Source organism: Indicator indicator, chromosome 7 (genome assembly GCF_027791375.1).
Source record: "Indicator indicator isolate 239-I01 chromosome 7, UM_Iind_1.1, whole genome shotgun sequence".
In the NCBI taxonomy this organism is placed as follows: Eukaryota; Metazoa; Chordata; class Aves; order Piciformes; family Indicatoridae; genus Indicator; species Indicator indicator.
This window is the reverse complement of record NC_072016.1, coordinates 13,719,570-13,863,748: the sequence shown is the minus strand read 5'-3', so window position 1 is coordinate 13,863,748 and position 144,179 is coordinate 13,719,570. Positions and strand designations below refer to the sequence as shown.

The 144,179-nt window shown below is 37.4% G+C and overlaps 1 protein-coding gene across 1 annotated transcript; it reads left to right on the top strand.

Annotated features, from left to right (window-relative positions):
* Positions 1–26,718: 26,718 nt before the first annotated feature.
* On the top strand, positions 26,719–113,323 carry DNTT (DNA nucleotidylexotransferase). Its single transcript, XM_054382468.1, has 11 exons — positions 26,719–26,921; positions 29,765–29,939; positions 36,558–36,683; positions 47,837–48,007; positions 49,282–49,353; positions 52,481–52,604; positions 53,614–53,746; positions 85,687–85,789; positions 92,057–92,320; positions 93,744–93,827; positions 113,237–113,323. Exons 1-11 carry the CDS (start codon positions 26,719–26,721, stop codon positions 113,321–113,323), a joined length of 1,542 nt encoding a protein of 513 aa, XP_054238443.1.
* The last annotated feature ends 30,856 nt before the right edge of the window (positions 113,324–144,179 follow it).

The window sequence follows — 144,179 nt, the reverse complement described above, 5'->3', positions numbered from 1 at the left end:
ATCCCTGCTGCCCTCCACCGTTGTGTTCCTACACTGCCGGGAAATCTACAGAGAACTGAAGCTTTACCCTTGCCAGCTCACCAGAGTTGCTGTGTCCAGGCCTCCCCCTTCCCCCATCTGGTTCTCTCTGATTGCTTTCCCTCAATACTAACTTCTGACTAGTTTTCCCATCACTGTGTGTGTTGATGTTGCCTTAATTTGTGTTTTGGATTCTTGGGAGATCACTCTCAAGTTTACCTCTCCACACTGAGATGGAGATCCATTTGGGAAAGTCATGTACTGTTCGTCTTCTCAAAAGGACTGCAGCAGAGGTGGTTGAACCAAAGGGACTCTAGCTTGCAAGATGTATTTTGCCATTTGTGTTTTAGATTAAAAGTTATGCTAACAACAACAGCAACAACAACAAAACAAAAAAACAGGGACAAGGGAGTGTTCACCTGGGAAGCTGATATCCATGTTGGTTTGATCAATGCTACAGTTTTCTTTCCTCAAAGGTGCACAATGAAAATGGAGGGCATTATCCTGCTCTTCCACTTGCTTTCCACCAGCCTCAAGGGGATCATTTCAAGAATTATTGGCTAGGAGGACCCCAGATTTGGTTACCAATTCTATTTAGCACCCTCTCGCCTCTAGTAACTCTCTGCAGTATATCACCTTTCACGGCAATCTGAGTAGGTATGGGCACTCCAACACAGGCTAGCTGTGTGGTCTGTGATAGGGTGATGCTTGAGCAAAATACTAAGGCTTTCAGAGTCCACCAGATAAAGACAGGCCACAGACACTTTTTCTTTCTAAACATAGAGGTGCCTACACATAACTTTGAAGCAGCTTGCAGAGAATTGAGTGAGAAGCAGCACTAGTTTGGGGCAGGTCATAATCACTTGCTACTGAATATTCCCTGGAGCCTGTTGATCTGTCATGGACACTGGCTGACTTAAAAATGTGCTGGGTATATGTGCAGAGTGTAACCTGTTATTTTAAACTTGTGTCTAACTGGAAACACTAATAATTTTACTCTGTACACTACAATTTCAATCCTCAATGAAAGGCAGAAATCTGATCCTGTATATTTCTCTCTTTTTTTTGACCCCTTAGCAAAAATGTCATCTAGTACTGGAGGAACTACTAAATTGCAGAGGAATCTTTATTAATGCACACATTTTGTACACAAGGTAATTTGACCTCTAAACAGAAAGTAATTCTCAGACATATCTTGTACATAAAGCAGAATTAACACATTATTACAGTATATATTGGAATGATAAATTTTTTTTTCCTACAGACTGGAATATTCAAACCACAGAAGAGACATGTTTTTATAGGCTACAGCTCCTTGGATTTTCATAAAGTAAGTTCTCAATTTGCAATTTCATAGAAGTTGTTAATAAACAATACAAAACCTGATTTCTAGATCATACCACTGGCATTTCTCTCTAAATAGAACTATATATTTTCCTGTACATAAACTCTAAATGTGTTACATGATCTCAAAACCTTCAAAGTCAATTTCTGCTTTGCAAACCCCATAGCAACTGCCTACAACTTATTTTACCAGATGTAACACTGGAACACTGCTCTCAGGAAAATATACTTCAGCAAAATATCTCAGTTAAATATTACTGTGCATGAAATATGAACCATTGTCACAGATTTTTGTGCCCATTTTGTAAAAAAAAAAATTAATGAAAGGAACATAACTTACCATATGCTCATTTTTCTTCTCCCAGGCACAGATGTTGGAGCTGATTCCAAGTAAGTTAAAAGGACAATTTCTCATGTCTGCTCTTCCTCCTTAACTGTCCCATATGTATTTTGTTGCTGTTAGTGTGATTGACAGGCTTGACATTCATGCTGGGGAGGAGAAAATCTTTCTTAAAGTGAAAAGCTGGAATAGTGTCATAGTATGACTAAGTTCACAGAGAACTTTGGAAAATGAAGGCTTACTTACAGCTACCTGTCTAGAAGTTTGATAAAATATTGCTAATTGGTTTTGGCTTTTTTTTCCCCTTCCTTCTGTTTCTAGGGTGAGATGTCCCTGTCCATGGCAGGGGGGTTGGAACTAGATGATCCTTGTGGTCCCTTCCAACCTTGACTGATTCTATGATTCTATGAAAAATAACAACAGAATAATCAGAAATCATAGATTCTAGCAGGGACCTTAGGAGATCTAGGCAGGGCTACATTTTGGCAACACATTTTTCTGAGTTCTTGGGGAAGCATCGGGTTCACCACATCCTGAGTGGTATAGCAGAAGGAAGAACTCTAATATATTCTGTGCTATACTGCTTGGGGATGCAAGAGAAAAGGCCTCTTCATAAGGATAATTTCTGTCTAAGGACCAGATAGGCTGGACCTGAACATCCTCTCCTTCCTGAAGGCAAAGAAGCAAGACCAGTTTTGTTAGCATTTGATCATAAGGAGTGATTTAGGGAGCTTTCTTAGACCATTCTTAGCACACTTCACTTTGGCTCCACTTTAACTGAAATATAGGGTGACCAAACTGGTCCCAGTATATTCTTTTTTCTCCTGTGGTAACTGCTTCTGCATCAGTGATATCCTGACGTATTTTAGAAGGAAGCTGCTTGTTCAGCATCTATGTTATGACCAAATACTGGATACAGCTAAGGCCAGAACATATTCCTATGGAACCCTATTTGAACTATCCATTGAGTTTGAAAGTGATTTGCAGATAGCTTCTCAATGTGAGTCAGACTTTTGCAAATCTTCTTATGTTCTGTCCTGATTTTTTTTCTCCATCCTTGTTTCTGTGAGAAGATTTAGTAGTAGGAGTAGTAGGAGAACCACAGGAAGCACTTAATGTATCAGTGATTGTCCAAATGTTATGAAAGGTTTTATGTTATTAAATGAGCATGAGTTTTGTAGATGGTTGTTCTGGTTTGTCGTTTTTTGTTTTGTTTGGGCTTTAGATTTGTTTTTTGCTCTTGTTTGTTTGCTTTGTTCTGTTGTTTGTGGTTTTGTTTGTTAGTTTTCCCAAACAAAATCTTTCTAATTCTAACTGCATGTTGTATTCTTTATTTTTCTGCATGGTTGTAATATAGATCAATAACCTCACAAGTCAACATAAGATTTATTGAAGGACTCTGGCATCTAAACTGTGTTAGTGATGAATAATTAACTGTTCATGGAAAAGAATGAAAAAAATCTATTTGCATTAAGTAATTGAAGTCTCTCTGTAGTTCTAAACACTAACTCTAAAAGGCATCACCTTCTTGTGATCAAAAAGGACCCAGACCCCCCAAAAAAACCTCAAATGAAAGAGAACAAAAGCCACACAAAGGCCCAGACCCATAAAACATTTCTAAGAATGGTTAGCACCTTTGCTATACCAAGGACTCTGTGCTTTGTACACTGATTTGAAAGCTGTCACCTTTAAACCACTTCCACTATATGCATTTTGGTGCACAAATATGTCCTCTTTCTTCCTTTCACTTGTTCTTTAACCCATTCTTGGGATATGTCACTTCAGCTGACTTTTAATTATTGCCACATGTTAGGGGTTTGTTTGCTTTGTTGAAGAAGCTGGATGTTGTCTTAAGGATAGTTGCTTTTTGTGTTAGCACTCAGCCATTTCAAGTCTTTTTATGTAGCTTTTGATTGTGTGGCTTGACCTTCTCTTTTAATCTAGATTCAGCCAGTATTCTAGGGCAAATTTTTCCCCACCTAACCATGCATGAAAAATGTACTTATTCTCATAGGGATTTGTTTGTAACCTGAATTTTGCACCCAGTTTTCTTTGTCTTCTAAAAAAAAAGTCATGTTTTTAACTAGCACAGTAAGATATAACCACAATGAAATCCCAACCTGCTGCAAAACTGACATTGTTAATTTGAAATTCTCTTTGATTTTTTTTGTTGTTGCTGTTTTGAAGGCTGGAATTGATGTTGTCATGCTTGGTTGTGATATCCTTCATATGTACTCAGTATTCTTTGCAGTTTAACTGAGTCACTTTTTTGATTTTTATTCTTTTGAACACCTTGGCAGAACTTGCTGTCTGTTTCTCTAGATTGGTATGCTGGCTTGTATAGCTTACTCTTATATTTTATTTTATATTTTAAAATATTTATTATATTTTTCTTTAAAGAACCTCTCTTTCTTTGAACTTCATATGTGTTGACTATTCTGATAAAATGCAGGAAAATATGTATGAACAGATTTCTCTTTGTCAACATTTATTTGGATTTAAGTCTACTGAGGACATTTCAAAACAGAAAACCAGCACTATTTCAGTGTTATGATTTAATCACTTACCATTCCTAGGCAGCTTACATTTAAAAAGCTGCAGTTAATGCTCATTTTTAAGTTACTTAATTAATGCTATTTTGATGGATTTTATTAGTATAATGAATTCTTAGTTAAATGAGGCTTGTACATTGATATGTGTAGACCTTTGTCTACACATGTGTATTTCTTTGAGGCTTGTACATTAATATGTGTAGACCTTTCACCATGCATAAGCTCTTGATATGAAATAAATGGAAAAATGTTAAATTAATATTTTAGCTTTCAGTGGGCATACTAATGCATCATTTCATAGTATTTTATGGTGGAAGAGCTCAAAAAAAGTTGATCCTGAAGGTGTTGAAGACTACCATTAAATTAGTATAAGGATCAGAGTAATGAGGTTTTTTGCTGTATCTACCTCCCAGGTCCAGAGTTCTTTGTCACCGCAACACAAAAGTTATGTTAGGAACATAATTTGGAATTTTATCTGAGTACCTTCCTCAGTATGACTTCCAAAAGAGTGCTAGACTTAAATAAAAATTCCCAAAAATGTGCATTAGTTTCAAGTGCCATGGGTAACACTCATTGCTTTGAGGTATAGGCACTGAGGCTGTGCTCTGCTTGCCCCAGAACATTTGGAAGAGCTTTAGGTATTTCAGTACATCCAGCTACTGAGCTCCAGTTATGTTGATTTCCACACTGAACTACCATTGGCTTGAGTTCAATGAATCAGTAATGGCTTGACCAAGAAAAACTTCAGTCCCAACAGATTTTGGATCAGCCCTGCCAGTTCTTGTCCCAGGATTCTTTTTCCTTTTAGAGACAAGCATTTCCTATCTGTAGTCAGCAGGCATGGGGTCTTGTAGAGTAGCCCATGATCAAAGAACCCAAAATCCTGCCACTGGCACCAGTCCCACAGCCAGGCATTAATCTGCTGGATTTTCATGTTTATGCCATCATCATGCATAGCTAGTGGGGGGACAGAAGCAAATAGTGCTTGTGCTCCTGAGCCTTTCACCATTCATTCCAGGGCTCTGATGTCCTTCTTCATTGCTCTCAAATTTCTTGTTGAAATTTGGAAAACCATCAAGGGGTAGGAGTCAGTTGGATGGACCAGGGTAAAAAATCAGCTGATGCAGTGAAGACTTCAGTCCTCTGCAGCCTATACATTCTGCATAACATCCCATGCTTCATTTGCCATGGCTTTTCCAATCTGCAGAGCATGATCTATTATTTTTGTTTGCAGTTTTGCTTCTCTCCATTATTGGTGGATTGCAACAGACAATTGAATTCTCTGATAATTCTCACCTCTAGGACAGCTGTGCCCCAGTTCATAACCAAAGCACTTAATGTGCTGTACATGTGACTGGCACACATGGGTGCAAGAGCTGTGGCAGCATCAGCAAAATGAAATGGAATAGTTTATAGCTTATAACTGATTGAAGATTATTTAATGCAATAGTAAAACTGCTCTTAACCATAGCTCACCTCTCCTCTTTCCTGTTGACCTAGGTGGCTGACCTAGTTTGATTTACAGGCACATAAATGACTCTATTAGTTTGAGTTAACAGTGTCTTACCTTGTGCTGGAGGCATTCTGATCCAGTGTTGCTATCACATCAATGTTGCTTACCCTGCCAGTACAGCTTTTGGATTTCTACTGACAGTTTGCAAAGTGCTTACATCAGATGCCAGGACAGTTTTTGTTGGTGGTTTTAAAGGGACAATAACTACCAAGTGGTTTTGAGATTACATGTGGAAAGCCACACAGTCACTTAGTCATTAAATAGTTTCTTCCCTTAATGGAGATCTTACTCACCTTTTTCATCATAATTTTATCTAGCAACACTTGATAAATGAATGCAGGTCCAAGCAATGCTTAAATGCTTATTGGAAAACTTAAGTGCTGAAAACAACTTTGCTTAGAGGAGTCAATAGAGGTTCTTCTCTGGATGAGCTGAATTCAGGAAGTTCATGATACTACAAGTATTTTATTTTTTCTCCCTGATTTTCTGTCCCCTTCTCACAATAGATGAATCGCACTCAGCTCTCTTACTGGTGCTGTCTCTCTTACAAAACCCTCTGAGTCAGTACTTTCTGTAAGAGCAGAACAGCAGGAGAACAAGGCCAGAAAGGGGGTGAGGATTTTCTTGAATTAGACTCTTTCAGATTTCTTACCTGTCTTCTAGGAAACTTGAGAGCATAGATTCTTGCTTGTCGAGAGACTCTCAGAAACAAAAGAGCTGAAACACATCACTCCTGCACTAGTGTGGCTATGAATCTCTGCAAGGGTGAGGAACATCCTAGGAGGCATGTGGTGGCCACCTTTTGCTGGCTCTCTGAAAGACTGGCTTTCACTCTACTGCTGATAGGAAGTCAGCTGAAAGAAAAGAAACCCCTCTGTTTCATGTGAGGCAATATATTCCTAAGGATTCCCTTTCTGCTTTTTTTTTTACTGTTTCTTTCAGTTTGTAGCCTTCAGACTGCAAACAGCCTGTGGGAGAGTGGAACTGTCCTGCTTTGAAGGATTAGAAACATCTCAACAATAAGGTGATCCTACTGTGGAAAAGCTGCTTTCCACGTTTACTCACCCCATCTGAAGACAGAACATTTGTATTTATGGCATTTAAACCTCTAACACAAACATCTTTGACTGTACTACTTATAACTAGTAAGAAAATAATTTTACATTTAGTTTCTACTATAAACCCTGGTTTTAGAAACTGTCAAAAATATTTCTGGGCAACCGTATATAGAATTCTAAAGAGCAAAGTTGGAATGTAGCATTTCATATAACAATGCTCAGTGATATTTGATAACTTCACAAACAGTAGAAGTATTTAGGAGAACAGTTGACAGGAATAACCTTTCTTGTCTCAGAAGGTAGGCACCTTCTTTAAGATCTAGTAGTAAAAGTCTTACCTGATAGAAGATTAGAATTTGGGTCATGAGTATGACTTTTTTGGAAAGTTGGAAAGCAAAATCAAGTAAAGTGCATTAATGGAGCTGACCCTCCACTGTGTAATTCCTGTTAATCTTTTAGTGTGCTAGTAGAGAAAGGACGTTTGGTTTCTCTCTTATGCTCCCAGAGGAGATTAAAGTAGTGCTGGAACTATTCATCAAATATTTTTTGTGAATTCCAGTACTGAGGCTTGATTTTTGGTGAGGGGATTTTAGTAGGTTTTTGTGTAATTCCCCATTGGAATTGTCTGTGGGGCTGTTCACACACTTTCAGTGATCCTATAAGTGTTCTAAATAGTTTCCCTTTCCTGATCACAAAAGGTACTACAAGAGCTCTAAATTGCAAATCCATCATGGATAGACCCACTCATTTTTATAAAGTGAGTAACCAAAGATAAAAGCACTATCAGAAAGGATGCTTTTCAGCACAGAATGTGAATCAAATGAAGTGCTGTTTATTTCCAGAAGCTATCTTAATCCTTATTGTGCTTTACTTGATGTTATAGGATCTCCTGGGAGAAGTTAGTGTTTGCTTTTCTTTGAAGTTGCCAACTGAATTCTGAAGACTTGGCAAGAGAGCAGAGCACTTTGCTGGACTGACACAGCACAAAGGTGCAGAAATCACATCACTGTTCATGAATGTTTTCCAGTATCTTTTGAGAACATGAGTTGGAGCTAAAATCAACTGAAAGGAATTTATGGTAACTGTGTATTTCACTTTTTGAATAATGTTTCAAGTAAAGATATCAATGTACTTCCCCATGGCCCTCACCTCCCCTGAAGCATGACAAGAACATAATAGAACAGGGAATATAATAGTAGCAAGGAATAAGATATTATAGTTGGTTATAGCAGGTGAGACACCTGTGTGTTTTCAGTCAGCACCAGGGTGAAAATAGGAACAGCAGCAGACTTTCTGAATGTTGCAAGGCATTTTATGTTTTAATCTAATGCAGCTGGTTTCATATAAACACTAGCTAGTAGAGACTTAGTCTAAAAGAGTAGTGCAATGAAGTTGCAAATCTACTCTGTACGTTACGAAATGAGTATTTTGAAATAGACTGCTTGATTTCAAGAGAGTCATAAACTCTGAGGTGGAAATCATTCTCACCAAATACACTCTTTCATGCAGCAGAATGAAGGTGGCAGTAGCCACATACATGTATTGGACAGTGTTTTTCCACTTCAGGAAAACATATTGAATACTACTTTAAAGTTATTTTGTTTCGTTGTGCTGCATTCTGTTTCTTACAGGATTAACAAATGTGATTTCTGTGACAGCCAGCATTGCTTCACAAAAGGCAAATCATGGTGGCCTTCTATGACAGAGTTACAGCTCTGGTAGATTTGGGAAGTGCAACTGACATCATTTACCTGGACTTGTGCAAAGCTTTTGGCACTGTCCTGCATGACACCTTTGTCTCTGATATGAAAAGATCTGGGCTTGATGGGTGGACCTCTCAGTGGATAAGGAACTAGCTACAGAGTTGCACTCTAAGAGTTGTGATCAACAGCTCAATGTCCGGGTGGAGACCAGAGATCAGAGACAAGTGGGGTTCCTCTGGGTCTGTCCTGGGTCCAGAGCTCTTTAACATCTTTGTCAGTGACGTGGAAAGTGTAGTTGAGTGCACCCTTGGCAAGTTTGCTGATGACACTGAGATGTGTGGTGTGGTGTACTCACCTCAGGGAAGGGATACCATCCAGAAGGATCTTGAGAAGCGGGCCAGTGACAACTGCATGAAATTCAACAAGTCAAAGTGCATCGTCCTGCATCTGGGTCAGGCCAGCCCCAGGCACAAATCCAGGTGGGGTGCAGAGTGGGTTGAGAGTAGTCCTGAAGAAAAAGGCTTGGGGGTGTTAATTGATGAGAAGCTCAACATGAACCAGCAGTGTGCTCATGCAGCCCAGAAGGTAAAACATCTTGGGCTTCATCAAGAGGAATGTGGCCACCAGGACAAGAAAAGTGATTCTTCTCTTTTACACTGTTTTTGTGAGACCCCATTTTGAATACTGCATCCAGTTCTGGTGTCTCCATCATAAGAAAGACATAGAACTGTTGGAGTGAGCCCAGAGGAGAGCCACAAGGATGACTGAAGGGCTGGAGCTCCTCTACTATGAGGATAGACTGGGGGAGTTGGGGTTGTTCAGCGTGGAGAAGACTCTGGGGTGACCATATAGCTGTCTTCTAATACCAAAAGGGAGCCTACAGGAAAGCTGGAGAGGGACTTTTCATAAGAGTGTCTAGAACAGGACTAGGGGGAACAGTTTTAAGCTGAGGGAGAGAGCAGGTTTAGACTACATTTTAGGAAGAAATTCTTCAGTACAAGGGTGGTGAGACTCTGGAATATGTTGCCCAGAGCAATTGTGGGCACACCCTGGAGGTGTTTAAGGCCAGACTGGATGGGGCCTTGGGCAACCACATCTAGTTGAGAGGTGTCCCTGCTCGTGTTGGAGGGGTTGGAGTAGATGATCTCTGAGGTCCCTTCCAACCTAAGCCATTCTATGAATTTCAAACTGCATTTCAAATTAACTTCAGTAGCAAATCTGTCAACAATGCATAGATGGTTTTATAATCAGGGCTAAATCCAAATAGAATCAAGACACTAGTTAGTCAACCCTGATTTGATAAGTTATCTTCCTATAAATTTATTCTATATATTTAGTCTGACATTTAATAATGGCAATCAAAGCTGTGTTCCAAAGCACAACAATGAATGATCACAAGCAGCTGCAGACAATCTGCTCTTGAAATTGTCTCATCACTGATTTATTGAATGAAATATTTTCTAAGGTAAGTTGCAATTCTGTAGTCCTATCTTAACTCTGGTTGTTCAGACATTGCCTGTATGAGATAGTAGCCTTTAATCAAGAGGAAGAGAGCACTATAAAGCCATAGCCATATTGTAACAGGCCATAAGGGGGAGCGCTTAACAACGACTCTGCATCGTCACAGGCCGGGAAGAAAGACTGAAAGCTGATGCTTAAATGCAGCGCAGCTGAGCACAGGTAATCTCTTCAACTCTTCTTGACAAGGAAAATCGATTTCCTAAAAGGCGACTTTGTCAGCTATTTAGGCTCAAAATAATTAAGTCACCCCATGTATATATGCCACCAGGATGATCAGAGGGCTGGAGCACCTCTCCTATGAGGAGAGACTTAAGGAGTTGGGGCTGTTCAGACTGGAGAAGAGAAGGCTCGGAAGTGACCTTATTGTGACCTTTCAATATCTGAAGGGGGCTACAAGAAAGCTGGGAAGGGACTTTTTAGGATATCAGGTAATGACAGGACTGGGGGGAATGGAATAAAGCTGGAAGTGGGGAGATTCAGACTGGACGTGAGGAAGAAGTTCTTCCCCATGAGAGTGGTGAGAGCCTGGAATGGGTTGTCCAGGGAGGTGGTTGGGGCCCCATTCCTGGAGGTGTTTAAGGCCAGGCTGGATGAGGCTTTACCCAGCCTGATCTGGTGTAAGGTGTCCCTGCCCATGGCAGGGGGGTTGGAACTAGATGACACCTGTGGTCCCTTCCAACCCTGACTGATTCTACGATTCTATGAAATAGCAAGTGCCTTACTGAATCAGAACCATTTTCTTTTCTTTCTTTTTTTTTTTTTTTTTAAACACGAAGTGGTATTTTTTGGCCCCTTGGAAAGGAATGTGGTAGTTTCTTCATTTATTTGCTTGGATGCTTAATATATGAAGTGCAAAGTTTTGAACATTTACACATACGAACCTACTGCTTAATTTCCTTTCCTATATTTAGGCACCGAACACAGGTTCTGTCTGTAATTACACCGTAGATAGGTGATGCACTTCTTTTATGTTGATGTTTTCTAAGACACTTTTTATTGTTACTGCTGTTACTTCCTGTAGCTGAGACAGGAATCTAACCTACAGTATACATTCATGTAGGAGACCTTTGCAGCTGTCATATAGCTGGCAGCTCGTTGGCTTGTTTTGAGATCTTGGATAAAAAGCAGTGCAGATTAATGACAAGATATAGCATTGAATTTTTTTTTTTTTTTTTTTTTTTGCTGACACTTGGCATCAAGGGGGCTTAACATGATACTTGACTCTAGTTTAGTCTGGCGAATTCTGCGTGGAAGACAATAGTAGAGTAATGCCACATTTTAAAAACAAAGCAAAACAAAAGTCATACTTCACCTTTTATTTGGGAATCTTCATGTTCTTGTTAAATGCTATTCACACAGTTTAAGCAAGTCATAATTTACACAGAATTCTTAATGTTCCTCTAGCTGTCAGTAGTGGAAATACACCAAATATGATGTCAGATCTCTGTTCTGTACAGGTGTGCAACAGCCTCTCACTGTAAGCAAATTATTGTGGCAAGACTCAAAGACATTTTCAAAATCATTGTGACCAGCATATGAAAAGGAAAGAAGTATTGAAGTGCTCGGTTTCACCTTCTCATTCATCTACCAAGGCTGATATTCCCAATGCACATATACTACCTGGTAAATAACTATATTAAGATATGCCATATTCTGGCTTTGATACACTTTCTGGTGAATAGATGTTTGCTGATGATATAATTTCAGAACTAAGTATTTGTTCAGTTTGAAATGAGGTCTTAAATGAAGGTTTTATTTGAAGATAATATACAGCCTCTGATTGTAAGCCTTGTGGATTTTCTCTCTTCCTTTTTATTGATTAAACAGTGATTTCTGAGTTAGAGAATTGTCAATAAATGATATTGAATGCAGACATTCCATGTACATTTTCATGCTTTGGTAAATCAAGTTCAAAGGAATGTATCAGCAGCATATTGGAAATGATACCTTAATCTCCATCTCTGAAAATGGCCAAAACCTTGAAAGAAATTTCTGTCTTAACCATGAGTCAAAGACAGTTGTTGCTGTTTTGTTTTGTTTTGTTTTGTTTTGAAAGGATTACTTTTTCAGGCTGCTAAGTTTGTGTTTAGGAGAAACAGGGATTGTGTTCTCAGTCAGGGGCACTCCTTTCTTGGGTGAAGTATTTGGCATTCCTTCTCTTCCCCACCAAAACCAGTTATTGTGAAAACAGCTGAGCTGTTCTTTGCAAGTAATTTTCCTCATGCAGGAACATCATCCCTTTGTGCTGAAGTTAATTGACCCAAATAACTCACTGAATAACTTTTCCTCCATTTCAGTTTACTGTACAAACATCTGTTGGATAAAATATTTCTAGATCTAACCCTGGAAATGGCTTTATAAAAAAAAATATTTTGCTTGATTAATTTCCGTCTCATGGACAGAATGACTTGGCCTACAAGCCAAGTTATTGGTTTACAAGCCCATCTCAGTTAAAGAATATGAGATTAGTACCAGAAGAATGTACGTGCGGAACAAATCACATGAAGAAAAAACCAAAATATATATGGATGGTGCAAATAATTCTGTGATGCACATAAGAGTCATAGGAGTAATTAGACTGGAATTTAATTCAGTGTTATGTCTTTAAAAAGCATGGAACGTATTCAGCCATTATGCAAGACATTAGAGTATGATATTCTTGCCTGGGTAGCATAGCGATAACTAGTTGGATAGAAAGAAAATATGCCCCAGATTAATATTTTCCCTCAATCTATTGAATCACCCAGTAAAATCTTTGGTGAGATAGGACTGCAGTCTCCAATAAAGGAGTACCAGCTGAATCATAAATATTTTCAACTTTGAGCATTTGACCTACCTGATACAGACAAAATGTTTTAAACTTTCGTAGAAGTAAAACATGCATACTTGTGTGCACACCAGTATGCAGGTACAAACCACATTCTTTTCTGCACCAGTTGCAGAGTAAAGAGCACCACTCTTCCCTTAGACTTCTGAAAAGCTTAAGTGAATTCCTTTCTGAAACACAAGGGGTTTGTTTTCTCATTTATTGGAGTTACAGCTATACTGACTGAGGCAGAAATAATCCAGAACCCAGCCTTAAACCAGGGATAAAAATGAAAACTACTCAGTACAGAAATCATAGTACCCATCTTAGTTTCTTTTTTCAGAAAGACTTCAAACAGAAATTCATAAATTCGTGGCTGGTAATGTTGCAAGTGACTAACAGTCAAAATAGAGTGAGATCTTTAGCATAACAGACATAATTATTTAGGTAAATAAGTATTTGTTTTACACTCTATGTCTATGACTGAACTAAAGCATACGTTCATAAAAGTCTCTGGCTTTGATAAAAATAGTTTCCAGTGTTTAAAAATTCACTGCAGTTCAGTGGCACAAAAATTGATGAAGGTGAATGTATCACATCTGCCAAGTATGCTGGTGAGAAGTTGAATTATCAAGACAGCTATGTGTTATTCTATATTGGTCTAAATACATGTAAATCTAAGGATACTTCATTATGACTAGTTTTGACATGTCAAAATTTGACTATTATAGATCAAGGTCATAGTTAAAGAAATGGTTGCAACTTCTTTAGACAATAGCATACATTTAAAAGACAAACCCCACAAACATCCCCCATCCCAAACACAGCTCAGTGCTGTTATGAAAATCTAACAAAAGTCAGAGATCCAACATATGATATGTGGAGCTTGTAATTCTGAGGTTCATATTGCTTATGCCCATTTATGACTCAATGTTTAGAAGCAGATAAACCAGTTAATGTCATTAGCAGAATGAGGTGAAATAGAGTGATGGGTGATGTCCTTACTGGTGTTGCATCTAACTAATGTCTCTCCAAAAGTGCTACTGCTCTGCCAAATGCAGCCGGCATTACCTCTTGAGATGTTTAATTGAGGCAGGGACTTACATATTGATTTGTCTTTTAATCACCTTTTGGAGAATAGAGACTTTTCTTATTTTAGAGAATTACAGCTAAATAATAACATTGGCTCCTGCAGAGCAGAGCAATCAGTGCTGTGTTACAGAAAAATCTGGGAAAAGTTCTGGGAGAAGGAAAAAATGGAAATAGGTGAAATGCTTTGTTTTAAGATATGTGATGTTTAAATCTTTCTACTTCTCATTTTAAAATAGTAATTTTAAATAAAAATAGCCCTAGATATGAAAACAAAACAAGGAATTAGCAAAACAATTATTCTGAAATGGCTTTGTATTGCCTGGCTTTGCACCAAACGGAGCACATTGTTCAGGCTAAACTGAATGTGCATATTTTTGGATAATTGATAAAAGGATTTTCACTTTCAATCACAGGGAATTATTTTGGTTTCATTTAATGGAAAAGGTTCCAGCTTTTCTAATCAAACAAACCTTTTCTAATGAAACAAGCCTTCAACAATTGTTCAGCAAATGAACTGAAAACACCTTCTGTACCTGATTGCTTTCTTACACCATGTGTGCTTCTCCCTATCCAGTATAAAGCACTTGCCAACATGAATGAACTAATTTGCCCAAGAACTATATTAACTTGGGCCTAAGAGTCACTATGCAGAATGAAGAGAAGAGTTAGATTAAATAGAGAAGAGGTGCAAAAGCTCAGCTGAGAGTTCTGCAGAACGAAATTATTACTTGTATGACCACAAAACCAAGCCAGGTGGCTTCTGAGACAGGCTTGACTCCAGTCTGCCAGACACTGTTAGCCCAAACACAGCTGTTACCTCCCCACACCTAACACACATATAAACAAGTTTTGTTATTTGAACAGGGATTAATTAGTCATAAACCCATTTGTTAATGTGGATAAATAATCCCAGCAGTCCTGACCCTTCTACCTTAATACTGTCTGCATGCCTAGAATTGCTAGCCCAATAGTCCTTTTAGACACAAGCCATGGGGTTCTATTGAATTCAGCTCTTTATTGAACTCTGAATTGTAAAGATTTAACCTGTTCATTAATGTTGAAAAACTAATATTTTTTTTTAGCCAAGATTCAAACACGTTTCAGACCTTTGCTTCAACCCATTTTTATTCCCTCTTATGTCTTTCAGCTATAACCATAACCTTCATCCAAAACATCATCCTGTTCTATTAACATACAAAAGAAATAGTTTCATCCAAAATATGCCCCAGGAGGTAAAGTCATGTTAAGAGCACTAAATTTGTTATAAGTCCAGTCCTAACCTTACCTTGTCAGATCCTGCAGAAGGCATTGCCCTTGTTTTCAGGTTGACACTGCTTTGGTCATTGCCCTATGTTTGGGGAGTTAGAATAAAAGTGGTTTCTCAGTTCGAGGGTTTTACAGAGATGGGCTGAAGTTTGCATTTCAGGCAGAGAGTTAAAATAGCACCTCAAAAGATTGTGAAGCCAGATAATCATAACTGAAGGATTGCTGCTTAATAATTTGAGCAAAAGCTTAAGTGTGCTGTACTTGAGTCCTAGGACTGCACTGGAAAACTGTTATGTGTTCTCCCAGCTGAAAAAGTTTGAAAAGCAGTGATCTAAATGGAAGGTGAATGAATCTGGAGTTTCTAGTCACTTGTGAAAATAAGAAACCTGAAGAGCTCTGAGTATGCCACTTAAATTTACTTATGTATCTATTTTGAAATGTGAGGAATAGAGAGAGTATTGACTACTTTGCAAGTGTATTCAGCATGAATTAGTGTGAAAAGTGCTATGTAACTGTTCAAGTGTATCCAGTTTATTTATAGTACCAAAGCAATCTTAGCAAGGCTGAGCATTTTTAATGTATCCTTTTAAATGGATGTCTGTAAAATGTGGCTTCTCAGGAAGGAAAGCAACAGGACAGACTTTCAGTCACTGATGTAATGAGAAAATATTCTCAAATTTAACAAGAGGAGAAAATCTGAGCAAGCACCATCTCAATGTATTGCTAAAATCTGTCTTCCTTACTTTTGAGGAGGCTGTATAGCTTTTCCTAAAAAGTAAGTTGTAACACTACCATCATATTATGTGCCTTTTCAGATGATTCTTCTAACCCCAAATTGCTCAGGCTTTGTAAGAGTAAGGTATTTCAGGTTTTTCTTGGTGTTTTACAGTCAGGTGCAACAGTTGAATTCTTTTGGCTCTGACATTTTACTGAGGCTCAGTTGCAAGTTTTCATGTCAAATGTATAATATTGGATGGTGAGTAACAAGATGGTAACAAATGGTAACTGTGTGATACATACCTACATATTTAAAGTTTAGTTTTATGAATTTATTCTTCCATTATTTCCCTAATAATTTCTACTCAATAAATCTGCTAAATTGCTTTGCCAAGTAATCTAAAACAGCCTTGAGAACATCTTGTGACTCCAAACACATATAGTAGAACTGAGCACAACTGAAGCAGCAGTCAGTTACTTCCTCTCCCCTCTCCCCCCCCCCCCCTCCACCTTTAGTCCTCTAAACCAAACAATTATCCTCAATTTCTGGCCTTCAGTTTTACCCTTCTGTGTTGTACTGCAGCTTGTTTACATTGGTGTTCGTGCTGCAGCATGCCTGTGGATAGAACAGCTGTGGAGGTAGCATGAGGTGATCCTGTGGTGGCTTGCTGTGGAGCAGCAGGTGGAGCATGCCATGGCTTCGTATCTTACCACAAAGGCTGCTGGGGTTTCTGTTTTGTTGTCTGTTGGTTTTGCCCAGTGAATAGTAAAGAGAATATGTATAAATGGTTGTTAAAGAGTGTTTGCCCTAACAATTACTACACCTAACTGTTAGAAATGTAATTTCCCAAAGTGTTAATGTTGGAAAAATAATTTTTTTTAACGGAACTGAAGAGATAAGGAATTTTGTGCATGTATGTATATATATATAGTCTGTAGGTATACAAAAACACTTCACAAATGTCTAATAATTCTTTTGATGCCTTTCCATATTTGTTCAATAATGTCTACCAGAGAATAGCTATTTATGTGATTAATAGCCTGTGTCCTATACATGCCTACATCCTTGCCGTTATCAAATCTTTCCTACTCAGAAACCATTCTTCTGGACAGAGCCATCTTACTCCACTCACTGCAGCCATGGGAAGACTATTATTTCCTCTAATATTCTCTCCCTCAAATGTGAAATTTTTTATTCACTCTCAGAAAAGTCTGCACTTTAGGTAATTCTTTTATCCTCCTTCTATCAGGATTCATCAAGAAATGCTTATGTTTGGTTTCCTTTCACAAAGATATATGCAACCAAAACAGTAAGGGCTGTTGCAAAGTTCTTCTGAACGTTTTCATGCAGCCTGCTAAGCTTAGAGTAATCATCCACAGTTGTTCCCCACACCCTTGAGTTGTCAACACCTGTACAATGTGCAGGAAAGCATCAAGAAGATATTTAACTCACATAACATACATACCAGTGAAATGAGTAACTAGGAAGCCATTGAGTCTGCATATAATTATACAGACAATTATATCTGACAGAGAATTTCCTGGATACACACGGGTTTTGCCTCTGCAGGTTGTGCAATATGATGCATTTTGTACATTATTAGATGCCCGCACAAAGCAGTGGACTGACTGACCAAATGTTCTGTAGATGCAAAACCGTATTGCTAGCAAAATTTTATCAATATTAACTGTGTGGTTCAGTGATCATGACTCTCACACATAAACATATAATTTTTTAGAGCAGTCTGTGTATGTAGCTCCTATGTTGTGCCCTGTTTTGTTTACGTATAAATAAGAAAAACACTTAAGACACATCTTGGGCTACTTTCCCAAGCACTTAAAAGCATGACTGCATCTTACATCATTATTTTAATCTCTGTAGTTCACGACTGTTGAAGCATCTTCCTCTGCATACCTTTTCTTCTTGACACAATTTTGACATTCATTCACTCACAGCTGCTGAAGCTGTAGTCTGTGTCTGTTATACTAACGGCTTCCTTGTTCTTTGAAGGTTATTGTGCAACTGCTCTGCATGTTACATTGAGATGTTCAGGTGTCCTGTGTGGTGAGTCCTTACAGCACAGGCCACGGGGTATGGCTGTAAGTATTTTCCTCAGTGCCTCTTGTAAGGAAATCAGCGGTCTGCCTTAAGCACCAAAATCTACAGGAAATTGTCTCCAAATCCTTCAATTTAGAATCATAGAATCAGTCAGGGTTGGAAGGGACCTCAAGGATCATCTAGTTCCAACCCCCCTGCCATGGGCAGGGACACCTCACATTAGATCAGGCTGGCCAGAGCCTCATCCAGCCTGGCCTTAAACACCTCCAGGGATGGGGCCTCAGCCACCTCCCTGCACAACCCATTCCAGGCTCTCACCACTCTCATGGTGAAGAACTTCTTCCTCACTTCCAGCCTGTAGGTCCCCTTCAGATACTGAAAAGCCACAATAAGGTCACCTCAGAGCCTTCTCTTCTCCAGACTGAACAGCCCCAACTCTTTCAGTCTGTCCTCACAGGAGAGGTGCTTCAGCCCTCTGATCATCCTGGTGACCCTTCTCTGGACACCTTCCAGCATGTCCATATCCCTCTTGTAATAGGGGCTCCAGAACTGGACGCAGTACTCCAGGTGGGGTCTCACCAGAGCTGAGTAGAGGGGGAGAATCACCTCCCTTGACATGCTGGCCACACTTCTCTTGATGCAGCCTAGGATCTGGTTGGCTTTCTGGGCTGCAAGTGCACATTGACAGCTCATGTTGAGCTTCTCCTCCACCAGCACCCCCAAGTCCCTCTCCTCAGGGCTGCTTTCCAACCAGTCACTGCCCAGCCTGTATTTGTGCTTGGGATTGCCTCCACCCAAATGCAGAACCCTGCACTTGGTCTTGTTGAACCTCATGAGGTTGGCTTGTGCCCACCTCTCCAGCCTGTCCAGGTCCCTCTGGATGGCATTCCTTCCCTCCAGCGTGTCTGCTGCACCACACAGCTTGGTGTCATCAGCAAACTTGCTGAGGGTGCACTCAATGCCACTGTCCATGTCACCAACAAAGATGTTGAACAAGCCTCATTTGCCTTGGACAGTGAAAGCTGGGTGATGGGTAGCTGTCACTTGTATGGTGTTTGAATCAAGTTTGTGGAAGAGCAGCCTAGAATAGATGGAAATGAGCCAGTGGGGTTTTGAAAACACATATGTAGCAATAGTACCCAAATTATTCTTAAATACTTGATGCTGTGGCATCTCAATGGTACCTGCTGTCCATGACCATTACTACAGTCTCAGGACTTAGGCCTTTTTTTTCTACCTTATCTTTGTAATTCTACATATTTCAGCACAGTTAAACAAAATATAGGCTAGATTTGTCTGTTGAATCATTGTTGTATTCATGACATTTTGAATTCTAGCGCATTGTAAACCTCATAATGATCTCCCAACACCAAAAGAAAACTATGATACTGAATTATGCCCTTAATAACACCATGAAGTGCAACGTGACTAAATTAAACTGTCTTCCAATTATAAGCAGCATGGGGTTTTTTAGTAAAAATTTGAGTAAATTGTTGCAATAGAACAGCATTAGCAAATGGATTTACCTGCTTTATATCCTTCCTGCTGTCATGCTTCATTATATATGATAATAATTAGCTTAGTATAGGAATAGAAGTCTAGAAGGTGATAGGAAACCCTAATGGAAGAAAGATGTTGATGCTTTTTGAGAGAAAGGTCTTCAGTGTGATGTGGTCTTCTGATTTGTCACTTAACTATTGAACTACCAGCTCCATATGTAGTTATGCAATAGTATAGTAGAATCTGACTTTTCATATAGCAGAAAGTCAGCATTCATTTCTTAAAACTGAATCCTCTCTGCAGCAATAAACACAGGAAAGAGAAGTTAAGCTCAGGAAAGTTCAGTTAGGTGGCATTATTGTATTGTCTCCTTGCAAAATATAAAAATGTGTCAAAACTTGTGATGGAATTTCCTAATAAGCAGGTATGCATTATAAAATAATGGCATGAAATTTACTTCTTTGATTTAAGGAGTCAGAAAGAAGGCTTTAAAGACTGTCTTCTCAAAAATATCTGGGGTCAGTCTGGTTTTCTTATAAAGATTCATCAACGTGTTCACAACAAAGTAAGTATGTAGTGCTACACTGGGGCAGAGCTTGTAGGGGCTTCTGTGACTTTAAATTGACTCAATTAGATTGAATGTCCTGCATGATGAAACGAGGGAGTAAATTTTGAGGTTGCCTGGAGAAGGAATTTCCAGTGGCTTTGAGAAGAAAATTTTAATGCAGTTGAAAAAAAATTAGCTTTCATAATAGTGAGAGGTAGAACCATCATATCCACAATACAAAATAAAAACCATTTAAGTATTTTGTGATACTGTAGGCAGCTGCCAAATTATGGGTGAAATCAGTAAGAAACTGAAAGAATGCTTGTGTGGAAACTGTGTCATGAGTGTGTTTGGACTGAAAAAATGCATCTGGATAAATCAAACTCCTGCTATGAATTGATTGTCCAGCTAGGTTGCTTCTGCTGTAATTAGTTCTTCATTAGTGGAACTCAGAACCTCTATAAATCAAAATGGTGAGAATTCTGGCTCATTCCACTCTGCTTTGTAGCTTCCTTCAGCTCATATATCTAGAACAAATGAGTCTTGTAATTGATTTTTTCCTTCACCTTCAAAATTCACAACACATCACTCAGATGAACATCTGTTTTGTTTTTTCTCTGGAGATAACACAAAGATCTGTGTAAACCCTCATCAGCAATTCTTTCAGCTTCTCTGATGCTGGCTCTGACTTTGTCCTACAGCTTATTTCAGTGGAGTGTGCAGAAAGAGCTCTGCCAGGACTCATCATACTGCTAGCCATTACCTGTTGCTTTTGCTCATTAGACAGAAAGTGAGATGAACTTTCTTATCCTGGTATGATTCACATAAACTTTTGAGAGGACAAGTGAACATACCACGTAATAGTATTCATAAGTTTTTCTTCCCACTGCAACAACATTATCTATGGTACTTACTCTTATTTCTTGCTTCTTTTTATATTACCTCATCTCCTCAGCTTGATGGTGTGGGAACTGCAAGGCAAAGAATCTTCCCTGTACTATGGAAAATTGAGTGTATAGTTGAAAGCTTTATGTGAAACATGGCAACAACCTCTCCCATCTTTTGTTCTTTTGGCTTAAGTACCTCTACCTTTATTAAATGCATCATGCTTAACTATCTGTAAGTGTAGAAGGCATACATTTAATACATAATGCTATTTGTATATTGTCTAATATAAATATGTCTAGAACTGCATTTGCATGAATTCTACCACCTAGTAATTATTGTAACAACTAAAAGAAGATGCACGGTCGATCTAGCTGTTACATTAGCAGTGTCCTACCAAAGCAGCAAGGGAGGAAATAAGGATTCTTTGTGAGGGAATGAAGGTGGCAGGATAAGAATTTTGATAAAATAGTGTATTCATTTGTAGTATTATCTTTTTATATAAGAAGTTCCTGATATGTTCACAGGAATGTTATTTGATCATCAATCATCAGTTGATTGATCATGGAGAGAAATAATCTTTTCAGCTGCCTAGACGTAGGCTGTATGACATCATTCATGTAACAACACATCTCTAAAGGGTTGTTCAGTATTTATTGATTAATAGAAATGCCCTTAATACTGCCAATGAGATGAATGCAGGCATCTAAATAAATGGTACTCAATCTCCAAGGACCTTTACTTCTGTAAGCTGTATTTGGAAGAAGTGCATAGCTGTCAAAGAACCTGCCTGACCATGTATGTTGATGAGATTATGCAGATATGTCTCTGCTTGTTGTTGAAAGGTTCATGAGGCTCTCATGAGACTACAGTATAAAGGAAACAACTGATGCACCAGCAAAAAAATTGGAAAGAATAGTCCAATAACAATCACAACAAGGAGCAGCAGCTACCATTAATAGAGTAAGCAAAGAGAGCAATTGTAAGACTTGTTACTGGACAGAGAGAGTGAAAGAAGAGTGAAAATAGTTTCCAGGGAATATTGATGTGGATAGAAAGTAGTTCCTGCCAGGATTTGTCACCAATTACTTTTCCCCATGCTGTAAGAGGGAACCCTATTGCTCTATTTAATTATTCAGCACCGTGGTATTGCTGTTCCCTGGTTTCCTCAGAGAGGGCTTAGAAGAACAAAACCTTTCTCTAATGCTGATGTATACAATCAGCTAAAGAAGCTTGCAGCTCTTGGTATGAGTTTTTGAGAGTGTTGCTAAACACGCTCTTCTTCTTCAGGTTTTCATCTCCAATTTGGGAGGCAAAAAAGAGAAAATATAATAGGCAGCTATTCTAACCACTCACATCAGAAATGTGCATTTGGTGACAGCAATTACAAGATTTCATGTCCTTGCTAAGCCTACTTTATCTTACATGACAAATACTATGTTACAGCTAAGTAAGCACATTCAAAGCATACTATCAGTTCTTCAGTTCTTAAAAATTCTTGGACATTTGAGTAGTTTGGGGAGTTTATCATCTTTGATGTGAATAACTCAAGCATGCACACTTTAGAGTTGCTCCCTGAGAAGATTCTAGCAGTTAAAAGAATATAAACAGCAGAGGAGGATGAGAGAGAATTGATTTTAAATGTATCCGAACATTTCCAGAGTATACATTTCAACATTTCCTTATCTTTAATAATAAGGTATTTATTCAATCAAATGGAATTAAATGTAATAGCATAATGTTCTGTTTCTCTGTTTTGTAGGCTAGCCAGATTAGTTTACCATGCTCATTTTAAAAGAGAATAAAGGAATAGATTCAGGCAACATATGCAGCTGGGTATTAAAAGCACCTTTCACTAAGCTATATAAAATGGGCAAGTAGCATTTTCATAAAATATTTACAATGGAATTCACATGAAAGCAGGGCACTAAAAGAGCACCTGACTATAACCAAGAAGGAGCAGTGAAAGCCTGTGTGAATACTGAAATTGAGAGAAACTGAACTGTGCTTTCCAGAAAGTGTGTGCTCCTACACTTTTCCTCCCAAGAAACCCTGCTTTGAAGCCAGGTCTGTATCACAGTATCACCGTATATCAGAGGTTGGAAGGGACCTCAAGAGATCATCAGGTCCAACCCCCCTGCCAGGGCAGGATCACTTAGGGTAGTCCGCACAGGAATGCATCCAGGTGAGTTTTGAAAGCCTCCAGAGAAGGAGACTCCATGACCTCTCTGGGCAGCCTGTTCCAGTGCTCTGTCATCCTCACTGTACAGAAGTTTCTCCTCAAGTTGAGCTGAAATCTTCTCTGTTCAAGTTTGAACCCATAGTTCCTTGTTCTATCACTGTGAACCACTGAAAAGAGCCTGGACACCTCCCCTTGCCCCCCACCTGTCAGATATTGATAGATATTGATCAGATCCCTCTCACCCTTCTCTCCAGACTAAATAGCCCCAGGGCTCTCAGTCTCTCTTCATAGGGGAGATGCTCAAGTCCCTTAATCATCCTCATGGCTCTCCGTTGGATTCTCTCCAGCAGGTCTCTGTCTCTTTTGAACTGGGCAGCCCAAAACTGGACACAGGATTCCAGGTGTGGTCTCACTTGGGCAGAGTAGAGAAGTAGAAGAACTTCCCTAGACCTGCTGGACACACCTTTCTTGATACATCCCAGGATCCCATTGGCTCTCTTGGCCACAAGAGCACATTGTTGTTCCATGGAGAACTTGCTGTCCACCAGCACTCCAAGGTCTTTCTCTGGGGAGCTGCTTCCCAGTAGGGCAGCCCCTAACCTGTACTGATGCCTGTTGTTATTTCTGCCCAGATGTAGGACCCTGCACTTGTCCTTATTAAACTTCATGAGGTTTGCCTGCTCCCAATTCTCCAGCCTGTCCAGGTCATGTTGGATGGCTGCACAGCCTGATGGGGTGTCAGCCAACCCTCCCAGTTTTGTATCATCAGGAACTTGCTGAGGGTACTCTCAATGCCCTCATCCAGGTCGTTGATAAAGATACTGAACAAAACTGCACCCAATACTGATCCCTGGGGGACACCACTTGCCACTTGCCTCCAAGTTGACTCTGTGCCACTGATGATGACCCTCTGAACTCTGTTGTGGAGCCAGTTTGCAAGCCACCTCACTGACCAGCCATCTATGCCACTTTTTCTGAGCTTTTCTATGAGGATGTTATGGGAGACAGTACTATGGGCTTCAGGCAGAGGTACGTACTAGACACTGCTTGGGATGCTGGTGATGGCACAGACAGGTCTTTCATCACAGGTGATGAAAGACATTTCCTTAAATGCCCATCAACATTGTGTACATCTCATTCTGAATCCACGCCTTTGATAGTGCAGTGGAAACTGATCTTACAGCAAGAACATCAAAACACAGAAATTTGTTCTAAAATTCCCTCCAGGGATGTGAACTTCTCTGAGCTACAAGAGACTGCACTGAGATGGAAAAATTTCTGCAAGTTTCTATGTTTTCAGATCACTAATTGTATGTGGTGGAGAGCAGGTTATTCACTCATCTGGGATTTGAAAATCCTGTTAACCTCAGAAGGTATGTTTTTATAAAATTGCATCATTGGCAGAGAACTTTTCATGACATTGTACTGTGTTTATTAGAGAGGGAAAACCTCTTTGCATTAGGTTCAAAGCCAGAAACTAATTTCCAAAGGAGCCCAGTGCCTAGGTTGCTTACATATTTTGACAATCTCACTAGGCCTTCTGTTTTCAGCGTTTTGGCACCTAAATACCCTTGAAAATCTGGCTCAAGAGTTATTACAGTAACACAAAGGAATAATAACTTATGCTTTTCATGCCAGAAGGATTTTACTGGCACTGAGCATCTTGATGCAACACAGTGAGTAATTATATTTACATGTTTGAGAGCACTGTATTAATTGTAGCATAAAATAAGACTTTAACATATGTAAAGAAGCTGTTCTCAAATACATTATTCCTTGTAGGGGTTGAGATAAAGTAAAGCCTTTTACTAAGCCCAGGAAGGTTGTAAACAGGGAAATGGCTACTGTTCAATGGTGTATTCATAGTCTGGAGAGCAGACATGGAGCAAACAAAACAGATTGCTCAGCTTTAGTGCTAGACCCAGCACTATTTTCTTTTTTTTTTTTTCCTTCCCCATCACTATTTGTTTTCCTTGCCTCTATTATTTTGCTTAAGCTTCTTTCAGTTCCTATGAAAATATCTCATATAATTTCAAAATAACCTTGAAATTCTTTATTTAGACAGTTTTAATGTTATGAATAAGAAAGAGGAATAGATATTTTGGCTTCTGGGTTATCCTTAGGCAAGGAAAGAAATGAATGGAGCCTGTATTGAGCTATGTATATATTTGCTTCGTGGCCTCTGGAAGACCTCAGAGCTGAAAGCACTGTATTAATTTTTGATGATTAGTTGCTATTCTGATGAAAAGTGTTTCTTTATATGTGATAATACATTTGAAGTAGCAAGACCTATAGGGCTGGGGAAATGTCAGTCATACTTTTAAAATTTAATTTTTCTCTTATGGCCATAATTGCAGGAAACAGGTTTTGACTCATTTTTCTGTAACTCAGGTTGTATGCCAATCTGTGATAAAATAACTGGAAATAAAATTGATAGATCTGACTTAGGCACACTTTCCTCATCTTGCTTCCTCTCCCTAACATCAGCAATGAGGATTGAAAGATGTAACATTTCTGACACATTCCGAAGACTGGTAAAATCCAAATTCTCTGCAATGCTAATAATAAAAATCCCACTTGATGTGGAAGTGGAGTTATTTACCACTGAACTAGGTGTGTGCTAAAACAGATGCACTTGCTCTAAACCTGGTCATTTACACTCACTGTGCTTTGACAGAAACTCAGGGTGATACCCAACTGGATCCAGCACAATGTCTGCAACAAATTTTAGTGTAAGTTCTCTGATGACCACTATCCCATCCTCTAGGAGAGGGTGGCACACAGCCTCTATAATCTCCTCTGTAGGTGTTTGGAGGTCTCTGGTTGATTAAAAGCAGGAAGGTAGTTACCTTTCTTTACTGTGTCTGCTACAGATAGCAACACATTCCACAGCAAATTGTAGAAAGCAACATTGGCAATGAATGCCAAAGGTGTTATTTAAACATGTCTTTAATATTTTCTCTTTGTGTTTCATTGCTTTTGTATAAAACACTAAATAGTTTCTTTCATTGTAAATTTAATTTCAAAACAGCAAATAATTTCTTTCATTGTACATTTAATTTCAAAAACTTGTCTTTTGTTTACTCTCCTAAAAAAAAAGCCCCACAACTTTTAAATCAAATAAAGTACACAGAGTTAGAAAGTGTACAGCCTGTTCTACAACATATTTGTATACTGTAATTACTTGTGTTCTAGGATATAATTCCTGGTTAACAATAGGAAGGTACAATTATTTATTCTTAATAAATTGAAAATGTGCTATGTAATTTGGGAAAGGTTTTAAAGGAAAACTTGATGGAACTGGGCCATTCAGCCAGCTGAAGACCTTGCTGATATTTTGAGATACTTTTGTTATGATCAATGTTATTTCCATAAAGCCTTTATAGGTAATGGCTGTTTTAAAAAATAAAAGCATATTTGCATTTGTCTGCAGTAGTTCTCTGCAAGAAGTCCCAGCTAGTAGAAAGCAAGTGATGTCTCTGCTTGTGAGACACCTGGTTTTGATTTCAGAGGGGAAACAGAAGAAAATTACTTCAATGGGTGGTGACATATACAGCTGTTGCCTGTCACTAAGCATGCTGCCTTCCTCGAGTGAAAACACTTCTACCTTGCATCATGGATACAATCAGAACTCCAGCTGTATTCTCCCAGAAAAAAAGACAGAAAAGGATGCATTCCCCAAATCTCTCCTGCAATTATGAAATAAAGTTCAATAAGATTGTCATTTTCATTATGCAGAGGAAGATGGGGATGACCAGAAGGACATTCCTGATAGAGTTGGCAAGAAGAAAAGGTTTCAGAGTAGAAAGTGAGCTAAGGTAGGAAAATGTTTATGCATGTAGAAATAATACCTAATCATGCTGCTTGAAACATTCTAATTTAATAAATGCAGCCATACAAGTGGTTGTGGTTGAAGTTTTTGCCTGTGTGTTTGGTGGATATACTTTGCTCTATGAAGATGCTCTGGGATTTCAGCAAGTCTTCCTAAAGTTTGATTCATTTATATTGTCTTCTAGGCAGAGAGCAGGCAGAACACAAACATTAGCAAAATGTAGAGTTTTTTTACCTCTGAAATCTGTGGTACTAAGTTGTCTTAAGTTTCTTAATTTTAACTTAATCTGCTGCTTCACATGTGGGACAATGACAAATGTAAGAGACGAACTTACAGATGTTTTTCATGGGAAATGCTTCCATGCATTTGTATAGTGTCACTGGGATCAATGTATCATGTCTCTAGCTGATCTAAAACAGACATTGTTTATTTGCCTTTTGAAGCTGAGTTAACATTAAACTTAATGGCCAATTTCTGAAATGAAAAGATGTTAAATATACAGCAAAGAAAAATATGATGGTTCAAGGAGGACATTTCCTTAGAACATCTCTAGTATCCTAATACTTAATCTCTTGGTGAGTAATACACTGATGTGAGTTTCAAAGTTACTGGTTTACACTGGTACTATCTAAAGGAGCACTGAAATAAAACCCCAGGATTAAAATACCATAGGTGTTGCATTTCAGGGTGAACATATACTTCACCTGCAGATTTTTCTGATTCTGTTTCTGTAAGACAACTCACTTTGAAGGAAGCCTTCTCCAAATAGTGCTTTTCTTGAATGCTGTCATTATGTGGTTTTCAAAAACTACATTACGTAGGTTCTCCGAAAAGCTGGAAAAAAACAAGTATTGATCATTACTCTGTATCTGTATACAGATAGTGTTCAGCTGGGTCCCTGCTATAAAAGCTCATTTCCACAGATTTTTCAATCCCATCAACTTTGAAAGCCTGAGGAAGAAGGGAGGATGAAAAAATTTGTAAAGCAAGATTCAAGCAGGTATTGAACGAAATAGGTAATTAGCTTCTGATATCAAACTAATTGAATTCTCAGGGAAGAAAAAATTAACTGGGCTGCTCTGAATCCTACACTAACAAACCCCTGAGGACCAAATGTATGTTTTATCTGGGCTGCTCTGACGTAGAAGTATTTATTGCCAATATTCCAGACTTTCTGTATGTTGTATGCATGATGGGTGTTATGTTTAATTTCATTTTAGCTGCTACTGGTTAAAACTATTTAACTGTTGATTTTGTTGTTGTTGTTTTTTTTCCCCCCAACAATGCCAAAAGCAATACTAAACTTGTTCTTCTCTATACCAAGAAAAACAGCACAGCTGTACAGGTACCAGAGGAAACTGGTGCACAGCAGTTTAGCTAAACTAAACACAGCTAAACTGCTGCTGTGAGCATAGTGATGGCAAAGTTCCCAGATCTGCAGCTTGGCACAAATACATTACATATGAATATTTTATATAACGTGAAATAAACCACAGGAAGCAGAAGTTCTATGTCTCTAACCGATCTTTAGTTTATTTATTTATTTATCTACTCACATAAAGACATGACAGTTTAATTAAAGGAGAACCTAACAAGGTTAAATAATAAAAGCAGGGGGTATTTGATGGAGATTCACCTAACCTAGGTTTGTAATCTTTTAAAGTAAATTGGGATTTCTGAAGTTTTTTTTTAATTTATTTTTTATGAGCACTGCTCTATAAGTTGCAAAATGTGGAGAGAAAAGAAAATATTGTGCTATACCATGACAGGTTTGATATTGCTGAAGTATAGTGCACTCAATACATCTATTTCCAAAATGTAGTACATTCAATGCTGTGGTCACAATTTTCTCTGGGGTGACCCAATAGTTGTCATTGAGATTTGCTGATTTAATGGAATCAGTGACTATTGGTATAAACTAGGAACTCAGGCCAAGGTGTTTTGTTGGTCTCCTAGAAAGTAATTTACTTTGTAAAGTTGTGCAGTCTGTTGTGCAGTTAACACACGTTATTTTTGAAGTCTGGCGATCTGCCAGGTCCATTTGAAATTTACTGTATGTGCACAAGCATGGTCTAGCACAATGTTATGGAGGCTTGCAAATGGAGGTGGCTGTCATCAGGACAATTTATGTTTCAGTTTTTATAGAAATAAGCCTAGAGTTAAGTCAGATAATGATACTGTCTGGCCTTTACTTCAAAAAGTTGTGGAGTCTGCTGACTGATATCAGTTACTTTCAGCATATATTTCAGAGATATTGAGGTCCTACAGGTTGCATAAAAATGAAATTTCATCATTTATCTGTTACTGGTTTTGTGAGTGACAGCAGCCCCTTTAGGGTATGTGTGAAGGGGGAACACAAGTGATCACTCAAAATTTCCTACCAAGTTAGTTTTCTAAGCTCACTGAGGAGCATCAGCAGGCCAGGTAGAAATTTACAGGTCTTCTGAAGTATGTTTGTAATTTTTTTCTTCAAATACAACTTTGTCTGTGTTTATTATTTTTCTGTGGAAGCTGAAGAACCATGTCTTTTTGTCATGCATGCCAAATATTTCCAGAGTTGGAAAAAATGTGTAATAGGGTAGTGCTTATGGAAGGCAAATGATGCTGAAAGAAAGGAAATACTGTACTTAGAGGAGCTGTCAGATTAAAGTATTTTCCTCAAAGCAGATTCAGTGACTAGAACAGATATACTGTCATATGAAAATGCAGCTGCTTCCCACACCCTAATGTACAATATAAACTATAATTTTTGGGAAGTGCATGGTAAGTGAATATGGAAAATAACAGTTCTTCATCTGTGTACAGTACTTTTTCTGTCCTTCTTGCCAGTGACTCAGTCACTCATATTGTGGCTGAGAACAACTCTTACCTGGAGGTGCTGGACTGGCTAAGAGGACAGGCTGTGGGAGACAGCTCCAGATTTGAATTACTGGATATCTCCTGGCTCACAGCCTGCATGGAAGCTGGAAGGCCAATTGATTTAGAACTGAAGTATCGTCTCATGGTAAGACACATCCCTCAGTGTGAATACTGTATTTATTTATTTATGTATTTATGTTCCCTAAAATGTATATATGCTTGTGTTACGATATGCTTTTTGAATTCAAAAACTTTTTTTTTCCTTTACATGAGTAATTCACACAGTTTTAACAGATTAAAAAGACCTTATGTACCTTCAATATCAGTATCTGGTAATGCTAAGTTACTGTACCATAAACGTGTTACAAACTGGAAATGCACATTGTTCTTGGAAAAACAGGGGTGCAGCTAAAAAGGAAATATGCCTCATTGATGCATTTGCTGTTGTTATGGTATTTGATATACTTCTTCAAATACCTCTGCTTCATGGTAAATGTCCCAATGAAAGCGGTGCATTTTAATGAGCTACTGATGGATTGCCTCTTCAAAACAACACAAAAGCTTCAAAACTTTTGCTGTTTGGACACGATTACCTAACCTCTGGACCCATGAAGGACCTGTGAAATGGAGACTGCTGCAGCCTGTGGATATGCATGTTTACATGTGTCACCATCAAGTAAAACTGTACCAAAAAATAATTTAATTTCTAGTATATTGTCTCTCCATGGGAGCTGCAAGTCAGAGATATTGTGAATGGTAGACTAATGATTCCGTGAAAGATGTTTGACCTTGAAGAAAGAGATGATGACATTTTCATCTGATCTACATCTGACAGAACTATGTGCTAATTTGTCAAACTGCAGTGTAGTGTGAAACACAAGTATTCAATACCCCCAGCAGAGGCTGTAGATGACAGAGGTGTGGTAGGGATGCAAGGGCATGCTGTGTGCAGTGTGCCAACAGAACATGATGCTGGGCCATGGAACAGATTCTGCGCTGCAGCGGAATGAACATATTCCCTTGTACTGCACACACTTGATCCTCACAGTGCACTGGTGAAGAAATTAATTCTTATGTCAAGACAATTACAGCTCCGAGCTAAAGCTCTCTGAAGTAAAGTGAGAGATTCCTGCTGACTTCTGAGGGTCTGGATTAGGCTCCTGGTGAACTGTGACCCCACTGCAAGACAGTATCTAGGAAATCTGTCAACACTGGGACCGTGGTAAATCCGCAATGTGTACCTTCTGTGAGGCAGAGGATGCCTGAATATCTAACAGCAGTATCACAATATTCCATGCTTCCTCATCCTGATGTTTAGATTATGAGGGATGGATTCATAAATACCACCCTTCCCCAAGAAAAGCTGTAGCTCCTGATTTTTTTCAGTCATCTTTCTCTGACAAAAACCCTTTTTCCAGAATTTCACACGTAAGAGTTATAGTTTAACAACACTTTGGGAGGGAGAAGTGAATGCATCAGATGGAGCTGTTGCTCTCAGACTCAACATAATTCCATGACAGAATACATATTTGTATTTGCTGCCCTTCCAAGGAAGTACGGCAGTACATTCAGTTTTAGTGATTCTGCTGAAGAGAAAATAGACCAAAAGATGGAATGAAAAACTAAAAAAAAAACTAAAACAAAACAAAACAAAACAAAAAAAAATCCTGAAAACCTTGTAACTATTACATTATATAATCTCATGGGCAAACAGGTAATAGAAATATAAATACTGGAAATGCAAATAAGTTCTCTGAACAATAAATAAATTCAAAACATGAACAAAATCGTACGAACTTTGCTGACAGTTTCACACCAGGATTAAAAGTAAACCAAATTACCCTTTATGTACATTCTTAATTTCAGCAGTACATGAAGACCTCTAGATTCAGGTATCTTGGAAAATATTTTTTTACTTTTAAAAAAGCCTAATATTATTTTCAAAGCAAGGAATGTCTTTGTCTTTCTCCAAAATGTCTTAATCTATGCCGAAGCTTACTATATGAGTTTTTTTTCTAATCAATGAGAAAACCACTGCAAGAAGAACTCTTTCTTTTCTTTTATACATATACATATATATATCAATCCTTTTGGAATACTGCTGGAGCAGAAACTTCTGAATAAGGTAGCACAATTGTCAGGAGATCATTATTATGTCAGGAGATCATTTATACTTTGAGACTGGCTCTGCAAGCAAATGCCTCTGGTTTTATGGAAAGAAAGATTTCATGCCAGTAAATGTAGAGTGTAATAAGCAAGCCAGTGACGGCTGTGCTGTTAACTTTAAACCTTGGCTTTAAAACCACTCTTAATTATATAGTGGCTTTAAAGTAATAAATATTTTTATAAAACAAAGAAGGAAGGAAGAGAAAGGATTCTAGAAGCTGAGCAAATTTTTAAAATAATCTTATTGCTGCAGTATCACCATGATTATTTTTTTTTCTGCCTTGAGAAATGAGGAAAGATTGAGGAAAAGGTTAATTTTCTGTTTAAGTACCAGACTGAACTTGTACATAATGTAGTTTAATTGGAGCTTCACTGAAGACAAATTTGGTCCATTAGATCAGTCTTGTAAAATGTGGAATGAAAGTGAATTAACTAACCTGGAACTCAGGCTACATTCTGAAGGCTTTAAGGTATGGATTGCAGTGGGAGTTTGTTTTGCATGAAATCTTGTCTACATGTAGGTTAGTGGTAAAATTCCCATTAATCCCAATAGCAGTAAGATTTTGTCTTTCAGTTCTTACAGTAGCCTATTTTAAAGGTTGTTCTTCATTCAGGATATTTGTTTTAATGTGTTACTAACAAGAAATGTCCTTCTCCTACCAAAACACAGGGAATGACAGAGCATAAGCTAATGTATTAATTACAATTGTCTGTGGTTGCAAATGACCTGAGAGATGTTCTGACTGTAGTGATTTATAGAGTACAAAAGTTTGTGGGAACAGATCTAAGATGGTCTGAATTCTTATTGATTTATTTGGTAACAGTTGATGTTTATTGTTAATAACCATTGTTTAGTTTAGTTGGCTATGGAAATGTGGTAGCCAAGCATCTGCTTTAAAGGGAAATAAAAATGTTATTTTTCTGTCAATGGAATATCTTTGTCCTGGGACACCTTTCCCACCACAAGATGGTAGGTATTCTGGAAAATAGCAGGGCATGGACATTAACATGCATGCAAGGACATCCCCACATGCTAGAAAAAGTGCTATTTCCTGGGTAATGAAAAGAGAGAGGCAGAGAGGAAGCTTTCAGAGGGAAGGAAGAGAACTGTAAGTGGGTTACATCCTCAACAGCCTTGTGAACTGTGCTTTGACTGTCTATTCTGCCTTTTCCTCATTCAGAATCTGAAAGTTGCTTCAGTTTTTTTTTTTTTTTGAAAGGAAAAGAGATTTATTTCCTGAAACAATGGATTTCTCTCTACACTAGAAAAAGGAAATATTGCATCTTTTGATCCCTTACTATATCATGTGATAGCAACTCACGTTTAACATTTTCCAGAATGTGTCATTCTGTTGCCTGGTGAAAGAGAGAGGCTCTAACTGATGGAAGAAATCCTTCATATTGACAGTCAGGGTTTCCCAGAAAATAAAATGAAACTTATAAACTGGCTGCCTTCTCTTCATAAAATACTGGATATCAGCAGACTTTATTATTCGAACAGTGCTTTCTGGATTTTACTAAGCTGCTGGCTCTTGTGTAGTGGAGCCTGGCACAGTCTCTGCTATCTGTGTACCTATTCACTCCTACTCCATTTTCTCTCTCTGTTATTTCCCTGTGTCATTTTACTTCTTTCTGTGTGTATTAAAAAAAATATAATATCTTGACAAAGCAAAGGAGTTCTCTACAAGATTCTGCAACTGTGTCTGCTGTACAAGCTAATGCTAGTGGTACAAGCTAATGCTAGTGGCGCAGGCTGGTTTTCCTGCTTATGCTATATGAAAAATGTGTATGGAGGAAGGGTAGTGACTTTGAAGCACTCTAGCATATAGTAGCCTACACATTGGATATTTTTTAGTGGTTGCCTGTGTCCAGTGTACCATAATTTCATTTTAATGTAGTTATTTGACCAAAAAGAAAAAAAAAAAAAAGAAATGTAATGCTTACATTTTCCTCATCTGGAGGTGTTTCCTCTCAGTACTACAAATTATTCTGAAGTAGTGTGAATTTCCAAGATTGCTTGTTCTGCACTGTAATTGCTACTGGGTAAAACTTCTCATAATCTATACAAATTACTGTATCCCTTCTGGTCTTCCTACCAAAACCCCAACATCAGTCCTGTTCTTAGGTTCTGATCATGATAGTGTATCATCTCTAGTTTTCAAGCAGTCAAAACATTATGCCCTAAAAATCAGACTGTCATAATTACTGTTTGCTAGATACTCTTGTTATTGATTTCTAGGTGGTTTCTTTTGTTGTTATATATAGTCAAGTCCTGTTAATTAGAAACATAACTATTGCTGATTACGAAAAATGCTCAGATATCTTTGATAAGACAGGAACAGGATGTTTATATGCCAGTTTGTCACTCTCTTAAACACATAGTGTTTCTACATTAATTTTGTGCTCATCCACATTCCCAGGTAATGCCACCTGTAGGGCCCTTGTTCTTTGTGTGTCTATGTCCTAATGAAGACCATAGCTTATCATATATTATATTCAGTAACACTCTGTTTGCTCACAGTCTTTGCAGCTAGTACTATTGTTTAAGGCAATATATTAGCTGTAATCAATCATAGTTTATATAATTTAAAATAAATGTTGAAGTATAATTCATGAATGCATCCAAAAGTCGATGAGTTGTTTTGTTGAGCCTGGCTGAAACCCATTTTGGTTATCCCTGAGAGTAGTCTCACACATAACACAGCTTCCTTCCTTCCTTCCTTTCAGGGAGTACAATGAAAACTGCTACATAATTCACTGCTCCTTCAGCTGTGCAAGCAAATGCATTTTTTTGTGTGCTGGTGAACACAATTATTTAACTCATGTATCAAATACAAGGGAGATTTAGTATAAAATGATATGTGGGGAATGTGTGAAGGCATATACAGGTGTTTAGAGTTTAGCCTAGCACACATGATGACTTTGTATCTGCATGTCAGGATACAAAGGAGAAAAGAGCTCATTATTCCATTGCAGGGATGAAAATGTCCTCCATGTGTCTTTGTGATTTTGTTGCAGTTGTTGAGTCATTTTTCCTGTGGCTTTTGGATAGCGTAATACAATACGTTCTTGAGAGATCTGCCAAATGTTTTCAGAGAAAATGACAGCAAAAGTTATACAGAAATGCTGAGACCACTGAGTGTTTCCAAAGTATTTCAGATTTGGACACCCTTAATGAAAGCAAAGGAATTAAAGGACTGGGCATAGAAAGAAGTAGAAAAACTGGTGCTAGATTGTTGTTTTCCATGTACTGACTGGATAGGACACTCTCATGTTGAGGACTTGTGCTCAGGACTGTCTTTTGCCAATGGGGACATGACTTTGTGTATCCTGTCTGTCAGGAGATTTCTCTTCCACACCTACTGGAATGGGTTGCCCACAGATTTCTTATTGATTTTGGTTGACTTTGCATGGAGCAAAATTAGGAGAAGAGCAAATGAGCATGTAGGTAGCTCGGTGCTTGCAAACTCCCTTTTAAGGTTTGGCACCTGTCTCTTTTTCCTTGCTCCACTGAACACCTAAAAATGAAGTCTGAATTGGATCAGCAAGTATGGATGGGGCTGAGAAACTCTTATCATAAAGTGAACACTGGCTGTTTTTGAAGGGGTGGAAACAATTCTTGCATGGCTGTTTGTAAATCCTTCCTTTGCTTTATGATGACCCAAAAAACCCAATGTTTGTCTTTAGTGAATTAAATCCAAGCAAAAAAAAAAAATAATCCCCAATTGTTTCTTTGTTTTGATTAAAATTTTATCTGGAAGAATGGGGGTAGATTTCTTTTAAAGTCATATGCAGATTTTTTCCTTCACCACTGAATTTAACTAGAGAATGAAAAAGTCAGTTATTTGAAGATATTTACTCTCTGCCCTCCTTGCCCTGCCATCCCTGATCTTATGTTGAATCATTCTGTGTTTTCTGGGAAAACTCTGTTCTTTCAAGCTTATCCACTCTGAAAGCTTTGTAGTTTTTCAATTTTACTGCAATAATGAATAGTAGCAGAGAGATTTGCCACGTAGAGTGTCTTTTTTAAAATTATTTTTTCTAAATGGCAGTGTCATTGAAAAGTCCCTGCAAGAATTTGCTGCAAAACCAGAAAAAAAATCTCAGTAATCACCATACAAACTGATATTGTCAATGTAGGCAGTGTGAAATCGAATGTTTTTCCTAGGAATACAGTGGGAACATAATTATTCTCTTGCCTTCTGTTTTAAGCTACATGTTTTGGATCCATGAAATGCATTTTTGATATTTTAAGCTATTTCACAGTAGTCACCAACTCCTTCTCCCCTCCTTCTCCCCTCCTTCTCCCCTCCTTCTCCCCTCCTTCTCCCCTCCTTCTCCCCTCCTTCTCCCCTCCTCTCCCTCCTTCTCCCCTCCTCCTCCCCTCCTCCTCCCCTCCTCCTCCCCTCCTCCTCCCCTCCTCCTCCCCTCCTCCCCTCCTCCTCCCCTCCTCTCCCCTCCTTCCCCTCCTCCTCCCCTCCTCCTCCCCTCCTCCTCCCCTCCTTCTCCCCTCCTTCTCCCCTCCTTCTCCTCTCCTTCTCCCCTCTTTTCTTCTTTCTGTCTTTCTTTCTGTCTTTTTTTTTTTTTTCCTTGTCAGGATCAAGATCAGTCTCCTACTTCAAATATACCTAAACCCGAAGTGTCATCGTTTGCTGCAAGCAAAGTCTCTCCTTATTCGTGTCAAAGGAAGACAACTTTAAAGAACTACAACAAGATATTCACGGTAATGTCCATGAAATAACTATGAAATGAAAACTGGCATAAGTAAAACGAGTACACTACTTGCATCAATGTTTTCTATGGCATCCTCAGCAAATTTGGGAGTTAAATAGGCAGCACAGTGATAACAATTAAAACCAATTATAAATCTGCCATACTTTAATTAAAGTTGAGTGCAGGCTTAATTGTATTCTTTAAGTACTGCTGAAAGCTTAACACAGTGGAACTTAAAATATGCTAATAGTGGAACTCCAAATACACTAATAGCTTGTGAACACATGAATTTTTAAAACAAATGGTGGAATAACATTCTGAAAGTGTCTTTTAGCCTTTTATTGCAGACTTATTTCCAACTTGTCAAATAATGGCTATCAAGTTTGCTTTAGGTCAGTCCAAGATAATTCAAATTGCTGTGCTGAACTGTCTTTTGTCTAAGTGTTAGCTTCTTCAAGGTGTGGTTGTAAACTTCAGATTTTCACAACTGCTTAGTTATGGAAACAGGTTGTGTGATGAATGTAACCAGCACGATGAAAAAAGCCCTTAAATTGTCTATTTAAATAGAAATCTTAGAGGGTGTCATATATCCTATTTAATTCTCATGATATTACATGGTTCAGTGGGTATGAAGAGCCTGAATCATCTGCTCTTAAGTTATCATGCCTAATGGCTCCTCCTGGCTGGCTCTAGATGCCGTTCAATAGGAAACTTGACACAGAGACTCTAAGGTAGAACACTCTGAATAAATCTGTCATAGTTACTATCATGCTTCAACTATAACATGAAACACCTCTTCATCTTCCTAAAGTGTTTGTCATTTATAATCTTTTGTGCTTTTAATTTGTGTGTGTACAATGACTATTCCTAGAAGACACAAAGTTGTTGTCGGTGGTTTATTATCATTAACATTTTGAGTACAAAAAAAGTCTAGAATCCGTTAGTTCCATTTTAAATTATACCTATTAAAATGAAAAATAATTTTGGAAACATCTAACACCTATATTTGTAAATTCACACAGTATTTCTCCATTTTCAAAGAGAGAGTACTGTAATTCTAGTAGATATGTAGTCTGTCTTCTAGCCGTTGAATTCCTGAATGTAGTCCAAGTTTCAGTTCAAATGAAAACTCTGATAGCAGCAACCTATTCACTGAGTGGGTTCTGTTATACCTGTGTTTCACAGAGAGGCAGTCTATGAATTACTTCCAGGTTTATCATTGCAGCAGTTTTAATGTTGGAGTAGAACTTGTGTTCTGCTAATTCAATTTATCAAATACGTTAGAAGCTGGGCAGTTAGATGACTGAAGCAGACTCCCTTCTGTTACTCTATATATATCAAGCATTTCTGAGTCTGGGCAGAAATTAAGTTTTGTAGTGACAAAGGTGCTGGTTTTCCATCCTCCTACTTTAGAGAGTAACTGTTCTGAGTTCATGACATATTTTATTTTGGGAAGTGATACTGGAGAAGTTGATAGTGAGTATGAGTCTGTTTAAACATCTGCATCTTGGCAGTTGTAATGTGTGGTGGGTTGATTTTGGCTGGATGCCAGGTGCCCACCAAGCTACTCTATCATTCCTCTCCTCAGCAGGGGCACGGTGGGGAAACTGGCAGGGAGAAAAAAAATTGGTTCAAGATAAAGGCAGCTTAATAAAATAAAAAGCTGTGCACAGAAGATTTATTCTCTGATTCCCATCAGCAGGTGAAGTCCAGCCACTCCCTGGGAAGTAAGGCCTCAGTATATATAGCAATTGCTCCAGAAGACAAGTGATGCAATAAGAAATGTTTCCTGCTCCTCCTCTTTCACTTAACTTTTATTGCTGAGTAAATATCTTATGGTATGGAATATCCATTTAGTCAGTTCGGGTCACTTGCCCTGGCCATGTCCTTTCCCAAGAGCTTACCAACCCCCAGCTTGCTGGTGAGGGGGAAATCACAGCATCACAGAACATTAGGGCTTGGAAGGGACCTCCAGAGATCATTGAGTCCAAACCACCCTGCCAAAGCAGGATCACCTAGGGCAGGCTGCACAGGAACACATCCAGGTGGGGCTTGAAAGTCTTCAGAGAAGGAGACTACATACTTTCTGGGCAGCCTGTGCCAATGTTTCATCACCCTCGCTGTACAGAAGAGTCTCCTTGTGTTGAGGTGGAACCTCCTGTGTTCCAGCTTGTAAAAATTGTTCCTTGTCTTAGCACTGGGCACCACTCAAAAAAGAGACCATCACTTTCATCTTGACACTCACACCTCAGATATTTATAGACTCTGATAAGATCACCTTTCAGCCTTCTCTATTCAAGACTAAACAGCCCCAGGTCTCTCAGTCTTTCTCCATAGGAGAGATGTTCAAGTCTCACAGTCATCCTTGTAAGTCTCCATTGGACTCTCTCCATCAGATCTCTGTCTCTCTTGAATTGGGGAGCCCAAAACTGGACCACAGTATTCCAGGTGTGGTCTCACCAGGGCAGAGTAGAGCAGGAGGAGAACCTCCCTGGACCTGCTGAATACACTTTGCTTGATGCACTCCAGGATGCTGTTGTCCCGTGGATAAGTTGCTCTCCAGTAGGGCTCCAAGGTCCTTCTCCATGGAGCTGCATTCCAGCAGGATGACCTCTAGTCTGTACTGGTGCCTGCTATTCTTCCCCAGACACAGGATTCTGCAGTTGTCCTTATTGAACTTCGTGGAGTTCACTCTGGCCCAGCTCTGCAGCCTGTCCAGATGTCATTGGATGGCAGCACAGCCTGACAGGGTGTCAGCTGCCCTCCCCAGTTTTGTATCACCAGTGAACTAGATGAGGGTACACTCAATCCCCTCATCCATGTCACTGATGAAGATATTGAAGAAAACTGGACCCAGTACTGATCCCTGGGGAACACCACTGGCCACAGGCTTCCAACTGAGCTCTGTGCCTCAGATCACAACTCTGAACTCTGCTGTTGAGCCAATTACTGATGCACCTCGTGGTCCAATCATCTAACCCACTCTTCTTGAGTTTGCCTAGGAGGTTGTTATGGGAGGCAGTATCCAAAGTCAAGATAGACAATAACCACTGCTCTCCCTTCATCTCTCCATTTGGTCATGCCTTTGTAGAAGACTATCAGATTAGTCAAGCAGGATTTCCCCTTAGTGAATTCATGCTGGCTGCTCTTGATAACTCTCTTTCTTTCATGGGGTTAGATGAGAGGCAGGCTTGGTGTAATGCCAGCACTGCTTAGCCCTAGCCAAAACACTGGTGTATTATCAGCCTTTCCTAGTCACCAGTAAAAAGCAGAGCACTATGAGGGCTGTTATGGGGGAAAATTAACTCCGTCTCAGCCAGACCCAAAATATAATGTAACTCCCTAGGGTGGGTGCTCTTTCTCCTGGTGACCAAACCCTGCAGTGACAGTTGAAGGTTTGGGTATTTATGAACTGCAGGAGCTGTCCTGTTCCCTGGAGGTGTGATATTAGGTCTGCCTCATGTAATTGGAGCCTGATTTTTAGTTTTGCTGTTGTTTCATTGGTTTTATATTAAGGTTATGATTCATATTCTCAAAAAAGTGTTCTAATAGATTTATTTATATTTTCAGTGCTTGCACTTAGCAAGTGCATTGAAGCATTGGTATAATTCACTTGGTCACGCTGTGGGCAGCCAGCTATTTAATGACAGATTTTCCCTGGCTCAGTGTTGTATGTCCTGAAAATTAGGTCCAAACCATCATGAATTATGTGTTGATGATAGTATTTTGTTATCACAACTTTATTTTATGAGGCAGGGTTGTTCCTTTTTCTTACAGATTTTCTGTTTTCTTTCATTGCTTGGAAAGAATCTTTTTTTGGTCCTGCCTCTAATAGGGGCACAAAGCTATTATTTGCATATGCATTCTTGGATGAACTTGTGAATTCTTCCTTTTATTAGACTTTTCCCTGATACCTTGCATCAAATTTATCTTTCAAATGAATAGTAGATAAGTTTAAGACAGAGAAGTAGTTAGGTTTGAAATCTTTTAGTCTCTTCAGAAGAGCAGGAAAACAGTCGCTAAAGGCTGTGAGGTGTGCAGAACAGGGTTTTCAATGTGCTGATTTTGATGGTTTTGGAGACTTCATTTATGGAGAAATTATTACTTGGTGATCAGTCTTATGCTTGAGTACTGATCTGTATGTATTTTACCATGAAAGACCAATTATTGACATCAAATAACAGAGATATTTGATCAGAGCTCATGAGGATAATGTTGTGGCTTAACACACTAGGTGTAATTTCTATGTTCAGCTCTTCTTTCATGTTTCCTTTCTGTTCTAACAGCCAGAAAATAATTTACAGAAAGGTGCTCCCATCATGGAAGGAGCTATAGAAGGGCTGGGAAAGATTGTGCAGATGGGCATGAGTATGTGCAGCATCAAATTACTATTTTATGAGCTGTTGAGTAGTAGCAAGGCCTGTTGTGTGAAGCATAGATGAAGTATGTCAAATGGCATGCCAAGGAAAAGACAATGCCATTGTGTGGCAACTCATGAAGGAGCAATGCAACTGCTTCAGAGTTGTGGGGTTTCATACATTCTTTGCCTCACTGTGTGTGATGTACTGTGGCCTCCCAGTACTTAGTTTGGGAACCACTGGTGTGGGCTTCACTGATTTGGATGATTCAGTAAAGCACCTGAGCACATAGCCCTGAGTACACAGGTGAACTGTAGCTGTTCAGATGGGTAAAGCTGCAAATTAAACGGGCAGATCACTTTACCAGAGGCTGTACCTTAGCATGTTTCCTTTGTGTTTGTCTAAACTGTTAATGTCATTATGGAACATGACATTACAATGTTGTTTTCTGTCTCATTTGTAAATAACTAGCCATCCTTCCCCTCTCCCACTCCAAATATGCTCTTGGGGGGCTGCATTCTGTTTGTCATGTGGTAAAATAATTGGAGTCATTCTGCTGTGCCTGAGGGGGGTTGTTGGATTTGAATATTAATACCAAACTACAATAAAACTCAGAAAGACATTCTTCTATGAGGAAAATGCAATTTAATTCCTACAGAAGAATCTAATTAAGTCAGAGGCAAATGGTTCTGTGATTCTGAGGCTTATTGCTAATGCTACAGAATGTTGCTTTGCTTTGGCTGTTACTCATGGTAATGAGAAAAGAGATGCTCAATATGGGAAAGATGCCTGGTTTCCACTCTGAGAGGAAAAAGAAATAATTCCTTTTTTATTTTCTTTTAGTTTTTAACCTACAGAAACATGTATCAGTTATGCCAGTGGCTCAAGCATTGATTATTATGCCATTTTAAAACAGACCTCAGGAGAACCTCAATTTTAATTTTATAATGAACTTGAGAGTTGCTTGGGTAGAAAACCACTAATTGAATGCCTACCCTTAATATTATGTGCTGTCCCACTGACATAACTTACTACCATAAAAATTCTCCAGAAAGTACATCAAACTTGCAGATTTTTGTAAACATATGTGAAGTGCCCAAAATGAACTGGTGCTTTGGTCTAAGGAAGAAGTATCCTTACTTATAAGGAAAGTGGAAGGGGCTCCCTAAAATACAGACAGAATGTAAATACATCTGCAATTTTTGGTAACCCAAATTTATGTGTATGCATCACATTTACACTGCCTTTTTTGGGGGGCCATGTATTAATACATGTTGTCTATATTTAGCATTTTATGTTTCTGATTCCCACTGTGTGCTTTTTATCTGGGGCAGCGTTATGTTTTTGACACATTAACTGTGTTTTTGTGCCCTTTTAGCCAATCTTTTCTCACAGTTGTCTTGTTTTCACATTGTGTGGAAGAAAAAAAATGGAAACTTCTCAAGAGAACTACTTTTGGCTGTTGCAAGAAATGAACCTCTTGTTATTGGTTAATATGAGGAGCAGCTGGAGCTAATATTTATTTCTAATGACAGTATGTATACAAGGATCCTCAGATCATGCACATTATGCTATTGCTGTCATTCTCATTCTTTGGACCTGGGCAAATATTGGGCTTTTCAGTTCAGATACCAAAAATAAAAAGAAAACAGATTGAATAAAAATGGTTTGTGTTTTTTCTTTTTTTTTTGGAAATCACTTTAGTCAAGAGTACAGATTTGTTCAAATTGCTTAATTCTCCTTGAAGTTAGCACCTATTTGTTCTCATAGAATCACAGTTCTTTTCTCTCTTTGTGTATACAAGATGTATTCACAAGTCCTATGTCTATTCCTACTGACACAGGAAATTAAGATTTACACTGGGGAAAGTGAGAATAAAATTATTTAAATGGATGGCTTATTCTAAATCTCTTTAAAATCATTTTGGTCAGTTTTGAATGGACACCAAATACTGGCAGCAGCAATGTGATGAGGACTAGGAAGTACTCTGGATTTACAACTTACTAAATAAATGTCAAGTAGAAAATAGTGCTTGAGAGGAAAGGCAATTTAGCTCAGATTGCTTTTCTGAGTATAATAGTCATTCAACCACATATTGTGTAGGATGATTAGGTTTGGTTCTTTGTTTAGAACACTTTGCTATTCAGCTTTTTGGATCAAGTTCACCTGTACAATGGTATGCTACTTGAAAATTTGTGCTGCAGTAGAATGAAAGGCTCAAGTAAGACAGAGGCCTTTTTTATGAGAGATGCTGTACAAACACATTGTAAAAGACAATTCAAGCCCTGGAGAATTCCTAGCTCTAATAGACAGTAAATGAAAGATAGCAAGGGGGATAATGGCAGGGAGGTCTGAAGCAGCTTTCCAAGGTCACGCAGCAGAGGAGCAGTGAGCGCAGGCAGGGGAATAAGACAAGAGCCCTGTCCATGAAATTGTAACACTTACAAAACAGATTACATTTAAAACATTCTTGGTAGGGTAATATTAGTGATTTCTGTTCTCATGGAGTCTTAAACTGAGATTATTAAAGACTATTTTGTAAGTAGCAACAGAACTCCTCAGACAATGTTCTTGAAACAAACAGGATAGCATGAAGCATAGCATGAGAGCATTAGGTTCTTTTGTTTTCCTGAATGTGAATGGGCTCCTGTACTCTGATACTCATATTCAAAGTTACTGGGTTAGCTGCTTAGCAGGCACAACTCAGCATACCATTATTGATGATTATTTTTCCCAATAAATCATTCTCTTTTGTTAGTTGAGAATCTTGCTCTTTATGTTGAATTCAATCTTGTGGTTTTTAGCATTTGTAATATATCTTAGTGTGCATTTTTACATGTGCAAGATTGATAATTTTGCTTTGTTAGTGATATTCTATCTTATGACATTTTAAATACTAGATAATAAATAAACTGCAAAATTTCTGTTGGTACATCCATCTTCTTCCCTGTTATTAACAGAATTGAACAAAATCTTTGTGTACTTTTGTATCAGACCTGCTGGGATCTGGAAGTTCATTCCATCCCTAAAATTTTCCTGAAACTCAAGTCTCACTGACATACATTCCACAATTTCAGATATGGATGGAAAATTCACAATTACCAAAGAACTGAAATGTAAGCCAGCTATATATCACAGTTAATTAGAGCAGCCCCTGCAGAGATTATAAAAATCCCATGTGTTGGAAATCTCTAGAAATTTAGTTTCCTAAACTTCACTTTAAAGTAGTACCTTCCAAACAAGCAATCTGACTAACTGATTGATAAAAAGATGGTAAGGTGCTTAGTGTAACAAATATGCTGGTCAGTAAGTTTCCTTTTTATGTCACCATAGGTAGATTTCACCAGAGATCTAATAGACTGCAAGCTTTTTCTCAGCTAATATAGTAGTTTGATGTGCTTTTTTCCCTCTGGAATATGATTCAATATGGGCTATAATATTCAATAGGCAGCAACTCCACTTGGAGATCAGTTGCTTGCTTTATTTAAAGCAGAAAGATTTTTATCAAAAAGAACGTCAAAAGCAGTTTTCTGTGAAAAGACAGAGCTGTAATTAATGGCAGCATTTGCAGGCAGTGTTTTGTACAGGGAATAATGAATATTCAATACTATTTAATTGTTTATTTAGAACAGATTAATGAGCTCTGCAAAGACAGAAAAACACTGGAAAATGCAAACTAGAGGTATAAAAATGTTTTGATGTATATTTTCTTATTTGCTGTTGACAGCCTGTGAGTAAACCACTTCATGATTCTATGTGACTCTCCTTTGCAATAATGGTGGTGACAGCTCTGCTGAAAACTGCCCTCCTGCTAGCAGAAAGGGGCTAATACCTCCCAAAAATGGCAGTGGTACTGCTATAGGCAGACACATTCCCCACAATGGCTGATTATTTGGTGTGGCATACAGCTATTTAAATGTGCACATGACAGGCCTCCTCTGGGGAATGAGAAAAAAAACATTCCTAGACTTTCTGAGCTTCCTGATAAAGAAGATGACTTTACATGTCTCTGTCACTGCTTCACTCTGCTGAGCCAGGTACTTATGAGAACTGTTTTCTGTCTGTGTATTTGTCTGTATAGACATTTTAAACAAGAAGGTTAACAACTAAATTTTTTGGGATTTTTCTCAATGCTAAATGGAATGAGAAATTTCTTGCCATGCTGCTTTCTTGAATACTCATGTGTGCAGATTGTAAAGAGAAAAAAGAAAGCAAGAAATAGTCAGAATTTTGTGACTACTCTAAACCTGAAAGCAAGAACTACCATGTTTTTAATTGCATAGAACAAAAGAATCTTTGTAGCTTATAAAGAATAAAAAGAATGTGAAAGACTATGCAATGAAACCCACAGCAGAGGAAACCACTGACTCATATAACTCCACTTCTAAAATATATATTCCCCATTGATTAGTAGTACTGTATATGCTGTATTTGTTCTTCTATATTCAAAGTGGGATGAATCCATGTTGCTTGTGACCTCAAAATTGGTAGTTTCCATTTTTGCATGATTTTTTTCTGAATGGGAACCTGTCTTTAACTCAGTAGTGTGTAATAGAATGCAGCATAATTGATCAAGCAAATAAAGGCTGTAAATGTGGGGAAAAAAGAATAGTAGTGGAATAAATCTAACAATTAGCCACTGCAAGAGCTTTAAAGTTAGCTGTAAGGAAGCTTGAGGTTGTTTTGGTTTTGGTTTGGTTGTTTTGGTGGTTTAGTTGGGTTGGGTTGGGTTGGTTTTGTGTTTGGTTGGTTGGTTTTGGTTTGTTGTTTTCTCAAAGGAGCATTCTTCCCTGTCCCTTTTGATTTCTTACACCCAAGGGCTAGCTGAATGTAAATAATGACAGAAACTTCCAGATCAAGAATCTTTCTCAACAGCTCTTTCTCTCTCTCTTGAGGTCTTTCATGAAATGTTATAAAAATGGAATTGCAGAGCACTTACTAATTGCAGTAGCTGATAAATGTGCAGCTAAAAGGAAGATTCTTGCAGTGAGATGGACAACAAGTGACTGTTCCTTGCAGAGGTCAAGGAGTAAAATTATACTGGTGATGCAGAACAAAGCAAATTCTCTATAGCAAGCCCAAATTATTTTTTTTTTTTATGTTATAACATGTTATCATGGGGGAAAAAAGGAATCTAAAGCATATTAGTGCTAAGATAAAGGCAAAATTTTAAATTATTTTTCTCTAAACTGTGTAAGAATACCTTTAATTGCAAATTAAATGTAATCTGAGCTCAAATATGAATGGTGATCCCACAAACACTGAGGACAGGAAAATATTGTTTAGTCTTGCTCCTTCCTACTATCCACTGCAGCTGTTTTTTCTAGTAAGCCATTTGCTCTCAATATCTGTATCACAGGATGTTACTCATCCTTCCAAAACAAGTTCTGAACAGGCACTGCTCAGTGAAATGATAATTGCAGGCAGATGCATGCTGACAGCCACTTCTTTGTTATTTTGTAATGCCCCATGGGTCAAAAAAGAAACAAGAGTAAACTGGAAAATGGGAAAGCTATGCAGCAGCTTGCACAGTGGGATGTATGGCCCTTTGGAACCTGGGATCTGTTAGCTGGTCTTTTGAGACTGGCTGAAGAGTAAGTAACAGAATCTCTGGCAGGAGCACAGGACACAATGAAGTGAAGGAGCTTTGCAAGGCTGACTTGTTTATGGTCTGTATCTAGCCTGCCCTGTGTTGCTTGAATGGTGCACAAGAGCATCCAACAGCCAGGTGTTGGATATGGTTTAGATACATATTTTGAGTGGAAGTCTCTTCTGGAAATGGTACACTCCTACCCTTCTCTGAAGCAATCACTTGATTTTGCAGTCTTGTTAATTGTTGAGGTTTTGTGCAAGGTTTCATTAGGAGTTCAGATTGTGGCTGCTATCAGTCACAAGCCTCTTAATTCTTCAGTCATTCATACACTTTCCCCTCCCCCCCATCATTTGTCTTTTCCCAAAACATAGGATTCTACTGTGGGAAAACAAAAAATTGTTTCCCTTCTCCACCACTCTGTGGTCTGTCCCCTGCATCATTTAAAAGAATTACTGATATTAAGAAGTGTATATCCTGGGAAGGAGATTCCAAAGCTGCATGAATTATATATAAATAGGTGTTTTGTCATGGAGTTTTGTTTTGGTTGGTGGGTTTTAGGGTTGTTTTGGGGTTTGGTGTTTTTTTTTTTTTTTTCTTTTTTTAAATAATAAAAAAAGTAATGGCAACCTCTAGGTAGTTTTGAGCATAATGTCAAATAAACCAAGCCATGGATAGCTGAAGAACAATAAAGAAAGTGGGTTTTTTTGTTTTGCATTGGTCATACATCTGAAAAATGAGAAAACAGAATTTGCTACTTAAATTATTCAATAGAAGTATGGCTATAAGTTCAAAAAGAAAGCTGCTTCTAGGATTGCCACAAACTCCTGTTTGGTTGGGTCTGAAAACACAGTTGTTCTGTACTGACCTGATACGTTTGGACACAATACTGAAAAATATTGTCCTACTTCACATTGATTTATTAGATCTGCATAGAATATGGAAAGTCTGTCTCACAAAAGATTTTAAAGTTTTGAAAAGACCAAAATATTTTCCTACCTTTGACACTAAAATATGATTTTATGGTACCTGGGAAATTTCAAGGGGTTAAAAATTATGATTTTTTTTTTTTTTGGTGTGAACTCTATCTTTTCACCCTACTATAAAGAAAGTATTCTTGAATTAGAGTACAAAGTAACCTTTCTAAGGAGTATACTGAATAATTTAAGCTTTTATTAACCTTTAACTTTTTTTCTGCACATCTTACATCCCCAGGACGCCTTTGAGATAATGGCTGAAAGCTATGAGTTCAAGGAAAATGAAATACTCTGCCTGGAATTTCTGAGAGCAGCTTCTGTGATGAAATTTCTTCCATTTCCAGTCACCAGAATGAAAGATATACAAGGGCTGCCCTGCATGGGAGACCGAGTCAGAGATGTCATTGAGGTAACACCTCTGTCTTATCTGCCAACTGATTCCTTTACAAATGTACTTCTAGAGGTCATGGAGTGCAGCATGGACATCTCTGTGTTTACACATCCTTCTGTATTTCCTGTTGTAACATATTTCCTTGTTACCAAAAATGCAATGATTTCTGGAAAGCTTTTGCAATAACAAAAGGTTCTGTCATGGAATCCCTGCCCTTAGGAATAAAGATAATTAGCAAATAAATATAAATTAATAAGTAATGCTGCATCATCTTCGCTAGCAATTTTTGAAGGCTCACTCTGGTTTGGATGTGACAAATTAACTGTTAATGGTTTTGTTCATGTAACTTCTGCTCTTGGCAACCTCACTTTCCTCACCTGAATGCTTTATTAGAAATACTATTTTTGCAAAACTGGTAAATATTTTAGTACTTTGATGTTAAATCCTCCCTTGCTATGAGTTATAGCAGAGCCTTTTATCTAGATGATGGATGAACTTTACATTCTAACTGGAGCTTTGAGTATCCCCTGCATTTTTCTTCAATTCTTAGGCTTTGCAGGACTCTCTATCTCAGGTCCTGTTATGCTAGCAGAAAGCTGATGAACAGGTCTCAGCTGTCTGGAGAGGTCGTTGCTGAGTGTTGTAATTCACTCTAGCTCCTTGTTTGCCTCACTCCACCAGTTAAGAACGTAGCTGCTGAAGTGCTCTTTGTACTACCTGGGGACTGGAAATTCAATTATGATCCACTGAAAAGAGACTTATTGGTGGGGTGGTGGTGGTGTTATTGGGGGGGTGGGGCTGCTTGTTTCTTAGTTATTATCAAAGAGACTGAAGGAACTGTATACTCAAGAAAAATCTTATAATGTTCTTACTTTACTCAAGAAAAATCTTATGATGTTCTTACTTTTAAGAATAATAAAATCTAATTTTCAGAATAACTTATTGATAGTTTATAATAAAGAACTGCTTTCTGTCTGTGAATTTATGAGTAAATAAGTACTGTGAAATATATTCCATGGTCACGGTTTCTACTTCATCCTTGAGTAAATTTGCAAGTAAATAAGTACTGTGAAATTTATTCTGTGGCTCCAGTGTTTTCTTCATCCTTCAGTGATTTTCTTTCTCAAAAACTATTTCATAATTTGATCCTAATGCAGAAGAAAACAATATGCTCACTAAGGATGCTCTGCGTGTTTTTACAGGTTGATAAGACTTTCTTTTAAATTACTTTATTGAATCTTACAATAATTTTGATATTTTATTGTTTTAAAGTAATGGTTTTCATTGTTTAGGAGATTATTGAAGAAGGAGAAAGTTCTAGAGCTAAAGAAGTGTCAAATGATGAACGATACAAATCATTTAAGGTAAATCTTTTGAGACTTGTTGCTGTTTAAAATTGCATTTGTTTTACTCTGTTTAGTAGAGCTTAGACATTGCCATCAATTTTTTTGTAAAGGAACATCCAACATCAAGTATAAAGAAATGAAATATCTTCAATAAAGAGAAAGCAAGAGAGAAACTGTGACAGAGTAAGGAATAATGGTGAAATCAGTTGCCTTTTAAAATTAATGTGAATGTGATGTATACACTTCTGCTTTTAAACTTGTACTAAACCTTTTTCCTAAAGCTGATGTAATGCATACTCTGCTGTAATTTTAACCCAGTGTTGGGTTTATTTTTTTTTTCTCAGTTATCTTTATGACATTCCTCCATCTTATTCTGGCATTAAGAAACTACCAAGTGAATAAGATGACTCAGATCTGTTTCCATTAACTTTTGTGTGAGGCAGAAGGAAGAGTACTGGAGACATTTTTTTTTTAGGCAGATTGTAGGTTCAGAGTCATGGTCACACATGGTCAACCCAAACCACATAAATACTGCAGTTCCCATTTCTTAAATTTTCAGTGAATTCTCCACTGGAAAGATATTGTTTCAATTTCATCTGCAGTTTTAATCTCTAATACTATCCTGTTTGTGCCTTCAGAAACATTTAAATCAGAGAGTGTGATGGTTTGAAACTGTCTCTAACTTTTCTTCTCAGACTTCAAGCAGAGAAAGTGGAAGAGTGTAAATAAGTCACTATTGGGTGTAAGAAAGCAAAGGAATGGGACTGTTTAATCATCCCCTGAGTTACTCACTTTTGCTTCACCTCTCAAAAGGGTCTCCCATTCTCTTTGACTTGTAATACAAGTATGAAAGGATGTTCAGTGCTTGTTCTTGATGCATTTATAGCAATGCTTAAAGAAGAGGTTTAGATTTACAGGTATAGCAGGATTTAGGCACCAGACTTCCTCGTAATTGGTAATAAAGTTTGAATATCAGCCATTAAATTATGTGCTTCAGAATTTAAGAAAAATTCTTGGAGATCAGAAGAATAATCAGAAGAACCTATAAGAAGACATTATCTCAAATATCCTTTATGCCTTCCTTCACATGCTGAATACCAAGCTAAATTATGTGACTCTTGTTAACTGAGCATAGTCACAACATTTTGGCTGCTTTCCCCAACAATTTTTTAATGTGGTTTTTAGAAAGCCAAGAATAATCCTGTAATATTAGTGAATTCCTAAATTTTATTGTTTAACATGATTCTGGTAACTAAAGCAAATCACAGTGTCAGCATGACTAAAAAGATCATCTCTAGTCCCAGGACCATAGTTATCAAACAACTGAAATAAATGATAGTCAATGTTTTAGATGTAAGGTACATGAATGACACAGTCAGTTTACCTCCTTGTGGAAGTGGGTGCTGCAGAGAAGCTCATGTAAATCATCCACAGCAGCTAGGAAAGAACAATGTTCACATACACAATTGAAGAAATGAGCTCTCTACTCATCACACTGCACTCTTGGCAGTGCCTATAAATTGACATCTATGAATGTACTGAATATAATGAATCTTAGTATGAAAAGAAAAAGATGCAGAGTTGTGTTGTTTGGTTTTTGGTTTTTTTTTTTTTTTCCTAAACGTTTGGACAGTGAGGCAGAATCCATTTTCATTAGTTCTTTATCTCAATATAAATTCTCTTAGAATCTTTCTAAACCTAGTAATACAGCCTTTTGAAAATCTTTTAGTGCTAGCAAAACCAGTAAAAGATAACAAGTATTTTTAAAAAAATCACATTTTTTTCATCAACACCCATGATTCAGTCAAAGAATAGGTAATATCATCCATTACCTATAGAAAGTAGGGTAATTTCCATTTAATATTACAAAGATAACAAGTATTTTTTAAAAAATCACATTTTTTCATCAACACCCATGATTCAGTCAAAGAATAGGTAATATCATCCATTATATATAGACAGAAGGGTAATTTCCATTTAATATTTCCCAAGATCTTAATTTTTCTCTCTCCGTTACCTTATTTCCAAGGAATTAACCTTCTTAGAAAAACATAAAACAAAGCTAGCAAGGTTGGAATTCAAAGGTTGTAGATTCTGTGGAAAACAGCAGTTCTTCATGTCTTACACAGCTACTCAATGAATTCAATAAAACTACAAAGAAACTATTGAGAGCTTTAGTATTGACAAACTGAACATAAAGAATGTGCTTTTGGGCAAGCATGAAAGTTTTCCCTTTTGCTTTCATGTCACTGTTCATCTGAGATATTGATCCACTGAATAATGCTTGCAATGTGACATTTTTGCTTTACATCCTTTCTCAGGAAAGAAGTTGTTGTACAAAATTATTTTTGAATACATGAAAAGTAATCATAGTAAAAATTCAGAGACTGGTAGCTCTGGGCAATTATTTTTCCCAGTGTGCAAACCAGTGAAGTCTGTACTCCAAATAAAACATAGAAGGATTTAGCTTGAGGGTAAGGCTGCTTATAGTATGCAAGAAAAAAAAAAAAGTACTATTTGCACTTAAAATTGAATCCTATTTGGGAAAACAATATTGTCCACGACTTCCTAATATATGTGTTTTATACAATGCAGTAGAAGAATAGATTATGTACTTATCATCTCTTTCTATGCACCATTGAGATCCATTGCCCTCAGTGCAGAATTTCAAAATCCATAGGGTTCCCACTGACCACATCTTTCCTGAGTGCTGCCACAGCATCATGTATACAACAGAGAGCTGGTAGTGCCTGCAATATGAAGTTAAGATACTTCTTTTGTTCTATGAAGTCAGTGTAAGGGAATCCAGCTACTTATCATTGTGAAAAACAAAGACTGCTATCTTTGCTTCAACCCTTAGTTGAAAGTGTACATTTAGGTGCAAAGATGCATCCTATGCATCTTTGTTTATATTTCACTTTAATGAGAACTGTGTATGAGTATAAACAATTACCTGTTCAACATCACTGTGCAAAGAAAGGAACTGAATCTGTACGTTTGCATTATGCTGTTGTTTATCTTCAAGGTGAGATAAACTCTGCCCCAGTATTTTTTCCCTGTGAAATTTTATTGTTGCCTACTTATTGCTAATTCACTGCTCCTTCAGAAAACAACACTGAAATGTGTGTTCTTCTACTGGCCTTAGCAATTTACTTCAGTCTTTGGAGTGGGAGTGAAGACATCTGAAAAATGGTACAGAATGGGTTTACGAACTCTGGAAGAGGTAAAAGCTGACAAGACCTTGAAGCTGTCAAAAATGCAGAAAGCAGGTAAGGTAAAAATCTCATAAATACTTGTATGTCAGTGCTCTAAGAACTTGATAACAGAATCACAGAAGGAAAAGTTCATTTATACATCTGTTTTCTTCCTGCAGTGTCTTGTGAATATTATGCACTCACCATCTGTTTCTTAAATTATCTTTATTAATTATTTGAAATTGATTTATGTATTATTTTTAAATTGTTAAGTTAAAATAATATTTGAGTTAATACAGACCTAAATTTAAAATGATGCCATTGAAAACGTATGAATTTGCTTTTTTTTTTTATTGCTTACACAGTTGCTCCATGAGATCTGCTTTTATACAAAACAATTAATGGGTCATGATTGCAAAGGTCATGAAAAAAATGCAACATTAGAAAAACCCAGAACTGCTTATCAGAGATGACCTGTCTCTTCAAGGCAACCCTACTTTAATGATAAATCAAGATTTGTAATGAAGTACTTATAAAATTACTTCTATAATCCTAGCATGTCTTAACTTTGAAGTGTTGAACATGGTCAAATTAATAGGGTTCCTTCCCCATAGATGGGATTTTTTTTTGACTATACCATTTCCCTAAATAAGGGAACTCATTGAAACAAAAGAACCATTTATATTAAGAAAAGAAAATTGTATAACAAAACACAAACACGAGGAAAGGAAAATGCTGTCTCTTGTTTGTTATCCCCCCACACGCGAGGCAGGAGACTGACTCTAGGAATGGTGAAGAGGAAGAAAAACACTCGTGAAGAGGATGGATCAAAATTTATTTCCTCTGACATGTCCTATAACAATAATGTTATATAACAATAATGTCCTAAACAAACCTATACTTCTGAGTTTCAGGTTGTTAATTTCTTAATTCTTGCCCTTAGAGAGAGTTTCCATGTCCATGGTATGAGTTGTGTGGTTTTTCATCTTGGTGAGAGAGTTATTTCACATGGGACTTAAGTAACACTATGTAGATTTTGATAGTTCCACGGAATGATCAGGACTGTTTTGACTTTGATTTTTAGGGTTTCTCTACTATGAGGACCTTGTGAGCTGTGTATCTAAGGAAGAAGCAGATGCAGTAAGCTTGATTGTCAAGAACACTGTCTACATGTTTCTACCAGATGCTTTAGTTACCATTACTGGTGGCTTTAGGAGGTGAGTGAAAACAAATGAGTTCTCTTGGCTGTTTTATTCAGGTTCACACAAGATGTTGATGTCTTGGAAAAATAAAAGAAACTTAGTGGAAAAATAAAAGAAGCTTGGTGGAAAAATATCAGAGTTAGTTTGGTTGGTTTATGGGTTTTTTTGGTTGTTTGGTTGGCTTTGTTGTTGGGGTTTTGTTTGGTTGCTTTTTGGTGTGTGTTTGGTTTTGTGTTTATCAAACAAGCCTATGACATCCACAGCTTCCTGTGTTTTGTTGCTGTAGATGGATGGTTTGTCAGAACAAAATCTAAGAATATCTTGCTGAAAAAGCAATGTCACACACTGTACTTGAGCGTATTTTTTTCCTCTTTTAGTGTATCTGAATTCCCAAGGCTGAGATTACTGTAAGGCTGTGCTTGAAAGGAAGGTAGAATAACTTTAAGGCAGTCTTGGTGTTTTGGGTTTTGTTTTTAAGAGAACTTGGTCACGTGAGATTGAAATGTGCTAAGGCAGAGTTTGTAGCATTAGAAGTCCCCTTTGCAGTAAATGCTGACTAAAATGAATATAAAGCACAGACTAAACTGAATATACACTACCCTCTGTTATAAATAGGGTGATATCAGAATCTCTTACCTGGGTAGTTTTTTTTCCTACCTAGCATCTTGCTCTATAAAACCAAACCCAAAAGCATTGCTTGAGACATACACAATTAATTCTTTCCACACTTTAAGAGTTTTCTTAAAGCCACACTGCAAATTATTGAGTCTGGGAATTGTCTTCAGATTCCTTTCTCTGTACTCAGCCCCCATTATATCACCATTTATAATACATACCCTGCTTATAAAACAAAAAACCTTTAGTCTGCCCCTGAAGTCTCCTGCTATTTAGTTTGTTACTTTGTTACTTTTTAATAAAAAAATGTAGTTTCAAAATACTTATTCTCTTAGAATTCAATATATATGGTTTGCCCACTCTCTTATGCAACTAAACCTGGTATAAGAATGAAAAAAAATTGTTAATAATAAATGTAGTACTTCTGTACTATTATTGTGAGCCTAGATAAGCCTTATACCAGTGCAGAATGAAGACCTAATATGATTTGTAGTTGCTGCATACATGGACAGTGATTGTGATGCATATAGTTTATACCTTTTCTACCACCTTATGATATTTATAATTATTCCTTCTGAGTCTCAAAATTTCTACAAAACACTGTGGTCAGTAAGAAGCATTAGGTTCAATGTTATACATGAAACCTGACCAGAGGCATAAAAAAATGATCAAACTTTATATTCAGACCCTTGAGTGTCATCATTCTTTGAGTCCTTGTTTAAGACTTGTGTGATGGTAATCTGTTCACACTGAGCCAAATCAGTCAAAGACATTGTGTTAGTAACTTGGATAGAGCTGATTAACACATACCTAGGTAGGTCAAAGAGTTAGAGGAACAGAACTGTTAGCACATTGCACATTGCCTTTTTTTTCCCCATATGATGTATTTGTGAGCTTTGCTGGCAAAAGAGCTGTTTGCAAAATTTGTCACACACATCAGATTTAAGATCATTGTTTTGCTTATTATTTCAGGGGAATATGATAGTTAGCCAATCTCTCTCTCTCTTTTTTTTTTAATTAAAAGTAAGCTTTTATATCTTTAAATGTGTGTGTGTCAAAGCAGAAGAGAAATTATTTAACTATATAATGATGCCTTCAGTAAGTAATTATGTGCTTCTAAATATACAGAGTATAGCTTCAAAATATTGGTCCTAAATTGTATTTTACCAGCCTATGGGAAACAGATGCTGCAGTGTAGAATTTGTAGAAAACCTGATTAAATGGATTGAGAAACCTTTATTAGCACCAATATTTTAATTACTGAACTGCTGCAGAGTTGACTGCATGGTTTTTTTTCCTGTTTCGTATAGTAGCAATATTCACCAGCATAAGCAGTCTATGTAAGCTCACTAGCTCACAGTTTTCAATTAATAAATTATCACATGTCCCTTTCACCGTTATGTAAATATTTTAATAAAAGAAGGTGGCAAATTTTATTAATCAAACAGCTTGATTCTCTCATACACCTTACACACTGCTAATATAAAAGAAAAAAAGAAGCTCATGACTGCTCTGAATAATATATTAATTCCCCAGGGCCTAGATTTGTCTTGTTTTGTATATGTGTTTCCTAACTTGGCAAATAAAATCAGTTGTTCATATTCCTCCAGATTAGACAGAGTTGAAAGTCAGGAGTCTCATAAACCTTATTGATTATGCAGAAAAACAATGAATTACAAGGAACAGAACATCCATTAATGATCTGCTATCGTGAGGATTCTTTTTGCCTGATTTACAAAAAAAAAAAAAAAGCATGGTTTGATGCATTTAAATTTTCCATTAGATTCCTGGAATTTCATTGAATCAGACATGGCAGTGTTTCTTTTAACCAAAATTAGGAAGGGTAGTACAAAATTAAAGTCAATATTTATTTTTAAACCCCAACAAACTTGTTCTTAGACTTTGGTTTGATTTAGCTTTCACCTCCTAGTATTCTCTACTGCTTCTTATACCGGACTTAATGCTAGTTGGTGTTTATATCAGCCATACTCATGGATGTTGGTAGATGAGGGAACAGACTTGGCTGGCAGCTGTGTGTTAGGATGCAACAAGGAGAAGGATGGACAACAGACTGAGAATGGAGTCTTGAAGAGAAAAGACAAGGGTATTCTGAGAACAGGTTTGCCTCATAGTCTAGAAAATGTTAGAGCATTGATCACTGCTTGAGCAAGGAAAAATCAGCTGGTAGTCATCTGCTTGTGGATTATGTTGTACTGGAGGCTACTGTTCGTGTATTTCTAAATCAGGCTGGTGGAAGATTCAGGGGAGGGGAAATGGCCATAGAGAGGAAGTGAAAATCAAATTACTTATTGGCATCTGTGTGCTTTAATCAAAATACCAGACCTACAAGTTGTCAGAGTAAAACGTGAAAACTGGAAAACAGACTGAATCTTTTTGAGAACATACCAAGACCTGGTTCTCTGACCAGTTTCATACAAGTTATTCCCTCTTTTACTCTAATTTTTGTTTTTTTTTTTTTTAATTTGAGCTTATCCCCCAAATTTTCTCTTTTACCTCTTCTCAAGGGTCATGTTACTGAAGCAGACTTCAGTGTCTGCTACTTCCTTGATGCCTTTTCTTTCTGATTCTTTCATCTTTCTGCCTGTCTTCATAAAACAATAGATCATAAAACATCTTCAATCAGAAGTGCTTTCAGTGTGGTTTTGGTTGAAAATGGCAATAATACTTTTGGTTAAAGACAACTCTTTCTTTTCAGTTATCTGAATCCATGAAGGAATATAAAGACTTACAAGTAATTGAAATAAACCCTTCAGTAGCGCCTTACTTGAAATCATCCAGGTGTAAAAATGAATAATCAATGAAGTGTGAAGGAGTTTATCCTTTTTTACTCCTATATGGAAATATTTAGGAACCACCTGTAAAACATACTCCTTGAGTTTCAGTTCATATGGCTTTGTATGAGACATTGGAAGACTTTTTGTCTTAAAATCTTTTTTCTGACACCTGTGTAGGTCGTTCTCAAACAAATTGTAATGTTGAAATGCATGGAAATACAGAAGTAGAACAATTGTGGTAATAAAATAAGTTACTCACACCCACAAAGTGTGGAAAGCATTTCATTCTCTATCTAGTGAGGCCTATCAGCTTGACAGTAGATAAGATGAGGTATTGAAGATGCTGAATGTGCAATATAAAGCATACCATGGACATGAATATTCATCATACCATGCATGAATTTGCCATGCAATCTATTTGAATTAGGAATTGGCATGGCATTATTTCCATGCTCAGCCTCTCTTATTTTGAATTGCAGAGATTTAACATTGTTTTCTTCTGAGGTGGGAAATAGCAACTCGTATTACAAGTTACAGAAGACACTGAGGATGAAGCTTCCCCTCCAACATTGACTTAAAGAGAGGCCCTTGGATAGGGTAAAAACAAATTTTATGTTAGAGTGAAACATCTGTGATAACAATGTGTTTGTTCCAAATGTAGCTAAGGCAGGAGTGTAGTTTAATCTACTGTATGTTATCACTTTTAAATGAGAATTAAACAGAGGACTTTCATTAACTAGGATTTTTTCCTAGTTAATGAAAATGTAACTATGGTCTATTAAGAGAATTAGGTGTGGGGTTTTTTTCAGTAGTAATAGCATTATCTGTTCTCATATCTATAACTACATTTTACAGAAAATGTGATTCTTATTAGCAAAGTGTTAATACTATTATTAGTAATATTAGCATCTTTGCAGGATTGTTAGTGATGACAAACAGAGAATTTCACACAAGGCTTCTTGGCAGTGAAACTGAGGGAGTTTTCCTCCTTTCTCCTGTAGCACCATGCTAGGACATGGCTTCACACTGACTTCAAGAGGCCATCATAAGCTGAATCATTATCAATGCACATTGCAAAATTCTGGATTTTTACTAACTTGATTCTGCTGCTGATACTTGATTTTGCTACAAGAAATGATCTAGATTGAGGGCTTCCTAAAAGCAAAAATGTTTGGAGCAAGCTTATACTCTATGTAGTTTATGGCGTCAGTCTCTGTGCTGGTTATTTATATCTCAACACCTGCACCCGCAAACCCCAAACTGGACTCTGAAAGGTCAGAAAAGGATCTGGAAATAAGTGTTGAATACAGTAAGAGGAATAAATCATCACATTCATTAACTGCATTTTCAGTATGGCTTTCTGTTAGCCTTTCTGTACACTTTGTCCATACAGATCCCAAGTGATTTACAAATGAAGTTTCAGTTTTCTTGTGTTGCACTTAGGATACTCAAACAGTTGTGGTTAGATTTGCCACCGGTGTGGTTTTATTGCTCTGATCTGAGAACTTAGTTACTATGTCCTTGGTAGGCCTTTATTTCTTGGAAATTACTTAGGCATCCTCTTGGTATTATGATTCAGTTTGATTTTTTCTCAAATGAGGTATGTATAATCTTAGAATATTTGTGTTTGCTTCTCCCATCTTTGCCTTAAAATAAAGTGAAGCAGACTAAGGAAACACTTTGGTTTAGATAAGTTTTCATACTGCAGTGCTTAAGAGGGTGTCTAAACATCTTGGGTAATGCATCAAGCAAAATGAGTAGTGCCTATTCTGTATTGTCTTGGTGGGAGGCTAATTCCTCCATCCTGCATCAGTCTTCAGAAAAGTTGTGTCTCAGACACTCTTATTATTGACTTTTGTGCTAACGTGAACCTAATTGTAGCTCACTATCTCCTTGCTTGAATTTTATATTGTCTTTTAAAAATTGGGATCCAAGGCTTTGTAGCATTTGAGGATAAGGATTTCTAACAGAAAAACAATGAAGAGAGGAAAGGACAGGGTCAAAGTGTCTGCTAGGCAGCACTGCCATGCTTTTGTATATTATTACAATTCAAACTTTCTTTCCTGTGTGCAGTGACATTTCCTAGAAGGCAAAGGAATGTATAAAGGAAAGACATGGGGCAGAACTCTGGTCTTTCCTGTTGTACATCAAGAAAGCAATTTAAAGTTATCTCTATTTTCAGTCTCAATGATGAAGCAAAATGAAATAGCTGGGACAAAGAAATGTTTCCAGAGATTATAAACTCACACACTGAAGAATAACTAATGTTATTGTGTCTCCTTCACTTCAGAAATTACACTTCTACAGGACATCTGGAATCACAATTATCTAACTGTATTGACACATGCTCGTAAATGAGAGAAATATTACACTTTCCAAGCTCTTTGCATATATTCAAGACTTCTTCATTTATTTAAGATAGTCATGTGACCTCTAACTGAGTTTTTTGATAAATCTTGATGAAAATCTCTGACCTTTTCATATTGGATAATCTTAATAAAACTAATCCTTAACAGGCTTAAGAAGTTCTACAACAGGGTTAGAACACCTGATGTGACTCTAAGCCTTTATTTCTGTGAAATAAATCTATTTGAAGTCCTGTTACACAAATTGTTGCCTTTCTGCTCAGATCTAGGATTAAAATAGTGCCAGAATTCAAAATAATGTAATTAATTTAGCAAAGTTTCTTTCATTACATTTTTAGATGAACTCTTAAACAGATACAGTTATTTCTATTATTATATATTCTATTTTGCTTGTTTGGGGGTTTTTGTTTGCTTTTGCTGTTTTGTTGGGTTTTGTTTGGTTGTTTTTTTTTCTTTACTCCAAAACACAAACTATAATCTGGGAAGATGTAAACTACACTCAACTGCTCAAGTCCAAATATGGTAATTTCTGCTCGCTCCTCTTACAAGAAGTAATTTTTTTTACCTGCTGCTATTCAATTTTGTAAGGGTGTAATCCTCTTATAAAGGAACTGTGAGGCAAGCTCCGCACTGAACATTTGAGCTGACATGGTAGTTTGCACACACACTAATTTAAGCAGATCCTAGAAGAATCTAGCAATTCTAGTGTGATGTGCCCATGCCCATCGCAGGGAGGTTGGAACTAGATGATCCTTGTGGTCCCTTCCAACTCTGACTGATTCTATGATGCTAATTCTTCCAGCAGCAGACTGAAGAGCCTGTTTGGATGTTGCTCATGGGCATAGCTTTGCCTCTGTAAAACTATAGTCCATTTTGGATGAGGCTTTTAACCCAGAGACGATCTGATGTAGTTGGCCTTAAAGCTTAGTCAAACAGCTTCACCTTACTGAACTCCCTAAATTTGACGTTGAGGCATTGAGATGCTGTGAATAAGAATATGGTGTGGCATGAGTTAGAGGCACTACAACTGGGAAAGAACATAGGACATCACTAGTTTCTGCTTCTAATTTTCTGTAACCCATTAAAAAATACGTTGAGAGAAAAAAAGAAAAAAATCATTATTACCCAAATTAATGGCTTGCCAAGTCAATTTAGAAGGTAATCTACTGGAGTAATTCACACACTTCCCTTTGTCATTAGAGCTTTGATTATTTCTCCCCCTGTTTCATCTATTATTAGCCATGAGATGGATCATGAAGTAGAAGCTGATGACCAAGTTATCTGGGAGTCATGGACAGAAAGAATATTACATGAATCCTTGAAACAGTTGAGAACTCAGTACAATATATTCTTTCAAAACCTTATTGATTCCAGATGTTTTACATGCCCTTCTGTATTCATCTCTTTACCACTTTGACAAGTTTGTCAGTTTATTAGAATGATGCTGTTTACTTATATACCAATCCCCACTCTAAAGCTACTTCAAGTGATGAGTCCAGAGTGAAGGAGGCAATGCTGCTGATTTCTATGGAGCCAGAAGTTTTACACTGCATATGTAGAGCTAGAAACTCAGTGGATTAGCTTTACAGTTTCCATGATATATTGTCCTACCAACACTGATGATGACTACTAGTAAGTAATGCAAAACTTACAAATTGAGTTTACACAGCAAGATGGGAAATCTTGGATTATATTATTTAAGAACTGTTAAAACAAAGTCTTTTGTATTAACTCAGGGTGGCTACCAGAAGGATGGAGACTCCCTTTTTACAGGAAGTCATGTGGAAAAGACAGGGGTAATGGGTATAAATTAGTCCTGGGAGATTCCACTTGGACTCCAGAATAAAACTTTTCACAATGAGAACAGTGAGACATCGGAATAATATCCCAGGGTAATTAGTGGATTTCCCTACACTGGACAGTTTTAAGACTCTGCTTGACAAGGTGCTGGGCCATCTCATTTAAAGTATACTGTTGCCCAGGAAAGTTGGACCAGATGATCCTTGGAGTCACTTCCAACCTGACATTCTGTGATGCAAACCAAAGTGTACAATTAAGAGAAAAAATACAAGAATTTGTAGTAAAGTTGCAACTATTTCTAGTATAATAACAAACCTAAAATCCACAGGGCTCTGACTGGTTTTAACTACAAATTTTACATACTTTGTCTTTTCCTATAACAAGTTAGTTTGGAAAAATGCATGTGACAAAGCTACCAGATGATCTTGGGCTGATACCTACAGAGATCAGCTTGACCGTTATCAGAGGCAGAAAGTCCCTGCTACAGAAAATTCTGCTGGTAGATGTGGCAAGATACAGAAGTTTTCAAACAGCAACAGTAAAATAGAAGTGAATCAGAATAAGCAAATTACTTACTGCAGGCAGATAATTTGTGTGTGTGATAGTAATAATATTGATATACAGAAAGATTTTATATATATAAAAACAGAATGACAGCTAATAATGATATTCAAATATTTTTTTCCTTTTGTCTTTTTTTTCTGATTTGCCCTTTAAAATCACTTTCAATCATTTTTGGTACATAAGAGTCAGCCATTTGACAATTCTGGGTTTCTGAATTATATGGAAATATTTTTAGAATGCTTGCCACTGCATAAAATCAAAATGTTAATGGCTTCACTAAGTCAAATTAAATTTTAATGGCCATGGTTTAATTTTTCTTTTAGCCTGTTCACATCCTTTAAGTAGCATTAAATGTGATTCAGTTGTCTTCTAATATCACAGCTGACCTGAATAGCCTTTTCAATTAGCCTTTTAGATGAAGCACATCTGATACATTTTAAATAAATAAAGAGTCTTTTTTATTGTTTAAATGCTGATATTCACAGCTCATTTAATCCATTTATTGAGATGCAATGTCAAAAGAACAACAGTTACTTTGTGCAATGCTGGTGAATAATGTGTAGAGATGAGATAAAATCACACCATCTTTGTTTTGTAAGTGAATGGAATTTGAGGAAGAAGAACTCAAAAAGATCTATTATAGATTTTAAGAAAGGTGCATGGCTGAAAAATTAAGAAAACACTTTACCAAGAAATTACACATTGATAACCTTTTTGGAAAGGGGGAGCTAACAATCTGGGTTCCCCTCATAAATTTATTCTGACATCTTGCAAATCATCTAATCTCCAAAAAGTAGATGGGTGTTGCATACTTTTACAAATCTGCTCACTCTGTATTAATGTTATATGTTTTAGTTTAACCTTTTCATGGATTATTTTAGTGTTTACTATATAAAAGTTTTACTTAGAAGTTACTTATTAAAAATGATAGAAAAAGTTAATCTACCTGAGACTGTTCAAAAGCATCTTTGATGGTTCCATGATTTTGTTTGATGTTCTCATTTTTTGATTATAGTCTCTCAAAACCTTCACTATGTAACAAAGATTGCCTATTGTGATAAAACCTTCACTGTGTATGTGGTCAGGCATGGAGAAAGAGGTTTGTGGGTTTGCCACTCAACATGGGATACAACAAAAGCAATCTAGGTTGTGTGATCTTATGTAGAAGGAGCTGGGTTGAGGATGATTTGGATTGTAGGTGTATCTTTTCTAGTGGCTTTGGTTATCAAACTGCAAAAGAAAGGTATTATATTAGATAGGGAAAATTTCAGCATTGACTTCAGTTTTGCAGCTTTGCTTGTATGAGTATTAGTTTACACTAAGCCTACCCACAAGTAAGTTGCTTTCTTAGGATATGAAGTGCTAGCTCTGAAACTAATACTGTTCTGTCATGATGGATGACTCATTAGACTCACCTCAGTGAAAAGAAGCAGTGACAGTGGTTTGTGATGATATATCTTTAGAATTCCAAAATGTTAAAACAGATTTTGCATTATTTACCCATTGGTTTTTTGACAAGTTTTCTGAAGCAAATGTTTCCAAAAGTTATAAAAAGGTTTCTAATCAACTATTTGTTGTCCCAAAGTATCAATACTTAATAATCTGTATTATACTGACCATTTAAAAAAAGGTTAGCAATAAAAATTATTGTGATTGTTATTAAGCTAGGTTAACTGAAATTACTCATTCAGCATTTAAGAATAATTAACATATGCAATACTGGTTACTATTAGCATTAGGAAAATTATGTGGATTACTAAATTCCCTGAACAGGAATCTCTGAAATACATAATTCTTCCAAAATACAAATACACACTTTTTTAAATGATGATAAAACACAGGATGAAGGTCTTTTGCACAGGACACAGACATTGGTGCTGACACCTATTGAATAGAATACTATTTCATAAAAGAATAAATCACATCAAGTCCAATGGCCCCAGGCACTATTTTACATACACTCCTGCTCCTGGGGAAGGGGGCAGGTTGCACGAGACAGAGCATGTACTAAAAATGATTTATCAGTATAATTTCATAAGCTGGAAAATCTGCTTCCTACTCTAAGGGTGAACTATTGCTCTTTGAATGTTTTGGTAATTTGGGAGTAGATTAGTATGACATGTCATGGGGGAATAAAAACTGTTCTGATTAAAAGGAAGCTGTACAAATAATTGGTACCTAACATTAACATGTACAGAGATGTATTCACAGGCTGAATGAGCTTCCTTTTCAAGATCTGTAGAGAGAATGACAAAGTAATTCTTTACAGCAAAATATCAGGCAAGATCAATGATGATAATGTTACAACTATTCTGTAGCAGAGCCATGTTATGTGTGCTGCAGTTAATTTGAAGTGCTAAAAATAAGGCTCATGCAATCTGCAGACTCATTCCTTTTCATGCTACTGATATTAGATATGTTATGAGTATGATAAAGAAAGAATACAAATATGTAATTTTCAATCAGTTTTGAATTTGAAGGGTCCCCTTTGGGGGGAAGCAAAGGGAGATTGGTTGTGCTTTTCTGTTGATTGTATATATATGTAAATGTTGTGAATTTTGTATATTTGTACATATTCATTGCATTTCATCATAGATTGTAGATTCTGCTTTGTAAATACAACTTTCATTTGCTTCCAAACTGGGCTAGTCTGGTTATTGTCAGTGTGTGTGGGGGAATTTCAGCTCGCACTGACACAATTACATGCTTCACTATGTGTAAGAACATCTGAATTTAGAGAAGATTTCATGAGCGCGTTTTGGAATTTTATTGTGGCTTTTATCTAATGTTTGGGTTGTTTGCTGTTGGTTTTGGTTTTTTTTTTTCTCTTTGTTTTTTTTTTCAAAACACTGGAGGACAGAAGAATTTGGGTATTACTATTTGAGACAAGGTTTGATAAAAGGGGATGTTGGCAATGTGAATACTTAAAGCCAAAACAAATCAATGGTGTTATAGATCATGTCCATACCAAGAAATTAAGATAGTGAATGAAGTAGATCAGACATTTATATTATGGTTAGTTGGAAAATATCTGACAAAATATTTATAACTATTGTTTGTTTTCTGTGAAAACTCTTTGAAGAAATGGACAGAAATGTCATTCTGTTGTCTGGTAGGAGTCAAGAAATTGAAATGTCAAGAAACTTAAATGATAACTTGGATTAAAACATTTATTTTTTCCTCATTTATATTTAACTGTCCATGCAAATACTTCTATTTTCTTTCATTGTCCTGACCAACTGTCCTAAATACTCTTTGTAAATAATAAGTTGAATAGTGAGGGAGAATAAATTATCAATGATAATTTTCACTTAGATTCTGTAGCAAATATTTTCCAGTCATTAGTGATTTTTTTTTTTTAATGGTTTGGGGTTTTTTGTCCTTTTACATGGATATTTTGTGGAGGCGTCATATTTTGAAATCCTGTTCTGAAAAGTGACAATAATCAGGATCTCTCTCATAACCGCTTGACATGAAGATAGCTAATATGCTTTGATCTCTAAAACGTTTAACCAGGGAACTTAAACAGACTGATGTTAATACTCAGGCCAGGAAGTGTGCTGAAGTAGGCTGTTTACAATATAGTACTTGAAAACTATTTGCTTTAAATGGATGAACACTCACAAATCAATAGTATCATAGAATGGTTTGGGTTGGAAGGGATGTCCAAAGTTCATCTAGTCCAACCTCCCTGCAGTGAGCAGGGATGTCCTCCATTAGATCATGTTGCCCAGAGCCTCATCGAGCTTGACCTTGAATATCTCCAAGGATGGAGCCTCAACTACCTCTCTGGGCAGCCTGTTCTGGTGAAATACCTTCATGGTAAAAAACTTCCTCCTGACATCCAACCTAAATCTACTCTTCTCTAGTTTAAAACCATTTCCCCTTGTCCTGTCATTACAGGCCTTTGTAATCCCTTCAGGTACCAGAAGGCTGCTCTTAGGTCTCCCCACTATAGAGTAAGATATATTTCTGTTAGTACATAAAACTGGTAAATAAAAAAATTTCTATAAATTATAGAGCATAATGTACAAGGAGGTCTATTAAGAGAGTGGAATATATTCAAGGAAAGACAGAACAACACCATAAAAAGAAAAAGAGATAGGAGATTTCAGATAAGAGAAAAGAAAACCAGAAAGAACAGGAGGTCAGATCAAAGACATAAGGTGTTGATGAGATGTGGCTTCAGAATTCGTGAAGTAGTTCTGTTTCTGAGATTTTTATCTATAAAATAGTCTCATTGGGGATCACCTGCAACAGAGAGGGTGCCTTACAAAATTGAATCCACTCAAGGAAGGAATGAAATGAAGAGAGAGAGATTCTAACATTGTCCTTGTAACACTGAGACCTGCCGAAGAAAGTGGTGCTCTTGTCTAAAGGAAAATGAAATGAAAACTGCATAAAGGCAAACGGAAACCAAACTTTGCCAGCAATGTCAGACTGTTCCTAGTAGTAAAGTCATCTATAAGGTAGCATTAAAGGACTAAGGATAAGGCCTAATTATGATTAAGAGATTTAATTAATGCGTTAAGGAAGCATAATGCCAGTGTTGCCCAGACAAATTTCTGCCAGCTTTCTGTCAGGCATATTTGGTGCACCAGAAAATGACTGCTTCTTATTTTGTTTCAGACAATTTTACTTCTGCATCTCCTTACTTATGACCTCTGATGTCTGTCCCTAAGGAGTTCAGGATTGAAGCAGAAGGAACTAATTACATTTTGTCTTGTTTGCAGTCTTTCTTGAGTGCTCTTCACTGAGAGCTTTCTGTTGCCTCGCATATTTTCAAATATATTTCTTACTATTCATATAGCAAGATAATTTTGTTTGTTAGTATGCTTTACTCATAAGTGTTTCAGGGCATCTACATCAGAGATTAAGTTGTTGTGAAGGTTTTGCTCCCTATTAGTGAGCAGCTACTAAGATGAACAGCATTATTCTGTGGATCACTGTTTGAAAAAGAGGGTTTACAGGCTCAGCTGGCAGACAATTAAGGATTTGTGGGATCAAATGCTTGTTGTTTGGAGTCAAGAGACTAAAAACCAATTTGAACTAGAATATGCATTATATTACACCACTTTTACCATGGTTTCATTCTTAGAAAGCTGGCTTTAAAGCAGGTTATTTATAGCAAAATTTACTCATTGTTGATTTTGCTCCTCAGCATAAGTCAAAGTTTATTACAGGCTGGTTAGTTGCTGTAAAGATGGTTGTCATTACAAGCAAAGAATAACTTTTTCCTGGCAGATAATCCTGAGAAGGGCTGCAAGCACTGGCTACCTTGTGTTATGTTTAGAGCAGCTAGGGAGTATGTTTTACATGGATTCCTGTGTGTAAAAGTAGCCATAACATTTTAGTTGTGACATGACCATGATAGTTATGTGGGGACATGATAATGAGGTGGTAACTGATGGCTAAATGTTTTTGCTGTTATGATATGAATCACATAGGATACTTTCTTCATGTCAAATAACAAGGAAAAAAGTGAAAAAGAAGTGTCTACAGTCAGCCTGCATCTGGGACTAAGCTGTAGCTGTTGCCTATGATTCTGTCCCAGAGAAACTAGGACAATAAGTCTTGTATGAAATGCAATTACAAGATATAGTGAGATATAGCCCTTTTTAGTTGCTTTCAGTTTGGGAATGATGGAATTATGGATTTTTGTGGTGCTCTGGGAGAGCTGGATGGAAATGTCTCGGGCAATCTTCTCAAAGAATGAGAAATCAGCATTAAATAGAGAGCAGCAAAAGCAGATAAGGGTTATAAGTTTAAACCACCAGCCATGATAGCTGTTCTATGATCCTACTAGGGGCTATGTTGGAGAATGAAAACCCCCAATCATTAAATACTTAGGGATTGCTGCTTCAAATAGACAAGTTTTATAAACTCACAGTAATTCATAAACTAATATCCTTACGCTCTGTGATGATCTTGGATGATCTTCCAACCAGGTTGATTCTGTGATTAATGATCAAAGACTGTAGAAAACTAGACAAAGTTCTAGTGGGTAAATACAGGAACCATTCCTGGTTATTTGATCCTGTTGTGAGGTTACTGTGTCCAGTTGCATCTATTTTGTCTGTGTTAGTGATAATATCCTCATTGAACATTCTTGCTTATGAAATGTCCTGATGTTGATAGTATAGAAGGCATTTGTACCACTACCATACTGTAGTGATCTGCATCCAGAATTAGTGAATGTAAACCATGCCCTCACCATGCAAATATCATACATGAAATGTGAACAGCATCTTGGTACATTCTAGCTAAAAGGTAGGTGGGAGCCTTGGCATTGACTTCAGCTGAATCATGACAAAATAGAAGGATGTTTTCATCTGACTGAGAACTTGAACTGACAAGAAATGGTGACTCAGGAAATGCACATTTCACCTAAGGAAATAAAGGTATGCAGCCACAATGATGTTGCCCTTAAAATGCCCCTTTATCTGAGATCACACAACAATGCAGGTTGAAAAAGTCAAGATTTTATTCAGAAAGAAATCAGAACAAGTGTTTAGAGAAATATGACATGATGAGACTCATGACAAGAGACTCTCTGAAAATATCTGTTTAGAGTCTCACAACATCTGGATCAGGAAAAAGGGGGCAGAGAGAAGACTGAAAATTCTTGCTGTCATGGTTTAGGAATTAAAGAAGTTGGTTAATAACAATCAGCAAAGTTTTCAATTTAGGATTAAGTCAACTAAGCCAAATTTATGAGTTCCTTAGTCTGATGGAGGGTTGTGTCTTGAAGCACAGCAAGGGAATTTTGTCAAGGAGGGTAACAAGATTTCGCTATGGAGAGATTTACTTATGGTGGAAGGTAGATTTAATGACAGGCTTGTCCACACTTTAAAAGGCTTTTCTGGTATGCTTATATTTATAGAATATATTGGCAGCCTTTCCTGTGGAGATGCAGTGTTTCTTTTCCAATACAGTTTAAATTACTTTCTCAAATAGAATAACCTTTATTGGCCCGAAGTGTATAACTGTTTCACCTCCAGGGAACTGCTGGCTGACAAAACATAACTATCTTGCCAAAACACTGATGTAGACTAAGTAGAGAAGTTTTGAATTTCAATTTATGTATGAAAAGTGGTTGCAGATCAGGTATAGATGTATCCTGACAGCATCCCAATATTCTGGTGTAAAATACCTTCATTTAAATACCAAATATTATTTTCTCTGTCAAAGTCTAATTTTCTAAATGTGTCTCACAGATTAATAGTAAAGTCCTTCTTCCTTAGACAAAATTAGTATGTTACACAATCCAAATTATTATCAAAAGATAGCAATTCCAATTTCTCTAGATTATGCTTCTGTAAAGTTCCCAACTTGCAGTAGGGGTAGGCAAATAGAGTTATGGAAAACCCATATGTCAGACCAATCCTGGGAAGATTTATCAGTTCTCTCTAAAAATGCAAGTGAGTGAGCAATGTCATTAAGACTTAACAGACTGTACAAGTGCTTGAATTTTACACTGTACTTATTTTTTTTCAGAATTACTTGAATAAAACTGTAGAATCCTGACAGAAAGATTAGACTCAAACTCAACATTCTGCAGCTGTATGCTAGCAACCGTGCAACTGTTTAATTTGAAATTAGTATGTATTATATTCCATTACATGGAAGAGATTAATAAAATATCTTAAAGTAATCGTAACTAAAGTAGAATTATACATATTGCAATGAAACACCAGAAAGTTCAACTTCATGAATCATCTTCTCATGTCTTTGTTACTAGCCTAAGTATATGAACAATTAAACGATGAACATGCACTCCTCATTACCAGATCAAATAAGTTTCAATCTTATTTTTGTATTGTTGTGGGTCCTTTCCCTTTCCCTTTCCCTTTCCCTTTCCCTTTCCCTTTCCCTTTCCCTTTCCCTTTCCCTTTCCCTTTCCCTTTCCCTTTCCCTTTCCCTTTCCCTTTCCCTTTCCCTTTCCCTTTCCCTTTCCCTTTCCCTTTCCCTTTCCCTTTCCCTTTCCCTTTCCCTTTCCCTTTCCCTTTCCCTTTCCCTTTCCCTTTCCCTTTCTTCCCTTTCCCTTTCTCTTCTCCTTTCCCTTTCTCTTCTCTTCTCTTCTCTTCTCTTCTCTTCTCTTCTCTTCTCTTCTCTTTCTCTCTTCTCTTCTCTTCTCTTCTCTTCTCTTCTCTTCTCTTCTCTTCTCTTCTCTTCTCTTCTCTTCTCTTCTCTTCTCTTCTCTTCTCTTCTCTTCTCTTCTCTTCTCTTCTCTTCTCTTCTCTTCTCTTCTCTTCTCTTCCTCTCTCTCCTCTCCTCTCTCTCCTCTCCTCTCCTCTCCTCTCCTCTCCTCTCCTCTCCCTCTCCTCTCCCTCTCCTCTCCCTCTCCTCTCCCTCTCCCTCTCCCTCTCCCTCTCCCTCTCCCTCTCCCTCTCCCTCTCCCTCCCTCTCCCTCTCCCTCTCCCTCTCCCTCTCCCTCTCCCTCTCCCTCTCCCTCTCCCTCTCCCTCTCCTCTCCCTCTCCCTCTCCTCTCCCTCTCCTCTCCCTCTCCTCTCCCTCTCCTCTCCCTCTCCTCTCCCTCTCCTCTCCCTCTCCCTCTCCCTCTCCCTCTCCCTCTCCCTCTCCCTCTCCCTCTCCCTCTCCCTCTCCTCTCCCTCTCCCTCTCCTCTCCCTCTCCTCCTCCTCTCTCCTCCTCCTCTCTCCTCTCGGATGCAAGCAATCTATTTCTCACTTCAAGGAATTTTAATAGAAAAGCTGTCATGTTTATAAAGGTTCCAGTACAGCCGAGCAGAAAGCAAATAGAAACCTTTATTTTTATGATAGGTTGAGTCTACCAATTGTCACTTCACTGCCAAGTAAGTGAAACCCAGGGTAATATCATTCAGACATTTTGAAAATGCCTGTGTCCTTCCTTGCATGGACATTAATATTGTGAATGTTTTGATTTTTGGAAATGCCAAAGTAGATGTGCATAGAAAAAGAACATTTTGATGAAAGTATTTGTGACAGGGATATGACGAAAAAAAATCCTTTGAAACTCTCAAGAGAATTAGCTAGAGAGAATTAAAATGGAATGGGATTGAATAGACATATTTAATCTCCAGTAAGAAAGATTCAATACAGCAGAAGTTGTTTCTGCAAAGCTATTTGCTAATTTTGTTATAGTATCAGTACAGAAATGTTATTATTTCTTCTTTCAAAATAAAATATCACATCTTAAATATTATATATGAACAAGTAGAATAGAAATACAATTCTGAACCAAACGATTCTCTCTTGAACATTAAAAATCTAAACTAGTAAATAGAAACTGCTTTAGTTGCAAAATAAGTTTTTTCTAGTTAAAAAGTGTGACAAATAGCTTCATAAAACCTTTTTAAAAAATATGCTGCCTTCATAACTAATAATGCAGACTGTTGCCTACTTATTTCAGTACATAATTTGAGCGTAGCTGCCCTTTCTGTTTTCTCTGCTGCATTATTAAAGATGTTGAAGGCATCACTAGGTTATTGTTCTAGCTGTATAAACTTGCTTATAACCCAGTTTTTGGTTTACAACTAATGCTCTTAGTATGTGGCACCTGAGTAGATTATCTAGATGAGATGGAAAGAAAAAGCCAGATAACTTTCTGACTTAAAAATGAGGAAGGTCAGTGCAATTCAACCATTTAGTTCCAGCTTTAGGCATTTGGAGTACACATATTATCTACACCCAGATCATGATTATCTAAATACCTCATGATGACAAGCTTCATTTTCTGCTTGAACACAGCAGGTGAACACAGCACCTGAATTTGTCTTGAATCAGAGCAATATCCATATTAATGGATGATTAATCTAGATCTCAAAGGATCCAGCACTCTTCTAGTTTGTGGTAGCATACCCTGAAAAGTATCAGTCATCAACTACCTCCAAAGAAATCAGACAGAAGTCTTAAAAACCTTAACCTCCTTTCAACATGTCATATTGCTTTGTTGTTGGATGGAGGGAGAGGACTTTTTCTTTTTTTTTTTTTACTTTCTTTCTTTTATTTTTTCAATGTTCATCATACTCTCTGAGAGTTCACTTAAACATCCTGCATTTTTGAGTGTACCTAACTCTTTGAGGTATTCTTCGTAAGTGGAGGTAGTTGAATTTCCTCATTTCAGTTTGCATAATCCTGCAGTCTTTGTTAAGACTTCAAATTATGCCAAAAGAGACTAGGTACTTCAGGATGCCTGAGCAGGTCTAATCTAAGATGCAGGCTCTTAGAAGCAGTAAAAACATAGCTTCTCTCCAGTCAAACCTGATTCTTCAGTATTTGCAACAGTTTGGAAGATGTTCTTTTTTTCCCCTGAGGATTACAAAATAATGAAAACTTAAAATTCTCATAACCAAAGATACTGTGCTACTGTCATGCAGATTGTTCCTTATGAGTGAGAATACTTGCTCTGTGTTATTATAGAATAGACTGACAGTAGAGTTTACACATGTGAAACTCTATAGATGTCTGTAGACCATAGTATCATCTGCGTACTCTTACATTTCAGCTGAATATATGAGATCTCAAATCCACATCAATACTCACTGAAGTGTATATTTTTTCAGTGTTGAAGAAGTTTTACTTTGCCATTGATTGGCACTTGGCAAAAAAAAATTATGCAGAAAGTTTCTCTGATGTAATTTGAAATGCTTGATTGGAATGGAGTGTAATTTAAGAGATTTGCCAAGGCAGCAAAAGCAAAACTTCAGCGATGTATTTTGTGACTTTAAATAAAACTGTGACAGATTGGTAAGGTACATTTCAAGAGCTTTAAAAGCTTGAAATTATATGGACAGCTTCCAGGTACAGTTACATTATTTACATGAAACTGAGACAGCACTCTCTGATTCAAAGCTTAAACATACTTTGTTTTGGTTGGTGGAATAGTGAATTTACTTCAAGTACAGAATTCAGAGAGCCTAAAGCTGTTAAGAGTAAAATGTCTTCCTGTGTGCACACTGAAAAAGAGATAAATATTCAGCATCAGACTATAACTGGTGACAGCCACATTCAGACATTTATGTCATGGAAAACTAGAAGAAAATAAAGTATGGCTATTAAAATACATAGAGAGAGCCATACTTTCTAATTAAGAATTAGGTGACTAAAGTCTTACATGGCCCTTATCCTCTTTTGCTGTCTTGGTAGAAGCCAGGACAACAAGGACTAGTCCTTGCAATTTTAATGGTGTGCAATGAATTTAGTAGAAATTTAATTTTGTAACTGTTTTTCACAGATTTTGATTTTTTAACAGCCCTGAAGGTGAGTTAGGGTTGGTTGAAGCAAAATAGTTTCAGCATTTGAGCAATAAGCAATCCTCCTCAAGATAACAAAGCTGGTGAGGGGTCTGGAGGCCAAGCCCGATGAGGAGTGAGTGAGGGAGCTGGGGTTGTTTAGCCTGAGGAAGAGGAGGTTCAGGGGACACCTTATTGCTCTCTACAACTGCCTGAAGGGAGGCCGTAGCCAGGTGGGGGTTGGTCTCTTCTCCCAGGCAACCAGCACCAGAACAAGAGGACACAGTCTCAAGCTGTGCCAGGGGAGGTTTAGGCTGGATGTTAGGAAGAAATTCTTCACAGAAAGAGAGATTGGCCATTGGAATGGGCTGCCCAGGCAAGTGGTGGTGGAGTCACCATCCCTGGAAGTGTTTAAAATAAGACTGGATCCATGCTTTAGTTGATTAGAGGGTAATGCGTGATAGGTTGGACTTGATGATCTCAAAGGTGTTTTCCAACCTGGTTAATTCTGTGTTATCCTATGTTATAATACTTTAAAAAAAAATAGGTCAGTTAGATTGTTTGCAATTTTTGTATTTGGGGAATAATGTATTCTGGTCAATTGGTTTTGGTCAGATCTTCAAAATTTTGACAGCTGTTAAACCTTTCATAATGTTTCACATACAATGGTTTCCTTAGATACCCTCATGTAATTTTATTTTAAACTGAATATGCTTTGAAATAACCACGTGCCTAAAAGTCCACAGAAGCCAATATATAAGCACAGCATTCATCATTCATTCCTTTCACAAGGCAAAGAAATAAATCAAGGTTTTGCATTACAATATATTTTTTTTTAACCCATTAAATATTTTTTTCATGTAGATAACCTAATAGAGCTTTACAAGATCAGTGGATAACTTAAATAACCTCCAGCACTGCTAAATTTAAAGTTCATCTGAATAACCATTTTCTGATTTGTCTTTTCTTATTGCATTGAAGTGACATCAAACATCTGTTAAAGCAAAACCTGAAAAAAGGTATCAGCATGACGTGAAGAGAAGTACCCACATGCCTTATAGTCTGAGAAACATTGTGTAATTTGATTTTGGGTCATAAAAGATACATAGAGTCAAGCATAGCATGACATACTCTTGGCCTTTGAAAGCACACTTAATGAGTGACTGTATGGCATCCACTACTGTACCTTTGAGTTAGTGCAGACACCGAGGGTGAAATTAGGTTTTAAGTAAGATTTAAGTTAGTTCTCCTCACTTCAGTGATTTTCACCCTCAGATCACTTGCAGAAATATCCAGAGATGTGACCACTTCTGCTGCAGCAGGTGACACTTCTTAATCCTGACTTAGTACAAGTACCAAGTAGAATTTTTAGTGTATTTTTAGTAATGCATTCTCTGCATTATTAGGTGGTTCCTTCAGTCTCCTTGAGCAGCAGCTACTGATGTGCCATAGTAGTGATATCCTGCTGAATAAAAGAAAAACCAAGTGTGCTTGTTTTGTGTATCCAGTGTTGTAGCTATATTCCCTTATGCCATATATGTTTCTGCTCCTAAAGGGAAAGGGATTATTCCATTGCTACTTCATGACAGAGTTGGATTAACTTCAAAAATAAAATAAACAGCTTCCACAGCTATGGAAAATCACTTCTGCTCCCAGAAAATTAGAATTAGTGTTACAGTGGGCAAGAAATGTAGCGTTTTAATGAAGTGTCCTGCTTTAAGCACCTTTTCCAGACAAGACACCTACGAATCTTTGCCAAATACCTATGTAGTTCAGCTGGGTTTATGTTGAATTATATGGCTGGTGAAGAAGCTGCTGTATGCTATCTTTGGCAATGCAGACCTTTGTAGAAACCTTGTTTATAGCTGTCAAGGACCCCTGGCTTAGCTCTCACTATGTTTTCAGAGACACACTAATCTAAAATTATTTTGTTCTTTAATTAGTTGGAAAAATAATACTGTAGACTAAGATACAACAGCAGTTTATTTATTTTTTCTACCCACAAATTGCTTCAAAATGAGTCAGAGTATGTCTCAGAACTGAATGGTATCTTTTCAAATATATAATGAATTCAGTTTTCATTTTAATCGTCTTTGCTGGTGGCAGAATTTATTTCAGTTAATTTGATTATTGTCATTTCAGACATTAATCAGCATCCTATTAAACCATCTCACAGACATTAATTATGGCCCAAAATAGCCCTGTGATGTACAATCAGGGAAGAACTAATCCTCAAGAGACAGGAATTCCAGAATTTCCTTTGACATAGAGCGCAAAATTTCAGTCAGTTTGAATTTAGACTTCCAAAAATATTCAGCCCTCAATTTTAATCAATTTGTATGAAGCGAGTCCAGTGGGGTGGCTGAAATGTGAGGCACTAAAACAATGAGTCTAGATGCAAAACATTAGTGCAACTCTTTTCCCTCAGTGGCACTTTTACCTCTTAACAGATATTTTATAGAACATTACCCCCTATATGCTATTAGAAAGAAAAGAGAAATAATTTTGACAGGGGCTGGAAACTACTATTGTCAAGCTGCCTTCAAAGGTAGTTAGGATCTCATTCAAATACAAACCCAGGAGAGCAGGAACTACCCCAAGAAGCCAGATATTCCTGTATGTATCTTCCACAGAACCCTGACCACATCTTGCTTTATTGTTTACCTCGTTATTTCTGCCATGTTACTTTATTTTTGAAAACCAGGGACTGACTGCTTATGTGGGCTGTGCTGGAGTTTATACTCTTAGGGTGAAATACAAATGGCACCTGCCATAGTTACCTGCAGTATAAGGTAGGGAGGATCCTTCTTGGTTATTAATTTTTTAACAACCACAGGCAAAATTAGGATCTACTATTTATAATTATCCAACCCAATAATCTCTACAGTTCCCTTTTCTAATTTACCATCCCAGTCCTCGATTTTCAATTCTGGAATCAGAGTGATCCGTAAATCCTAAAATGACAACCTTTGGGAACCTTAGTGTGTCTTCATGTGATAAATGGTACAGATGAGCCTTCTGTCTATCTAATTTAATGAACTGTAAAATGGTGTCTTACCTCTGGCATCCTCATCAATCTTATGTCCTTGTCATGTTTAAAGTGGAGGTATGAAGATCATGCACCTAGAGAGTATGTGAAGCTGGTGGTAGAGTTTGATACGCTTGAGCATCCCTAGTTTATTCTGGCTCTTCCACTCTCCCTTCACTATAAAGTAATCATTGCACAGTGCCAGTGGGCTTGTGAACAGTGACATTTTGCATTCTGCTGTCTCTGCTTTCTCTGTCTCTTTTTTTGAATTGTTAAGTTCAGCTGAGCTGCTTTTGCAGTTCAATGAGCATTTATGTTCTTGCTTCCTACTCTGTATGTATGTGAACCACCATTGCATTGACACTGCTGAATCTAAATGTTTTGAAAACGTGGAACAGACTTGAATACTAAAGTAAGCTGCTGAGCTAAAGCTGATAGTGTCTTGAAGAAGAGCTTATATATGGTGTTTAGCTGGCCATTTGTGATAGCAACAGACTGATATAGTATTATGCTGCTACTTAGGCTGTTAATACTCTTTACAGTATTGGTCAGAATATGGACTTGAGAGTTTCTGGGGAAATAACTTCAAATAAATATTACAGCATATTATTAGAATTTTTAAGATCTTTTCTGTCACAAGCAAGTTTTTTTTAAGCTATTACATAGTTCTTATTTCAAGTAAAATAAGAATGTTGCAAATGTTATAATTTCCTTCATTCAACACAGTCTGTCAGCATGAAATCACTGTTGTAGAAATGCTTGCACAGATACAGTTCTGTGCATTTCCAAGTGCCTTGTTCAAAGTGTACAAATTATATACCTAACAAAGATCTACGTCCTTGAGTCAATAAAGCCATGTACCCTAGGTCCAGATTTCAGACCTGTAAAAAAAGGTCTGAAATAATGCTGAAAATATGCTGAAATAATTTCTAATTAAATTCTGAATTGAGTAAATTCACTCAGGCAAAATATTCTGGGAATTTAATTTCTTGGTCTACTTTGCATATATATTTTATGAAATTACTAGTAACTTAAATATGGAATAAGGTTTTGAAAATCTGTAGTATTACAGCCAAGAAATATTCTTGGCTGAACAAAATCTACGACTACTAGAGGGATTTTTCTCTGGCTGTTAAACAGTCTAGAATGTTACCTTCTATGTAATAGTTGTAGCATTGTCACACTCCAGTACTTCCAGTTTAAAGATTTTTTTTTTTCCTTTTTGTAAAGCAGTTTATACAAGAAAAGGATGCAGCTCTTCATACTTTGAGTGACAGTAACTCTGAATTATTTTAGTATCCTAGTTGTAAGAAATTGTCCATCTCTGTTCAAGGTCTCAACAAAGACTGCTTAATAAGGAAATCCACCAGCATGCAGACCACCTGGGATTTGGAATAAAAAATTTATGTTTCACTTCTGAGAAGGTATATGCTGGTGGGAAATGGGTAGTAGAGATACCTTAATCGGGACTGAGTTTATTAGAGACAGAACTAGCATGCAACTCCTCTTTGGTCAAACTCAACTGATGTTAAATAATAGTCCTACATTGCCAGTACACTGGGAGATAAATCAGACCTACTATAGAGGATACCTCCCTAGAGAGGAAAATAAAATAAAATTTAAAAAAAAGGCATCAATACCAGAATTGTCAGAAAGAAATCTTTGGACTGTATATATCTGTGTGTGCATGTTTGATTATAGATGTTATATATATTTTTGACTATGTATATGCACACTTGGGGTTACTGGAGTTTTCCCTTAGGAACGTGCATTTTATGGCACTTATAAATTATTTGATTGCTGCATCTAAAAGGAGAGATTCTGCTGTTTATCCAAGCTTTCTCTTTGGTGCTTAACAAAAGTTCATTGTGCTATGTCATAATTTGTCCATTCCTTCCGCTATGTGTAATCTTCTGCAACATTTAATCCCTTTTCCATTGCCATACAATCATCACTTCAGCAATTGCATTTGGTTTTCCTAGATGTTTATGCATATTGCTCATCTGTATTCAAGCAAATGTTCAAATGGCCTCACATATTTTCAAATCACTTGGGGATTTCTGTCTAGAAACTGTCCTCTCCGTGTTTCCCAAAAGAAAAAAGGCCTTGTAATTTATTTTTTTTTTCTATCAGCTTTCAGCATTTTAGCTAGTATCAAGGTTATTATACAAATGAATTTTAGCTGGATTGTTTTTAATCTGAACCCTCTGGAAGGCAGGGTTTTATCCTCTGATATTTTGTGCATACTTTCCACATGCTATTGAATGCCTGCTCCATGTAGTTCTGGTCTGAGGTTACTGATTTTCCTAGCTTTCTATATCAAAATGAAACTATACAATGAAATGGGCAGGCAAGTGAGAGTTTAAAAATCTTACCATTTCTATGGTGAATATTGGTTGCATAGTAATTCCTAATGGCCTGATTTTTTTCACTGTCTTTCCTGCTAGCAGTCACTCTCAAAGCTATTTCACAGCTATTAGTTTTTTTCTTAGTCAATGTAAAGACTGCAAATTCTATGGGTAACATCCATTAACATTTCTTAAAACCCTCTCAAACTGCCAAATCAGAATATTAATAGCATAAATATAGTGTTTTAGTAAATACAATCCAATTGATTTCATATGCCTTCCTCCCACAGTTTCAACAGGAATAAAGAGTTCAGTCAAATAGAAAGAAGCCTGAAATGTCTATGCCAGATCTTTTTCTGTTCTTCATTATTTGTGTCCACTTCATTATGCTATATTCTCTGGCAGTCAAACAAGCGTGTATTTGAAGATTTATAATGCTATTAATTATATGCAATTAATTTTGTTTCATTCCAGGAACCCCATATAAATTTTTATTTCATTATTTAATATAACTGATCAGATGTTAGAAATGAGCACCTGTTAGTTAGTAGTCTTCCAGGATCTTAAATATATATGCTTGACTTCATGCAAGTGATTAATGCCTGCAGTATCAGTGGTGGCATTCTCATGTGTAAAATTCAGTATGCTTGTGTGAACACCAAAGGATTTAGCACACATACAACCTCATTCAGCACTTTTAAGTCTAGCATTATGCAATGAGAATTTTGTCTGAATAAGAAATAAGATTTGCTTAATAAGTGCAGACTTGGCTATGCTGTGTCTGTTACAAGAAGAAAAAAAAATATCATCAGATTATTTGGAAGTTTTCTATCTGTTTTTTTGAGAAGCAGATATACAAGGTGCAGTCTCCAGTCCAGGCTTTGGGAGTACAGAGGCAGTGGCCACAGTGATCTCTGATGACCTTTGTGAGCTGTTACTGAAAACCTTTTTCTTATGAATATTAAATGTCTTCTTCCCCAAAACAGTGTTTAAGTGTCCTTCCAAAAATTATTTTGAGAGTTGGTTGTATTACAGAAAATGGTAGCTGTGACAAAAGAGTATTTTAGATTGTTCTCAAAAACCTGATATTAAATTGGATTCCTGGTCCAAAAATTTCTGTGCAACACAGCAAAGTCCCCTTTGCATTTCTAATCAGAAGTCAGATGAATTACTTGTTATTTAGCCAACAATGGCAGATCTGGCTTAAACCATTCAACCTGAGAATTGTTTTCATGCAGAACTGAGTCACAGTTTTTATTGAGAAGAATTTGCAAAAATTCTTCACTTTGAATGAAATTGTGGTCTTAAAGCAAAACATCCCAGTGATCTGTTACTCAACCTAAATAAACCAAAAGCAAATCTAGTACTGTGTTCAAGGTTTTAAAGTCAGAAGTAATTGTTATGGTCATCTAGTACTGCAGGTAGACTATTCAATTAATGGTTTGAAGGGCTTCACAGAAGACATTTATCCAAGAGTTTATCCTATCTATTCTGGTTTGTTCCACAGCAGGGTAACATTTGGGTTTATCAAACGAGAGAAAACTTTTTAATCTCTCACTATGTGGTTCTAGGAACTTGAAAACTAACTGATGTATTGTCAAGAGCTCTTGGTGAGAATGAATAAATGAGGTGCACCCAAGAAAGCAAAAATCTAATACAGAGCTTGTAAAATCAATCTAGGAAAGAATTCTGAGGAAACAAATGAAAAAAAGATCTGTGTTCCTCCTTATCTTTCCTATTCTCTGAATGCTAAGCAGAGAAGAATGAGAGTGTCACTGTACGACAGCATAAAATAGTTTTAAAAATAAATTATCAATATTGTGAAAAAAGAAAGGAATTATAATGTAGGACAAAATTACAAAGACCTGAGAGAAAACTGGAGATAGAGGAGACCAGGAAAGAAAAACTATAGTGTAGCAAGGCTAGCTGGAAAATACATGGCTGTGTGTACATCCTGGATGATGGCAGACTTGGATACTTCTGACCATATCTGAAGAAAGGTGCTCTTCTGGGTGAAGAGCCCTCACAATTGAAAGGAGCTGATAGAGAAGATGTTGGTAAGCACTTCTAGGACTTAGCTTGCAACATTTCAAAGGTCTTTCCTTGGTTAGCAGGCAAAACCCTGCATATTTTAGCAACACTGAGAGATGAGTAATACTTCTACGCACAACAGAATGTCAATAGTGACGGTGAATAATAGATAATTTTTATGATGGATCTGTCCGAAGGCATTACACTGTTTGTGATTTTACTTTGATGCTTTTATTTCCTAGAAATATGCCTGAGCAGGAGATGCAGTTACTCTTATAAACGTAAACTGTTGATGTTCATTTTGTATTTCATGTATTTCAAGGGCTTGCAAGGTTAGGAAAAGCTTACAGTTTTACCTAATGCAAGCAAACACTTGAAAATACAGTTTCATTTATATCCACTTGCACTCTCTATAAAGCCAGGGATTGCTAAATGATTTTCAGGCTTTTGACACACTGCTGAGAAAAAAGAAAAGTGGTTTAAGTTCTTCCATTAGTGAAGTTTTGTGAGTGGTAGAGAGATGTCAGTTCATCTTTCTTCAGCTAAAGTCAGATTATCAGAACTGTCATTGATATGACTTAGCCATTATATAATGTCCTGGGACTTTTAGAGTAACATGTACAGAGTATTTTAAATGTTTGATCATGCAGATGTTGCCCTTGTAGATTAAGAGAGTATGATTATCCTTTGTCTTACATTCATATATTTAACTTTTAGCTGTAATAGTTAATGCTCAATGACTCAGAGTCTAGATTTTGTATTAAAAGAACAGTAAAAAAGAAAATTATAGTAACATTAAATACAATTAATTGACTACTGAGAAACACTAACTTCATACAAGTTTTGTCAGTCAAGAATTGAACACAGGTAATTAACAGTGCTCTGTCTTTTACAGTCTTCAAACCTGCATAAATTGTTAGGACAAAACCCAAGCTGCAATTTCAGTTCTGCAAGATGATGGTTTTCTTATAGCTCCAGCCTAACAAGGATTTAGGTTTAGCTTTAGAGAGGAGGAAAAAAAAAATAGATGTAACCAGATCTGAATAGCAAATACACAACTTGAATCCATGTCCTTTTTCTGTTCAAAGGCTCAGAAACCTAGACTAGTCATGTCCCTGCTTGCTCCACTCTGGCAGGGGGGTTGCTGCTCTGGCAAGGATGTTGGACCCGATGATCTCTTGAGGTCCCTTCCAACCTCTGCTGTACTGTGACACTGTGATACTGTAAGGGCACCTAAACCTTTCCTTAGTAGCAGCCTCAGCATTTCCATGTCTGAGCAAATAATTTCTGAGATCCTGCTTATGTCCAGGTGGAATCTGGACACTATACAGACTATCACTCTAATTTCATAGGAGGCTTAGAAAATGGACAAGCTCTGAGCAAGTCTCATACACCTTAAGAGAAGGTATGGGGTTTTTTTGTTTGTTTGTTTGTTTTTTAATGTCATTGCCACTGCTCTGATTTTTAAAATAGTACTCAAATTTTATATCAAGGCCTTGTGATAAGAGTACATAGGGAGTGGCATGCCCTACATCTCTCACCATCCGTTAGTGTGCTAAAATCACTAGCCTGGATGGATTTATGCCATCCTGCTGTATAAAATGAGAGATCTGTAGAACCAGAAAGAGTGTGACATAGTGTACTGACTTGGATGCTCATTTAGAGAGGAGGCTCCCTGCACCAAGTACTGTCTCTGTGGTTTGTATTTAACAAGCAATGGATAACAAATAGCTTGTCTGTGAAAACATCAGTGTTCTCTTCCCTGGCTGAGTAGTGTGAACCTGATAGCTAGTAACCCTGGCACAGACCCAAAGGCTATCTCTGAACTCTGGTCCTGGAACTGTACTTCAGTGAAAGGCTGAAGGAGAGAAGACTGAGGAGATGTGTCCTGTAAAGCAGGAAAACTGCCAATATTCCCACCTGAGAAAAGACAGTGAAAAGATGAATAATCAGTGCATCCATGGGCTGTCAAATGCAAGACAGAACCAAAGACTGAGGACATCAGTTTGGTGTTTGTTTTTCAAATGAAATGTTTGTATTCATGTAAGTGAATGATGCTGAGTTAACTCCCTTTAGTCTTTAGATCACAGTGGAGCCCATTTGTAGCCCTGTGTAAGAAACCTGCTTTCTTGAGTTTGATAGGGTTTGAAAACAGCCTGCAGTCTGCAGCATTCCTCTCAGTGAGCTTCAGGAATAAACAAGAGATTGAGGCTTCATCTCTGAGGTGCTTGATCAGGTGATGAATTCTGAGTTTTCATATCCAGTTTGAAGACCAGACGCCAGGCACAACGGTGTTTAACTTGTATGCAATCAAATCTTGTACTAATCTACTCTTTAGGTATATAGTTAGCTTCAGCTTTCATGAACTACTGATGTGCATATAGAATTAATTGTTCATAAACAAATGCATGTTTGTGTAGATCCTAAACTGGGGAAAGAGCACCTTGGCACTATCCCATCCTATTGTGCCCTTTATGTAATTTTCAAGAATCAAGAATCAAGAATCAAGAAGGTTGGAAGAGACCTCAAGGATCATCGAGTCCAACCTGTCACCCTACACCTCATGCCTATCTAAACCATGGCACCAAGTGCCACGTCCAATCCCCTCTTGAACACCTCCAGGGATGGTGATGGAATACCCATGGCTGTATGTTTGTATGTATACACACAAATATATATATATATATATATATATATGTGCATGAAAAGCCCTATTCTGCTGAAATTAATGGCCACATTACCTTCAGTTTTGGTGAAATGGTGATCTGAACCCATGTACACTTCATCTTTTTTCATGATTTACAAGCTGTGAGCAATATATATATATATATAAAACAAGGTTTTTAATTTACTAGATTGCTTTTCTATTTTAGGAAAGGTAATAACTTTTTCTAGGTTGAAATACATTACTTGTTAAAGAGCACTAGTGGAAATTAAACTAAATGTTTCAGTAACAGACTGACAAATTCAGGCACAAATTAATCCAAAGTGAATTATTTCAAAGAGAAGCTCTGGCAGTAACAATGATCTTACATGGTGTGCTTGTATATGAATCATAGAATCATAGAATTAACAAGGTTGGAAAAGACCTCAGAGATCATCAAGTCCAACCTATTACCTAATACCTAACACCTCCTGACAACTAAACCATGGCACCAAGTGCCACATCCAAACGTTTGAGACTTAAATGAGACTTAAGCACTCCAAGTTCACAAATAAAAAAACATTTTAATAAATGTTCTCTGTCTTGAGGAATAGACAGCCAGTGAAACCTGTTGGATTTCTTGAGATTGTATGTCTGGATTTGTGCAGGATTTTGTACCTGTGGGTAATATGTATGTGTTTACTATCAGAGGAAGAATTGAGAATCAGCTCCCAACGCCATCAGTTTTCAATTGTTTCCTGTGATTTTTTTTTTCTATTAATTGTAGACAAGTTTTCTTACACCACTTTCTGCATCTCTAAGATAGGAATAGTGAATTTCTTCCCTTTGAAAAAAAAAAACCATTTTGAGTTATGTTAGTAAAAACCGCTACGTAAGAACTGCGGATTGATACGGTAAGTTAAGAGATGATGGATGCCAGCAAAACAACTCAGCAAGCGTTACGTGGTGTACTAAATGCTTTCAAACTTCGGAGTCTGAATTGTTGTTCGGTTTCTAAGCCACTACTGATGTTTTGTTTGAAATAATTTCCACTTGTTTAAGCAGTTTTTACTTTGCTGCAGACATGACACAGTTGTGGCATTACAGTGAGTTAGACTGCTTGTCAAGTGCAAAGCCTAGGTGTTCACTTCTATACATCTTGCTGATAAGGTCATTCAGCTATCCTTGGTCAGATGATTTCCTGTCGTGTCTCCAATCAATTCTATTCCTGCAAATTTCCAAGTTTAAGAAATCAGATTCAGTTTTATGCACTATTTTAAGAGAAAGGACGCCTTCATTAAATAAAAAAAAGAGCAAATGTTTTGTGCAATTCCCATTTTCAGTGCTTGTATAACACTTCAGAAGTCCTCTAGATACTGGGCATGGTGTTGAGCTGAAACACAGCTGAGATATGACATCATGTAACCTTGTAAACACCAGCAAGAGCAGACTTTTCCCATGAACAAATGAAAAAGGTTTGGAAATGTGCTACATTTAGGTGCCACTATTGCAGGTTTTGGTTGTTTGCTCCTTCTCCTGTGTACTGCACCTAGCTGCAGAAATATCTCCTTTGCTCCTTTTTCCTTAGGCTAGCCTGATTACAGCCAATAAATGAACGTGTATACAGGCTCTGTTAGAGTATTTAGACCAAAAAATGGAAATCTCATATTGGTTCTTCAGTCCTCAGATGAATTACAGTCTAAGATCAATTTTCAGGTGTTCTCATTTTATAGCTCTGAAGGGAAACATGCCCTTTTGCCCATGCTTCAATAGCTACATTTTAACAGGATTTAGTTTTAACATATTTGGTCAGTAGATGAAAGATAAGCTGAATGCTTAGACTTAAATGAGGAAAAACAAGAGGTTATAATATAATTTTTCGTTAAGAGCATTTACAATTAAGCTGCATGTGTGCAGATTTAATAGTGAAATTCTTTGTAGGTGTGATGAACTTTAGTCACATTGAGGCTGAACTGTTCTCCAAAAAAAAAAATCAAGCTCAATTTCTGCAAAAAGCATTGTTATATTTTAAAAGAGAAGAAATGTAAAATGCTCAATTATTTAAAGTCTGCTATTAAAAGAAACAAATTATTCATAATTACAGTTGTGTTCATTAAAATGTACATCAGAAGCTAAAGAACATTAAAGCCTGCAGTGATCAGACTGGCAAGCTTATCTACTGTTACTGCATTGGGTTCATAATGTGTACTGTGGCACTCTGATTCAGTTTTTTATTCAAAGATGACTGGAACATTTCTTAGGACTTAAGGGAGAGAAAATGAAAGATTTAACATCACTCAATGGATCTTCAGTATCTAGTTGAACAACAGTGAACATACATGAAAATGCTGACATTGTTGCTCAACAAAGAACAGTGACAGTCTGATAAAAGAAATAGAAGATTCCATTTTGATTATGTTTCCAGAAACATTGCTATCCTTTTATCATGAAAACTCTTTCTATAATGCAGCAAAAATACTCTCTTTGAAAGTGAGGTGAAATTCAACAGGAACTTAACTTTTTTCGTTTTCTTGTGGTTTATTCCTTCTAGAGGTAAGAAGATTGGTCATGATATAGATTTTTTGATCACCAATCCAGGACCTAGTGAAGATGAAGAACTTCTGCATAAAGTTGTTGACTTATGGAAAAAACAGGTATGAACTAAATACCACTTGGCCAAACAGACATACTCTAACAACACTGAATTAATCCTCCATAGTACTTAAAGAATGTTGACTCCTTTTCACAGATAACTGCAATATTTCAAAATTGGATATCACTCTCTTTGGTTATTAATCATGATGACATAGGTGCATCTGCAGCTCTGAATGCTTAAGTCAAAGGTTATATCTGAAGTACTCTACACACTTTCTGTTATATTGTACCCTAGGAATATGCAACTAGTCAGAGGGAAGAAATCAAGCTAGGTAGAGTTTAGAGTGACACAGCAAAAATGTTACTATACTTTGAAATAGAACTGTAATTGATTAATTTCTTCTTAGGTTAAGAGTAGATTCTCCAAAGGAGAACTACTTCAAGGAGCTCCAGCTCCAGTGTATTTGGATGACACAGTGCAAGGCAAGCAAATCTGAAATTTTAGGTACCAAAGACCTGGAATTCTTGTTCCTTCCATCCTGGCTTCCACTGGAATATTGTCAAAATAGACATAGTCTTCCATGATGTCTTAAAGAATGCATGCATTTCTTGAAGGGTTTTGGAGTTGTTTTTCTGTTCAGATTCCTTAGATTCACGCAGCTTTAAAGTTGTAAGAGTCTGAATTATACCAGGTGCAGGTACCTCAAAATATTCCTCAGTCAGAAATAGAGCATGTTTGGAATAATTAGCTTTTATTTCTTCTATCTTTCTAACCAGCTAAGATATGTTTCAACAGTTACTACCTCTACTGTTCAAAGGAACTGAGTATGCTTCCAACAAGTAAAAGTCTAAAACTCTGTCTGAGGTGAATCACCAAATGCCTGACTGCTAAGTACATTTTTTAGATTTCTGTGACTTCAATCCTAATTCTGTGTGGAAATTGTATGCATTGAAATAGATTGCTAGCAGGTATAATTTATCATACTCTAATAAAAAACAGTGAAACTATTTCAATTAATGAGTGCTGAGGAGCTGCTCTATATTTATCTTTTTATTAGTCATGTAAAATTTTTTTCTCAGTCATTCTAATCTCTTTATTTTGGGAGAAGTTGCATTTCTTCTTGGAAGCTGTCTTTTTGCCTTCTGAAGTAGACTTGAACCTCTAGGAAGCTGTGTGTGGATCCTCCAGATACCATGTTCATTATTACACAGCAGAAAGAAATAGTGACAACAGGCTGAGGTTAGAGCCTGCCCTATGAGCAGCCTTTCATTCCTTCTCCCATTTCATCACACTTCACTTACATTAATGAGAACAATGGCTGTGGTCTGAGAAGTCTGTTGACTGCTGAAATTTTTCAGATCATTCTGAGTTGCTTTGATTAAATGGAGTTGAAAGGAAAGAAATAGGAAAAAAAGATTGGTCTTGCTGATCTTCTTCTAGGATAAAATTTGGCAGCAGTGAGTGCAAGGAGAGTATGGGAGGTCAAGGGTGGCCAAAGGTTTGTTGAAAAGATGAGGGTTCCTCTAGGAATCTCATCATGAAGAAAATATCAGAAGAAGAGAGAGAGAATGGCTGTAGCAACCAGGCCAAATAAGCTGGGGATTGTTTAAATCTATGGACAAATGTATTCTGTGTTCTGTTTGTCCTCTGTAATTTTTATGGCTTATGCTACTGGCTATACTGCCTCTCTACTGTGGAGGTTGTAATATACAGACTTTTACTGGCACTGCTGAAAAATAAGATACCAGTAAAATAAAAATGCAAAAAAAAAAGAGAAACTACACTCCTCTTGCCTTTTTATCACCTTTGATTTCTAAGGGGAAGGGGGGGGGGGACACAAAAACCTCGCAAACCTAAACCACTTTTATACTTTTTGGCAGTACACCTGTTGTCTGCTTTATAGCTTTCCCTTTTGTTCTACTGCTTTCAAAGCCCAACTTCATCAAAGAACATTGCTGAGGTCACAATGTTGACTTCTTTTCCACAGCTCTTAGCAAAGGATTCTGCAATGTTTAACTTCTAAGCTGTGGACCTCAGCCTTATTTAAATAGTTTTAAAGGACCTTTTTCTTAGCTGAAAAGTTTAATGTAACAAGATCCTTCAATTGAAAGCTGTTGAAAACTAAGTGGTTAAATCAATGCTATCATGCTCTTTGATGCATCACTGCCAGAGATAGGAGCACTGAGGAGCAGAGAACACAAAGTCTCCACTGAGCTTCAAAGTAGAGTGGCAAAATGGAAAAGCTGCAATGCAGTACACAGATTATGGTTTTAATGGTTCCAAAAAGCTTCATAAAGAAAGTAAGAAATTACTTCTGTGGGTTAGAGCTTAGAAGTTTGTAGGCACACAGGCTGAGCCATCTGTGTCAATGCAGCTTCATTCACATACTGTGAGAAGATATAATTTTTTGCTAAAAACCTAAGTAGCTATATTTAGCACTCTTCCTGTTGTTAAGCAGGTACTTCCAACAAAGGAAGATACACTGTTATTACAGACATTCCTGCATTCTTTATTTTTTTCCCTTTGCATTCACGTAACTATACTGTTGCATTTTTCTTTGGGCTTTTAGGAAAATGAGGAATATATGTGCCTGCCTGTTCTTACTTATTTTGGTGTAGTAGTAGTAGTTTAAACTCTATTATTCACCCTTGTTGAGGTGAGCAGGTCAGGAAGAGGAAGGCTTGATATCCCATTAAGCTGGATGATGAGGAGCAAGTAACTGATCTCACTTTTTCACTGCTGGAAACATTTTTTTGTAAACAGGGTTCACGGAACAGCAGCACATTCATCACTGAGTGACAGCTGGATTTCAGCTGCAACAAAACCCATTTCTAAGGCAAGATACAGAAATGGTTGAAGAGGCCAGAATAAAAAGCTTATTTCTTTCAGATGAACACTTTCCCCATAAGGGTCCAAAGTTCTTTTGTGAACATATATTGTCATACCTTTTGACTCAGTGCGTTATGAATTTTTTGTTGTGTTCTAGTTAGAATTCAGCAGGAGCTGAGGACATTCTCACCTAAAATAGACTACTGCATGGTTGGACCTGAGAGAATTTTGCTTAAATCATTTTAGACAGAGGATGGGGCTGAATATGATTGCCCTACATGTGAGGTTATTGCCTAAAGTAAAGTGTGTTAAGTTAAGATGCAGGGATTTTTTTTCTGACGTCTGATCTTTTCAGTGTGTATTGTATATCTGTAGTGGGTGTTCATGTACACCCTTCTCTCTCCCCCTCTCTCCCCCTCTCTCCCCCTCTCTCCCCCTCTCTCCCCCTCTCTCCCCCTCTTTCCCCCTCTCTCCCCCTCTTTCCCCCTCTCTTCCCCCTCTCTCCCCCTCTTTCCCCCTCTCTCCCCCTCTCTCCCCCTCTTTCCCCCTCTCTCCCCCTCTCTCCCCTTCTCTCCCCCTCTCTCCCCCTCTCTCCCCCTCTCCTCCAGTTTCCCTTGCTCACCACTGCAAACAAACATGACATAGACAGCAGGAAACATCTTCATTCATAGACTCTGGTGCTGGTATGTCCATTTCTGTCAAAACCAGGCTGTTCAGAACATGCTCAGAATCAGAATTATTGAGACTTGAATAGACCTCTGAGATCATCAAGTCCAACCCATGAGCTAATACCACCATGTTGATGAGACCATGTCACTAAGTGCCACATCCAATCTTTCCTTAAACACCTCCAGGGATGGCCACTCCACCACCTCCCTGGGCAGTCCATTCCAGTGTCTAATTACCCTTTCCATGAGGAAGTGTTTCCTAACATCCAACCTAAACCTTCCCTGGCATAGCTTCAAGCCATGCCCTCCATCCACAAGTTGCCTGGGAGAAGAGGCAACCCCCACCTTACTACAACTTCCCTTCAGGTTGTAGTAGAGTGTGATAAGGTCCCCCCTGAGTCCAGGCTAAACAACCCCAGCTCCCTCAGCCTCTCTTCCTAAGACTTTCCCTCCTGTCCTTCCACCAGTCTTGTTGCTAAATTAGACCATTCTGATGTACAGGGAACTTGAAGATGAAAAATTGACCAAGGCAGCTGAATGTTTATGTAAAAGCTGCAATTTTTTGTTGCTCATCAAACCTTTGATGTAATTTCCTAACAATTCCTCACCCTAACAGGTCTGACTGCTCCCAGGCATCAGCTCCCTGAGCTATCACATGTTTTAGAATTCCACCTATCTCACCTATGTAGAGATTTTGCTGAACTAACATGCTGGCACCCTATTTTAGATTAGCTATAGGTATTTCACTGGAAAAAAACCCCAACCAAACAGCAACAAAGCCAAACAAACAAAACCCCCCAAAACCAACCCAGACTTCACTTCATTAAGACATCTCAGAAGGAAATTAAGAGCAACAAAATATATATGTTCCAGAAGAACATACTGGATTACTTTTTCAGGTGGTATAAAATGGTCCTACCTAGCTTTAAAAACATTAATCCAGCTACCAACAATAATGAATAAGGACAGCTTGTAACATTAAAAATAGCATATGATTTAATTTAATTAAAATTACAAATAATGCTAATTGCTGTATTTTGATGGATTTTTTTCCCAGTAATTGTTTTCATATTTTTCTGAAAAATCACACTTTTTCCTCAGTTTGATCATGGATTTACTCCAACATCAATGCTATTGATTTACCATCACTCAGTCTAAGTAAATAAAAGTACATAATTACTCTAAAAATGGAAAATTGTTCTGAGCATTAGCATAACTGCCCTAAAAACATACATTTGGGTTTGATAGTGTTGTAAATTTGAGAGATGAAAATGTCTACATTGTAAAACTCAGTTGTGTAAACAAGCTCTACAGCACTTTACAAATTTCATCTTGATCTATACACAATAAAGAACTGCAGATTCCTTGACACAGAGGAATGAGAAGGCTGCTGGTTTGCAGCTAGCAGTAGCCAAAACATGGCACAATCTCCACAGCCAACTACCCCTTCAGGTTGCACTTTTTCAAAATAACCAGAAGTACCATTTCAGCTTTATTTGTATGAGGTGATAGTGAAGCCCAATGCCTCATCAAATTAGGTTAATTGGAAACATTATCCCAATGGATATGAATTAGGCTTTTTTTCATGTTTAAAAGTGATATCTTAACTTTGAATCAGGTTTCAACTGCTTGTTGAACTCAGCACTTGTGTAATTATTTTTAATTCCTTTTTCTTTTCCTTTTTTTTTTTTAAAGTTGTAGCAGATATTAAGTTAAAGTGGTTGACATAGTCTCACACTCTTACTATTAATTTTAGAAACTGCACAGCCAACAAACTATGAAAAAACAAAACAGAGAATGACCCAGACAGAGGTAGTCCTAAAATATCTTTCTAGTCATGTTTGTAAACTGTGGCCATTTGCCAATATTTAAAAGGTATATTTAAAATATATTTCAAATGTTTAAAACATATTGAAAATATTCAAAATGTATTCATGTAGAAGACACAGCCTAGGAACTCCCTTCCTTTTATAGTCCATCTAAAGATGGGCTTTAATTCCTGATTTGTTGCACCAAAAGTGGGGAGATTTCAAGTACATTTGAACAAAGGGGACACAAACACTGATATAAACTGTGACAGCTGCCTTGGAAGCTGCCTAAAAATGCAAAGAACAAGCACAGAGGCAGGAAGATATGACAGATGCTTTTCCCAGGGGCCTAGAATGGATAGTGCAGAGTTCACTGCAACTCCAGCAGCCTTTGAGAAGTTGCTGGCTCCAGAGCAAAGCTGCAAGAAAGCACAACCTCTTTCCTCTCAACACTGATGGATTAGAAGAAATTAATTTACAGTGCTCTATGACTTCCATTTTTCTTACTCTGAATGTTCTTGATTATAAAATCTTGTGTATGTTTCAATGAAATCTGGCTCTTGAGGATCAACAGTTTTTTGATGCACTTCCTTCATCTTTCTGGAGACTCCAGACCTTGCCACAAGGAGATCTTACACAACAAAGGCAGTCCAAATACTCTGTTTGGAATCTGTCAGCAAGACTGCCTGGACTAATCTGTTTTTCTAGATGCCTGCCAAATGGGAAAGCATCAATCCCCTTACTCAGAAATTTCTGTTGTCATAACTGCAAAAAGCTTAGGAAGAAAGGCTGGAGGGGAAGAATTGCAAATCACTACCACTGCAGATTTCCCTCAAAGGATCTGCTAATGTTTTTCAAAAAGCTGCAGCTGGTTTATGTCTCTGCTTAACCCAGATTTGTCCTGGCATAGTTCTGTACTGGAACTGCATTTACATGAATTTTTAAGACAGCTATCTAGAAATTCTGGAATTACAATAAAAGCAATTCAGAAATTCAGTGTAAGCAATGTCTTCTCTTTAGGGTTTACTCCTATACTGTGATATCATTGAGTCAACATTTGTAAAGCAACAGCTACCAAACAGAAATGTTGATGCCATGGATCATTTTCAGAAGTGTTTTGCAATTTTAAAGTTGTATCAGCCAAGAGCAGAGAACAGCAGTTACAACATGTCAGAAAAAATTGATATGGCAGAAGTCAAGGACTGGAAGGCAATCCGTGTGGATCTGGTCGTAACCCCGTTTGAACAGTATGCATATGCTCTGTTAGGCTGGACAGGCTCCAGGGTAAGTAACCACACCAGTCGGTGTTTTCTTAGCATTGCTAACCTGTCTTTGCTGTTGCAGGATCACTCAGAGTTCAGGGACTTCTAAAAAACGTTTCTTCTCTTCACACAACACTTTTCCTGCTGTCATCAACCTATGATCATAGGTTGGAGCTGACGAACTTGTCACTGATATTTGTGGATGTGTTTTTAGAGAACTGAACATCCATTTTCCTCAGAGCTTGGTGTTTAGGTTCATGGGCTGAAATCCTAGATTTTTCTGTCAGTTGCATTGTCTTTTTACATTATGCTAGTGCTAACAAGCAAGTTAATTGGCTATGGAGTAGCGACATGATTTGGAAAGTGTCACAGAATTTCACAGGAAATTAACCATTTGAGGAAGAGATGTTCTAGTTTGGTATTTGCTTTGTAGGAAACTGAGAATAATTTGACATCTTTATTTTTAGATAAAACACTGGATAGACAAAATGTTTTGTTTCAGTTATATTTTAATTGAGCATTTTATATTGAAAAAATATTAGATTTGAACCACAGTCAAATACATTTTAATTGATAATTTCATCAGTTAAGAAAATTTGAAATTATAACTATTTCACAGTAGACACTGTAGCCAGTGGATATAACATAAAATAGTACCATATTTTCAAAATTGAAACAAAATCAAAACCAAAACCAGAAACACCCACCAAAAACCCCACCAAAATCTAAATGCAGACTCAACTCAAAACTCAAATGATTAATCTCTCTCCAAACAGAATTATTTTTTAAGTCTGTTCTACATGCTTGCCTACTGATGTTAATTTTCTTAGGGAGTGATTATATTATATAAGAGAGATCCCCTGAGCCTGCTCTGAATGATCTTTTTGATGTGGTAGAAGCAGTACAGTTGTAGTGCCACTGTGTTCTACTCAGGTTAATTGGAATCAAGATGTCTTAGACTAGGAAAATGTTGCAATTGATGTGTTCTCCTGCAGAGTTTATGAGTTAATTCAGTCACTTTTCTTTTTGGTAGATAATAAAATGTATTTATTTGGACCTTGGATTAGATTCTAGAGACTTTGAGGTCCTTATTCTGGAAGTATTGGGCTTTCTCTCAGCTCTGTAGTTGGGTGTCTACACTAAAAATGGACTTTAGGATGTTGAGTAGGCAATGATTCTAACTTTGCCTCACTAACTCCTGCTCTCTGTTGAGGTCATTCAGCTACAAACTGTGGAAGTCTATCATAGGCTTACTTTCTTGTACATGACCATTGCCCATCAAAATGTTATCCTTTCAGATGAAACAGTTTTTCAGATGACAGGCTTAATGGAGGTAATTTTTACATGTTAGTTTATTATTTGGTTTGGTGTCAGAATTCTTATACAAAGAGTAACAAATTAAGGTTTTTTTTTGGAATTGCTGATATTTGTTATACCTTTTACAGCAATTTGGACGTGATTTGAGGAGGTATGCTACTCATGAAAGGAAGATGATGCTGGATAACCATGCCTTATATGACAGGAAAAAGGTACTGTTTATTCTCAGGAATAAATCTATCTTGATTTTATTTCTGAGTTTGCATTTTCAGTTTATTTTTGATATTCAAGTATACAGAATATTTTAGCTTGATTCTATATTCTGTGGTAAAAACATCCCAACTTCACAAGATTTATTTTCACTGGCAGAGCCTGATTACATCCAAAAAGTAAGATCAGAAACCTTTTTTTTTTTTTGGCATTGTAGAGGTAATTTCTGAAATTTAACAAGAAGTCAATATAATAATATTTGGAACTCTGCAACCTCAAAAAAACCAAGAACAACTTATCTGCAAATATTTGAAAAAAGTATTTTACTGTCCCATTTTAGAATGAAAGGATATTTCTGTGTCCCAGGCACAATTTCAACAGGGATTGTGCTGGTGTTTTTCTGGAAGAAGTGATATTGAGCAGTACAGGCTCAGCTAGAAGGTCTGAGGAAGGTTTTGTAGGTTGTGGTATGAAGTGGAGATCAGAGATCATCCTGCTTTTAAAACTCAACATTCAGAAATCTGTGTGGAGTTCTGTTTAGTCATAGTTGCCAGTCTTGGTAGTAATAGGTAATATTTCTGGTCTATATGCTCTTGGTTGTAGTTGTACTGACCTCTGCATTTATCTGGCTTAATTGTGTTAGAACATTTTAATAATAAGCAAAAATCAATATTGAAGTTGTTTATTGATGTTATTATAGGGGAAGGCAAACATACTGTGTTAAGATTTTGCATTAATTTTCCTGTATATTCCTTACAGAATGGATACTGCTTTTAGCATCTCTGCTTACGTGCAGTATTGACTCATTGTTTGCTTATGAGTTGCAACAATGATCTAAGCCTCAACTCCATTTCAGCTTCTCTGTATTCCCTTGCCAGGCTCAGCTGCTGTAGCATCCTCAGTTCATGGAGAAACCTGGTGCAATGATCAGTCTAATGATCCTGTCTCAAAAAATTGTCAATACTAGATGCTTCAAAAGAAAATGTAAAATTACATGATAGATAAATATGCTATCAAACATCTAAGGGAGGAAGCTTCTTCATGAACTCAGAGATTATGTCAATATCTTTCTGTCTTATATCTTGAAAGCATTCAAAAAAATAAACTCTTTGCCTCAAAATAATATTGCAAATGTTATTATCTGCAAGGTAATATGTGCTCTATTAAATAGTTTTTTTGAGTGTAACAGAAAACTGCACTAGGGAAATACAAAGAATTTAAGAAATGCCAATGTTATTTGTCTTGTGCAGCCAAATTTGCCTGCCTTGGGTGCAATTACATATCATTATATCAGCTGCTTTTACCCAGAACCCTTAGATGTTCAGTAATACAAAATGGACAGTGTTCACTCATTAAGAACACCAATAAGTACTGCTTTTTCTATTGTATTTAGGCTTTATATCAGATATACTATCCAAATCCTTTTGAGAAAGAAAATGTGAATTTCCACATGCATTTCACTGGACTAGCTTGGATGCTTCAGAAATAAATGACAACCTTATCTTCACAATGCACCCTGAGAAGGAAGATGCTCTTGTCTTCCCAAATTTTCAAGTAAAAAACTGAAGAAAGATTTAAGGACCTAAAAAAACATTGATTTCGAAGGGCTTGCTCTTGTCACTATTGCATTTTCAAAAATAGCTAAATGACAGAAAGTTTCCACAAGGAAAGAATTTCTGAGGTAGGTATGTAATATGAAAAATTTCAGACCAGCTAGCAGCTAAGTTAAGATTTACTTACAGGAGGGTCTTTCACCAAGTAGTGTCATTCTAACAAGAAGCAGGGAGAACCCCGCTTCCTCTTCCCTTCTAATTGTTGAATTAAAATGTTTTTTTTTTCCCTCATTTTTAATTTCATAATGTTTTATTAAGTTCTTCCCATAAAGGACATTTTGAACAAAATGCCTTCCATGCAACCACCCAGTGTGTAATAAAGTCAAGATTTTGCATCATTCAGCAATGGTGTCTGTGAAATTTCAGATGATGACCAATAGTGGAAGAGGAGAACTTTGCAATGCGTTGTGGCTGCCAAGGTTGATTAACTTTGAAGGGTCATCCACTTACTAAGCTTAAAATCTGTGGTGAAAATAATTAGCAGCTTTAGTGCTGTTTCAGGGAACATATACCCAAATCATCTTAATTTAGTTATGGAGACCAGAGAATCTTTACTGTAATTCACTAATGCTTTCATTAAAAAAAGAAACAAACATTTGACAAGGGGAGAACAGCAAAGCCATGGAAATTTCATCACTACTTTCTCTTAAATTTATATTAGAAAAGAATGTAGGTACTTTATATGGACATTTTTCTTTGTAGTAGGAAACCTTTCTTTTTCAAAGTTAAAACCAATCAGGGAGTGGATATCCCTTGTGCAAACTGCTCAAAATCCCTCAACACAAGCTTAATTAAGGTTAATTAGACAACATAGGTAAAAAATAAAAACCCACATATCTTTTCCATATTTCTCTCCTTGTTAGCTCAAGAGATGTCATTGGCTCTGTCCAGGCAGCCTGCACAACTCCAACAGTCACTGGAGTATAATTCAGGAGCTGCGCCAAATCCTTACTTCTTCATTTGTCTTTTCCTAATCTGAGTCTGTATACAGCAAAAGGGAAAGAAAAGTCAGAGAGAGGCAAACTAATTCTTAGTCATAATGAAGACTGACTCCTTTCTTTGAAAACACTTGCCTGTTATCATTTAAGATCTTGCAAGCTTTGCATCCAAAGAAGTGTGGCCAGCAGATCAAGAGAGGTGATTATGCCACTTTGCTCCAGTGAGACTTCACCTGGAGTATTGTGTCCAGCTCTGGTGCCCTCAACACAAGAGGAACAGGGACCTGATGGACTGGGTCCAGAGGAGGGCCACAAAAATGATCAGGGAGCTGGAACACCTCTCCTATGACGACAGGCTGAGGGAGCTGGGACTGTTCAGCCTGGAGAAGGGAAGACTCTAGGAAGACCTAATAGCAGCCTTACAGTTCCTGAAGGGTGCAGGTACAGGAATGCTGGACAGGGACTGTTTACAAAGGGCTGTAGTGATAGGATGAGGGGCAATGGATTGAAATCAGAGAAGAGTAGATTTAAGTTGGACATTAGGAGGAAGTTCTTTACCATGAGGGTAGTGGAACACCAGAACAGGTTGCCCAGGGAGGTGGTTGAGGCCCCATCCTTGGAGATTTTGAGGTTCAACAGGGCTCTGGGCAACCTGATCTAATGGAAGATGTCCCTGCTCACTGCAGGGGTGTTGAACTATAGATGACCTTTGGATATCCCTTCCAACCCGAACCACTCTATAATTCTATAAGAAGTTAATAAACCATGTTGAGCAAATATACTTTGATTCTTAACTTTTTTTTTTTTTTAATGGAACATAACAATGCCTGTTAAGAGACTGTCTTGTTATAAAAGATAACAGTTTCCTGGTTTGCTCTACATCCCAATATGTAATTTGATATACTTTATTTTTCTGTATTAATATTTATCAGCCCTTTTTGGCACTGCAGCTTCCACTGTGGCCCACTGCCTGAAACGTGATGCGTGTCAGAGAATCCCAGATTCCAGCATCTGAGGGGTTGTGTCAGGAGAGAGCCCTGGTTACTTTAATGTATTGCCAAAGGGATTCTGACAGGAATAGTGAGCATTAACAAAGCAGTTAGGAATCAATTACATAGCTTTGCAGAGGGGAACAAAAGGAACAGATATTTCCTCCAGGGACTCATTACAAAGTTACACTGTGAAACTATTCCTCAGCCTTGATTTTATTTTTCTCCCTCCTGTGAATATTTTTTAATATATTTGTGAGTTTTGAAAGGCAATGTGCAACTATCAAACTCATGATTTTTTTCAGTTCCTTAAAAAACCCAGACATTTTGTGGCCCTTCCTTTGATAGGAACAGTGTGACAAGTTGAAAAGTTACTACTATTTACTGTCTGTCTCTTTTTCATAAAAAGGTGAGTAAATACACAAATCTTTCTTTAGAATTGCATCCCAAAGCTATGAAAATCATCACTTTTGTATGCCAAATGGAAGTTTGAAGTTTCCAGATTTACTTCATCTAGAGATCAAACCTTACAGTCATTCCCACATTTATGGAATGAAGGAGTTCATGATCTGTCATTGGGAATAAGAAATGGTATATTCCCTGTGTTTTATAATAATATTATTGTGCTTGCACTGGCTACAAATGGCACAACATGTTTACGAACTGGGCCAATAAAATTCTCACTGTAAAATGAACAATATATTAAGTAAAGTAGAAGAGCTTTTGCAAAAAAAGAAAAAAAAAAGGTCAGTTGAACAACAGATTCTTCCTTAGAAAATTAAGGTATTTAAACAGGAAGTTATGGCATCACTGGCTATTTTATACCCCTCTGTGTTGGGCTGAGGGTCATTGATCCCTTAACCCACTATAAAGAGTTTTAGGTTACAACAGGCATCATGTCTAGATTGAATTAGGAGCTAATAAGAGTGTAAGTAGTGATCTCCATTATTTTGTTTTGGTTTTGGATATGTTTTTTTTTTATGTAACATGATGATCAGTTTACTGCCTATACTGCAGTTACCTAGAATGCTGCTGTAGCTCTGGAAGACATAAGGTATGTCTTTCTGCTGAAATTAAAGTTAACCAGTTCTACACATTGCTTAGATTCTAGGCTGCTAGCATTAAAATGAAGTTCATGTTCCAAAAATTTCATCAGGATAGATTGTGGTTTTAATTTAAGCTAATTTTAATTTCTGTTAGTTTGACATTTGTTGTGAGCTGGTCTTTGCTGCAAAATCTTTTTGTTCATTGTTACTCTTCAAATTCCACAGGAATGTAAATATATTGGTTTAAGTTCTTCCTTTCCTTTCCTTTCCTTTCCTTTCCTTTCCTTTCCTTTCCTTTCCTTTCCTTTCCTTTCCTTTCCTTTCCTTTCCTTTCCTTTCCTTTCCTTTCCTTTCCTTTCCTTTCCTTTCCTTTCCTTTCCTTCCCTTCCCTTCCCTTCCCTTCCCTTCCCTTCCCTTCCCTTCCCTTCCCTTCCCTTCCCTTCCCTTCCCTTCCCTTCCCTTCCCTTCCCTTCCCTTCCCTTCCCTTCCCTTCCCTTCCCTTCCCTTCCCTTCCCTTCCCTTCCCTTCCCTTCCCTTCCCTTCCCTTCCCTTCCCTTCCCTTCCCTTCCCTTCCCTTCCCTTCCCTTCCCTTCCCTTCCCTTCCCTTCCCTTCCCTTCCCTTCCCTTCCCTTCCCTTCCCTTCCCTTCCCTTCCCTTCCCGTCCCTTCCCTCCCCTCCCCTCCCCTCCCCTCCCCTCCCCTCCCCTCCCCTCCCCTCCCCTCCCCTCCCCTCCCCTCCCCTCCCCTCCCCTCCCCTCCCCTCCCCTCCCCTTCCCTTCCCTTCCCTTCCCTTCCCTTCCCTTCCCTTCCCTTCCCTTCCCTTCCCTTCCCTTCCCTTCCCTTCCCTTCCCTTCCCTTCCCTTCCCTTCCCTTCCCTTCCCTTCCCTTCCCTCCCCTCCCCTCCCCTCCCCTCCCCTTCCCTTCCCTTCCCTTCCCTTCCCTTCCCTTCCCTTCCCTTCCCTTCCCTTCCCTTCCCTTCCCTTCCCTTCCCTTCCCTTCCCTTCCCTTCCCTTCCCTTCCCTTCCCTTTCTTTTTTTTTTTTTTGTTGTTCTGACTTTGTGTCCATGGATGTTATCTGAGGTTTCAGCTTTCGGTTGTTAAATACCAGACCGTTGTGACCCTATTCTTCCTCATGGATCACCCATTTGAAGATCCAGTTCAGTTACTAAATCTTTGTTAGAAACAGCTGTAGATTTGGTGCAGCCTGGCTGATGGAAGCTCTCTCTGCTCACTCTGGTTCTCTTTGTATAGTCACTGGATATAAAAGGTCCCTCTTCAGCCTGTAAAACACCTGACATACATGGTCACTAATATCTGAAACGTTTACATTGATGATTGTGAAGCCATTTGTCCCACAAACTTCCATTCCTGTTGAGGAAACAGTCTAGATAACTGTTGGTGTTTAAAGGAGAGTTCAAATGAGCAGGCTGAAAATAATGTGATGCTTTGTCAGTTATATTCTTCAGGGTTGTACAATGTCCAAGCACTGAAATTGGCAATGTCTTATGTACAATGTATGGATAACATCTTGCAGATACTGCTGGTATTTTAGCTCAAAAGGAAATCGTCTAGAACAGCTGTTAACGTGTATGGGATGTATTCATATGCAGATGCAAATAGCATCTGGAACTTGCCTTTTTTTTTTTTTTTAACTCTGCAGTAGTTCCCTTCTTGCCTGGCAGTACCTTTGTCTTTTCTTGTATCACTTTGTAACAGGGCATTGTGTCAGGCTGCTAGACTGATGTGAGTCCAGTCAGCCAAAAGATCATGTACCAGGTAAGACAGGTGACATTAAAGGGCATATTCAAACAAATTCCAGGTTTTCATGTGCTCTGAACATTTCTGATTCCTCTCTTAATCCTGATTTGGCTTGTGAAAAGGCAACACGACAAGGGATTTTGACATCTGGCATGAAGTGTCAGTTGTGTAGCAGAGGAGAGCATATATATTTTTGTAAAATGGTCTGAGGAAGAAGGATGGTCCTGAGGTTTGGCTAGCTTGCAGCTTGGATCACACTGTAGTCAAATTTTCTCTATAGTTTTAAGCAGCTCATTCAAGCTTCCTTGAGCTCACTTCCCAACAGTAAAACCTAATTCCCACAACACAAATGTGCAGCAAAAATGAATAGTTAACCACTGTAAGTGCATTTAATGAAGGCTTTTGATCATTCAGCATTTTGGCTTTCCTGATAACTAGAAGAAGGACAAATGTTGCTTGTTCTCTTAATCAAAGGGAAAGTCAAAATGTTGACACTTTCTGCAAAAGGAAATGTTGTGGATTTGTTGTTTGTTTTTTTTTTTTGTTTGTTTGTTTTGGTTTTTTTTTTAATCTTAGCTTTGGAAACAACCCACAAAGCAGACTGTTTCAAACCTCCAAATCTCAGACAAATCTCTTGAGGCTGCAAGCTCTGAGGCACTAAGCTTAGCTGGCTACTCCAGGCTCATGGATCCAATAAACTCTGGGGACTCTGGCTTTGATGTAATTAAAAGTACTTATTTGAACACAGGTTCCCAGTAGCCTGTCAAACAAATTGTTGAGATGGGCAAACTGGCAGGAGCTCAAACAGACTTACATTTTTTAAAAGTGCCTGGTAAACTGTATTCTATTGGATTATTTTTTCAGGGCAATAGTTTGATAATTGCATCATGCTTATGAAACCCCCAAGTTTAGGTGAATAGGAAAATTCCTTCAAAAGAAAATTGTTCGGTGTTTTGCCTTCACAAAGCAATGGGATATTATGTTTGTGTGGCTATACATGTATTAAGTAGAAATATTGTTCTCTACAACTGTCCTTTCTCTGGGAATCCTGGGAAGTTGCATTTCAATGATTCTTAGCCAGCAGAATCCTTATATCATATTTCTCCATAGAATTTGGTGTGAGGATGCCCCAAACTTAAGTACAGAAGATGCTTTGGAAAGATTAGTGTGCTATGCAAAGCCCAGGCCTGCCACTTACACCATGGATAAATTTGTATTTTAAAAATCGGGTTTGGTTGGAAAAGACCTTTAAGATCATAGAGGATGCAGTATTTATCAACTCTACTACTACTTTCTTAATTAAACTCCCTTTTCTGAATTAATTTAAAACTACTACCATTAACAAATACTTTAGAACCCATATAGAAAATAGTATAGAAAACACACTGCTCTTTGGTTGTTTTTAAATTTGGGGTAACCACTTGGAAACCCTTCCTTGTAGCTACAGTAAAGGAGAATGTTTTAAATTTCCTTACTGTACTTCATACATTTTCAGCTGTAGTGGGACTCTCTAATGCCCTTTCCTTTCATTCAAGGTATATTCCCTCTTCCTTTCATTCAAGGTATACTCACTCTTGCTGCCGTTTGCTGTTCAGCGGTTAGCCTGGCGGTAGTCTGCTATATCCCATTTCTTAGGAGAAGACTGCATAAGAGAGGAACGAGTTTCAACTGCTCCATACCAGAAATTCTGAATGATGTATTTCCTCAGATTGTTACCTTTTGAGCATGTGAGCAAGCATGTAGGAGTTAGGCTGAGTGACAGGTAGGATCAAATAGATAGTTTAAACTGCTGCATGTACTTTCCCCTATTCCTATTTTGTGGTGGGAGGGTTGTAGACATGGCATGGAAAACAGCTTTGGGGCTGGGTCATTCCCATGGAGAAAGTGCCTCTTTCCTGCACCTTTATCACTCCCACTGCCCAGTGGAGTTCCCAAATCTTGCTGTGGGATCTGAGGTTTTAATTTGTCTTGTAGATTTTGGTTTGTATTCTACATAAACCCCTATGTTTTCACAATATTCCAAAAAATTACTTTTAAGTCAAATTATTACTTTATGCAGTTCAAGGCAGCAAAATGAAGTGATGTAAATAATTAGCATTGCTTTTTTTTTGGTAAGAGAGTAGCTGAGTTTCCTGGGGTATAATAGATTGATTAAGTCACTAACATTGCAGGTGGTTGAGCTTTTGTAAGAGGAGGGTCACAAGCTCAGTGTTACTTTTAAGAGTCATTGAAGCAGAAAGCAGTTATTAGTTTTATTTCCCATGAAAATTTAAGACAGAAAATAGCTGCCTTAATGTTTCCTATTGTTACAGAAGGCTGTATATGATTGATGACAATTTTGCATTTAAAAACCATTGTGTGAATTTGAACAGCGTGAAGTGATATTTGGTTGTTGGATAGCAAGAGAGGCAGTTTATATAACTGCTCTGAACACTAAACTTACTAGGTGCTCTGAAAACTTTATAATGGGCCCCAGCTTTGCAAAACATTAAGTGTTGCACAGAAACAATAGAAATAATAAAATTGTATGCACCCAGATTTTTTTAAGAGACTATTTAATTTTCTTTGAGAAACCAGTATAACTGTGAAAGGGGAAATTTGTCCTAGGATCTCTTCCATACTGTGAAGCGTGGGCAGTCCATGGTACAGTCTTTAACCACTTGCCTGCAGAAGGCATTTCTATTTAGGAAAATCCTTAACTGACTCTTCACACATAGGTTGCCTTGTCTGTCTTTGCATATATCTCACAAGCCACATGAAATTGTGATCGTAGACCAGGTAAATTACTATTGTGTTACTGTAATGCTCTGATGAGCTGGCTTGTGGGTGTATGTATATTTGCTGAGCTCTGCTGCTACCCATCTTTAGTCCAAGTAGTTGCTTCATAACCACAGTTATTGTAGCAGACAGCCCATCCAGCCATGCATGACAGCATACTCAGTCTTCTAGCTGCCCCCATGATATTAAAATTTTTCTCTGACTGAAACTAAGTCTATGCTGCTAGCACAGCACTACTTCTACAGCTGCAGTTACAACCCAGTGACTTTTATTTTGAAATAAGTCTTACCTGACATGACCATGTTGGTTGGAAAAGTTATGTTCATGTGGTGGCTCATCTTAGAGGATGGAAACAGCTCTGAGGAAATCGTAGTGACTGCAGATGGCTGGGCTGTTACCTGCACTTCCCAGAACAAGTAAAAAGCCAGCTTTGTTTTCCAGGTATTGATTCTTTTGAGTCACTACCCAATATATTTTTTCTCAAAAATGTGTATCACAGGCTGTGATTCTATGCCCTCATTTTATTACATAAAGATATGTAATATTCACATGTGTTTTAACTGTGTATTCAACAGGTATAATCTCAAAATCAGTTTCCCTGTGTCATCTGAGAATGTTTGCTTCATATTACCTTTTACAGAAAAAAGATGTTTGCAGAAGTTTACTTGCACAGTTAAATAGACATTTTTAAATTATTCTTATAAAATGGGATGTTATAGTCTTATTCTGGCAGATGCTGCTCTAAAATTATGAAGTTATAACAGCGACACAGCCTGGAGTACATCTTGATGAATTAAACATGCTGCAGCTGCAGAGTTTGCTTTAGATGTCTGCAATAATGGCTGGGTTAAAGCTAGAGTTAAATATAAAGATCCAAAATTTATAATATTGATTTCCAACATGATCAGTTGTTCATACAATCATTACTACAATTAACCACTGAGTCATTGTAAACAGATGCAAACACTTTCATTTATGTTCCAGTTCTTCTCTCTCTCCAGAAAGTGGAAATTGCATATGTGATTTGGGGGATTTGTTCTTTTTGCACCTGGTCTATTTTTAAAAATTAAGAATTAAAATAATCTTTTTTTACATCTTGGTAAATTAAAAAATGATTATGCATTTTCTTCCAAACTGTGCTCTCCCTGCTGTTTTCTTAGCAGTTTAAATGTTTCACATATGGTATACGGCTGTTCATTTCTACAGAGTCTGCATGTAGTTCATGTTTATTTAGCTGTATTTAATCCCTTTTGAATTATAGAATGGTTTCAGTTGGAAAGCACCTTAAAGGTCATCCAATTCCAATTCCCCTGCCATAGGCAGGGACACCTACTAGACCAGGTAGTTCAAGGCCTCACCCACCCTGGTTTGAATACTCTTAGAGCTGGAGCCTCCCCATCTTCTCTGGGCAACTTGTTTCAGTGCCTCACCACCTTCAGAGTGAAGAATTTCTTTCTAATGTCTAATCTGAATCTAGCTTCTTCCAGTTTGAAGCCATTACCACTGGTTCTATCACTACTTGCCTTTTTTACAAAGTCCTTCTTCAGATACCACAGTATATCAGAGGTCGGAAGGGACCTCAAGAGATCATCAGGTCCAACCCCCCTGCCAGAGCAGGATCACTTAGGATAGTCCGCACAGGAATACATCCAGATGGGTTTGGAAAGTGTCCAGAGAAGGAGACGTCACAACCCCCCTGGGCAGCAGTGCTCTCTCACCCTCACTGCAAATAAGTTTCTCCTCATGTTGAGGTGAAATCTTCTATGTTCTAGTTTGAACCCATTGCTCCTTGTCTTATCACTGTGAACCACCAAAAAGAGCCTGGCCCCTTCCACTTGACACCCACCCCTCAGATATTTATAGACATGGATCAGATCCCCTCTCAGTCTTCTCTTCTCAAGACTAAACAGCCCCAGGGATCTCAGTCTCTCTTCATAGGGGAGATGCTCAAGTCCCCTAATCATCCTCGTGGATCTCCGTTGGATTCTCTCCAGCAGGTCTCTGTCTCTCAGATATCCTATAGGCCTCCTTCAAATACTGGAAGGCTGCTATCAGGTGTCCCCAGAGCCTTCTCTACTCCAGGCTGACAACTCTAACTCTCTCAGTCTGTCATTGTAGGAGAGGTGCTCCAGCCCTCTGATATGTTCATGGCCCTCCTCTGGACACACTCTAGAAGTTCCATGTCCTTCTTGTGTTGGGGTGCTCCAAATCTGACCACAGTGCTCCAGGTGGGGTCTCACCAGAGCTGAGTAGAGGGGGAGAATCACCTCCCTGGACCTGCTGGCCATGCTTCTTTTGATGTTGCCCAAGATTTGATTGGCTTTCTGCACTGCAAGTGCATGTTTCTTATCAACCAGCATTCCCAAATCCTGCTCCTCAGGACTGCTGTATTTGACAAGCTAAAGCTACCATGAATAACAGACTTAAAGCAAACCAGAAGTATAGCTAAAGTGGAAAAGGAAGTAATCCCCGTTAATGTTTTTAAGGATGTCATGACAGGGCACAGGCTGTCAGAGAACTACAGGGGGCAAAAAGATTTTGTTCTGTTGTTCTTTGTAACAATGTCCTGTTCAACGGATTAAATTTGTGTCTGAGTTATTAGATAGGAAGTGCCAAGTTTCTGTCCCTTTTGTGTTCATGAGACTGGAAACGTTCTTGTCATTTGTATGGTGATATGCTATGCTCTTTATTTATTGTGGAACATTTTTAATTATTAAAATTGCAATATATATATATATACACACAGTATTTTACAACAAAGTAAGCACACATCTGTCATTTTAAATAGATAATAGTTCCGTTTTATGCACTCATGGTCTTGTTTGCAAACTATATTTTAGCTTTTAAAAAGTGCCTGTTAAGTCAATAGATAATATTAATGGTTTTTTAATTTTTTTTTTTTTTTAAATCAGCTCTTCATCATTGGTCTTTGCCTTTCTCTGTCACCTACTCTAGTGGGTTATGTGTAAAAAGCCTGAAGATATTTTGTAACTCCATGTTAATAGGATAACTGCCTAGAATATTCTAATTACTCTATTTTACTAAATGAATCTACTTTTTATTGTTTAGGAATTTAGTACGAATAAGTCTATAACTAGAGTTAGAAAATAGAGAAACACTCAAGTATGGTATTTCTGATTAAAAGCACAAGACATCCAGTGTAAAACAAAATGAGAATTTATGGTTCTGCCTTCTATTAGCTTTAAAAAAATTATACATGCCTGGAATTATTAGAATGAATTCCACTGTGCTATTTTGCATCAATACCATTACACACAATTTTGCCTGAGGGTATTGAGTCAATGTGTAATGCTTGTAATACTGCTTTTTCAGCCATGGTTTGTTATAATGTCATTTCAAAGAGTCATTTCCACACACCCACTCACCCCCCCCCCCTCCCCCCCCATTTATTTGTCATCTAATTTGTAGATGGATTAGGAACAGATTAGTTTTTATTTTAAAGCAGGCATGGTGATGTGGAGTTTACTACAAAGTACACCAGTTAAATGAAAAGTACATTTGGAGATAATATAATGTCAGAGGTACTTTGGGTTATTTGCTACTGAAAACCACTATGATGCTGTCAAAGGAAAAATGCACAGTGTCTACTCAGTGCTATGGAATATTATTATTAAACTTGATTAAATATTTCACAATTCTAGCACAACTGGTACTCCAGCATCTCTGTTCTATAATTATGAAATTATCTCTACTGTTTTTCATCTCATTCATAAATGTAGCATAAATATTTAGCAAAATGTCAAATTGCAAGCAAAGCAAAAATTGCCAAGACACGCTCTTAAAACCTCTCCAAAAAAAAAAAAAAAACCAAAAAACAGAACAAAACAACAAACCCCAAACAAACCCAAAACTAAGCAAGAAAATATTGGGAAAAGCAAATAAGGAAAAATGCTTGAAAGTTATTTGTGTTGCCCAGGAAAGTACTACAAAATACATGCTCAGATATAGCAATCCATAAAATGTAAAAAAATATGTGTTAACCATAATGAAGATGTATACTACTGAGAGTAAAATATATTAATGGATAATTACTAAATAGTTCCTTTGAGCTTGATTCTGTCATGTATTTTCATCAAGCAGTGCCTTCTTCTGAGAATATTGTGGTAGAATAAGATGCTGTCCCTCTCAATCGAGCTAGCAGCATGGATATCAGGACCATGGAGAAGTTTCATTTTTCCGTGTTACTTTCTGAGAGCATTTATACTGCACAAGATGGTAATTGAATACCATTATTTGACTCCTCATATAATGACAGGATTGCATCAATTTTTATCTGGAAATTGATTTACTTAGACTTGCTGTTGTGTTTGTTGTTTGTTTTTTTTTTTTTTTTCCTTTATTCCCTCCTCTCTCTCATCATAAAATCATTTGGGTTGCTGTGAAGGTTGCTGATTACAATAATTCTTGTTAGCACTTTTTCTACTCTAATGAGTCAGCTAATGATTTCAGAGAAGTGGCCACCCTTTTAAGGACTGATGTTACATTGCATTCCCATACTTTTGTTGTAGATTAAAGGTCTCAACCCCATATTGCTCAGTGTAGTGCAGGCATTCATGGATCTTCTGTATGCTTTCTCTATGCTTTCTGTATGCTTTAAACACTTCTGGGTCTATGACTGGTGTAAAACTACAAAGCTATTTGTTACACTGAAGCTCTGACAGAGCTGTGCACAATAATTTCTAGTATTCTTTGATGTCTGGGCATCTTGTCTGTGTCTTTACTGGAGAAATTGCTGACCATATTTGAAGATTTCCTATCTTGATGTCTAGGCTCAGCCTACTTATGTTGAGCTACTCAAGTAGGTTAAAGAAACACATGAAGGTAATCAAAACATGCATGACAAAAGGGGGTCTGGAGTACTTTGCAGGTACTTTTTTTGCCCCTCTGTCCTGAAGGGTCAAACTCCCAAACATGCCCTAGCCCACACAGTGGGCTAAGCACCTGCGAATGTGCTAACCTGGACAGTTCCGGGGGTTCAGATGGTCAAGGTAAATGTATAACACATGTAATTAACATGGCAAGCACCCATGAATGTGCTCTCCTGGGCACTTCCTGGGGTCCAGATAAACATGTACCACGTGTAATGAACTTTGTAACACAGCTGTGAACTCTGTGTGCCCCTGGCCATGTTTGGATGTGCTCCATCCTAGGGGTCCAGTTATCAGGGTCCTGTGTTACCAAAGGGCATTAATTGTCTTGGGACAGTACTTAAACCAGCCAAGAAGTCAGGCAACTTGCCTTGCTCTCACCCAGACAGCAACAAAAACCAAATGCTGCCTGAGTAGCAGCTGAGAACCTGCTCTAGCAGACCATCAACTTCACCCAGGCCTTGCACCTGGACCAAGGCAGAAAGGAGAAAACCTCCAAGGGAATTGAATCCCAGAAGAGGTTGCAGCCCAGAGAGCGAGCACACAAGAGAGACACCCCCTAGCCCTGTCTGAGTCAAGGGCAAGCTCCAGACCATGAATTAGGCATGACAAGAGAGAAGCTCCTTAGCCCTCTCCGAGCCAAGGACTGCTCGAATTACAGCCACAGCATCTGGGAAGATACCAGCCAGAGCAAGTCGTGAGTACCTGGCCAATCTGCCACAGAATCCCATTTGTGGGAAACCACAGATCACAGCACCTGTATTTCCAATTTGAACTGCTGCATTGGAAATGTCAGATCTGTGCTTAAATCATTTAACTGTCTTTATATGTGGAGTGTAAAACCCACAGCCGAATAATTGAACCTGTGAATACGTTTTGTAAATAAGTTATGGCGGTGTTTAAAGATACCACCACCCAAGGTATTAATTATAAAATATATATAAAATATATATTTTTATTACACCCTCAAAGAAGCATGTGCTTTTGGCCCATGCAGACATATAACCAAAACTACTTTATTGAGTAATGCTAATTGTTTTGCTGGCTTCATCACCAAGTGACAGTAGTGGCGTAACACCTGTTTGAACTTTGGCAGTGCTAGTTTAGGACATCAAGCAATTCTGTGCTTTCGCTCTCTCAATCTCTTTCATCGAAAGTGTTATCGATCATTAATGCCAAAATGAAAAAGAAAAAGTGTCAGTTCACATAAGAAAACATTTGGATAGCAGCTGTTCTACCTTAGGTGTAGTTAATGGTCATGTTTGCCACCACAAATGTAGTATTTACATCCACCAAAATATCAGAATTGTTTAAATAGGATAAGAGTAGAGTGATACCAGCTGCTCCAGAGCAGTTTGGGTTTTTTAATTTTGATTGATGTTGATTGAGCATGTCTTGGATCTGCTATTATATTCGTGAGAGGATGAAAAAAACCACAACTACTCAGTTCATTGCCTATCTTGAGCAAGATGAAAGAAAAAAAAAAAAGGAAGAAAGAACAGTAATGAATGCACTGATGAAATTTGCATCAATGTACAAGCTCTGCATAGATTGACAAAGACAGAAAATCATACTTTCCATTAATAACAATCACGTTGCTGAAGCAGTTGGCAGATATCAGCCAGAGATTCATTTAGAAACATGGCTTGTAGCTACTGAGAATACTCTTCAGCAACAGATACTTTCTATGAGAAATTTTCCCTGTCAAGCAAATAAAATGAGTTTTGCTTGCAGAAAAAAAGTGTGACAGAACAAGAGATGGGATGCAGTCTGGGGTCCCAGAGATACGAAGAGCTTCTATTAAAGAATACCTGGAATATGTCTGCAGTGTGAGATTTTTTTTCTTGTATTTCTGTTTTGCAGTAATGTATGTGAATGGTCTTAGTGATAGTAAAATAAGCCCAAACCTAACCAACCAAAACCCAAACAAGCAAAACCCCAAAACTCCAACCCCTTTCCCCTCCTGCCCAAATCCCTAAGATCCTGTCCTCCCAGGATATACTGTAGGAACAAAACATCCCCAGCATTGTTACCCAATGGGCAGTTACTAGTGTCAACTTTCCTTTTATTCTATTCAATATCTTCTTTTCTACCATTTTTTCTCCTATGTGAAAAAGGATCAGTTTTCCCCTGATCAATGAGTTCCTTTTATTCCAGAATCTGACTTCTGAACATGCTAGGAAAAATGAGCATTATTTTTCTGTGTTTTTTAAGCAATGTTTTGCTACTGCAGACACAACTTTGAACAGTCAGTTCATTATGGATATGTGATTGCTTTCAGCTTTTCACACTCCAGCAATTCTCTGTAGTTGTTTGGGACACCATCCCAGAGTCTAAATATTCATATGGTGAGAACTTCATGGTGGAGGATAAAATATCCTAGAAAACTAGAGACTGCTTTTATGCTACAGATGTCAAAGCAAGGAGTCATACTATATTTGTCCTGTGTTTGTTTGTTTAAGTCCCTGAAGCAATGGACCAAATTATTCCCTCTCATTTCCTGGTATGGTGTGCTTTTAATACGAAAATGATCTTATATAAGTGGAATTCATAATGGGAAACTGAAAATAACTTCATACACCTTTTACTGTGCACTCTAGTAACAAATCTCTGGTCTATGGAATGTAGCTGTGCCTGAAATCACTGCCTTTATAGTAGAGCTTAATACAGTGTCTACTGGCCTCAATGTGAATGACTTCATTTCAGTGGCCTTGGTTTGGGTGAAGTGCAATTGACACATGACAGTTCTGCAAATACACATCTGAGGAATATAAATACCAAAGAGTTAATATGATAATCAAGCAGCTTCTGAGCATGACAAGGCACTATTTGTGAAGACTGCACTGTGTAGGTATTGATATGGGACACTGCTGAAATAGACACAACTTTAAAATTTATTATTTGCAGTAATTTTTAATTAACAACACAGAACAAATTACTTTGTGTTGACATAATGACCATTGACTAATTATTTGCCTATTAAGCTCGGGTTTGTCTAATTAAAAATGAAATGTCTCCAGATAAAATAGTGAAAATGCTCTATATTACTTCATCATATGGCAAAAATTTACTAAGACAATAAATGACTTAATAATGTCCAAGAGGATATCAGCCAGAACTACTTTTAAGTACCTACTCTGCTGGTTGAGACTCTAGAATAGTACAATCATAACATTGTACTGTCCTCCCAAGCTCAAGGGAGCACTCATGGCATCTGTCTCTATTCACTCAGGAGCATCTAATCACTACCATTCAATTTAGTCTTCGTAACCTTTCTAGCCAGTCAAATTGGCTGTCATTATACTTTGTAGATTTGAAAAGGTGCTGTTAGGAAAGCTGCCATCTTGACTGCTTTGGCTGTTGGAGCTGAACAGTGTGAATGAGGGACAGGTCTTTTCCGTGGAGCTAGACTCAGATGCTCAAGTTTCAGATGCCCCTACAATGAAATGGAAATGAGTTTCTGATTCAGTTGAATCCTGGAGTCCATTTGACAATCATAGAATCAGTCAGGGTTGGAAGGGACCACAAGGATCATCTAGTTCCAACCCCCTGCTATGGGCAGGGACACCTCACACTAGATCAGGCTGGCCAGAGTACAATAATGTTACAATTCACCTTCCAAGTTCAATTCTTCATTATGCCTTGGCAAAACTGTGGCTCCTGACAGGACTGGGATATGGGCAGGCACTGGAAAGAATGACACTGATGGAGGATAACACTTAGCTAGTGGGTACCAACTGATGAGGTCAATTTTACTTATGATGCACAAGCATATACCAGGTGCAGCACAAGGCTATCTTTGGTGTAGTGGTTTTGCTTCTTCTTTCTGCTTTCCTTATACTGACATACAGCTTAGACAGCATTGTGGAGCTTTCACTTGCTCTGGTGCCATACTGCTTGGCCAAGCTGCATCTTCAGGACTTTTCTACCAGTGTTGATCATCTTATCTGCTAATTGATAAGCAATAATAGGGTTCAAAGAAGAGTGAATTGTCAGTAGCCCAAACAAGGATTTACTTGTTCCAGTAATCTACCTACCACCTACTTTCTGACTCTCTTTAGTTATGTGATCGGAACGGAAGTAAGAGACAGGGAAGCACTATCCAGACTAGGAAGTGAAGGAGTGCAAGAATCCGGGAACACAAAGAAAAAGAAAGCAAAAAGAAAGAAAAGTTGTGTACTTCTGGTGCTAGAAATTGTTCCACCACACCACAGGCCTGCTTTGATCTAGTTATGGACTTCCCCTCCTGACCCTTTTCCATGGGTCAGGCACATGAATGCACCACTTGGCAGCTGAGAAAGCAGGTGTGCTGTCACAAATGTTCCTAAATTTTATGGGTTGGAGATTTTACTGACTTAGTGGAATTCATCAGTGGATAGTTCTCTAGAACTATCTCCTCTTTCACAGTAGATGGTAAATCTAGATTATTATGAAATTTTTGCCCTGAAGTTTTTATGACACTAATTTGAGATTGGTCAGAGCTGAACACTTGATTGAGACTTAACTTGAAACGATTCAGGAATTGCTGAAAGTATTGTTTTTCATTAGAAATGAGTTATTTATTGCTTCCAAACTCCTGTAAATGGTGAAGTTTCACTGTTTTAATATTCATCTACCATAGCAGCTTTTAAAATTAATGTTGTAATTCAGTGATTAAAGAAATGTATTAGGCTGTGTACTATATCAGTGATGTTGGGGGAGTTAGGCTTGTGGGTGGTTCCTGTGAAAGAATACGGTCCTGTATTATCAGAAGTGCAGATCAAAACTTTTGTGGGTTAGTTGGTTGTTTTGGTTTTTGTTTTGGTTTTATACTGTAAAACATTTGTCAAAAGTGGGGGTGGGGAGGTAGGGGTGGGTGAAGAAAAAAATGTTGCAATTGTTGATCCATAAGTTTCAGCTTACTTTTCCAGATGGAATAGTTTGTGTTTTCAGATAAGCCTTCTGTAAGTGTTAGAAGCTTGGAAAGCTTTGATGCTTTTAATGATTGGCTATACAGAATTAGTGTAACCATTGAATCAGCTTGAAGATATTTATAGAGAACATTAATTTAAAAAGCAGTAATTTTATTAAGAGAGTCAAACTATTGGCCCTTACAGAAGAGAAATGTATATTTCATTTGAGTTCTAGTCCTAATTCATGTGCATAGAGTCTTGAAAAAGTAAATCAAAACAGAATTGTAAACTAGTGATTAGAACTGAAAGCATCAAGCAGCATTGGAATTATTTTTTAATTTGCTTTCACATTTCAATGTCAGCACAGATGAAAGTGTGTTCTGCAGAGGATACAATCACAGTGGGAAGAACTGTCAAAATTCAGCTCCCCTTAAACAGAAAATTTCCTTCCAACACCCTTATTGACTTCTGTTTTTCTTTTTTTGTTTGTTTGTTTGTTTGTTTCACAGAGGATCTTTCTCAAAGCTGGAAGTGAGGAAGAAATCTTTGCACATCTTGGCTTGGATTATGTTGAACCATGGGAAAGGAATGCTTAAACTGATTTGCCAGTGTACATTCATCAGTTGACAGCAGTGGTCTTTCTGCCTACCTTACAGTTTGATTTACATATATAATATGCATTTCTATGACAACTAAAAAAAAAATAAATATATTAGTTAGAAGCAGTATATGTGCTGATGTTCTTAGAAGAGTTTAAGTTCTTCAGGATCCTTTCCAATGTTTTCTGGTTTAGGTTTTGAACTTTCTACATAGGAATGACAAGATAGAGCTTGGTTTGAGGTGAAAACTTGCAGCTGGTGAGATTGTTGCTTGTAATAGGAGTTTAGTATTCCTGTGACCACTACTGGCTTGTTAAAATACTGTCAGCTATGAAAATACATAAACAATACCAAATATTTGAGCTCAGTCTGAAAAACACATTTAGCAGGGAGACATATCTGGAACCATGAGCATACTGCCATCTCCATACAGTGTGTTAGAACAATTAGAATCAATAGTTATGATGCTTCTGAACTTGTGAAGGACAGGTGAGGCCTGGGGGCCTGGAAAAGGGCAATCATTTGTAAAAAGAGCAGACTTCTGCACATTATAGGAGGAAGGGAAGAAGAATTTCTGATCAGTGCATTTAATATCTCCTAAATTACCAGAATGATTAATAGACTTTATTTTTAAAGCGCCTAAAGGAAGTAAGTTTTTGGTACCTGGTTCATTGGAAACAAATCATATCAAACTAATTCAGCCTGGGGGCTGATTTTTAACATGTCTGTCCCTTCTCTCCTGCTTCTAAAATATGGCAATTTGGCAAGTGATATGAGAATGATCATTGGTTTTATAACCATATATATATATATATATATATATATATGTATGTATAAGCTCTCTTAAAATGGATCAGTGACTCTGTCTCAGGGGGAGAGGTGGGAAGGAGGGGGGAAAAGAAAAGAAAAGCTAAAATTTAAAAACAACCCCACCACATTTCTTTCATCATTTGTGATAACTTGTGATTTGTCACATACCCCACGTAATGTTTTGCAGTGATAAGCATGGTATAACACACCATGACAGACAACATAACGTGGACATTAAAACTCAAACAAATCCAAATGCATAATCATACTTCTTTGCTATAAACTTCTGGAGGTAAAAACAAGTCATGTTTAGGTTGGTTAGGAATAATGTACTTGATGTCATCAGTGAATCTAGGTGGTGTAATATGCTAAATCAAATCTACACTACAGAACTGCAGATCTAAATATTCACATGGCTGTCATTCTAAACTTCAAGCCACAGAGACTTTCTGAAAATTACTGGAAACCTGAAAACTACTGCTACTGTACCTTAGTAACTCCAGAACTTTAAAAAATCAAACCCAAAATTCTGCATACCTTATAATCCCCAAATGAATTGTGTTTCCTATAGTTTATGGCCAGAATAGTTTGGAATTCTCAGGTGATGCCATCTTATTCCTTAGTATAAAGTGTATTCTTTCACTGTTTGAACAGCTATTTCTTTCTTTGATACAGTTTCCTTCAGCAGCTCCAGTTAAAATAATCAAGTCCTGGGTCTAAAAGGTTAATTGAAGTCACATAAACAAATGAAGACAGAGAGTTCTGAAAACCTTTGGTAGAGGCTAAGCTTTTGATGGCATGGCAGTCAATCTAGCTAGGAGACAATGTTGCTGGCTTTGCCTTTAAGTGCCCAGTAGGGGCTGTCCCTATTACTATCATGTGTATAACTATAGGTGAGCCAGAGCTTCAGAACAGCTAATTGGCTGATCGCTATCTGTATATATGCCAAACCTCCCTGCAGAGCCTGGCTCCAACAGCCTCCCTCCCTCTCATTCTCCCTTACAGTCCTCAGCCTTTCTACCTCCTCTTTCAGCTCAGCCACCAGGCTGAGAAGATGATTTACCTGCTCAGAGCTAACAGTCTGCCAGTATAAGTGAAAGGCTTTGGCTCTCCCTGCACCTCTTTAAGTGCAACCACAGTCTGGGTCACCGCATTTCTTTTGCTAACAGCTTTTGCCAGGATTGCAACCATAGCTGTTCCTGCCTGTGACTAACCCTGCAAACTGCTATGGCATGCCTAGGTGACTCCTCCTGTCCCCTCCTGTTTTCATCAACTTCAGTATCTTTCTCTTGAGGAAGCTATATGTTGAGATACAATAGCATGAAAGGTCTCCTTTTTCAAGGACTAGGTGATTTCTCTGACAGGGAATATGTAGATTATGTTTAAGAAATTGATAGTTGCAACTTTATGAGAAAAAAAGAGTAAATAGTAAAAACCTTAACCCAGCACACAGAAGATAAAATATTAATATTTATGTAATTTTAACCACTAAGAGAAAAAAGAAAAAGAGAAAGGAAAAGGGCATATGTAGGAAGATAGCAAACCTGTGAACAACTTTTGAGAAGGCTATGTTTTGTCTTTGAGTTGGAAAGAATGTAAACACCTTGTAACTGAAGAGAAAGACTTGGCAGAAGTTGACTGGGTATGCTGAGAAGCTTGTTTGTTAGTATTAACCATTGAACTTGCCTTCACAGCTGGTAGAGAGGCTGAGGAGTTTGCCTAGTTTCAAAAATGGAGCTTGACAAGATTATGTAGTTGTGTGATTAGGTAGGAGTGTTTCTGCAGTTGGAAACTATTGCTGGTGGTATAACTCTGAAACTACTCAATTTTTGGAGGCCTAAGGATAGACTGAAAAACCATATGGTCCCACTGCTTCCATGAGTGTATTCTATGAATCCCACACCCAATGTGCAATGTCTAGGAAATTGTACTTTTGCATGCCTCTGAAACACAAAAGGTCAGAGGCAATGTTGAACAGTATGGCAAGATCACTGCTTCCAGTGATCCTGAAATCCTTGTGTTCTGGTTTAAAGTGTATTATGATGTATGAGTTGGTTTCCTATGTCTTAAACTAAACTTAAGGTATCAGAGATATAATTTGGTGCCCTCTGGCCTTTTGCATTATGCCTCTAAGTCTCTTAAAGGCCAGTAGCATTTCTTTTGTGTTGGCGTCATGTGAGTGGGAAGTGGTTGTTCTGGAAACACTTCCAGAGTAGTAGCAGGGCTGAACCTGTTGCAGGGCTCTTGACAAATGATGGATGATATAATCTGAATCCTTCATGGTATCAACACTAAAAAGAAGCCAAATACCAGTATCTGTTTGGACAATACGTTAGAATTACAAAAGAAATACGGATATTTCTCTTCCTGTTAGATCTGACATCATTAAAGGGAAGAGGACACATATCTGAAAATCTCCATTGTAAAATACAGAACAAGCACTCTCCTGCTCCCTGTTGGTGGGGCTTACAACCCCTTTCTTTGCCTACTTGCCCAGGGTTTCCCTTTGACTGCATATTTCCAGAAAATAGAATATTGAACATATTTAAGCTTTTTTTTTTTTTTGATGCCTAATGAGCTACATATTTTAAAAATAATGCTGGAAGCCACTCTGGTACATGTGTGTATACAGAGAAAGATTTTCAAAGACACCCAAGTGAGAAATAAAGTGTATATGAGTGGGCCAGTCCACTATCAGTTTGAGTGGCAGATGGCTGCTAAGACAATCTGCACTGAATGATAAATGACTATACATAAAACTTAGAAGCCACAAACAAACTCAGAAAATATGTCCATGAAATATTTGAGCTGAAGTTTCTTGTCTGTACAAAATGACTAGCAAATCAAGAATTACAAGCTATTAAAAAGAAGAAAGGCTGAACGAAGAACAAATATTTTTTCTAAGGGACAGGTATGAAGACTAATCATAGCTGTCAGTGGTGAACTTTAATATTACAGTTACTCCAGTCCCTCAGAAATGAAAAGAACTGAAATGAGATGTGGCAAATCCTCCAAGAAGCAAGTACTTCTCATGCTCAATAACGAGGGTACAGGTTAAATCCTGCAAAACAAAGCTTTGATGTTTAAGGTAGGACAAATTAGCCACAGACAAATGGGTAAGAATAGTGGAAACAAGTAATGATGAGCTATTATGAGTTAGAAATTTGAAGATAAGGTTGTAATATTTGCAAAACAATAATGAAGGCTCATTTGAGCGCTGAAGTAAATTACATTAAATTAACAAGAAAAACAAATGACATAAAACCTCATAGTGTGACATACACTTTTCTCAATAAGCTAGTTTTGACAAACCACTATTATAGGTAATTATTTTGTGCTGGTGGAAAAGGGAATGGTATGTTCAAAAATATCCAGCTTCCAGATTCTGTAATCACAGCAACTCCTTTAAAAAAATAAAACAAACAAAAAAAATCCAAGTAGCATTGTCAGTTATTGCAACAACAGAACTTAACTGTGTAGTGTTTATTTTAAGAAGTAAATCATGTTAAAAGGACACAATGACCTTTGTAAGAAAAGAGCAGAGAAAATAATTCTCTATAGGCAGAGGGTTTTTTTAAAAAAAAAGGAATACTGTTATGGGTAACTCTTGAAAAAAAGACTTATTCTCCACCGGAAAGCCCTCAGTCTAACTAGTGGATTGATACCAAAATCTAAATTGCACTATTAGCAAGAGCTAGGACTTGTTGAAAATATTAGGTACAGGGAGATATTGATTGCAATAGCAGAGAAAGAAAAGTGTAAATTTACTTTAGAAAATACTAGATCTGTATCAATGGATAAATGTATTCAATAGTTTACATGGAAGGTCCTGCTAAATGTGATTCAGACTGGATAAAGAATAAAATTACATCACCATTTTATGTTAGCTACTTGTAATATCTTCCTTCCTTCCTTCCTTCCTTCCTTCCTTCCTTCCTTCCTTCCTTCCTTCCTTCCTTCCTTCCTTCCTTCCTTCCTTCCTTCCTTCCTTCCTTCCTTCCTTTCCTTCCTTCCTTCCTTCCTTCCTTCCTTCCTTCCTTCCTTCCTTCCTTCCTTCCTTCCTTCCTTCCTTCCTTCCTTCCTTCCTTCCTTCCTTCCTTCCTTCCTTCCTTCCTTCCTTCCTTCCTTCCTCCTTCCTTCCTTCCTTCCTTCCTTCCTCCTCCTTCCTTCCTTCCCCTCCTTCTTTCCTTCCTTCCTTTCCCTCCTTCCTTCCTTCCTTCCTTCCCTCCTTCCTTCCTTCCCTCCTTCCTTCCTTCCTTCCTTCCTTCCTTCCTTCCTTCCTTCCTTCCTTCCTTCCTTCCTTCCTTCCTTCCTTCCTTCCTTCCTTCCTTCCTTCCTTCCTTCCTTCCTTCCTTCCTTCCTTCCTTCCTTCCTTCCTTCCTTCCTTCCTTCCTTCCTTCCTTCCTTCCTTCCTTCCTTCCTTCCTTCCTTCCTTCCTTCCTTCCTTCCTTCCTTCCTTCCTTCCTTCCTTCCTTCCTTCCTTCCTTCCTTCCTTCCTTCCTTCCTTCCTTCCCCTCCTTCTCTTTCTCTCTTTCTTTCCCTCCTTCTCTCTTTCTTTTCCTCCTTCTCTCTTTCCTTCTTTCCTTCCTTCCCTCCTTTCTTCCTTCCCTCCTTTCTTTCTTCCCTCCTTTCTGTCTTTCTTGTCTGTCTGTCTTTCTTTTCCAATATTTTCCTCTTTTATACCAAACTTTTTGCCTGTTGATGGCTAAAACTATTTTGTCTTTTTATCTCTTCAAAAAGATCGCACAAACAGCTATATAATATTGAGTGCAAGTTGAATTTCACTGCAAAAAATATACCTAAAAGCAGATAAAGCCAACATTGTCTCAAATGTTTATGCTGATAATAATTTCTAAAGGAACAGGAGTTTAAGCCAAAAATTCTTAGCTTTCTATGTGTGATTCATATCCTTATTTTGCTATGAGTATTTTATTGTGAAATGAGAAAGTTATGTTTTTAGCTTTCAGTCTTCATACAAAGCTGATCAAGAAAGTATTACTAGTATTTGTTTTGGATATTGTAAAAACAGAATACTGTTGGGACCTGCATATATTATTTGATCAATCTCTTTTAGGAATTTATTTAGCAGGGTATTCCAGGTACTTCATAGAGGTAATCTAGATTCCTGGATCCTAAAATAATGTAAGTTGAGAATAAAATCCAAAACAATTTGAAATTTATTTACTTTCATTTAGCAGAGCTATCATCATGCCAAGGAATAGTGAAGTTACTAAATTTATCTGGCAACATATTGTTCAACTTGCAATCATTTCACTTTATTTATGTCTTTGAGGGCTTCATGAATTAATCGTATTGAATTTTGTTTCTGAGAATGTATTACTCAGAATTATAGCTTAGAAAAGTAGCAATTCTTACAAAAGTAATTGCATTTTGAAGCTGAATATTTAACAACTGCAAGCAGACTAAGTATGTACAGATCAAACAAAGGTAATAGCAAAGTCCTGTCTCTCCTGTCCTGCTCTTGCCCCTTCCCCCCCCCCTTTTTTAAATTAGTTTTTTCTGATAAATCTTACTTTAAAATAAAAATATTGGTCCCTTCACTGTATTATCTAATGGATCTTTTCCCCAAGATGCTATGGCTATTAAAATGATCTTATGAAAACAGAAAACTCACTTTATGGAATGCATTAGCATTCATGACTGATAATGCAAATGTGAATTATGTCATGGTGCACTCAGTATACCATCTGCTCCAGAAAGAAAAACATCTGTTGGTAAATGTAAACTGCGGAGCTTATGTGGTATGTAATATGTTCGGATACTGTATGGCATAAATAAGCTGGATGTTGACAATCTATTGTGTTAGAAGCATTCAACTACTTCCACTGAAAAGAAGAACTCAGCTGCAAGTATTTTTTGAGGTGGCAAAGGAAATTATTGTGCTATGTCCCATCCAGATGGCTTTTGCTGAAGCCAGTCACTGACAGGCTGCTACAATCATTATCTGTAGTTCTGAGATGCTTTAACATAGCATGAACATAAATAGATGTGCTCCTCTACAGCAGAATTTTCATTATGGTGATGCTGCTGCAATTTTTGATATTGTGGGAACTGGCTACACTTTCTGGCTTTCTAGGATGAAGATCATAGAATCAGTCAGGGTTGGAAGGGACCTCAAGGATCAGCCAGTTCCAACCCCCCTGCCATGGGCAGGGACACCTCACACTAGATCAGGCTGGCCAGAGCCTCATCCAGCCTGGCCTTAAACACCTCCAGGAATGGGGCCCCAACCACCTCCCTGGACAACCCATTCCAGGCTCTCACCACTCTCATGGTGAAGAACTTCTTCCTCACGTCCAGCCTGAATCTCCCCACTTCCAGCTTTATTCCATTCCCACTAGTCCTATCACTACCTGATATCCTAAAAAGTCCCTCCCCAGCTTTCTTGTAGCCCCCTTCAGATATTGAAAGGCCACAATAAGGTCACCTCGGAGCCTTCTCTTCTCCAATCTGAACAGCCCCAACTCCTTCAGTCTCTCCTCATAGGAGAGGTGCTCCAGCCCTCTGATCATCCTGGTGGCCCTCCTCTGGACATGTTCCAGCATGTCCATATCCCTCTTGCAATAGGGGCTCCAGAAAAATCATATTCATGGAACTTTCACATTCACATGTATGAATGATAAACGAGACCGTAGCAGCACCAGAAGAGTATATATTTTCAAAGTGCTGCACTAATGAAAAAATGGGAAATGGGCAGTAGTTTCATAATTCTAAGCCCTTATAATATCTATATTATCTAATCTAATCTTATAAAATCTGAAATCTATCCCTTTTAAAATGTACAGCTTGGCAGTATTTTGTGGGGCTTTTTCCTTTCAAGATTTAGAGTATCCTGTTGTCAGATTCATTTGTTCAATTGATTTCAAGAGCTTAGACAGATCTTTTTTGGTTGGTTGGTTTCTTTTCCCCACAACTAAGTGGAACAGTGGAGGTAGAGGTGAAATTCTCAAAACACCACTGTTCTGTATCCATTTGCTGTCATAGAAAAGGGAAGCACCAACAGCACTTCAGAAATTTTCTTGACAGCTCTTCATCCATTCCTTGTCAGCCCAGAGTAAGCACAAAGGATTTTTAACATACTTAATAAACTGTTAAGTATGAAGAAATATGTACTTGAACAGATACCTACGAAGGTAAGAAACTTACAGAAATGTCAGGGGGTGTCTGTGTGTTGTTTCAGTTTAATTTTTTTTTAATATATGACAACCTACTGTTAAACAAGTCAGACTAATGTTTGTGTTAGTGATAAGTTCTGCTTGTTTTAAGTGATGTAAACTGCTAATGTTTATTTGCCAGAGAATAAACACTGTTCTGTGGTATGCACAATGCTAGCATTACTCCATTGTGGAGTAACCCAAAAGATGGAGAAGCCATTCTCAGGAAGGAGATTTCAACTTCTGTAATTCTTCTGTGCAAGAACCCTTATGATGCCTCCATAATCAGTCCCCATATTACTTGAGAATAGCTCTTAAGCTCTTTACTTCAGTATTGTTCTTTCATGTCACTGTTTCTTCAGCCTTCCAGCATGCTTGAATTTATTTCCTGGCCAAAGATTGCAATGGAAGAATGCTGTAGACAAAATATTTTTAAATTATATGTGTCAAACTTATCACTGTTTGTGTCAAACTTAGCAAACTTACACTGGTTCCTCCTGAGTACTCCAGTACTCTCCGGTCCATGAATCAGTCATCTGAGAGAGCTTTTTATCCTTACAGAGGTGAACTGAAGTGTCACCAGTCCTGGTATGTGTTAATTAACACATTTAGCCACCTGCAACAGAAGTGACAGACCAAACACATGAAAAATCTGTGCAAAGATAAACACTGAAAATGAATAGAAGCAGCACTGCTTAAAAAGGATGTGTTAAATTGTCTCCAAATATTGCTACACTGTAGCTCTTCTCTCTACATGGTTTCTCCATCTGTATTAACAGTGCTCTAGAAGGAATACCTTCTTTCAACCCATTATTTGCTTTTGTCAGCCTTTCCTGGGACTTGTGGTTTATTCTGTACTCTATTCTTAAAAATTGGCATGCAGATACATTTTCCCAAGTCTTTTCTATGCAGAGATAAACTCTACTGTTGAACAGAAATGGCTTAGAAAATTACAAAGAAGGAGGAGGCAATAGTATTTTTCATAGGATCCAATTTGCCAAACCACAGACTTGGAAATATGGACAGGTTCACAGTTATCTTGCTGTAAGAAATAAAAGCACAGCCCAAGATGTTGATATCCAGATAATAAGAGTGGTCTGTCTTAGTTGAAATAAAAACAGGTTACTGGACTGGAGATAAGCCTTAAATATCATTCCCCAGATATGCATGCAGATACATACATTCTTTTTTGATATTTGCACTGAATGTGAGATACAGGGATGAAGAGAAAAGCAACAGTTAAACAACCTTTGCCAATAAGAATTACTTGATCTTTTGTTGTTGTTGAATTTGGTTGGTAAATATTATAACATATTCAGTAGTAGAGATCAGACAAATGATGTAAGAATAAAAATGCCTGAGAGAGAGAAGGTGTGGAAAAAAGGTACAGTTGAGTATCAATATCCAGGCAGGTGTGTTCTAACATTGCCAAAGAATCTGGCCTCTAAGTGTCAGCATATAGATTAGGAACAGTGACGGGCAAAGAATAGAATGCTCTGAGGAACCTGAGACCTGATTTTATGCTCTGCAGGAAATTAAAAATCCCACAACAGCCCAAGGTCAGAAACTGACCGCTGGTCTGCAAGTTACAGCTAGTCCAGACTAATACAGGCAGTGAAGGGAAAAAAACTTGAAATCTCCTCATTAGAGTCCTGTGGTGCAGTGATGACTGAAAGAACACATAAGTGGATAAAGAATTGGAAGTATTTTTAAATTTTTGTGTTTGCTCAGTCACATAATTCTGAAATAATTCATAGCAGATTTAAAGGAGATATGGCCCTGGAATGCACGACAACTAATGAAAAGCTTACACAGTTAAAGAGATTTCTTACTGGAGTGATTGTTTTAACAGCAACAATCTTTAAAAGCAAAGAAAAAATGACAAAAATGTATAAAATATAAAAACTTTTGTCATCAAAATGTTTATAAATTATTACTGCAATTTTTCAGCTTGAGGAAACAAAAGTGTAGCCATATGATCACTGTTTTTTTCTTACTAAACATAATTTGCCTTCTGTGAATCTGGGCAGGGGGTGCTTTCTTAAACAGGTATTTACACTTGGCAGGAAACACAGGAGTGAGTGTTGAATACTAGGTGTTGGTGACTGCTGTGGAGAAGCAAAATACAACTCAATAATTGTGAATCTGTAGAATATGTCAGAAAACTTGTTTGACAGTCTTTAAAATGAAAGAGAAACGTCTGAGAAAATAGACAAGGGAGTGAAATCCAAGAAGCAAAGGGAATGTGGGGAGTGAGGCAGTAATAGAATTCACAAGATTCTTTCTCCTTGGGGAGAGCAGAGATGCTGCCAGCTGACAGGCCAAGATGAAGGGCTGTCTTGTGTCTCTGACAACAGTGGAAAATGGACATAGAAGAGCTGGAGGGATAAAAGTTTTTAAAATATCATTTTAGTAAATCAGGCTTGAATAGATCAAGTTTCTATAAAGCTAAATATGCATAAAAATCAGAAGTAAATGAATGGCCCATAAGGAAGTGAAGCAATGACTATGATTTTCCAGATCTCATTTGACCAAGGAGTCAGGCTTCTCCAAAGTGCTCCTCTTGAATATTTAGTGTGATGATTAATAGATGAAGGCTGACCAACTGATATCATTTACCTGCACCTGAGCAAAGCCTTTGATGCTGTCCCACACAACATCCTGGTCTCCAAGCTGGTGAAGTCTGGGTTTGGTGGACGGACCATTCACTGGATAAAGAACTGGTTTGATGGCCACACCCAAAGAGTGGCTGTCAATGGCTCCATGTCCCAGTGGAGGCCAATGACAAGCAGAATCCCTCAGGGATCAGTCCTGGGACCAGTCTTGTTCAACATCTTTGTTGGTGACATGGACAGTGGCATTGAGTGCACCCTCAGCAAGTTTGCTGATGACACCAAGCTGTGTGGTGTGACTCACACAATGGAAGGAAGGGATGCCATCCAGGGGGACCTTGACAGGCTGGAGAGGTGGGCCCATGACAATCTCATGAGGTTCAACAAGACCAAATGAAAGGCCCTATATGTAGGTCGGGGCAATCCCAAACACCGATATAGGCTGGGCAGTGTCTGGCTTGAGAACAGCCCTGAAGAAAGGGACTTGGGGGTGCTGGTGGATAAGAAGCTCAACATGAGCCAGTCACATCCTGGGCTGCATCAAGAGAAGCATAGCCATCAGGTCGAGGGAGGTGATTCTTCCTCTCTACTCTGCTCTGGTGAGACTCCACCTGGAGTACTGCATCCAGTTCTGGAGCTCCTATTACAAGAAGGATCTGGATGTGTTGGAGTGTGTCCAGAGAAGGGCCACGAGCATGATCAGAGGGCTGGAGCACCTCTCCTATGAGGACAGACTGAAAGAGTTGGGGCTGTTCAGTTTGGAGAAGAGAAGGCTCCGAGGTGACCTCATTGTGGCCTTCCAGTATCTTAAGGGGGCCTTCAAGAAAGCTGGGGAGGGACTTTTTAGGATGTCAGGTAGCAATAGGACTAGGGGGAATAGAGCAAAACTAGAAGTGGGTAGATTCAGACTGGATGTTAGGAAGAAGTTTTACACCATGAGGGTGGTGAGACACTGGAACAGGTTGCCCAGGGAGGTGGTAGAAGTTCCATCCCTGGAGGTGTTTAAGGCCAGGCTGGATGTGGCTCTGGGCAACCTGATCTAGAGTGAGGTGTCCCTGCCCGTGGCATGGGGGTTGGAACTAGATGATCCTTGAGGTCCCTTCCAACCCTAACAATTCTATGATTTTAAGATTCCACAGAGCACATTTAAATGAGAGATGACAATGTACCTTAGAGGCACCTCCCATTTTCCACTATATGTTCACATTCCATTACAATGAACTTTGGTGAGTAAGACCCTGGAGAGTAATGTTTTTATTGTCTCATTACTATCTACTGTATTAGACCATGGCAAAACCATAATTTAATTAAAAATATATCCTGTAACAGTGAATGATCGCTTGGTAGCACTTGGTAGGTGAAGTTTTAAAACTTCATCTAAGGCTCTTTAAGCTTCTACCATGTCTTCCACTTTCTAATTCTACATGCCAAGAGAACATAATTCACAAGTCTATCATAAAAGTGGAGAATGTAATTGATTAAATGATATTGCTGCATGTATGTGTTTGGTTATTCAGTGCCTCTGTTTTGCTTTTTAGCTCATAAATCATTCTGAATCCATTGTACAGTGACTTTTTCTTGGCTAACAGACAAGAGATGTATTCACTTATATTTGAAGGGAGGCAATGAACTGATGATAATGATGGATGAAAAGAGAATACCAGAGAGGTACAAATACTGTAAAGCATCAAGTGTGCATGCTCCAGTTCTTTGAAAAAGATGGACAAACTTGCCCTCTTGCAGTACTTCAGAATATGAGTGCCTTCTTGATAACTGTCTTACATTAAATAAAGAACAAGGAACAGATTGTTTGCTTAAATGATATCTGACATTCTGCACATAACCTTTTGCATGACATTCTCATATCTGTGTGTTGTTATGAATCTTGGAGCTTTGTTTTGCTAAATCATCCAGGTGTTTATATTACTTTTTAAAAAATGCTACAATCAATTCCACTTTGATGGCATTTTAAGATTAGGTTCAGTTTGTCTACGGCGTTATGGAGGAATAAAAAACCTGTATGTTAAACCAGCTAGGGAAAAAGGAAGAGTCACAGTAGGTGGAAAGAATAATTACTTATAATTTATTACCACAAATAAGAAATTAACCAAGTCACAGATTTTAAATAATAGTAAAACCTGAATAATAGTGTAGGCTTTAGAATACCTAATTTCCTTAAAACTAAGAGATTTTAGTAAATCCAAAAAACACTCCAGTTGGGAACTGAAACTTCAGCTAAAGTCTTGTTTGGATGAGAGCTTGCTTAGGGAAGATGAAGTAGAAATTTGAAGTGCCTTCTACAAAAATCGTAGATCCCCTTCACATGCATCTGTTTGAAGATGCACTTAGTATTAACTGTTCTTCCATTTAATTGTCAGTGTTTCTGCAGTGACTTTTCTACAATAATATGTGCTGAGGGTAGATTTTGCTACACATGGTGTATCCTAAGTGTGTACATAAAAAAACATTGCATTTGTTGGAACGGATCAAAGAGAGCACTCATTATGAAATCTGTTTTGAAAGATGCTTAAAATTACAGAGCAAAAAAAATATTGTTCTTAAATTTTTAGCTTTCTATCCATTTATGCAGCAGATTCTGTGATTCCCAAATAGATTTTAGCTGACCTCCTCCTAAACAGCTCTTCTCTATTGGTACCTTTGTGTTCTGATTTAATCAGATAAGGAGAGAGAGTTCTTTGTGACATTAATGTATATTTAATCCAGATCATTACTTTGGTAGTTTGGCCTCAATCTTCTTCCAAGGACTATAGCACACACCCTAGTCATGTCCTGTCATGTCTCTTGCTCTTTCTCTAATGTCTCCTTCCCTCATTCTGACAGGTAATTTAGGAAGCCTGCCACGTATCTTCCTTGCATCTACTTCCACTGGATGTGAATGAATTGAAAGATGGAATGTAGTGGAACAAAACAATCTGTAGCAGGTTTCAGTATTTTAAAAAATACTTTCAAATCTTTGTGTTGACTTCACAAAATATTCCTAAGTGATTTTGCCAGGAAATAACACGTGGTTATTTCCTTAAGAGATTTTTCTAATATTTAAATAAATAATTCTTTGCTTTTCTGCTACTGTGTAAAAAAAAAAAAAGAGAGAAATTGATATCTAATATATGTTTGCTTGGGGATAAAATAAAGATACGACAGAGTGTTAAAAAGCAAATGTGAAATATTAGGGAAGCTTTAAAGCCTTGCTAAATCCCTAGATCAGTACATAACACATTCAGCTGTAATCTGCAATGATGTATTGCTCAGAACAGCAAAACCAGGCAGGTGTCAAAGCAGGCACCTGTATAAATCAATAAAACCCATAAACCAGGCAGTGATACTTCATCCTAAAATGTATGGACATATGCAATGCTTCATTTACTTCACAGGTCTGAACCAGGGCACCTGCAAGGAGACAGGAAGTCAAAACACAGATTGTAAATGGTAGGATTAGATTCTTAGGACTGGTGTTGAAGCCACTCGAATCAGTGACACTTCTTAAGCTGACTTACAGCAGACTGTTAATTGGCCCCTGAGTTATTTATACTGAAACCTGAACAGATATCCCTTAATTCTTCCAACCTGTTGCTCATAAATATAATTTTTGCAACTGCCCAATCTTCTGTCATTGGTATATTGCCTTCAGAAAAGAATCTACTATCTGAAACCAGAGAAACATTTAATTATACTGGGTTCAGAGCAGGCTGCTATTTGCTGGTTCCGTTAAAGTATCTCAGACTGATGAAACATTTACTTTTATTGCTAAACTGTTCATATTCTTCTAGAAGTCAGGTACAAATAAGCAGTTTCATAGAAAAAAAAGAAAATTCAGATACAAATACCTCCAATCTACAGTTGTATATATAAGATCTATTTTTATCTTTTCCTACTTTTCAAACCATCGTTCTCTCACATGCTCTGTGTTCTGCTGATCTACCATTATTCACTCCATTCTTAAAAAGATATCTTTTATATTGAATTTTCCTTCCTTTTTATTGTCATCTTGTTAATTTGGTTTTTACATTTTGGTGCAATGTAATTCTTATACTAAAATCAGAGTTTGACTTTTAAAACTATGTTTTCCTCTTAAGTTTGAAACTGGGAAAAAGAAAAAAAACCCCTTATTATACTCAGTCTTTTAAAACCTCAGGAAAGCCAGAAATCTCCAAGAGTTTTGTATTTTTAAAAAGAGATTAATTCTTTCTCTAAAGCAATGATTTAATATGTCAGACCTTTTGAATTTTTCTGTAACCAGGGATCAGGCTTTTTTTTTTTTTTTACTTTCCAGTAACGAACAACCACAGAGATACTGACTCAGCTTGACAATGTTTGTAGTAGACATTATTTAAACTATCATATAAATGATTTTGACACATAAAATCAGTTGCAGAAAGAATGTAAGAGGCTCTTTGATCAGTGATGAGAAATTGTTCACTAGATATCTGTAATTCACATGGCAATCTGCAGAGCAGAGCTGGTTTGGCCAGGTGCCCAAATTCACTTCATCACATGCTTAAGTTTAATTAGAGACTGATAGATTATAAAGCCAAAGAAGCTATTGGGATCACCCATGCTGGCCTCCTTTGCAGCACAGGCTGAAGACCTTTGCTGAATAAATCCCCATTTCAACAACACAAAGCCTTTTCAGGCAGGTATCCACTTTTGTTTTAAAAATTGTGGTGATGAGTTGTAACAATTAATATAATTGACCCAGTGTTTCCTGACTGCTCTTGTCCAAGTCTCTTCCTTACTTGAAGCTTTACACCAGCTAAAATCAGCCTCTGACTGTGTTCTGCCACTGCCTGCCCATGGGACATTCTCCCACTTACAAGGCTGGTGGTCAGGCTTGCTGGCTGTGGGCTGTTTGTGGGCCCAGCTGGTGGGCTCTGGGGTGATGGATGGGGTAAGGGTTGCTCCACCTTTCTGTGTTTTCTACAGATTCCCAGTGCTCTGCTGCCTCATAGTTTGCAGCCACACCAAGGTGCCAGGATGGGAGCAGGCTATGTAGAAGGTATTTTTCTTCTTTCTTATTTCCCCACCCTCAGAAAGAAGGATTTTGGTGTTGGCCTTTCAGCCCTGCAGTGCACGGCTGGCACCTTTACAACGTTTAGCAGTGTGGTTCTGTGGGTGGAGTTGTCATGGCTGTGACTGAATTCTTGTCAGGATCTGCTGTCTTAGTCTTTCCAAGTAAACTGTGTCCATGTGTCAAGCCAACTAGCTCCACATGACACTGGAACAGGTCTCCTCTTAAATAGTATGCCCCAGTGGGTGATATTTTGTGGTCTGGATGGAGCCCAGAAGGATGGTAAGCCATTTGAGCTCAATTTTATGACTTACCAATTGTGTTTAGTTAGTCAATAGCTTGCTAAAGTATATATCCCCACTAGGAGAATATGTTTATTTTGTAAGTGAGATTGTCATTTAAATTTAATAGGCATGCATGGGTACAAAGGGATTCTGTATGACAGACTGACTTCTGATAGTCACACTTGTCACTGGGACTGAAAGCAAGTATCAAATAACTGGCAATAAAGTTTCAATGGTAACCAGGGCAGATACTTGGAAATGTAATGGTGTGCACTTCAGGTAGCATAATAAGCACACTGGGAGCTCTATTTCTAGCTCATCAAACTTAAAATTTAAACTGTGTTCTCCATGCTTTGATTCTGCCTTTGGAAGTATACACACTCTTAATTAATTCTAAAGGGTATTTATTTTTAGGCAGGGAAAAAAAAAATCTCTGAAAACAATGTCCTGATATGTTAAAAAAAAAAAAAATGGGAGAGAGAGAATAAGAGCCAAAGTTCTCAGTTGAACTGAAAGAATAGTATTTCTTGGTTCGGTGTTTTTAATTTGCTTGGTTGGTTTGATGGTGGTGCTGTTTGTGGGATTTTTGGGGGGTTTGGTTGTTTTGGTGATTTTTTTGTTGCTGTTGGTTTCATTTTTCCGATATAAAAAATGAGTAGTAGCATAGATTTATTTACTTGCAGGATTGTACTTGCCTGTACTTTCAGAACTTGTAACATTCAGACTTAAAATTACCATGACTACAAGACCTGATTCTGTGCTTGAGCCTGATTAGCATTTATACTCTGCAGCTGATGACAACAAAACTCGGTTGTACCTTGAAGTTCCATGAGGGTCATGCTGACCACTTTTCCCTATTTGATAATATATGAATAACCTTCTTAGACTAATGCTAATTAACTTTGTACAGTTTCTGCTGTAAATTATTTTCTGAGCCACTTAGGATCGCTCTCAGCCAATTGCGTACATGGCAAAAGGTTAATTGTTTGTGAAAGACAAAGAAAAGGGCACCTCTGTGACTCCCAGTAGAAATTAAGAAAATAATGAAGTCTTTCTATGGGAATTCATCTACTTCATGTGTGGTGTACTGACTGCAAAACTTCTGTAATATTCAAATATATATTTTTACAGAAGCAGTGTTTGACAAAAACAGAGTGTACATTTTAATGAAATAATTGCATGGATTTCTGCATTGTTCAGAAACCTAGCTAGTAATAGGTTTGATAATTTAAGCTTGTCTATTTTAAGAAGAAATATATATATCATGCATATATACAAAACAAATGTACTTTCTATGATGATGAATGCATGTTGGGTTGTTCAAATTAGCCTACAGCGTGCAGGAAAAATATAGTTATATACACAGCAATCACTATGAGACCAATAGGAACTGTATAATTATTATGGCATGAAATATTTATGTGGCATATAATTACCAGAAGATATGTGGATTACCATTTGCACCCAAAAAATGACAAAAGAAACAGCATATGATGCCACACAATGATGTAAGTTTTTTAGAGATTATTTAGGGTTCATTATAATTCAGAGTTTATAGGAACTTTTATATTTTTTGAACTTGAAATATATTGTGTCATTTGTTTCTTATTTCTTTATGAAGAAACTCATCTACTCTTTCAAAATTTGTGTACAGAACCTTTTAAAAGTAAAAAAAACCAAACAAAACCCCAACCCCGTGACCTTGCTAGGAAGTTATTTCTTCATCCAAATTACTTTCCTTTGGCTCTAGGAACAGTGGTTTCTCTTCTGTTAATCTTTGGGTTTATACTTCCTCCTTTACTTGGTCTTCTAGAGTTGATTGTATAAGCCCAGTTGAGATGAGTCAGTTTTGATGAGTCTTTTATGTGTCAAGATCTCAGACGTGGGCAATAAGGTGGTTTTTGCAATCCAGATTCACAGAACATAGTGGGGTTTTGATACTTGTGTGTACTTACACATGCTGTTCTGTAAAAATAACTAATGCTTTGCAAACTTCAGTCTGAAAACTGTGAAGTATAACAAGGAGCAGAGAAAAAAAACGTTGGAAAATTAATAGGGGTGAGGAAATAAAATAAAAAGCTGGCAAGCTAGCATGCTGTAAACCTGATGGTGGAAGTAAGGTAGAAGTAAAAACCTGTGATTTTCATCCTAAAGGTTTTGGGGATAAATCCATTCTGCATAGCTGAAATGATGGGGTAGGTTAAAATCTGGGTCCTGAGTGTCATTTAAAGGACAGTGTACATTTATTTGGCATAACTTAATCCTACTTTTCTTTCTTGATCATCAGTGCATAATTATGTTCTCTGTGAAACATAAAATTCAATTAATTCAGCATGTGCTTTTGCATTGCTTTAAAGAAGGGCCAGACTTCATGCTTACATATATTTACTTCTTTATTAATACTGACCAACTGTGAGAAAGAAACCGTTTATAATGGAAAACTCCTCTTTCTGTCTTCACAATTACCATATATTGGCTGCTGCACTTCCCCTAAATTGGAAGATACGGCATTTGTTTTCAGGATAGTTCAGCAGTTCCTCCCCTAGCAGTAGAATCAGCAACACCCATGACCAGTGGAACTTCCATTACCTCAAGTTTATTAACAGTAAGTAACTTTTAAGTAGCTGTTATTGGTGTAGAAGTGAAGAAAAGTAAGTACAAAGTAATGTATTCTATTTTTTTATATAAGCCTTTTTTAACACAGAACTTTTAAACAGTCCTTCCTTTATTTGAAAAGGAAAAAACCGAATCATTGATAAACTAATGATTTTTACTGAAAATTTGATAAGGAGACAAGCCAGAGCAGTCTGAAATGGCAAGTGCATTAGTTTATGCATAAAGTTTTATTTGAAAAATGATTTAAGATGATTTGGGAGAATCTTTAGGATCTAGAATAGGTTGGCTGATTTTCTGGCTGTAACCTATATAAGCACTAGTCTAAAAGAAGTTCTGTACCTTGACCTTAGTGACATTTTTCTTCCCTATGGAGACTGATAAATGAAGGTTTGATTACTGGAGGTTCTAAAACTTCTTTCAAACCATTTGGGAAAGTGTAATATCTTTAGGAATGAGGAATTATTTAAGTGAAGAAATTTCTTGTGGAAATGATATCTACTAACATGCTGGAAATGAGGGTTGGAGATTTTTGCAGTTGGGATCTGTGGACTCATGCTGTAGAAAGGACAGTGGTTAAACGAATGATTTTGCTCCCATATAAGTAGAAAAGAACTTCAAACAGTAGTTGCAGTGAATAGTCATGGTTGCAGTACATTTCTTTGTTAGTAAAAGTTGTTTGCAGAAAGAAAAACTGAAATAGATAGTGACTGTGTTTTACTTTTGTGACTGGCTTCAGATTTTCTTGTAGCCTTCTATAGAAGCATTCAGGTTACACAAAAACAATTGCTTTGGTAAACTGACAATACTTGTCCTTTTGACAAATGGTTTCAGTCATATAGTTGTTTTCCTGTCTTCAGCAGATGGGTCTGGGTGAGGAAGAAATATACAGACTCACATACTACTGAAATCTACAAACCTGATATGCAGGGAGGATAGTTTCAGCAAAAATCAAGGAATAATTTAAGTGAAAATAAGGAATGAAATTATCCAACTATTATTTCTCTAAAAGATTAAACAAATTCATTATGAAGAACACCTGTTTCATCCTTCTTTTTTTAAGAAATATTTTTCTTGTTGATCAATTGCGTATGTATTAAAGCTTTTGGTGCTTTGCTTCAGATTTAGCTCATAAAATTCCAATTAGATCAGAAATGTAAAGCTCAAAAAACTGTTATCTTTTAAAATGCTTTGGTTTGGGTTGTTAAGATGGTGAGGGAAGGCAATTTTTCTATACTTGTTTTGAAACTGATTTGTTGCTGGTTTTTTGTTTGTTTGTTTTTAAATCTGCTTCTAAAGATTAGGGCTTCTCACTAGAAATGGCAAATGTAATGGCAGAAATCACTCGTACTTGAAAGATCTCTCTGAGTTTACTTATTGTGAGTATATTTAGTGTTCTTCCAGTAATACCATAGATGGGAAAATATTTCTGAATTTATTAGTTTTAAAACAGTGTTACTTGTTCAGTTTGCAACTGAACGTGCTGAGAAAAATAACAGCTTTGATAGTGAAAGATGGAAAGACAAATGCTGCAATTTTCAGTAACATGTTTACAGATTGTACGTAGCTTTTATACTTCTTCACATGTTTCTGGTGTAACTACAGCAGTGGACAAGGGAAGACCAACAGATGTAATCTCTCTGGACTTTCATAAAGCCTTTTACACAGTCCCTCACTGTCTAAGACAGCGACATGGATTTGGTGGGTGGACGGTCCAGTAGATAAGGAATTGTTTGGATGATCACATACAAAGGGTAGTGGTCAATGGCTCAATGTCCAGATGGAGATGGGTGACTAGTGGTGTCCCTCAAGGATCTGTATTAGGACCAGTGCTGTTCAGTATCTTCATCAATGATGTAGAAAGGAAGATTGAGTGCACCCTCAGTAAGGTTGCAGATGATATGGATCTAAGTTTGTGGTTGATCAGACTGAAAGACAGGGTCATCCAGAGGGACCTGGCTGTAGAAGTGAGCTGAGGAGAATCTCATGAGGTTCGTCCAAGAAGGTAAAGTGCAAGCTCTACATCTAAGTTGAAGCAATCCTTGATATCCGTACAGGCTAGGAGATGATAAAATTGCGAGCAGCCCAGCAGAAAAGGACCTTGGGGTACTGGTGGATGAGAAGCTGGACATCAGCAAACAATGCACATTTGAAGCTAAGCATTCATTCCTTCCAGCCTCTGAGACAGCTGTAAAATAGGGGTAGGAGGTTGTTGGTTGGTTTGTTGGGGGTTTTAATCAAAAGATTAGTAATACATTCACTAAGAATTTCAACTATGATTTACAAACAAGCTTGGTCTTTCGAATAATTATTCTTACTGCTGCTTTTATAATTTTCCACACGCCACTGAAGAAATATTCTTCAGTTCACCCAAAACAGGATCAGAATGTGTGCGGCAACACTCATTACACACTTTGAATCATTTTATGGTGTAGAGCAGCACTCCCTGTACAAAAGCAGAAATAGCTTATATTAATGCTGAGGAAACTCTGCCTCAGATACCAATGAGGAAGTGAACTGACTTCTGAAGAAAGCTTCCCTGTGCTTGTAGTGAATTTGAATTCTTGGAGGAATACTGTCATTCAGTCAAACCTTGTGAAAGGAAAATGTTCAAAAACATTTTTTCCCCTTCATTTACAGTGCAGATGGTGCAAACATTTAATCTAAACAGAATGTATTGTTTGAATAGTCTAGACAGACTGTGATGAAGAGATCACAAATGCGAACAATTTGGGTTTGAAAACTTGTTATCTGATTGCGGGGATAATGACTTAAATCAACCTGGCAATTTTGCATGATTAGAAAAGTGATATTTGTGTAGATTTCTCATCATGTTTCCAAACAGCTTCTGTGACAATATTGCATAGAATTTAGCTCATAAATGACTCTGCGTGTTCCGGTTTCAGTTTGGAGGTCTGTTAGAAATAAAAACTTCCTCCATTTTTTGCCTTTTCTACAGTAATGCACTTTATGCTATTCTCAACACTTCTGATTAAAGCTCACCTTACTCACTGTGTTATTGTTTCAATAATCTTAGGGAAATTCCCCATTGATTAGGGGTAATGGTAGTGAAGTTCAATGGAAGAAAAATATTTCAGTGTTTGAAAAAAATATCAGTTGCATGTATGATACTGGATCTGAATTACATGTCACCAAGAATCAGGTTAATACTTTACCATTTGTCTGTTAACTCCAGCCATTCAAAATCTGTTTGATTTCCTGGACACTGCAATAGGATTATAGACAAGAGATGGCACACATAACAGAGAGGAGGGGAGTAGATGAGATAACAAATATTACAGGGTTTTATGGGGTTTTTTCTCCTGAAAAACTTTGTTGTGAGGCTGCTTTCATACCAAGATTAAAACATATCAAAATCAGTAATTTTTTTTTCCTTCATCATAGCAACGAACATGTTGTAAAGTTAGAAAGATGCAAAGCATCATGTTTTCAGACATCAGAGACACACTTTTGAGAATGATAATAACACCATTAGTCATTCACATAATTTAATATAACCCCTCTGTTTTATCATTATTCACATATATTTGGTGCCAGATAGCAGAATGTTGACCAATTTTCAATCTTACAACTATTTTGCTCGGAGTTAGTGACATAAAAGAGTCAACTGTCCTTTGGTTTTTGAAACAGGGTATTCCAGAGTTGAGCAGGTCACTGCATCTTTTCCAGAAAGCTTATAATAAAATGTTGATCCTTTGCCTTCTGATGATAATTATCAAATTTAGAATGTGTCTGGTTATATGTTTACAGTTCTTGTACCACTGCGGGCTTTTTCCTGCTAATTCTAATAAAGGGCTCTGTGGATCGACGCTGAGAGTGGTAAGGGATAAAACTTAGGGAAAGACCTAAGAAATCAGAAGAACAGTTTGAATTGTATTTTACACAACAGAGATTGTGCCAAGTTGAAAATACTGCTAGCAGAATCATTTGAGGGTAGAAAGAATCCACCACTCACTGTTTGATAGACTGATCAAAGAAACTGAAAGCTGACTGTGGTCTCTCAGTAGTCCAAAATGAACAAATAATCACTCACAGTAATATTTGTCACTTTTTCTGTGGCAAAGATGGTAAATTGCTTGAGTTTGTGAAGAAATTGATTTATCATTTCTCAAGCATTGCAAACTGAAGCAAATAATCTGCAAGCCCCAACCTATCTGTGAAGAGTGTACTTAACTGGCCACTTAAAAAACACTATTAGAATAGTTCCAGTACATAGGTGAAAAAGGACATTTCTGTTTCATATCTTTGCTAATCCTTATGCAGAGATAGATGAAAATGGATTTATATGGCAGAACTGCCTGTATATGTTTGAAGATATCCTTGAAATTTTGTTATTGTTTTGATATTGTATTGTATTTTGTACTTGTTATTAATTCCAGTCTTTAAGTTTCATATATTCACTTCCTAGCTATATATTTCTTTTTTTCATGGTTGTTTATCTTTGCTTGAAACCAAGTTCAACATTGCGTAAGAAGTCAGTCTCTTATGTCTATATTGGAAAGATTGTCAAGCTCTTAGGTTGGTTTCTAATTCATTATTATTTATTTTGCTTCACCAGATACTTTTAAAAGGTCTGTGAAAATGGAACAACTTTCTTGTACACTTAAATTATTTCTGTAGGGCTCTGCCTTTCAATTGGGGGGGTGGGGAAAGTCAAAAGATGAGGGGGTAAAAGTTGAAAACAGATGAAAAAATCCTAGGTTTAAATTCACAAGATTATTTCAATGGCAAAAATTCAGTCTCTTTTTTTACTTTAACTTTTTTATGTCTAGAAAATAATTACATAGCTTTAGGCTGCCTATGTTGAGTTCAGAATGAAGTGAAAAGCCTGTGTGTTCTTTTTCCATCTTCTGAAAAATGATTAATTTTACAGTTGTTAGAATCCATCTTCTTTCAAAGCTGTAACGGCGTGTTTTCCTCTTATCTATCCTTAAAACATTAAATCTTTTATATGAATTGGTTGACAGTTTTTGAGGGATAACCTTTTCAACATCATAAAATAAATGAAAGTGGCAAAGGATTTAGATTCAAAATGCTTTACCAGTGCACCAATAATTTGATGAGCACTGCTATCATTTTTCTAAAATGGAATTAGATTAAATCTTATTCACCCAGACAGTTCTTTTGAAGGGTCTCACCTTTAAAAGCTGAGGACAAAAACCAGCTTGAAAATGATTGTGGCATTTGAAATGCCCTGTCTTTAGAGTAAGTTATTTACAATGCACGATAAATATTTTTGTTTCTTTACATGACTCCTTACCTTGGTATTATTGTTTTTAAAACTAAACTTACAAGGTTGTAATACAGTTCCCTCTCCACAGCCAGATCTTGTCTCTGGTAACTTAGCACATTTTTCTTCAGGCATTCGTGTCAGCAGCACATGACCATGATGTGAAAGGAAATTGCTTCCAACGCCTCTAAAATTGCTTGCTTGGTTTGAATTAATCTTAATCGAATTCCTGTCTGAGATGTTTAAAAACCTTGCAGAATCTCATCCTTTCAGCTCAGCTTTGCTAATTTGACTCCACATTCCAAAGTGACGACGAATTTTGAGGCCCTGCAGGGCTGCTGTTGCTGATAATGTTTCTATGTGGGTGGCATGAACCACACTGTTCATTAATGTGACATACTTTTATAATTAATGACCTCATCTAATAGTTAGGGATGTAGGTTCATTGTTTTCACATTTAACAGTATTGTCTCCTAGTCTAAGAGACTAAGGTGAATTCAGTCTTGAAAAACAAAAACTATGAAAAATACAGTGTATTTATCTTCAGATACTTAAATGGTGAAAGAAAGATCTGTAGGGCATCATCAAATGACTTAGGAATGACTTTGAAACACTTCAAAACAAGTTTCACATAATTGATAAATTGATTCACTTCTTTCTAAATGAGGAATCAGATCTTAGTTTCCAGTTACTGAATTGTAATTAATTTTCTTGGATATTTCTATACTTAAAATGTTATTTAATTTATTTTACATTTATTTTAACTTAATATCTAAGATCTTCCTGAAGACACTTTTTTTAAAAACTTGGTTTTCTTGCAGAGATTTTTCCTGTTGGTATCAAGTTGGTCAGAGCAAGCTCCAAACAATAAATGTTACTTTTTTGCAATAATAATCAAATCCAGTTATGAATAATAATGTGTCTTATTAGAGTTAGAGAAAAAAACCTCAGCTGATACAGAATTGTGTTTAAATAAAGGTAACCTGGAGTGTGCTGCCTAGTAATAAAGCACAGAGAATTATTCATAAACAGCCTGTACAGTAAGAAATGAGGTACCAGGCCTCAGTTTGGATTTTGCTTTCTACACTGATTGCTCATTTCAAGAGTAGTGGATATTCTGTATTTTCTGTAAGACAGATTCTTCTGGCTGTAATATCAAATACAGAACAAAACTGGCAGCTCTAATAAGTGTATTATCCTTGGCTTTTCCTCACATTTTGTCATCTGTGGCATATCCCATCACAGATTAACATGATTTATTGTAAACATCCTAATGGAGCCAAGAAAGTCAGATAAGCAGTTGTAATTAGAGAATCATCTTCATTTTTATTCCGAGTGATACTTACCTAGCTGTTCAGAGCTATATATGTGTAATTCCTAAACTTTGCAGGTGTGTAGATAGATTTAAACTTTGCCATACCTTTTTTAGGAGGAAAAATAAGTATTTTTGGCAGCAATTTTTTTTCCACCTGTTAGACTCATGTATAATGTGTAATTCCTCAGTGTATTGATATAGTTTTGATGAGTATGCTGACCAAAACCTAACATTTTCATTCAGGTAGTTACCAGGTGAACAGACTTTGAATCATACAACTATTTTGTGTTCAAGTCCATATAAAGATAGGTATTTTAAAATCCTGTGATATAATCAACTTGTTTGGATAGCAGTAGTAGTCCTGTGTGCAAGTGGGACAAGGAGAGCAGCTCATAACTTAGCCTTTCTATAATCTGTTTTCGCTCTACATTTCTTCCTTTCCCATCTAATTGGATACTGATACTTTCACTACCTGTATCAAAATTAGTAGCAAAGAGAAAATAAAAAGCAGCTGATGAGAATAGTGGTGGCTAGAATTATTTTGATATCATTCACTATCATTCACTGATATAAATATTAGGTGAAAGCTGTCTAGACCTTCTCTCAGAAACAATACAACTGAGAATCCCATTGCAGCTATAGTGTGTGCCCTCCATTATTCATGAGTTTGTATTTAGGATGTAGTCTATCTTCTAGAAAGAGAGACCTCATTTCTTAAAGCTGTTTCTTCTCTGAGACAGCACTTCAGTATGCTCCAAAAATTACACAGTTCAGGGTAATGTATTTTTTTGTAAGACAGCACATGAGATGCAAAAATATTCAAAATATTTTTCAGATTGGAGAATGTTTTCATGCACTCTCCTCTTCAGCCCCTGGAGGGTATTTTGCATACTTAGTAATGGTAGTAATAAAATCATCTGCAACTTAGAATCGTACAAAAGCCTGGCTTGGGATAGACATTTTGAGGTCATCTAGCCACACCAAAGAGCAAAGCAAGGCTAAATTACAAGTCAGGTTACACTGCAGAGCCATTAATCTGGTTGAGTTTTGAGTATCTCCAAGAACTGGGAATTCTACAAGTACTCTTGGAAACTCTTCTGGTGCTTACATACACTATAAGAGATACACATTTACACACTTATTCTTTGTATTATTATTTTGTTACTTAATATATTTAGATATGATGTGTTCATACCTGTATATTTATTTTAAAACTCCTCCCTTGAATTTGTCTCAAATTTCTCTTGAAGAATCTTGTAGCTGTTGCCTCCTGTTATTTCACTCTGCATCACTGAGAAGAGCTTGTTTTGCTCTTAGCTGCAACTCTCCTTTACATAGTAGAAGATGGTTATGTACTTCTTTAGTCTTTTCTTCTCCAGACTACAAAAGTTTCCCCAAAACTCTTCTCGCTAACCATTTTCTTCTCCAGACTATGAAAGTTTCCCCCCAACTCTTCTCATTAACCATTTTTGATTCCTTTGTTCCATTCACTTACGCCAAATGTAATCAGAAAAATAAAACTGAACCCGTCAATATTTGCTTCATTTACCAAGATATTTATGAAACTTTGCTGTATGTTGGTTTTGGTTTTTTTTTCTTATTTTGAGTGTGTGTGAGGTAAAAATATATGAAATAAATCATGAGCTACCTCAGGATAAAATCTAGGCTTCTGGCTACTGAATAATGTGTTCTGACAGATAAGCTATGAGCCTAGATTTTAACACCAATTTAACCACTGTGTGGAAATTTCCTTTTTTGTTTTTGTTTTCTTTGTTTTTGTGGGGGTTGGTTTGGTTTTTTGGGGGTGTTTTGTTTGTAGGGATTTTTGTGTGTTATCTGTTTGTTTGTTTCCTTTTCTTTTTCATTTTCCATCAGGGATTTATCATTAAGCAAAAGCAGCTATAGTGTCTTTCTTATCTTTGGGTAGCTGGGCTGAAAGCTCTGGAGTTGTCTTCTTCTACCCCAATAGTTGTGGTGTAGGTGAAGTACTCCGTGTTTCTGCCTTTAGGAAAGAACTGTGCATAATTTGTTGGAAAGAAAAAAGAGAATTAAGTACTTTCTTAAAGCTGTTCTTCAAAATGTAAGCAAGTCCTTTTTCTGTTGCTGAGTCAGTCTTATCTTTTAGGGTTCTCCAGTTCTGTTCTGAGGAAGCTTCTGAATTATTCACTCCAGACACGATAATGATAGTTGTGCATCATTGCTCTTGCATGGAAGCTGAGAATTACGTAGGATCTAGGTAACATTGTATTAGGCACCACATATTTTTCCAATGGTTTCCTTCTTTTGTTTTTTTCAATACTCATCCTCAGTTTCATGCATTTTGCTTGATATTAAGTAGGGAATGATCACTTTGTGACTGATGGAACGAGTCACCTGTATCAGATCTTAATTTCAGATAAGTCATGTATGTGAGCTCTTTTGTTCTTTATATTGATTTTAATGTCTTGTAGTATTTTCACTGTGTAATGGCCTGTGCCTTTAAGAATTCACTGTCTGCAGGTTAGTCCTTATATGTAAGCTTCCACTTTTACCCTTGCACTCAGAAAAAAAAAATGGCCAATTTAATTTTGGGTTTGGAACCTTTGTGTTTGTACTGGTAAATTTTTTTTCCGCTCTGCCTGTTATCCATTGACGGCTAAGTATATACAGTGCAGAGTGTAGAACGAAAATAATACCCTAAAATTAAATACTTCTAAAATTTATAAATCTGTTAAATATGGGCTTAGGAGGGAAAAAAATCTTTGCTGTTTTATTCTTCCATACATGCATGTAGACCTATGTATACACAGTGTTATCACCAAGACTATCTTAGTATTCAGGGAGTTGAGACACACTGCTGAACTCATCTGAGAGCAGGCCATGAATCAGACTTGGATAAAGAGTGTGGCAGCATTTCATACCTTGACAATTCTTAGGTTTGTTCTTTTCTTCAGGTAGAAACTATAAACTTCAATGTACATTTCTGCTTTAGTAAGGAATCTGTGTTGTCTGCTTTTTAGCTTTGCATTAAAAAATTGCACGCTTTCACAGAATAAAGTTTAGAAATTAATAGGAGACTACTGGAAAAAAAAGAATTAGTAAGTACAGAAATTCCTTTTTCATGCATGTTATGTTGCTAAAGTACAATGTCACAAATAATTTCTGGAGCAGCTTACCTAGGCAGGATTTATTTTATTTTTCCCTCCCAACACCTAGATTTAGTGTGATATAATCATCACATTGGTCTGCTTTGGGATGTGGGTCTTGTGTGTTCTTTTTAATTATTCAGAATTTTTATCAGCTTATTAGAATCCCTACTACTATAATGCATATTATGAGTGTTGAAACTAAATGTTAAAAAATCCCTTACATAAATTTAGAAGTCCAAATTTTTCTCTAAATGTCTTTTTTTCTATTGTTGAAAAATCTGGATTACACTGAACTGTCTCTCAACTTTTTCCATGACAATACAGTTTTTTGCTCTAAAGTTTAGTCAGAAATCTGATTTTCATATTGAAGATGCTGAGTTCCTGTCAGAAATTATTGTGGATTTCTTTGAAGGAAAGCAAGATCCTTTCTGAATAGAGTTGAAAGAATAAAGGAAGTGAGCTTGGTTTGTAAGATGTTATTTTATGGTCTCTCTTAGTCTGTGACATCATGGAATTTGCTTTGTCTTCAGCATCCCTTTTTGTCAATCTGAAAGTGCTAAGAAATATTTGTGTCTTCTATTTATGTTTACTGGTGAACTAATTAGTTCTGTATCTATAAGCAGCTTAAAATACTGCATTTTACTATGCATAACACTATATACTGTGTAGCCTTGACAACTGCATAGAACCTACCCATGTTGTGCAATCTCACAGTTACTATCCACATGACTGACATAAATTTCCTTACTATGAAAATGTAAAGTCATCACCTGCTCTTCAACACCAATGTTACCCAGAAATTTAACTGCAGGGTAAGTGCTGAAAGTTCCTTTTTTTTTTTTTTATTTTTTTAGTTTAAAGCCTACAGCAAGTTGATGCTAATTTTTCATTGCTATAGATCCTTGATGTTGTCCTTTTAAAGTGTTCACTTATTTGCTTATAAAATCCTTTTCTTCAGTCTTTGCATGTATGCACATATATATAGAGAGAGAGAGAGAGAGTGAGCAAGTGCTCTACATTCATTGCTGTGTTCTAAGAATGATGGGAACTTTTAAATCAAGTTCTGCTTTAGCTTAACTCAGATGGCCTTGCCCTGTCTCTCCCACTTACCCTCATATTCTTGTATGTACACTGCAGCCTGATCGCCAAAGTGCTCTGAGGTACCTTGTTTTAATTCCTATTTTTCAGAGTCCTTGCAGTTTTTTGTCAAATTCAAATGACAGTGACCATGAAAGAGTGTAAACTGTGCATGCTGAGGGGAAAACTGTTTTCACAGGAATTCCTATTTCTGTGTTGTCACTATTACTGGAGCCCAAGTTAATAATTTCTAAAGTTGATAATCATCTCTTGCCAGCAGAATGCATGAAGGGAAGATGAACACTTTAGTGAAGGTTTTGATTCCTTTGTAATAAGGCCAACTGTACTTGTGATGTACATAGCAAATACTTATAGCTGGCATTCCAGCTCTAATAAAAAATGAAATGGCTTTAAGAAAGTTTGGTAACAGTATCTTGGGAAGAATTAACTAGGAATATAAGGGAAAACTCACAATGTCTACTGAAAGTTGAGAACAAATGTTTAACTTTAAAAATCTGTCATTTATTACAATACCAAAAATGTTAATGGCAGTGCTTAGTGAAGATGGGTTTCAAGGGATGCTCAGAATGATCTTGCCTAGCTATAGCTTTCTACAACTCACATACTTAATTGAGAGTACCTTGTCTACTCAGAGACAAAGGTAGGCATCCCAAAGAATAATTTATCCCACCTAAGTATGTGAGACCACTGATTCAGACATAATGCATCTACAGGTGCCTGTGTCTTACTGTAGAGGAAGTCTAACATAAACTATGAGCAGTCTGTCATGATTAGTATGCCTGTGTAGGACCTTAAAGTTGATAAAACACAACTGACAATGTACTGTTAATGGGCAAACTGTTAGTATAATCTGGATGAAATGTCTTATGTTTAAGGCCTGTTTTACTTTAATTATCGATTGCAAATTTGCTTTTCTGGATTATGACCAAAAGTACTGCTCCCATAGCAGCAAGTTTCTGCTTTTGAAGAAAAGGAAGGGGAGTAACATGTACAAGTCGTGTTGTACATTTTGTATGTGATAGAGATATAAGGAAGCAAACTTTTTAGGGGGTGAGGAGAGGGTACAAAAGATAAAAACCTACAAAAAGTATGTTAATGGATTATTTTTCCCTGAGCTATTTACCTTCTGCCAAATAAAATTATTATAGGATTGAGAGTGTTTTCTTCTGGGGTGGAGCAAGGACTAGACAGGGCAACCTTGATTTTTTTCTACAAGTTTATATATATCTCCTTACAAGAAAGTTTATCACAGATTAGAACAGATCACCACAGTGGAATAAAAGTTAAAGTTCAACTACATTCTTTGCTATCTCATGGCTTGTCCCTGGTGTTAGCATGCCTCTTCACCCTTGACTGTGCTCTCATTTTCATACCATCTGTCTCTTGTGCTAGATGGCAGATACAGAGGCTTAAATGGCTGAGCATTTGACAGGTACTATGGAAAAGACAGGAGGAAATGGAGGATCTATTCTAGATCTAGAAGAGAACTATTTTAGAACATCTGGGGTTTATGGGAAAAGCAAGTTTTCTGAAAACTGCAG

Coding starts and splice junctions, on each gene's coding strand:
- DNTT (XM_054382468.1), top strand. CDS start 26,719: ATGGATACAATCAGAACTCCAGCTGTATTCTCCCAGAAAAAAAGACAG. Junction 29,940..36,557: donor AACTGAAGTATCGTCTCATG/GTAAGACACATC, acceptor TTTCCTTGTCAG/GATCAAGATCAGTCTCCTAC. Junction 92,321..93,743: donor TAGGCTGGACAGGCTCCAGG/GTAAGTAACCAC, acceptor TACCTTTTACAG/CAATTTGGACGTGATTTGAG.